This window comes from Hyla sarda, chromosome 8 (genome assembly GCF_029499605.1).
Source record: "Hyla sarda isolate aHylSar1 chromosome 8, aHylSar1.hap1, whole genome shotgun sequence".
NCBI lineage: Eukaryota > Metazoa > Chordata > Amphibia > Anura > Hylidae > Hyla > Hyla sarda.
In genome coordinates this window covers 36192071-36336249 of record NC_079196.1, presented here as the reverse complement: position 1 = coordinate 36336249, position 144179 = coordinate 36192071, and the positions used below count along the sequence as shown (strand labels likewise).

The following is a 144179-nucleotide window of genomic DNA, read 5'->3' as shown; positions in this document are numbered from 1 at the left end:
TTTTTTTTCATGCAGTTTATCTTACAAAACACTGTATTTGCTTTATAGAGCTTCTAAGGAACTTTGGTCATTTTATTTTTCAGCAGGGAAGAGGTGAATTACCGTAGCATCTCTGATCTTAACATATATCATTTTAAAGAAACTCAAATTATTCACAGGCTGCCTGTAATAAAAAAAATCATAATATACTGCCAAAGAAAATAGGAAACTCTTATTCACTGTCAGATTAAAATTCAGATCTCACAGAAACGTTCTGGGCTGAATCACAAATCGAACTGAACCGTCCTGAAATATCTTTCTATAAGCTGCTTGAATAAAAAAAAAGATGCATTTTCACAACTCAGGATAATGGACGGCAGGGGAAGTAAAGTAAAAAAGAAAAAAAAAATCCTGGCACGGCATTGATGAGAAGCCTGTTATCTCCCGGTTAATTTCATCCCACCCCATGCATAACTAGTACCCGGTAATGGAACCTAATAGAAAAGCTTGTTTGATTTCCAGTTATTCTTTGAAAAGTCTGTAATTTAAATATAGTTCATAAAATGATTACATATACATTGCATATTTAGATAAAACCTGATAATGTATCATACGCATGTGACAATTCCCGCCTTTGATCACAATGCTGCCGAGTGAAATTTGATTTGAAATAACTTAGAAAAGTTTACAGTGAAAAAGAACTTATTTCTAAAGTGCACAACAGAAGTAATTAAAAATGACAAATATTACACTAAAAATAATTTATTTCATATTCAAAAGATTCCAAACTCAGGTGAAGATTTCCTAAAAAGTTAGTACATTTAATCTGACAGCTAGTCGTGCCCCCTCCCCCTAAAACCAGTATACAGGGTTATAGTGCGGGTGAAGAGCTGTAAAATTAGGGGTTACTCACTAACATCCTTTGGTTAGATGTTGCATTCTTCTTGTAAATAGTTGTATTCCGAATGTGCCCCAGCGTACCATTGGAGGCGGGGAGTCGGCTCTCTGAGCTCCGATATCTACTCCATATTCACCAGTGAGCTCCGCCCCATTCATTTGCTAATGAAGGTCGTAAGTGAGTGTTTTCCTTTCTGTGCGCTCACCCATGACCTTCTTTAGCATAATAAAGAAGGGGCGGGGCCGACACAGGAATATGGAAGAGACGAGAGAGCTCAGCCAGCCGTCTCCCCACCTCCAATTCACATTGGGGCACATTAGAAATACAACAATTTACATGAAGAACACGACACCTAGCGAAGGTTTTTCAGTGAGTAACCTCTCATTTTACAGCTCTTCACCCCCACTATAACCCAGTATACTGGGATTAAGGGGGGTAAACTTGGAGTCAGATTCTTATTAACGGCTATGGAAACCTTTGAAAAGCATTTTTTTTGTTGTTGTTGCAAAAAACACATGTTTCATAAGTCTTTATAAAACATTTTGCTTACATTCCCTTCCATAGCTTAAACAGTTTGCTGTCTGTGCTCTTCTTCCTCTCTACAGCCTATGTAAGTTGTCCTCCTAGTAGTTTCTTTATTTTGTCAACAATTTGAGCTGGCATGTAACTTCCTCCCCCCCCCCCCCCCACTGCTGTAAACAATAAGAGAACAAAGTCCGTCTGACAGATTTATCTAGTTGGAATTTATTGTGAAGACTTTAGATACACAAATTTAGTAAAATGACGCAAGAACTATAGGACAGTGCTTCACAGTATACAAGGATAATGAACCAAAATATAGTGCAAAGGCAAACAAAGATATTCTTTGTTTCAAAAAGAGAAATGTACTAAACCATAAAGACAATAGAGGCATTACAATCCAATGCATTGTAGTGACGTATGGTGAGGGTGGGACATAGGGAATAGATAGGAGAGAAGCAAAGGTGAGAAAGGGGGGTAAAAGATAAAAGGATAAGTTCGTTCCCTCAAACTACATATCCCAAGATTCCTTGTTTGTAAGTCTAAGGTCACCTCCCACACATCACCCATTGAAACCCACCTGTGATCCCATCCATGCAATAGACCAGTGTTTTCAAACCAGGGTGCCTCAGGCTGTTGCAAATTATTGCAATTCTTGCACAATGATCTCCCTCCCACCCAGCGGTCGCTCCACCTATTAAAGAAAAGACTGGCTCCCTCTGAACACTTGACTGATGATGTAATGTCTCGGGGCACACTGAAAGCTGGGAAAACCTGAGACGCCAGTCATTTTGCATGCAAATTATTGGCAAAATCTACAATTATTGGCAAATTATCAGCAAATATTACAAGAACTGGAGGAATTTGTCAACAAACTTTCATCTTTGTTATTTTAAAGTGTACTTGTCATTGGAAAAAAATATTAGCTTTTTAATGTAAGCTGTACAATGAGTACACGTTCTGTGCAGTGAGGACAAGCAGGGCTCTGTACACTGAGGATAAGCAGGACTCTGTACACTGAGGACAAGCAGGGCTCTGTACACTGAGGACTAGCAGGGTTCTGTACACTGAGGACAAGCAGGACACTGTACACCGAGGACAAGCAGGGCTCTGTACACTGAGGACAAGCAGGGCTCTGTACACTGAGAACAAGCAGGGCTCTGTACACTGAGGACAAGCAGGGCTCTGTACACTGAGGGCAAACAGGGCTCTGTACACTGAGGACAAGCAGGGCTCTGTGTAGTGAGGACAAGCAGAGCTCTTTACAATGAGGACAAGCAGGGCTATGTGTACTGAGGATAAGCAGGACTGTATACACTGAGGGTCTATGACACGCTCCCTTAATATGGTATCCTCAGATAGGTGAGGAGAAGGAAAAATACTGCAAGGACCAGCAGGGCTCTGTGCAGTGAGTACACGCAGAGCTCTGTACAGTGAGGACAAGCAGGGCTCTGTACACTGAGGACAAGCAGGGCTCTGTACACTGACTACAAGCAGGGCTCTGTACACTGAGGACAAGCAGGGCTCTGTACACTGAGGACAAGCAGGGCTCTGTACACTGAGGACAAGCAGGGCTCTGTACACTGAGGACAAGCAGGGCTCTGTACACTGAGGACAAGCAGGGCTCTGTACACTGAGGACAAGTAGGGCTCTGTGCACCGAGGACAAGCAGGGCTCTGTACAGTGAGGACAAGCAGGGCTCTGTACACTGAGGATGAGCAGGACTGTGTACACTGAGGGTCTATGACATGCTCCCTCAATATGGTATCCTCAGATAGGTGAGGAGAAAGAAAAGTACTGCTTCTGTGGGCGCTTCTCCACAATGGTATCTTGAATTAGGTAATGCCACAAAACGAGGTGGACTAAAAAGTTGGTTCAAAGAAAAGAGGCTTTTATTGCCAAAAGTAAATACAAAAAGCAAAGAAACAAAAAATAAAAAGTAGTGTCACAACAACGCGTTTCGAGTTGTTGTGACACTACTTTTTATTTTTTGTTTCTTTGCTCATGACCTGACGAAGAGGGTTGTGACACTACTTTTTATTTTTTGTTTCTTTGCTTTTTGTATTTACTTTTGGTAATAAAAGCCTCTTTTCTTTGAACCAACTTTTGAGTCCACCTCGTTTTGTGGCATTACCTAATTCAAGATACCATTGTGGAGAAGCGCCCGCAGAAGCAGTACTTTTCTTTCTCCTCACCTATCTGAGGATACCATATTGATGACCCGTACCCACCCAGAGGCAGGGCCGGCATTAGGGCATCCTAGGCAATTGCCTGGGGCCCCATCCAAAAGGGGGCCCCTGAAAAGCTTTAGGGCATTACTAACAATACTCCATTTTGCGCAAAATCGCGGTAAAATTTGCGGTGTTTTTTGCTGCGATTTTACCGCAAATTTGTGCAAAATGCAGTATTCAAGGCCTAAGGCACTAACACTCCCCCCCCCCTGTCCTGAGCATTCTGGAGGAGCGCTGCTTGCGCTCCACTTATCAGATGTCACCACGCTCGGAGGAACGCAGCAGGCAGCGCTCCACTAGTAAATCCCCCTCACATCCTGCTTGCGCTCCACTGCTCGGGGCCCCGGGCGATCGCTGCCAGCACTTTTTTTTTTTACTTCTATCTGTGGCCCTGCAGGGCTGAGGAGGCCAGGGGCTGCTGGGAGCCCCTACTGACGTGACCCTGGCGCAGAAGCAAGGCAGCCTCAGCCAACCCGATCTCCAGCAATCACCTCCTGGGGGGTAAGGAGAGGCTTTGGGTTGTATGTGTATGATTTTGTATGATGTGTGTATATGTATTATGTGTGCATGATAGATTTATGTGTATGTATGATGTGTGTATGTGCGTTAGATGTGTATCTGTGATGTATGTATGATGTGTGTATGAAGTTTGTTACAGTGTGTCACCCCAGTAGTAAGGTGATTACATGAGGAGGAGGTTTGTTACAGTATGTCACCCCAGTAGTAAGGAGATTACATGAGGATGAGGTTTGTTTCAGTGTATCACCCCAGTAGTAAGGTGATTACATGAGGAGGGGGTTTGTTACAGTGTGTCACCCCAGTAGTAAGGAGATTACATGAGGAGGAGTTTTGTTACAGTGTGTCACCCCAGTAGTAAGGAGATTACATGAGGAGGAGGTTTTTTACAGTGTGCCACCCCATTAGTATGCTAATTACATGTGAAGGGGGTTTGTTACAGTGTGTCACCCCAGTTGTAAGGTGGGAGTGAAGGGGTGGCAAAATTAGGGTTGCAAAAATCGGGGGGGGGGGGGCAAAAGAATTAGCTTGCCCAGGGTCCAATCAAATTTAAAGATGGCCCTGGCAGTATTGGTAGTGTAAATGTCAGTGGCAGATCCAGGAGGGGGGGGGGGGGGGCGCAACGTCACTGACATCCCATGTATGCGCCCATAGGAACGGAGGCGCGGAGCATTGAGTAGGAGGATGTCCGCTGGCCAGCATGGTAAGTTACTGGCGGCACGTCATCTTCAGTGCTTAGACCACTGCTCCTCCGGTCCCGGGACCTACTGCTATGGCCTATAAGCCAGGAGTAGCAGTGGTCGGAGCACTGAAGCAGGGTAATACATAGACATACAGCCTCCAGCCATACACTGTATATGGTTGTAGGATGTATGTCTGTGGGGGAATATACTTCCAGCCTAATGTGGAGGAACATACTGCCAACCTAATGTGGGGGGAACTAAACTGCCAACCTAATGTGGGAGAACTAAACTGGCAACCTAATGAAAGGGAACTATACTGCCAACCTAATGTGGGGGAACTATACTGCCAACCTAAGGTGGGGGAACTATACTGCCAACCTAAGGTGGGGGAACTATACTGCCAACCTAAGGTGGGGGAACTATACTGCCAACCTAAGGTGGGGGAACTATACTGCCAACCTAAGGGGGGGAACTATACTGCCAACCTAATGTGGGGGAACTATACTGCCAACCTAAGGTGGGGGAACTACACTGCCAACCTAATGTGGAGGAACTATTCTGCCAACCTAATGTGGGGGAACTATACTGCCAAACTAAGGTGGGGGAACTATACTGCCAACCTAAGGTGGGGGAACTATACTGCCAACCTAATGTGGGGGAAGTATACTGCCAACCTAAGGTGGGGGAACTATACTGCCAACCTAAGGTGGGGAACTATACTGCCAACCTATGGTGGGAGAACTATACTGCCAACCTAATGTGGGGGAACTATTCTGCCAACCTAACGTGGGGGAACTATTCTGCCAACCTAATGTGGGGGGAACTAAATTGCCAATCTAACGTAGGGGAACTATACTGCCAACCTAAGCTGGGGGAACTATACTGCCAACCTAAGGTGGGGAACTATACTGCCAACCTATGGTGGGGGAACTATACTGCCAACCTAATGTGGGGGGAATTAAATTGCCAACCTAATGTGGGGGGGGGGGACTAAACTGCCAACCTAATGAAAGGGCAACCTAATGAAAGGGAAAATACTGCCAACCTAATGTGGGGAACTATACTGCTAACCTAAGGTGGGGGAACTATACTGCCAACCTAAGGTGGGGGAACTATACTGCCAACTTAATGTGGGAGAATATACTGCCAAGCTAATGTGGGAGAACTATACTGCCAACCTAATGTTGAGGGGGGGAACTATACTGCCAAACCTAATGTGGGGGGAACTATACTGCCAAATTTATGTGGGGGAACTATACTGCCAACCTAATGTGGGGGGAAACTATACTGCCAACCTAATGTGGGGAACTATACTGCCAACCTAATGTGGAGGGGGGGGGAACTATACTGCCAAACCTAATGTGGGGGGAACTATACTGCCAAACTAATGTGGGGGAACTATACTGCCAACCTAATGTGGGGGGGAACTATACTGCCAAACTAATGTGGGAGAACATACTGTCAAACTAATGTGGGGAACTATACTGCCAACCTAATGTAGGGGAACTATACTGCCAACCTTATGTGGGGGAACTATACTGCCAAACTAATGTGGGGGAACTATACTGCCAACCTAATGTGGGGGAACTATACTGCCAACCTAATGTAGGGGACCTATACTGCCAACCTAATGTGGGGGGAACTATACTGCCAAACTAATGTGGGGGGGAGGGACTGTGCTGCCAACTTAACATGGGGGGGGAACTATGCTGCGTACTTAAAGAGGTTGTCCACTGCCCCAGTGTTCTGAACATTTGCAGCAGGCCAGGGGCCGGTGAGGCAGGGGAAGGGGGGGTGGCAACAGCTGGAGGCACAAAATGGGTCGGGTCACCGGCGGATCCACAGATCTTTCTGTCACAGTAATTCCATTTTCTGTGTCCGCACAGAATGCATGGCTGTCTATGAGACAGCATATTATGTCGGTGTCCTGCAGTTTTAAGAATATCTGCACAGAGATTCTCCATGTGGTATTTCTGTCTGTCAACTTAGCCTTATAGTATATGTGGGCGCTATTACTGATAGGTAGCATTGAGATCACTGTTTATCTGTGTGTGGTGACTATTACTGTATAAAGAACAAGGTTACAATATAAGGTTAGGGTTACATGGCAAAAATGGGTTGCACAGTCAAAGATCGCCATGTTGTTCTCCTTGAATCGTGCTGAATCTCAGCTAATGTAAGTAAATTTGGTCACACATAGAAATCCAGCACAAATCAGTTCTTGCTCTTTAGGTGGTTTATTGAAACCTTTCAACAGCATCATAAAATGTATGGTTTTCTGTGACCCTGTGGTTTGCTGTGACCATACATTTTATGATGCTGTTTTGTGCTGGATTTCTCTACGTGTTTCCTGACAAGTTGCTGTTGTTCCACAGGTGTCCATGCACTTCGTTCTTGCAAAGGGGGAGCTGATCTGCACTAAATGGGGTCACATTGCAACCCCCAAATTACCGCAGCCACAAATTCATCCTGGATGGAATTATTATGTTTCTCATGTTGTAGTCACAGCCATTTGTGGTTTGCAGCACAGTCTCATTTACTCGCATTAGCCGAGATGCAGCACAATTCAGGGGGCGCAACATGGTGATCTTTAGTTACGCAATCTGGGGGCCCCCATTTTTCATTTTTGCCCAGGGCCACACTTAGTCTAAAACCGGCCCTGCCCAGAGGAGTACGATCAACTGCATGGCAGCATCTCACACCAACTAGTCACAAGAAGTGACAATACGCGGACTACGGTGTTGTGCTCGTAGTACAACACCACAAGGTGAGCACGCTCCCATATATTTTCCTATGTTTATTTTATACACCAGAGATAATTGCACATAGTTGTGCTTTGTGTTTTTTTTTCTCTTTCTCCTTCGTTATGACATGCTCCCGGCTCACACATGAGGATTATTGACAAGCCAGGAGCCGGCACAGAGCCCTGCTTGTCCGCCCTCACTTCCTGTATTTGGACTTCTCATAGAAACACACGGGAAATAGCTGCAGGACATTTTTTCAACCCAAAATATACACATTTTTTTTGATTAATGTATATTACATCTACGCATATAATGATATTATCCACATTACATAAAAAGTTTTTTTCTAACGACAGGTACACTTTAAGAACAAAATGCTGCTCAGTTCGCATTGTGGTCGATTTTGTAAACTGGCACAGCCAGTAAACAATGCATAAAGATGAGTATTCTTGCTCCTTTCATTGTTTTACTGTGTCCAGAGCCCAGCCAAACAGCTGGCCAGCAGGGGTACTGGTTGTCAGCCAAACAGCTGGCCAGCAGGGGTACAGCAGGGGTACTGGTTGTCAGCCAAACAGCTGGCCAGCAGGGGTACAGCAGGGGTACTGGTTGTCAGCCAAACAGCTATTGACGGTCTATCCGGACCACATGCCATCGATCATTTTTCCCGGGAAAAAATCGGTGAAATATCAGAGGCATAATACAGTATGTAGCTTCTGGACCCCAGTGCAAAAACAGCCTTCCCCCAACTACCATGTATCATTTGTGATATCAGTGCCTTCTTAGTTAAAAAAAGGGCCCCAAATTAGGATAGACCCTTTGGGAGTTCAACTAAAGTGTTAACCAGGCTCTAATGTCTTTTAACGATGATGGTTGGCAAGGGCTCATGGCTTTTACTTATTGGGGTCAAAGCCACTCTCGGCCCGCTCCACCTTAGGAAACCTTAAAATATATCTAAATAGAATTTGTAATGACTTTACTGACAATATCCAATTCAATAAATGTAGTTATACAACTTTTCAAAGCACTTTCTGTATTCTTATGTCCGTTAAAGTGTAACAGTCATTTCAGAAAACTGTTGACATGTCATATATTCAGTCTGGGTGGTGAGACCCCCACCAATTGTAAGAACCAGCATGGAGAGGTATACAGTTAAAAAGCGCATTCTTTGTAGACGACACTCGCTCCTTCACTGACAACTGGGGTTCCTTTCAAGAGGTCGCAATGGGTCCATGCGGTCGGAACCCAAAGTTTTTTTCCATGCGAAAATTTGTAATGAAATTCACAATCAGTGTTCTCTGGAAGTGCCGATATTCTCAAATATTTGCATATTCTCATATATGAAATATTCGTGCTCCATCATTGTTGTGATGTGTACTGTGAAGAAAAAAAAAAGAAGAATGTTCGTCATTACGAATACATATCGCTATATTCTAAATATTCTTGAACTAGCGAAGTGCCGATATTCGCTGTAACAGTTAGCATTTCGAATATTCGCATTCAACACTATTGATAAACTTAAAGGGGTACTCCGGTGGAAAACTTTTTTTTTTTTAATCAACTGGTGCCAGAAAATTAAACAGATTTGTAAATTACTTCTATTAAAAAATCTTAATCCTTCCAGTACTAATTAGCTGCTGAATAGTACAGAGGAAATGGTTTTCTTTTAGGAACACAGAGCTCTCTGCAGAAACCATGACCACAGTGCTTTCTGCTGACAACTCTGTCCATTTTAGGAACTGTCCAGAGTAGGAGAAAATCCCCATAGAAAACATATGCTGCTCTGGACAGTTCCAAAAATGGACAGAGAGAGCACTGTGGTCATGATTTCTGCAGAGAGCTCTGTGTACCTAAAAGAAAATAATTCCCTATGTAGTATTCAGCAGCTAATTAGTACTGGAAGGATTAATATTTTTTAATAGAAGTAATTTACAAATCTGTTTAACTTTCTGGCTTTTAACTTCAGTTGATTTAAAGAAAAAAAAAATTGCCACCAGAGTACCCCTTTAATATACAATATATATATATATATATATATATATATATATATATGTATATATAATTTATTTTTATTTATTATTTATTTAAACAAAAATATGAAAAAATTAAATCTTTTGCACCATTTCATAAAGTTTGCTCTGAATAGCAGTATGTAATTGTAAAAGCGCTTGGAAAATTAAACTGCTTACGAAGACGTACCAATCCATTACCACTGAGGTGTTAAAGTAATGTATTTCATTATATTTCTGACTGCTTGATACATCAAAAGATAATTTGCCGTGTAATTTCACGAATAGCTGAAACTTCGTAGCCTCGGCTATAGGTTTGCCTCTAATACCATCGATATATCAAGAGGTAAATAAAATGTTTAGCGGTAAGCACATTAATTATCGCTTTCATCTAAAACTAAGAAATAATTAAATGCACTTTAATAAGATATTGTTGTGCGCAGGCAGGATCATTTATGAATTGCTGGAGGTGCATGCAGCTACCTCTCCCGAGAGAGAGAGAGAGAATTTATGCTGAACACCCCGCTGATTGTTCAGGAGGTAAAGAACCAATAGCCGCGTGTACAGAGGTTTAATTTAAAGTGTGTTTCTCACTAGGCTGCTCACAACACTTAATTAAACTCCGCTGTTTTGGCAATGACAAATGCTGTAGTGCAGTAAGAACAGAGTAGCACTGACTGAGAAGATTTTGCAATTTCTTTCAAGCGCCTGCCTACCCAGATCCAGGTCATAAAAAAAAAAAAAAATTATAAAATGAGAAAGATTTATTTAGTGCAGTTTTAGAAAAGTTCTTACGGTAAAGTCTAAGCCACAAAAGACCGTGACATGGAGAGTTTGGGAATTTGCTACATGGCAAGCGACATGCGATGGGATTACTATACGTAGGACATTGTTAATGGGTGAGGAATCGGTGGGAGGGGGTTGGAATGTGGCAGGAATGATGATGGATGTGGATGTAATTCTACATGGGGAAGAAAGACTGTGTTGGGGGTGTTTATGGGGGTGTTTCATTTTATTAGAGTTTATTCTACATTGACATGGTGGCAGTAGTTAGTAGTTAGCAATGGGTTTAGATAAATATTAAAGGGGTATTCCAGGAAAAAAACTTCTTTATATATATATATATATATATATATATATATATATATATATATATATATACACACAGAGAGAAATGCGAGAATAGCACACCGAAGTAATTCCACAGCAGGTGGGTGCAAGCCAAATTCGACAGTCCCAGTCGCAGACTGTATAGCCAATATCCAAAGTAGGTATTAGGCAGCACGCCAAATAGTGTTCAAATCAAAGTGCGGTTTAATATCCCATATCAAAATACAACGTTTCGGCAGTATCACACTGCCTTTCTCAAGCATGCTTGAGAAAGGCAGTGTGATACTGCCGAAATGTTGTATCTTGATATGGGATATTAAACCGCACTTTGATTTGAACACTATTTGGTGTGCTGCCTAATACCTACTTTGGATATATATATATATATATATATATATATATATATATATATATCAACTGGCTCCAAAAAGTTAAACAGATTTGTAAATTACTTCTATTAAAAAAATCTTAATCCTTCCAATAATTATCAGCTGCTGAAGTTGAGTTGTTTTTTTCTGTCTGGCAACAGTGCTCTCTGCTGACATCTCTGCTTGCCTCAGGAACTGCACAGAGTAGAAGAGGTTTGCTGTGGGGATTTGCTTCTACTTTGGACTTTTGGACATTTGCTTCTCTGATGACACGTGTCATCAGAGAGCATTTAGACAGAAAAGAACAACTCAACCTCAGCAGTACTTCAGTACTGAAAGGATTAAGATTTTTTAATAGAAGTAACTTATAAATCTGTTTAACTTTCTGGAGCCAGTTGATATATATATATATATATATATATATATATATATATATATATCTATATCTAAAAAAAAAGTTTTTTTTCCTGGATAACCCCTTTAAATCACGCACATTTGCAAGGAGTTTGTATGTTCTCTTGCTGTATGCATGGATTTCCTCCGGGATAGTGGTCTCAAACTGTGGCCATCCAGATGTTGCAAAACTTCAACTCCCAGCATGCCCGGACAGCATACTGGGAGTTAAAGTTTTACAACATCTGGAGGGCCTCAGTTTGAGACCATTCCTCCAGGTTCTTTGATTTCCTTCCATACCCCAAAAACATACTGTTAGGGGAATTTGTAATTTAGATTGTGAGGTGAACTAGACCCCATCAGGAACGTGGACACATAGGCTCAAAGGGGGGCTTTATGCACCCTATGCCCTTTTTATGCACCTACCCCTTTAGTTAAAGGGGTACTCCAGTGGAAAACATTTTTTTTTAACAACTGGTGCCAAAAAGTTAAACAGATTTGTAAATTACTTCTATTAAAAAAAAAAAAATATTAATCCTTCCAGTACTTATTAGCTGCTGAATACTACAGAGGAAATTCTTTCATTTTTGGATTTGTTTTCTGTATGTCCACAGTGCTCTGTCCAGAGCAGCATATGTTTGCTATGGGGATTTCCTCCTGCTCTGGACAGTTCCTGACATGGACAGAGGTGTCAGCAGAGAGCACTGTGGACAGACAAAAAAGAAATCCAAAAAGAAAAGAATTTCTTCTGTAGTATACAGATGCTAATAAGTACTGGAAGGATTAAGATGTTTCAATAGAAGTAATTCACAAATCTGTTTACATTTCTGGCACCAGTTGATAAAAAAAAAAAAGGTTTTCCTCCGGAGTAACCTTTTAAGATTAAGAGTCCGCCCCCATTAAAATTTGCAGTGGGAAACTTACTGTGAGTTCGCTATCAAATCTGCCCATGTGTATGAGACATTTTTTAACTTGTGAGGAGTGCCCTTTTTGTTTTTTTACTTAAAGGGGTACTCCACCCCTAGACATCTTATCCCCTATCTAAAGGATAGGGGATAAGATGTCTGATCGCAGGAATCCTGCCTCTAAGGACCCCCGCAATATAGCATTCGGCACCCACCTGTTTCTGGTCCGGAAGCACTAGATTGTCTGGGTCCCGACCTGGGAACGGAAGTTCGTGACGTCCCGACTCTGCCCCCGTGTGACGTCAGGCCCCGTCCCTTGCATTGAGGGGACGGGGCCTGATGTCACATGGGGGCGGAGTCGTATTCGGGACCCAGACCCTCCAGTGCTATATTGGAGGGGTCCCCAGTGGCGGGACCCCCGCGATCAGACATCTTATCCCCTATCCTTTGGATAGGGGATAAGATGTCTAGGGGTGAAGTACCCCTTTAAGCCCCTGCCCTCCAAAATGTCTGTGCACGTCCCTGACCACCATGCTGTGACAAAGTAAAAGGAACACCACAAATAAGTCAACCCAAATAAAAAACGAAGCCAAACCGAAAGTCATCCCCCAACCTCCCAATCACACCAGGACACCCTATGACAGAACTCTTATGCCCACCAGTCATGGGCCAGCTTGCTACTAAACAGCATCTTTTAACTTTCCTCTTACAGGGGTTATCTAGACATATAAAACTATTGTTTCTCCCCCAGGATTCAGATAGTAAATAACATTGATTATATTTTCCCTGTGTTTTACCCACTTTTAAGACCCTCTCACCACCAGGAGGTGCTCTAAAAACATCATCCACAGGTCCACTCCACCTCCATGCAAGTTCCTCCCTCAGGGCAGTCCCCAGCCATTGGCTGTCCGGGCATGCTGGGGGTTGTAGTTTTGCAACATATGAAGGGCCACAGTTTGAACACCATTCCTCTAGAAGATGGGACAGTGTGTCAAACAAGGGAGGGGGGGGCTGAGATATTTCCATTATACCGTATAAGACATAAAGATAAGGATTAAAGGGGTATTCCAGGATTTTTTTTATTTGACTATGCTACAGGGGCTGTAAAGTTAGTGTAATTCATAATATAGTGTCTGTACCTGTGTGTGACGGTTTTCTCACAATTCTTCTGTGATTTTCACCCCAATATTTATTTTTACCAGCATACAAAATGACTGTTGCATTGATTACTACTAATACGGAAATAAGAGAGATAAGCTAAACTAATTCCTAACTAATGTTACTATTTATCTAAAAACACATCACATTGGCAGTCTAAATGAAAAGGAAAACGTAAAAGTTTGCACCATATAGGCTATATCTTGGTTGCTTCCTTTTTATGAATCACTTATTTACCAAAAAATGGCTCCTTACCCCAGAAAAACAGCTCTAAATCCATGACCACTAGGTGTCTACTGTCCCAATGCCTGTTGTTAGGGGAAATCTGTCTCTTGTACCAGTTAGATTAGGACAGAACATAGAAAGTGGGGGTGGGGTTTTGGGTACATTAACACTTACTGTGTTTGCTGCAGATTTGACATAGATCTTATGCTGTGTAAATTGATGTAACTAAATTATTGAACGCAACGTCAAATCTGCTACATCAAATTTGCAGCAGACACTGTATACTGTATTTGAATGTGTTCTTAGCATGTGCTATGTGCAGGAGATAGAGAGCCTAAGAAAGCCAGGACTGTGTACCTGAAAGCTGAGCCAGTCACTGTTCCTGAAATGTAGCTGCTGTCCCTTGTGTAAATACCAGCATATCTGCTATTGTTTTTGTCAACAGAGTACAACATATGTCCCACCCCCTTTAGCTTCTCAGCAACAGTTCAGTGCTTAGAGTAATTTTTTCCTTGCTGTTGCTGTTTCTATTTCTGCTCATAAAGCCCCATGGAAACCAAAGGTGTAAATCATCTGCCCAGTATAGTGTCAGCCTTTTCATTGCACTTTTACCAGCAGTATGTAATGGCATAGCAGAGAGAATAAAAAGGGAGTACATGTGTGTGTACTATTGGAAAACAGATCAGCTCTTGTCCTGCCCTGAAATGGAGAGAAGGAAATAGCTATGCGCAATGGAGGAAACTCTCATGGTCCTAGTACCAGCAACGAGAGCACTAAGATCACCTTGTCAACACAAGTTTTTAAAGGGGTACTCCGGTGCTTAGACATCTTATCCCCTATCCAAAGGATAGGGGATAAGATCCCTGATTGCGGGAGTCCCGCCGCTGGGGACCCCCGGGATCATGCACACGGCACCCCGTTTGTAATCAGTCCCCGTGTTCACTCCGGGTCTGATTACGGTCGACCGCAGGGCCGGCAGCGTGTGATGTTAAGCCTCGGCCCCCGTGTGATGTCACGCTCCACCCCTCAATGCAACCCTACGGGAGGGGCGTGATAGCTATCATGCCCCCTCCCATAGGCTTGCATTGAGGGGCGGAGCATGACATCACACGGGGGCGGAGGCGTGACGTCACGCGCCGCCAGCCCTGCGGCCGACCGTAATCAGACCCGGAGCGAACACGCTCCGGGGACTGAGTACAAACGGGGTGCCGCGTGCATGATCCCGGGGGTCCCCAGCGGCGGGACTCCCGTGATCAGGGTTCTTGTGTTGACAAGGGTCCTGACTCACTGTGCATGGAGTGCTCTGGTTGGCACAAGAGCATTGGAGATGCAGGCTCCGTTCTGGAGATCCAGGGGGGGGGGGGGTGTCTCAGCAGTCTGTTTGTATTTCTTTTCCCCGGAAGTTAATGTTCTGCAGCCTACAAAATCAGTGTTGTCTTGGACCTTTCCCAGCTTGCTGTGTGGGTCAAGACAATACATCCCAAGCCAGTGCTAAAAAGGGCTCTTGGCTGTATTGTGTTTGAAACCAGCCCCCTGATAAAGCTACCAGCGCACATGTGCGTGCATTCATCATCACACACATCTACAGCTTGTGTGTCAGGTTGTGCTGTGCTGCAATGGGTGGGGTAACCAATTTGTGGGAGGGAAATAAGTCCCCTCCCACCTTAAAATAAAGGTAGTCTGAGGGAGGCCACAGAAATATGAAGTAGCCAGCTCCCAAAAACAAGCCAGCAGCGTGATGGAGGATACAGGATGCGGCCATTTACCACCAACACAAGTACAGATCCTTGGTAAGCATTTCCATTACTGTATGACACTTCATTACTAAAGTCACCTTATGTTGGATAGCCTCTTTAATAACAACTTTAATAACATAATAAAGAGTATATTTCAAAGTCACAGAAGTATAACAAAACAGTCCATATAAATCTATTATGTACATTATGGGGGAGATTTATAAAAACTTGTCCAGAGGAAAAGTTGCTGAGTTGCCCATAGCAACCAATCAGATCGCTTCTTTCATTTTTCACAGGCTTTTTAAAAAATGAAAGGAGCAATCTGTTTGGTTGCTAAGGGCAACTCATCAACTTTTCCTCTGGACAGGTTTTGATAAATCCTCCTTTATAAGTATAAACTACATAAAGTTTTAATGGGTAAAAACAGTAGAAAAGACCAGTTCTAACAGAAAAGATTATTAGAAGATAATCACTAATAAATAGATGATTTACATATTCGCTTTTGTCTCCATTGAGGATAATGAATACTACACTGAAGTGGCAGATACAGTGCAGCCGCCTCCTCCATGGAGAGTGTTTAGACACTAGTGACATTATCAGTGATGTCGGTGATTGTGGATGCAGCTGGGAGTCATCATTACCATATTGCGCCACGTCTGTCGCCGACCCTCACATGGTCACAGCTGGAGTGGATATTTGCATTTGATGTTTAGAATCTCCAGTAATTGTCCTGTTTTTTATTTATTTATTTTTTTATAAGCAGTCAGTGTATAAATATATATATATATATATATATATATATATATATAAACTTAAAAAAGTTGGCATTACGAGAATTGGCGAAATGTAACATGCAGATCCATTAATGATACGGAACATCTCAATGTCTGTTATTTGCGACTATATAGTTTATATTAAATTTTAAAGGCATATTTTTATTTTATTTTTTAAAAATCTATATTTTTCATCTTTATTGTCAAGTGACTGCGGGATCTATAAATTAAGCATTTGCCGCAGTTTTTTTTTTTTTACGCTGTAACTGTTGTGACATGGCATATATTATCAGGCAGGCTGTTTAAATCACACATTACAGCCGCTCTTTTTATATGGAATACTCTAAATTTATAGTTTTAGTTTGTCGTGATCATGGGAATGTGATATTGTTGGTCAAAATGACTCTATAGAGCAGTGCTTCCCAACCAGGATGCCTCTAGCTGTTGCAAAACTACAACTCCGAGCATGCCCAAACAGCCGTTGGCTGTCCGGGGATGTTGGAAGTTGTCGTTTTGCAACAGCTAGAGGCACATTGGTTGGGAAACACTGCTATATATAAGAACATGGGGGGGGGGGGGGGGGAGAGTTATCTAAACCTGTCCAAAGGAAAAGTTGCTGACTTGCCCATAGCAACCAATCAGGTCACTTCTTTCATTTTTGAAAAGGCCTCTTAAAATCAAAAGAAGCAATCTGATTGGTTGCTATGGGCAACTCAGCAACTTTTCCTCTGGACAGGTTTTGATAAATCTCCCCCCATGGAACTCTATGAAAGTATCCATCAAAGTCAACGGAGGAGCCTTCATTGTGGAGACTAGTTAGGGTTCTGGGGGGAAATGTATCAATGTTGGTGTAGGTAGAAGTTTTTTGTACAGGGTGGGCCATTTATATGGATACACCTTAATAAAATGGGAATGGTTGGTGATATTAACTTCCTGTTTGTGGCACATTAGTATATGTGAGGGGGAACTTTTCAAGATGGGTGGTGGCCTTGGTGGCCATTTTGAAGTCGGCCATTTTGAATCCAACTTTTGTTTTTTCAATAGGAAGAGGGTCATGTGACACATCGAACTTATTGGGAATTTCACAAGAAAAACAATGATGTGCTAGGTTGTAACATAACTTTATTCTTTCATGAGTTATTTACAAGTTTCTGACCACTTATAAAATGTGTTCAATGTGCTGCCCATTGTGTTGGATTGTCAATGCAACCCTCTTCTCCCACTCTTCACACACTGATAGCAACACCGCAGGAGAAATGCTAGCACAGGCTTCCAGTATCCGTAGTTTCAGGTGCTGCACATCTCGTATCGTCACAGCATAGACAATTGCTTTCAGATGACCCCAAAGATAAAAGTATAAGGGGGTCAGATCGGGAGACCTTGGGGGCCATTCAACTGGACATGCGAAATTGCTACATGATGATGTGTTTCCCTCACTATGCACTGAAGCTGGCACGTTCCCTGAGTTTTTCCAGCAATATGGTGCACCAGCACATTATGGGTGTCAGGTCCGAGCATTCCTAGATGAACAGTTTCCTGGAAAGTGGATTGGTTGTTGTGGGCCAGTTGAATGGCCCCTAAGGTTTCCCGATCTGACCCCCCTTAGTCTTTTATCTTTGGGGTCATCTGAAGGCAATTGTCTATGTTGTGAAGATACGAGATGTGCAGCACCTGAAACTACGGATACTGGAAGCCTGTGCTAGCATTTCTCCTGTGGTGTTGCTATCAGTGTGTGAAGAGTGAGAGAAGAGGGTTGCATTGACAATCCAACACAATGGGCAGCACATTGAACACATTTTATAAGTGGTCAGAAACTTGTAAATAACTCATGAAAGAATAATGTTACGTTAAAACCTAGCACATCATTGTTTTTCTTCTGAAATTCCCAATAAGTTTGATGTGTCACATGACCATCTTCCTATTGAAAAGACAAAAGTTGGATTCAAAATGGCCAACTTCAAAATGGCCGCCATGGTCACCACCCATCTTGAAAAGTTCCCTCCCTCACATATACTAATGTGCCACAAACAGGAAGTTAATCTCACCAACCATTCCCATTTTATTAAGGTGTATCCATATAAATGGCCCACCCTGTAGATCTTTTGGTTGGTCTAAATTTGGTGCAAAATTTGGTTGGTCTAAATTTACCATACTTGCGCAAGCCACATGATAAATTTTGTGCAAAGTTCTAAATCTCCACACAGTTCTATTTGTACATCTGAGCTGCACCTCACAAAAAAAGTGGACACAGGGATTTTGTTCTATTGCTTTGAGGCTCGGACCAGCAAAAACGCTAGATAAATTGTCACAGCTTTTTCCTGCGTTTTGTTAGTCATTCTTGTGTTTTTGCTGGTGTGTGGAAACATTTTTGTACCCTGTGGCAATTTTTTTTCACTGCCTTCTGGGTACCACTCCATGGGTCGGATGTAGTGCGCCTGATCCACAGAATATAAGGAGGTAAGGAGTGATGTAAAGCATATACAGGGTGCAGAGCATCATTACTTACCTCCGCCGGCTGTATAGCATACAGGGGTGCATAGTATACCCATGTATACTATACAGAAGCCCAGCAAGGAAAGGGTTAACCCACGCTGCTGCTGAGCAGTTCTGAGTTAAGTGTGCATTATCCTGTATATACAGCTGTCTATAGATGATTGTATATACAGCATACAGTAGGCAGATGTCAACAATTGGAGGCTCCCTATTTAGGAACACCCCAGGGGAGAGCGCCAAAAATGTACTAACTTTTTCTATTTTTTTGTTCTCATTTCAGAAACTACGTCAGCTTTCGTGGACTATGACGATGACCAGCCCCTCAACCCCTGGAATATAACTCCCATCATGGGTAGAGTCATGGGAGTAGTCCTAACTGCCCCAAAAAAGTCCTGCAGCCGGGGGATGTGCAAGTGTCATCCCTCAGCGCTGCGGTATTTCATAGTATTTACAAATTGTATTTGCAATTTTCAAGTACAACTCAATGAATAGGTGCAAAGGCTTCCAAAAAAACATTACCTGACAGTCTACAATCACGCGAGTCCTAGTTCTTCCTTTACACCTCCCTTAGGCCATATTCACATATGCACGTTTTGCCCCTACATATAGCATGGTAAGTGACACTATACCATACCTTGGGGGATGGCATTTATCACAAGGGTAAATTGACATCACTGTCCATTTTCAGATATAGGGGAGATTTATCAAAACCTGTGGGAAAAGTTGCCCAGTTGCCCATAGCAACCAATCAGATTGCTTTGTTTATTTTGCAGAGGCCTTGTTAAAAATGAAACAATCATCTGATTGGTTGCTATGGGCAACTGGACAACTTTTCCTCTGGACAGGTTTTGATAAATCTCCCCCATTATCACTGGAGTCTTTTGAGGCAGAAATCAAGATCCAGTGGCAGTATCCATAAATCCTTCTCCCTAAGCAACCACCAGAGTACAGTTGTTGCAGAAGGAGACCCAATACTCATTTTGTCTAAACCCCTTAATCCACTGTGATATACATGTACATCTTGGTGGAGTTTAGTAGATATGGAGAAAGGTCTAAAAGCCCACTCCAAACCCAGTGGCTGCAAGCTGTGTTGAGCAGCTCACAGCAGACATCTAGAGAGTAAAATGTCACGTCATTGGCGGTTCAGGGGTCTACTTGCTGCTATCCCCCCCCCCCCCCCCCCCCACCCCCACCTAATTTTCCCCTACATTTGCTTTTTTTTAACACCTGCTCTGAGCTGTCAGATTTTCCAAAGCTCTAATCAACCACATTTTATGTGGGAACATTACTAAATATGTTGGGATTTTTTTAAATGTCGTGGACACACCCCTTTTGCAACCACTACCCCTTTTCCTGTTGGCCACACCTCAGGTTTTCTGAGTAAAATAAGATAAAATCAGAGAGGCTCTTGTCAGACTAGTCATCTCAAAGACCTGAGACGCCCAACTGATACCTATACCAAAGATGTCCAGAAACTATAGAAAAAAATATATGAATTTGGGACTCAAGGTCATGGATATTTTTAGGGATGAGCAAATCTAATCAAACAAATTTGAATTCGCCATGAATTTCAGGAAAAATTTGATTTGCAACAAATGCGAATATCGCCGCGATTCGATCACGCAAATTGCTTCAATAAACTCCATTTAGTGGAGTCCAGGCTCCAGGGCATCTAAAAGGGTGGATCCACCTGTGAGGACATGGGGCAAGAAATTCTAGGAAGGCAGGAACAAGGGTAGGCGGGATGACACTGAATCACATGCAGCATGTCAGCAGCCAGCCACCCCTGTGATGTCACAGCCCTATATAATCGGCAGCCCTCTTGCGGCCAGTCACTTCAACCTTTTATTGCAGAGAGATAAAGAGGGACAGACAGCGCTGTGTGTTGCACAGAAAAGCATTTTTCCAGCAGTGATTCACCTCCCAGTCACTACAGCGTTCTGTTGCACAGAGAGAGGGACAGAGAGCAGTGTGTGTTGCACAGAAAAGCATTTTTACAGCAGCGATTCACCACCCAGTCACTGCAGCGTTCCTATTACAGAGAGGGACGGAAACCAGAGTGTTGCACAGAACAGCAGCGATTCACCTCAAGCCAAAACCCTGCCTAGAAGCACTGATAGGGAAGGGAGTGAGATTGAGAGAGAAAGTGCAATTTTGGGTGTAGTACACAGCGACTGTGTGCTGCAGCACTGGTGTGTACTGCTGGTGTTGTACACAAATACTTTTTTAAGCATACTGGAGCGCATTGTCCTCCCCCCATAAGTGCATAACACATATGTACATCTAAGTGGTGTACTATTGTTCTCCAGTTAAAGTATTAAGGGCCTAGATACTGTAAAAGGCCAACCAAAAGTACACACCGGCTGGTGTTGTACACAAATACTGTTTTAAGTGTACTGGAGCGCATTGTCCTCCCCTCATTAGTGCATACCACATGCGTGCATCTAAATGGTGTACTATTTTGTTCCTGTAGTCTTAAGGGCCTAGATAATGTGAAAGGCTAGCCAAAAATACACACCTGCTGGTGTTGTACACAAATACAGTTTTAAGCCTACTGGAGCGCTTTGTCCTCCCCTCATAAGTGCATACCCCATACGTACATCTCAGTGGTGTACTATTTTGTTCCTGTTAAAGTCTTAATGGCCTAGCTACTATGAAAGGCCAGCCAAAAGTACACCCCGGCTGGTATTGTACACAAATACTGTTTTAAGCATACTGGAGCGCATTGTCCTCACCTCATAAGTGCATACCACATATGTACATCTAAGTGGTGAACTATTTTGTTCCTGTTAAAGTCTTAAGGGCCTTGATACTGTGAAAAGCCAGCAAAAGTACACATCTGTTGGTGTTGTAGACATATACTGTTTTAAGCGTACTGGAGCGCATTGTCCTCAGAATTCCCCTCACTCAGGTTCATGGAACGGACTGTTGCAAAAATTTCTACAACTTAAACTGCCCCCATTTTAAATCCACCCTTGATGACCTTGATACATATGATACTACCTCTTTTTTGATAGCACTTTTATCACAGATTTTAGTGTTTTTTGAAGTTTGCATTTTTTGCACTTGTATGTTCTGTAATCAGGGCTGTAGCTCTGATAAAGCGAGTGAAGCGAACGCCTCAGGTGCGCTGTTGCAAGGGGGCTAAAGGGGGGTCAAGCACACATTACACTGAGGCATTGCTTCACAGCCAGGGTGCCAGGACACTCTGGTGGGAAATATGGCACTGACATTTTTAGATTTTTTGGGGGGAGGGGGGGGGGCTGGAAACATTGGGGGGGATTTATCCAAACCTGTGCAAAGGAAACCAATCAGATTTCTTATTTCATTTTGCAAAGGCCTTGTTAAAAATGAATGAAGCAAGATGATTGGTTGCTATGGGCAACTTTTCCTCTGCACAGGTTTTGATAAATCTCCCCCCTTGTGCATTCTGGAAAGGCTGGTGTTTGGAGGAGGCCGGAGTCATTTGTAGGGAAAAAGGGAGGATAATGCAGGAAAAGTGCAGAGCCTGATACTAATATGTTTTTGTTGCAGGCTCCATGATGTCCTGTGCCAGATGGGGAAGAAAAAAAAAAGAGAATGACTGATTATTCGGTAAGGGTGTCCCGCTAATGTTTTTTTTCCAAGGGGTGCCCCAAGCCAAAATGGGGGGGGGCACAATTTCCTGTTCTCGCCTCAGGAGCAAAAAGAGCAAGCTACAGCTCTGTCTGTAATGCACATCATGTAACAATGTTTAGCACTTATAAGATCGCTGTTATTTTCTGTTCTCGCCTCAGGAACAAAAAGAGCTAGCTACAGCTCTGTCTGTAATGCACATCTTGTAACAATGTTTATCACTGTTATAAGAGCCTTGTAGTTTGCAGACTTTGTTTTAAAGAAGTTTTAGAATTTATGAAAAGTTACTTTTGTAATAATATTTAATATAATTTAAATAATTGCTATGAATAAAAGCCAGATAAGAAGTTCAGAATGGAAGGTAACTCTTGTTACTACATTCTCATGGCATGAAGGACATTTCCAAAAGAATCTGCATGTCATACTGAATAACAGTATTATTTCACTAACCCAGCACACTCCCTATGCGTGTTACAGCAAGGCAAAGTGTTCTACAGCCCTATTGAGCCTCTCTGTATGCCAGAAATAGCTGTTTTTAATAGCGATTTGCCGCAAATAAATTCAGACCGAAACAAATTTTTGGTGGAAAATTAGTCGAATCTGCCAAATCGAATTTTTCAAAAATTCACTAATCTCTAGATATTATATATATTTCAATAAAAATGTTATTGAAATATATATAATATCCATGACCTTGAACCCAAATCCATATATTTATTAAAAAGGAGAGTTGGTTAGGATTTTTGGTCACTTATTCTGGCGCACGAAGCGTGCAACACAATTTGGGAGCAAAACCCAATAAAAACTGTGGATCACTTTAGCAATAAACCCCCAGTATCTTTATTCAGTTGTTCAATATGATTAAAACGATGGCCCATGTTTACATGCTTTTCTATTATTGTACTGCTTTTTAAAGAAAAAAAAACAAAATAAGTGTTTCTAATTGACCTATTCTGATCTATAAGTATGTGGGGCTGTATGAGGGCTCTGTTTTTTTTTTTTTTTTTTTTTTTTTTACTTATCTTGAGGGCTCATTTTTTTGCTGTGATCTTTAATTTTTTATTAGTACCACTTTTTCATATGTCTGACTTTTTGATCACTTATTATTTCATTTTTTCTGGATTGTGATCTGTTCAAAAATCTGGGGGCATTACAGAGATCTCTATTTAAATCTATATATACTCAGGACTATATCTATAACAAGAGGCTATGTTCTATGTCTAGAGAAAAGAAGGTTTCTACATCAGCACAGATGGGGGTTCTTTACTGTAAGAGCAGTGAGACTATGGAACTTTCTGGTGAACTCAATAAAAGAGATCAGGAGGGGCCTGGATACATTTCTGGAGAGTAATAACATTACAAGTTATGGCTTTTTAGGCCGCTGACTGGCTTTTACTTGAAAAACTCTCCAAGAGGAAGACTACGGTGTCAATGGAAGACTGAACCATAAGTAGGTAACTCCTGGTTTATTATTATTAAAAATAATAATAATATTAATAATAATTTATTTATTTTTTATATTGATAACCCCCTTAAAATACCTTAAGTATTAATTCATAGTCAAGAATAGTAATAATAAATACAAATAATATTTTCCACGAATGGTCCTAATGGTCAATTCCTATGGAAAAAACATTTGTCAGGCTTAATATATAGAAGCGATATCCAGTGTCATCATGAGCGGTAATATTTTTCAAGTGTATAGACCACCAGACTAACCCTTTTGTGCAGAATTGGAAAGGTCTGCTAGGTAATTTAATACAAAGAAACCAGCACAGACTCTGACCTTTTATTTGTATGGATCCTAGTGGAAGTGATTGAAGACTATACGCCCTAAAATGGAACTTCTCTTTTGAGTTCAGTGCACTTAGAATTGAGGTTACACCCAAAAAGATTCTGATCTAATTCACTGAGCCAGGGAAGAGTAAAAATAGGTATTCAGTAATATCAGTAGATTGTCTGACACATCCTATAATAACTCACTACAGATCCTTGGTATTGTCCATACAGCCGGGTGATACAAGAGATTGTCACCATAGGTTGTTATTATCATTATACGCCTTTGTATGGATTTCAAGCAGTTGTTGATATTCTCCTGTAGAGCTGTATGAGATGAAGATAAGTTATTGAAACTAAAGAAGAGAATATTAAGGCGGATTCAATATCTTTATATAAATGGCTCCTATAGAAAACAAATGCAATAAAAATATTTTTATTTTTTTCATTAACCCAACTGAGAACCCAAAAGAGAGTCTAGTGATAGCTGACAGGGTTAGATATGCTCCTTGTAAAACACAATATTAAAGGCTACTGGTATTAGTTTAGAATGTTTAAGAAAGGTGTTTTTTTAATCTTTTTCTAAGGCAACCGGGGTCTTAGCAACTTAAAAAGACTTTTTTTTTTCATTTTAATTTCATAAATTTTTTATATATATATATATATATATATCTATATATCTATATATATATATATATATATATATATATATATATATAGATAGATATGTATATATATATATATATATATATAGATATATATATATATAGTTTAACCCCTTAAGAACGAAGCCCATTTTGACCTTAAAGGGGTGTTCCGGCGCTAAGACATCTTATCAGTCCCCGGAGCGTGTTCGCTCCGGGTCTGATTACTGTTGATCACGGGGTTGGAACATTGTGATGTCAAGGCTCCACCCCGTGTGACGTCAGGCTCTGCCCCCCTCAATGCAAGCCTATGGGAGGGGGCGTGACAGCTGTCTCGCCCCTTCCCATAGGCTTGCATTGAGGGGGCGGAGCGTGACATCACACGGTGGCGGAGCCGTGACATCACAACGCTCTGTCCCGGTGATCGCCAGTAATGAGACCCGGAGTATTCACGCGGGGACTGATTACAAGGGGGTGCCGCGTGCAAGATCACGGGGGTCCCCAGCAGCGGGACCCCAGCGATCAGGCATTTTATCCCCTATCCTTTGGATATGGTCCATGTCAGGGACAAGGTCAGTGACCGAAGTCAGAAGAGAGGGAGTATCAGAACCAAAACCAGAATTGGGAAACCAATGAAGAAACCCCATATCAGAACACAGAAGATCCAAAAAGCAAAAAAAAAAAAGAACACGTGTGAGCACAGTAACAATCACAGGAGACTGTGGCCTTTTTAAATATGGCACAATCAGGCAGCATGGAATACTGGCACCAAGCTTGATTGGCTCAGCATCCAAATGACCTGATAGCAACAGAGTGGCACGTTTGGCATTGCAAGAAGAAGGAGAGTAGGACTGCAGCTTGAGTTCAGTGAGGTATGTTACAGCAGAAATTCTGGAAGATGGAGAAACCCTTAGATTGCATGAATGTTTCTCAGTGTCACTCTCCTGCACATAGTGCTATCTATCTATATCCTGTCCTGTGTTAAAGCGGTGAATTTTATTATTATTTTTTAATCAAATGATGCCAGAAAGTTAAACAGATTTGTATATTACCTCTGTTTAAAAATCTTAATCCTTTGAGTACTTTTCAGCTGCTGTATGGTCATATAGCAGAAATTCAGAAGCGTGAATGGGAGTGCGGAATCTCATAGAAGTCTATGGGCTTTCAGTTGAAGCAGAATTCCGCAAGCGACCCTAACCCCGAACAAGTGTGGTTGTGTCTGGTATCGAAGCATAACCAAATGATGGGAGCTTCAATATCACGCACAGCAACACCCAAATGCACTAAGTATAAGCCTTCAATGTAATAACCGAGGCCCCTTGAAGGGAACATTAGGAGCACCCATTGACTTCAGTAGACACCCATCAAATCCACTTATTTCAATGAGCAGCCTGTGATTCTCCAGAGCTGCGTGCGGTTGTGTGCTGCTGTGTCTTGAGTGGAACGTTACATGAGCGAGTCTTAACTAACTGTTAACTAAGCTATCATCTGAATGAACCATTATTTTCAAGCACCCTTCAGAAAATGGCTGCATCTGCATCTTTAGGAAATCCCATTTAATTAACTAGTCAGCAAATTATCTTTACATTGAATCACAGCGAAAACATCAAAGGGATCAAAGGAAAGCTATGTTTATTTTCATATAAAAAGGACAGAAAGAATAATATAGGCAGAATAGTAATGATAAACTAGTAGTATATGATTGATAAATAGAAAGATAGATATAAGATAGATAGATAGATATGAGATAGATAGATATGAGATAGATAGATAGATAGATAGATAGATATGAGAGATAGATAGATAGATATGAGTTAGATAGATAGATATGATAGATATGATAGATAGATAGATAGGAGATAGATAAATAGAAAGATACATAGAACAATATGATGCAGCACGCCACAAGGTTGCAGAAAATGGTGGTTTATTCCATCATGTGCAAAGACAACGTTTCGCCAGCCTCACACTGGCTTGAAAAAGCCAGTGTGAGGCAGGCGAAACGTTGTCTTTGCACATGATGGAATTAACCACCATTTTCTGCAACCTTGTGGCGTGCTGCATCATATTGTTCTGTGTACTGACTGAGGAACCAGTGGACCCAGGTTCCAAGTATGCGGGCACCCCTACCTCTTATTTCCTTTTGGACTTTGGTTGTGCCGTTTCTATTTGTTCTAAATAGATAGATAGATATTAGATAGATAGATAGATAGATAGATATGAGATAGATAAATAGATAGATAAATAGACAGATGATATATATATATATATATATATATATATATATATAGATAGATAGCTAGATAGATAGGAGATATATATATATGATATATAGATAAATAGATAGATAAGACAGATATGATAGATAGATACCAAAAAAGATTCCAGCAGCACTTCCTATAGCACAAGTGTAGCTTTATTCAGCACAAAAATGCCAGAGTGACGTTTTGGCCGTCTCTCACAGCCATTGTCAAGCAACAAGTGATACAAAGTGAAGGCTTTAAATAAGGTAAACAATGAGTGACATCATCACATATAATTAGTTGATTTGCATATTTCAGTGACACAATATGTGGGCTTGCCCTTAAGTTAGATGGCTCCCCCCGGTTCTATAGCCTATTGCGCAATCATGCACTCCTCTTGCTGGATCTCCTGCTGGCTGGTATGGTCCTTTGTCACTTCTGGGATGCTGAGTCTGTTTATTTACATATGTGCCATGTTTATCCTAATGCAACATTATTTTTTCATTAACTCTTTCTGCTCCCACAAGGTCTTGCACCCATATTGTGTTTTAACACTATTTTCACCAATGATGGAAACAATAACTGTGTATATATATGTTGTGTATCACTTTTATGTTACATGTACCTGTCGCCCATATTAGTTATGGTGGTGTGATTATGTTTTGGCGATATCCGATACTGTAACCTGAACTCACGTGTGTTAAAATTATTGTGTCACTAATATATGCAAATCAACTAATTATATGAGATGATGTCACTCATTGTTCACCTTATTTAAAGCCTTCACTTTGTATCACTTGTTGCTTGACAATGGCCATGAGAGACGGCTGAAACGTCGCTCTGGCATTTTTGTGCTGAATAAAGCTACACTTGTGCTACAGGAAGTGCTACTGGACTCTTTTTTGGTGGATATCATGGAGGCCTTTTGACCGTGGCTATACCGCTTGCACTTCATCCTTATTTTTGTCTGTACTGCTCTATCTAGGTTTTATTGATTGGTCGTCTGATCGTGCACTAGTGTTGAGCGGCATAGGCCATATTCGAATTCGCGAATATTCGCGAATATATGGACGAATATTCGTCATATATTCGCGAATATTCGCATATTCGTTATCTCCTCGTTTTATTTTCGCATATGCGAAACTTCGCGTATGCGAAAATTAACATATGTGAAAATTTGCATATACAAAATTAGCATACGCGAAAATTCGCATATGCGAAAATTAGCATATGCTAATTTTCGTATATGCTAATTTTCGCACGCCAGTCTCACACAGTAGTATTACAGCCTTCTTTACACCACACAAGCTGGAAGCAGAGAGGGATGATCACTGTGATGTGTACTGTGAAAAAAAAAATAAAAAAATAAACGAATATTCGTAATTACGAATATATAGCGCTATATTCGCGAAATTCGCGAATTCGCGAATATGCGATATTCGCGAATAATATTCGAATTGCGAATATTTGCGAGCAACACTATCGTGCACCCCTGCATTTGTTCAATATGGACTCTGCATCTATCAATCCTGGTATGCTGATTTCACCACAAAATGTTTTTTTCATATACAGCCAGTGATGCCGACCACATCCTAAGTCATCAGGGAGGGGACCCATCCTTCCTGCTATGAATTTTAATCTAAGAGACTGCTTGCTTTGAACCTTCATTTCATCACTCTTAGCGAGTATTATAAATCCAACAGAATTCCCCGTGGGATGAGAGTACAACCACACAATAGTGCATACTCCTATGATGTTGAATATCGTAATAGATATGTACAGATCTCAAACAAGTATGCTTTATTCCTTCTGCTGTTAACAATGGAAATTTTACATAAGGATATTGCTATTACCCAGAACAAAGTCGATGAACTGGTTACTGCCATCAGAACCAACTCCCTGACGGAGAAGGGGAGAAGATAATTAACAATCTACTTTTTTATTGAATTCAAAACTGAACAGGAAGAAGCTAAACATATTAAATGGGCACGTAACCAACAGGACTATATTAGTGGAAAAGTCTACAATTGAGGTTTGCCCTTCAATAGCTCAAGGAGGTCCCTCAGAAGCCAAGAAATGAGTCAGGATCGCAGTACCCCTAAGATTGACCCTAAATCTAATCATGTCAATTCGACTCCTTTTTTAGAGGTGGGCCCATCCATCAACCCAAGACCACCAGAAGAGGCAGCTGTAGACACCAACGAACACTGAAAGACAAGAGGACAGAAGAATGTAACAAAGGGTACTAAGCCCAAATTGAACTTTCGCAAGACCACGAAAATTCACTGGTAAATACTTCTTCTATTTCCCATACTGACACACAAATTCAAATGTTAGCTAAAGGTCTAAATTTTTTGCCCTGCCTCGTGGGTAGACTGTTCCAGGTGAAGCTTGACCTGCTCCAGTTCTTCAGGAAGCTGCGCCCTAGGGTGTGGTTCTCTGGGGGACAGGCGGCAGGTCCACCTCCTCCTGGTCCCTGTGAGGCTAGGACATCAGAGGGTTTCTGCCTCAAGAATTATGATTTAAATGTATTGAGTGACTTTTCACCCAATGTTCATTCTCCCATTGTAGAATCTTTTTGTCAAATGGATAAAAAAGATTTTGAATTATTGAAAGAGAAATGTGAGGTTTTTTTCTCCCCAATATCACTGCATGTTAAGTCAGGGCGATTGAAGAGCTTGTCCATGACCACAATGTGGTTATTAAACCTGCTGATAAAGGCGGGGCCATTGTGATCATGGACAGACACAAATATATCACCGAGGCTGAGAAACAAGTATATGATGTTATCACTTACAAGGAATTGTCATGTGACCCACAATGGGACCCTAAGAGAGAGATCAAAAATCTTTTAACCTTGGATAAGGAACAAAACTTTATCGACCAATCACTGTTTGAATTTTTGGTGATCACACATCCTGTGACCCCGACATTATATTTATTACCCAAAATTCATAAGTGTTTACTGGATCCGCTCCGGACGACCTATATTGTCTGGAAGAAATTATTTAACTAGTCACATGTCAAAATTTCTTGATAAGGTTTTGCGTTACTATGCATGTAAGGCCAAATATTACATATGCAACACTTCTGATTACAAACAATTGAAAAAATCTTCTTCCCAGAAGGCACGATCATAGCCTCTCTTGATGTCACCAGTCTCTACACCTCCATCCCTCACGATGGAGGTGTGGATGCTATCACTGATGCCATCCAAGATGCTTTTCCCCCTGAGCATACAGGATTTCTGGTTGAGCTACTAAAATTGGTCTTAACCAGAAATTATTTCCATTTAACAACCATTTCTACAACTATTTGGGACCGCGATGGGGATAAACGTGGCGTCCATTTATGCCAACCTATTCGTCTCCCATCTTGAGGAAAGATGCGTCTATGTATCCCACCACTTCAGCCGTGTGCTGGGGTGGTGGAGATATATCGATGATATCTTCCTCATATGGCCGGGCTCAGCTGACCAATTGTCCGATTTCTACTCTTTTTTGATTCATATACATTCTAACATCAAATTCACCTTAACTCAGTCCACCGAGTCTGTCCAATTTTTGGACACTGTGGTACGGATCGATGGATACGATCTTACCACTTCTCTGTTTGTAAAACCCACCAATTGCAATTCCATCCTTAGATACGAGAGTCAACACCCTAGGCCTATAGTACGGTCATTACCTAAGAGTCAATGCTCAGGGCCTGCAAAATTATCAGTCACGATGCCGATCTTTAACCTGTTCTGGACAAGAATGCAACTAATTATTTGAGACAAGGATATCAACAACTAGACAACTAGGTGCCTCCAGTAAACAAGAGGGCCAGTTTGATATTTCCAGACAAATGGCCTGGTATATCAAGATTGGCCTTTGTTTCCACTTTTTCATCGGCCTCCCATCACATTGCCAATGTGATCCGGAAACATTGGCCTTCACTTTGTAATGGATTTGATAACACTACACCACCCTTTATATCCTACAGAAGAGCATCAAACATACATGATAAATTGATCAAACCTGATGTTTCCACCAAGAAATCTACATAAAGGTATTAATCACGTCCAAAAAGGTTGGTTCTTTCCCATGCAGGGCATGCATTAATTGTTCCTTGATATAGAAGCGCAGCCATTTTGTTAATCCCAAAACTGGTTTTGTTATTTATGCACTCTGGTGTCCTTGCGATATGGTATATGTTGGTGAAACTACGTGGTATTTCAAAACACGTATAAATCACCATCGCTATACCATTCGCAAAAAACGACAGGATCTGCCAGCATTTTTGGAGGATGGAAATTCTGAGAAATATCTTAAGTTTATGTTATTGAATCATGTCCCCCCCCCCCCCCCCCTTAAAAGAGGGGATGATAGTGTCAGTCTCTTAATAAAGAAAGAATTAAGATGGATCTACACACTGGGATCCCTAAAACCTGGGGGTCTCAATGTGGAATTCAAGTTAACACATTCAATTTCTAATGCATAATACATTAGGAAGGTTTTTCTCTGACTGTATTTGAATATGTACTATAATTTTTTTTATGTATAATTTTAATTTGTTTTCTTTCTTTTATACCCCTGTAGGCGCAGAATTGGATGTGATCACTACTTGTTGAACATTGAAGTGCTCCGGAATCACATGGCTTTTACTTTTGGATTGTCTAATATATTTTATTTTATTTTTCAATGTTTAACACGATGTCCCTGGAATGTTGAAGTTGGACCATACTGATTATTTATAACTTATGCAACTTATGTGAACCAGTGCTCTTGTCTTGGGAAAGGAGTCCCCTCAACGTACCTGTATGCATCTACAGTGGGAACCTTAAGCACACAGTGTGGCAACCTGATTGCTACAGTGTGTCCCCAACGGGATCCCTCTGTTGTGTTCGGGGGGTCATGCAGAACGCGGCTCTCTGATACGTTCCCAAAATGCTGCCAAGACAGACATGCCACATCTGTGATTAGGATCCCAGTGCAAATGTTTGATGCGGTATGTCCTTATTTAACCTATTTAAGTTCACGTTACCACTAATATGTGGGCTTGCCCTTAACTGGTTAACGGGGTATGGCGCTGGTTCCTGACTTGAGCCTGCGCCATACCGGCCGGCCCTCAGCTGATTCTTGTAGCTGAGGGATGGCATTTATAGCCGACATGCGTCTGGCTATTGTTACGCCTAGCGCTCCGGATCCCCGCTCCTCCCCGGAGCGCTTACGGCGTCTCTCTCTCCGCAGCACCCCGGTCGGTCCCGCTGACCGGGAGCGCTGCACTGTCATGGCCGTCGGGGATGCGATTCGCACAGCGGGACGCGCCCGCTCACGAATCGCATCCCAGGTCACTTACCCGTCCCGGTCCCCTGGTGTCATGTGCTGGCGCGCGCGGCTCCGCTCTCTAGGGCGCGCGCGCGCCAGCTCCCTGAGACTTAAAGGGCCAGTGCACCAATGATTGGTGCCTGGCCCAATCAGCTTAATTGGCTTCCACCTGCTCCCAGACCATATCCGTTCTCTGTCCCTGCACTCCCCTGCCGGATCTTGTTGCCTTAGAGCCTAGTGAAAGCGTTACTGTGTTTGTCCATACTGTGTATTTGACCTCCTGCTATTCCTTATTGACTACGATTCTTGCTGCCTGCCCCGACCTTCTGCTACGTCCGACCTTGCTTTGTCTACTCCCTTGTACCGCGCCTATCTTCAGCAGTCAGAGAGGTTGAGCCGTTGCTAGTGGATACGACCTGGTCACTACCGCCGCAGCAAGACCATCCCGCTTTGCGGCGGGCTCTGGTGAACACCAGTAGTGACTTAGAACCGGTCCACTAGCACGGTCCACGCCAATCCCTCTCTGGCACAGAGGATCCACCTCCTGCCAGCCGGCATCGTGACAGTAGATCCGGCCATGGATCCCGCTGAAGTTCCTCTGCCAGTTGTCGCCGACCTCACTACACTGGTCGCCCAGCAAGCCCGACAGATCGCCCAACAAGATCACCAGCTGTCGTACTTGACCACCATGACACAGAAACTCCAGTCGCAGCTACAGCAGCTTCAGTCACAGCTACAGCAATTTCAGTCTCAGCTACAGCAGCAACAACCATCTCCTCCGCCAGCTCCTGCACCTCTTCCGCAGCGAGTGGCCACTCCTAGCCTCCGCTTGTCCCTGCCGGACAAATTTGATGGGGACTCTAAGTTTTGCCGTGGCTTTCTTTCACAATGTTCCCTGCACTTGGAGATGATGTCGGACCAGTTTCCTACTGAAAGGTCTAAGGTGGCTTTCGTAGTCAGCCTTCTGTCTGGGAAAGCTCTGTCTTGGGCCACACCGCTCTGGGACCGCAATGACCCCGTCACTGCCTCTGTACACTCCTTCTCCTCGGAAATTCGAAGTGTCTTTGAGGAACCTGCCCGAGCCTCTTCTGCTGAGACTGCCTTGCTGAACCTGGTCCAGGGTAATTCTTCCGTTGGCGAGTACGCCATACAATTCCGTACTCTTGCTTCTGAACTATCCTGGAATAATGAGGCCCTCTGCGCGACCTTTAAAAAAGGCCTATCCAGCAACATTAAAGATGTTCTGGCCGCACGAGAAATTCCTGCTAACCTGCATGAACTCATTTATCTAGCCACTCGCATTGACATGCGTTTTTCTGAGAGACATCAAGAGCTCCGCCAGGAAAAAGACTTAGATCTCTGGGCACCTCTCCCACAGTCTCCGTTGCAATCTACGCTTAGGCCTCCCGCCGAGGAGGCCATGCAAGTGGATCGGTCTCGCCTGACCCAGGAAGAGAGGAATCGCCGTAGGGAAGAAAATCTTTGTCTGTACTGTGCCAGTACCGAACATTTCTTGGTGGACTGCCCTATCCGTCCTCCACGTCTGGGAAACGCACGCTCGCACCCAGCTCTCGTGGGTGTGGCGTCTCTTGATGCTAAGTCGGCTTCTCCACGTCTCACGGTGCCCGTACGGATTTCTCCTGCAGCCAACTCCTCCCTCTCAGCCGTGGCCTGCTTGGACTCCGGTGCCTCTGGGAATTTCATTCTGGATTCCTTGGTGAATAAATTCCGCATCCCGGTGACCCGTCTCGTCAAGCCACTCTACATTTCCGCGGTCAACGGAGTCAGGTTGGATTGCACCGTGCGTTACCGCACGGAGCCCCTCCTAATGTGCATCGGACCTCATCACGAAAAAATTGAGTTTTTGGTCCTCTCCAATTGCACTTCCGAAATTCTCCTTGGACTACCCTGGCTTCAACACCATTCCCCAACCCTGGATTGGTCCACAGGGGAGATCAAGAGCTGGGGTTCCTCTTGTTTCAAGGACTGCCTTAAACCGGTTCCCAGTACTCCCTGCCGTGACCCTGTGATTCCCCCTGTAACCGGTCTCCCTAAGGTCTTTATGGACTCTGCCTGCCATAAGAAGTGCCTCCCCCCCCCTCCCAGTCCAGTCAGGCAAGCCTCGGTGCCTCCCCATGGCCCCCGTCCTGGTGTCACACTGCCCCGTGCCAGGCCTCGCCCTCTGCCCTCCCTCCCCATTCCCACTCCTGCTGTACTGCCTGCCGTTGAGGAAACCCTCCATTCTTTCCCGGTGTCCTCATCCCAGGGGAGGCAGTTACCGGACAAAGAGAAGGGGAGACCTAAGGGGGGGGGTACTGTTACGCCTAGCGCTCCGGGTCCCCGCTCCTCCCCGGAGCGCTTACGGCGTCTCTCTCTCCGCAGCGCCCCGGTCGGTCCCGCTGACCGGGAGCGCTGCACTGTCATGGCCGTCGGGGATGCGATTCGCACAGCGGGGCGCGCCCGCTCGCGAATCGCATCCCAGGTCACTTACCCGTCCCGGTCCCCTGCTGTCATGTGCTGGCGCGCGCGGCTCCGCTCTCTAGGGCGCGCGCGCGCCAGCTCCCTGAGACTTACAGGGCCAGTGCACCAATGATTGGTGCCTGGCCCAATCAGCTTAATTGGCTTCCACCTGCTCCCAGACTATATCCGTTCTCTGTCCCTGCACTCCCCTGCCGGATCTTGTTGCCTTAGAGCCTAGTGAAAGCGTTACTGTGTTTGTCCATACTGTGTATTTGACCTCCTGCTATTCCTTATTGACTACGATTCTTGCTGCCTGCCCCGACCTTCTGCTACGTCCGACCTTGCTTTGTCTACTCCCTTGTACCGCGCCTATCTTCAGCAGTCAGAGAGGTTGAGCCGTTGCTAGTGGATACGACCTGGTCACTACCGCCGCAGCAAGACCATCCCGCTTTGCGGCGGGCTCTGGTAAACACCAGTAGTGACTTAGAACCGGTCCACTAGCACGGTCCACGCCAATCCCTCTCTGGCACAGAGGATCCACCTCCTGCCAGCCGGCATCGTGACAGCTATTAACCCTTTAGATCGCCGCTGTCCCTGTAAACGCTCACATAGACATGAATGGAGGGGGCGTGGCGCAAGGTCACATCTCCAGTCTCGGAAACCTCCGGTTTCCGAAACTGGAGAGGCAGCTCCGCATACAATGTAGGAGCTGCAGCGAGATCAGACATCTTATCCCCTATCCTTTGGATAGGGGATAAAATGTTAGATCCCGGAATACCACTTTAACCCTTCCTAATTAAAAGTTTAAAACACCCCCCTTTTCCCAAATTCCATTAAAAAATATGAAAACATAATTTAAAAAAAAACATATGTGGTATCACCGCGTACGTAAATGTCTGAACTATAAAAATATAACGCTAATTAACACATTTTTGGTCACTTTGTATACTCTAAAAAATATGTAGAACTATACAGACATCAAAATATAGGTGTAACCCAATATGGGAAAGAAAATAGTAAAGAGAGAAGAAAAAAAATCTAAAAAATGACAAATGATATAAATAAGAAATGCTACTAAACTCCCATAGCCAAATGATAAAACACAAGAAAAAAATTGGAGCCGTTCAGAAATAAATATGCGAAATATACTTTATTAAAGAAATGAATACACTAGATCATAAAAAACTGAGGACTCACACCCCAGATGGGGGACAAGAAACAGCAAGGGTGACCCCCTGGAACCCAAAGAGAGCTAATTAAACAGGGCATGCATAAATATGGTAACAAAAACCATTATACATAGAATCCAATAGTATCCCACAAGGACTACAAAGGTTACACAAGAAAAAATAATAACAAACACATACTTATACAATGCTCCAAAGGGCCTGGGAGGACACCACCCCAACGCTGCGTTTCGGGACCAATAATGTCCCATCAAAACAAAAATGGTATTGATGAAAACTTCAGATCATGGTGCAAAAAATTAGCCCTCACACTACCTTGTATATAGAAAAATGAAAAAGTTATACAGGTCAGAAGAGGACAATTTTAAACATGCTAATTTTGGTGCATGTAATTATAATTTTTTTAAAGTAGTAAAATAAAGAAAAACCTATATAAATTGGTTATCATTGTAACCATATGGAACTACAGAATAAATATAAGGGGTCATTTGTACGAAAAGTGCACTGCGTGGAATCGGATGCCCCCAAAAGTCACTAAAGGGCACTTTCTTTCCAATTTTGTCCCACAATTATTTTTTTTCTGGTTTTGTTGTAAATTTTGTGGTGAAATGGTTGATTTTATTATAAAAAAAAAAATAAGCCCTCATATGATTCTGTAGGTGCAAATTGAAAGTGTTATGATTTTTAGAAGGTGATGAGGAAAAAAAACGAAAGTGCAAAAACGGAAAAACCCATGGCCCCTAAGGGGTTAAGTTAGATGGATTCCCCCGGCTCTATAGCCTATTGCGAATGCATGTGCTCCTCTCACGGGATCTCCCGCTGGCATGGTCCTTTGTCAAATGTGGGACATCGAGTATACACCGGACAGCATGTCTACACCGCTATGTTTATGTACATATGTGCCATATGTATCCTAATGCAACATTTATTTATTCATTAACCCTTTCTGCTCCCACAAGGTCTTGCACCCATACTGTGTTTTAACACTATTTTCACCAATGATGGAAACAATAACTGTGTATATATATGTTGTGTATCACTTTTATGTTACATGTACCTGTCGCCCATATTAGTTATGGTGGTGTGATTATGTTTTGGCGATATCCGATACTGTAACCTGAACTCACGTGTGTTAAAATCATTGTGTCACTGATATATGCAAATCAACTAATTATATGAGATGATGTCACTCATTGTTCACCCTATTTAAAGCCTTCACTTTGTATCACTTGTTGCTTGACAATGGCCGTGAGAGACGGCCAAACGTCGTTCTGCCATTTTTGTGCTGAATGAAGCTACACTTGTGCTACAGGGAGTGCTGCTGGACTATTGTTTGGTGGATATCGTAGAGGCCTTGACTGGGGCTATACTGCTTGCACTCCATCCTCCAGTTCACAATTCCCAATCCACATATGGCAAATAGATGCAGCACACCACGAGCTTCAATCACAGTGAATGGTTTATTCCATCATGTATCAAGGCGAACATTTTGGTGACCACACGCCACCTTTCTAACTTGAGAAAGGTGGCTTGATATCATCGAAACTTTGTCCTTGATACATCATGAAATGAACCATTCACTGTGATTGAAGCTCGTGGTGTGCTGCATCTATTTGTTATATATAGATAGATAGATATGAGATAGATAGATTGATAGATAGATAGATAGATAGATAGATAGATAGATATGAGATAGATAGATTGATAGATAGATATGAGATAGATAGATAGATAGATATGAGATAGATAGATTGATAGATAGATATGAGATAGATAGATAGATAGATATGAGATAGATAGATTGATAGATATGAGATAGATAGATATATATGAGATAGATAGATAGATAGATAGATAGATAGATATGAGCTAGATAGATAGATATGAGCTAGATAGATATGAGCTAGCTAGATAGATAGATAGATAGATATGAGCTCAATATCCATGGGTGCACGCAGAACCAGACCTTGGTCAGAAGTTCCAATTCACAGAAAGTTCATATAAATCCGCAGCACACAGGTCCAATATGGTGAAAAAACAAAAACTTTATTCCATCATGTGAATGTCATACAGCGACATTTCTGATAGCTCTCCCAGCCTTTCTCAAGCTTGAGAAAGGCTGGGAGAGCCAGCAGAAACGTCGCTGTATGACATTCACATGATGGAATAAAGTTTTTTTCTTTTTCACCATATTGGACCTGTGTGCTGCGGATTTATATGAACTTTCTCTAGATAGATAGATAGTTAGATATGAGATAGATAGATATGAGATATATATGAGATAGATAGATAGATAGGTAGATAGATAGATCAATAGATTTTAGATGGATAGATAGATAGATATGAGATAGATAAATAGATAGATAGATAGATAGATAGATGATAGATATGAGATTGGTAGATAGATAACAGATAGATAGATATGAGATAGATAGAAATATGTACATTTTAACAATATTTAAGAAAACAATAACAAATCATAGCTGTAAAAAGCAGAAGTTGATTTTCCCTTTCCCCGGCCTTGTTATGGTGTGTGCATTTCTACAAAACACCCGTAAAGTACTGCGCTATTTATTGAATAGTAGAGTAAATAGTCACATAAAACCCGTGTAATTTGATGGCTTCCCAGCTAAGGCAATGGACCAGCTCCTTCATCTTCATGTCATGTCCTTGTATGTCAGGTCTCCTTTGTACTTAAATGCCTGAACACGAAGCCAGACTACAACTCAAGAGCCTTTAATATCTTTAAAAAAAAATTCTTTGCTTCTCAAATAATAAAAAAAATCTTTTATGGTCCTGCAAACAAGAATGCGGACACAAGGCAAACACTCTTGATGGTGCGGCTGTCATTAGAAAAAAAGATAGAAAAAGTCTACAAAAATATATTCATTATTCTCTCTCTCACCAAAAGGACAGCAGACTTTGATGTTGAAGCTAGCACATAGAATATATTTGTCTTCAACTACCCCCAGAGCAAGGTGCTAGGGTGTGGGGTATATTTATCATGCAAATAAATCTTTAAAACAGTAAAAAAAAAAATTATATATATATATAAAAATAATAATAAAAAAAATTGCATGCATCTCACTATTTTGCAAATGCCAGTTGGGCGCAACATCCTTTGGAGTTAACGGTGCGACACTTTTGTGTTGGGTAGCATGAATCATTAATCATGAGAGCGGCCATATTCTTGTACGGCTTCGGCTTTCATTACGTGGCCTAATTAAACAGTCCTGTGAACTGGAATCTCAGATTCCTCTGTTACAGATTATCATTAATTATGGTGAAAGTGCTCTGCGATGTTGGACTCAATTATATTCTGCTCAGCACTGGCATTGTGTGATTCATTGCACAGCCCCGCTCTACAGATGTACACTTTTTTTCTTATCTTGCACTTCCACTTTTGTAAATTGGGCTCTGCTCGCGAACAAACTTAAGACTTATGTGATGCATTTTTATTAAAAACATGGAGGGAAAAAAAAGCGCCAATTAAGGATCCTCTGTTTTATAGAGAGTGATGAGATGAACATTGGATACTGAAGGAATTAGCTGCGGAGGAAGGAAGACGGGTATACGTGAAAATAATAGAACATTTGACATTTTTTCTCGTTTAAATATTTTAATTATTTTTTGTATGTGTGAATTATGATATGCAGTATATATTTACAGTCTTAATTTTGCTGATGTATTGGTATGGAAATGTAGAGTACTCGAGTTACAGATACTCCGTCCATACTATATATATATATATATATATATATATATATATATATATATATATATAAAACAGTCATTTATCTATCTATCTATTATCTATCTATCTCATATCTATCTATCTATCTATTTATCTATCTCATATCTATCTATCTATCTATCTATCTCATATCTATCTATCTATCTATCTATCTCATATCTATCTATCTATCTATCTATCTATCTATCTATCTAGAAAGGCAGGAGCAGCACAGCCAATGTAATCCACAATGTAGTGGGGTGCAGGTGAGCCAGGGCACACAGTCCCAATCGCTGACCGTGAAGTCAAATCCAAAGCAAAGAAAGTCCTGACAGCACTCATGTAAGGTGCAAAAAGTGGTAAATTTAGCAACCCAAGTGGAGAATGCAATGTTTCAGCAGCATCATGCCGCCATTTTCAAGCATGCTTGAAAATGGCGGCATGATGCTGCTGAAACATTGCATTCTCCACTTGGGTTAATAAATTTACCACTTTTTGCACCTTACGTAAGTGCTGTCAGGACTTTCTTTGCTTTGTATCTATCTATCTATCTATCTATCTATCTCATATCTATCTATTTATCTATCTATCTATCTCATATCTATCTGACTCATATCTATCTATCTATCTCATATCTATCTATCTATCTATCTATCTATCTATCTCATATCTATCTATCTCTTCAATTATGTTTCTCTTATCTATCTATTTATTTACCTCTTCTATTATCTATCTATCTATCTTGCATCTATCCTTTCTATTTTCCATCTATCTCATATCTATCTCATATCTATATATCTATCTGCCTATCTCTCCTATTATCTTTTGTCTATCTATCTATCTATCTATCTATCTATCTATCTATCTATCTATCTATCCTGTATCTATCTATCTACAGCAGTGTTTCCCAACCTGGATGCCTGCAGCTGCAACACTACATCTGTGGTAGCCCTTGGGGGGTGTTTGGTAGTGGTGGTATGGTATCGGTATATGAGGGGTTAATGTTAACCCTATAGTTCGTGACGCCAGGCTGAGGCCTGGTATGCTGAGGCAATGCTCCGGCCTATCGCTGCCCTTCCAAGTAACGTTAGGTGCATGAAATGACTGAAGGTCCACAAGAAGATTGAACTTGAACAACTTTACTTAAGTGCTTGCGATACATCCAAGGCACAGTAACAGTCTGGTACAAACAGTCCTTATATTGCTCAGTGACTGACAGTTGTTGCGGACCTTCAGCTATTTAGAAAGTCTCTGAATTTAGGGTAGATATTTGCAGATCCGTCCGGATTTAGGGGTTATATTAGGTCCGGTGATGCTGCAGAGTGTCTGGAAATTGATACACTCTATATTCTGAATTACTCAGCCGTTGCCGCACGGCTCGGGCCTAACTCACTGCGATAGCTGCTGCGCAGATCCTTCTCGTTTGACAGCCCAGGAACAAGAGAGAGAAAAGATGGCCACCGCTCCCTTATATGGGCAGGGGGCGGGTGAATCCGATTGGTCCGAACATGTGTCACTCACCATTACACAGAGTAATGGGATTGCATACGTCACCGGGCCTCCAAAGGTCCTTAAGCAGAATACCATAGAGTTTACCTAGTCACGTGACCCGCAGGTCCTGCAACACTATGGAACCGGTAATTAACCATTTATTTACATATATATTACTATATTTACATTACCCTTACATAAATTACTAGGCTATTAGTTGGAATAGATGCGACAAGGGGTAGGCTACACAACAGGGATCCCTACGTCCTAGGGACTCTGGCTATGGGGACCCACACATACATAGGTACCGTATAAGATGCGGTACCGGGACACCACACATCCACCCTGTAGTTGCAACACTACAAATCCCAGCATGCTGGGGGTTGTAGTTTTGCAACAGCTGTAGGGACCCTGGTTGAGAAGCACTGATCTACAGAGTTTCAGGGGTAGATTTATCAAAACCTGTGCTGAGGAAAAGCTGACCAGTTGCCCATAGCAACCAATCAGATCACTTCTTTCATTTTTCAGAGGTCTTGTTAAGAATTAAACAGGCAATCTGGTTGCTATGGGCAACTTGTCTCCCTTTCCTCTGCACAGGTTTTAAAAATCTCCTCCTCACTATGTACCGTAAGTTACCACAGGGCCTGTGCATTGGTTTGTTCCCTATAATAATGTATAGTCATGATTTGTATGGTGTTATTCACTATGTATTATTAATGTAATATGATGCTATGCTGTTGTACCCTGTTTTCAGCTGTGTGTGGGTTTTATATAAAACCCACGTATTTCACATATGTCCATACACTTTATATGGGAACATGTAAGAGGAACTTAGTTGTGAAAGGTTACACATCCTCCTTTCTAGTGTTAGTGCGAATATTCGCAATCCAAATATTTATTGTGAATTTCGCATATTAGCGAATATGGCGAATATAGCACTAATATATGTAATTACGAATATTCGTTATTTTTTTCCCCCACAGAACACATCACAGTGATCTCCTCCCTCCCTGCTTCAATCTTGTGGTCTAAAGAAGGTTCCTATACTATTTACTGTATTAGACTGGAGAGCGAATATTCACGAATATCGTCACTAAAATTAGATAGGTAGATAGATAGTGACGATATTTGCGAATATGACATGACAATATTCAAAATTAAAAATGTCATAGACCCATTATCACTTCTGTATAGACCAAGAATAGACCAAGATCGATAGATAGATAGATTATTTACACAGATTGGTACATAGTTACATGCATGCGAATACGCGCATGCACATGCGTATTTTTGCAAAGCGAAAATAGCCGCAAATATGTTGAATATGCAAATTTCACAAATATTCGTCCATATATTTGCGAAATATCGCAAATTCTAATATGGTATATGACGCTCATCGCTACTCCTTTCATAGTTAGGCCAAGACCCAGGATCACATGGGGCTGGAGAGGTCTTCCCTTGTCCGCATACTAAAGAAAAAGGAGAGTTATAAAGAGACAGACTGTGGGAAAAGTCTCACTCATATCCCATTGCTATCCTTGCTTAGCTTTGCTTCAGGCTGAACCTAAAGACTTCGTGGCTGCCAAGATACTATTTATCAAGACCTGCACCCCTCAGTTGGCATTGCAGCTCAGTACTTTTGTAGAAATCAATGGGATGTTAGGTGTTGTACTGCAGGCTAGCTGGGAGTAGTAGTGCCTTGGGGAAGCAGATAGTGATGATGCCACATATCACGGTGGAAATGCTAACCTGAAGTTTAAAGTTAAACGGGTACTCCCCTGCAAAAAAAAAAAAATTCTAAATCAACTGGTGCCAGAATGTTAAACAGATTTGTAAATTACTTCTAATAAAAAATGTTAAGCCTTCCTGTACTTATCAGCTGTTGTATGCTCCACAAAAAGTTCTTTTATTTTTGAATTTCCTTTGTGTCTGACCACAATGCTCTTTGCTGACAAGGTGTCAGCAGAGAACACTGTGGTCAGACAGAAAGGAAATTCAAAAAGAAAAGAACTTCCCGTGGAGCATACAACAGCTGGTAAGTACAGGAAGGATAAAGATTTTTTAACAGAATTTATGAATCTGTTAAACTTTTTATACTTCTTAAGCAGATGCGTGAGAAGTTGGTCACTGTCCCCTTTATAAATACCTCACTAGCAGATATACTGGCTAAAATGTTCCTACCGCACTCTTTGCATGTCGCAGTGGGGTTGCTAGTGACGATGAAGTTGCAAACAGAGTTCAGCCCAATTAGTTCAAACTGTACTGACAGGTTTAGGACTCCATACCCTATGTACGCTAAAGAATTTATGTGATGTCGCAGCCACACTGAGCTAACTCTGACCATGGATCCATGAAGAGATAAGTGAATGCAGAAGCTTTCTCGTTCAGGTTTCTCCTCCTCAGGCTAAACAATACTCCTTCCTAGAGCAGTTTGGACTCAAGACCTTTTGGGTGAACCCTCCAAATTCCAAACAGCGCCGTGATCACCATAAAAATTGCCCATATCTGTCTCAGGTGTGATGAAACCTGACTGTCCCCTCTCTTGGCTATGTCTTCCATCTTCACTGTAAACATGGTGGGTGGAATGTTAAGGAGCTAACTTTTATCTGAGGATACATTTAAAGAACTATTAAAACATAAATGGTTTGAAGGTTTTAAAGCAATAACTATCTGCAGAAAAAACAGGCTATGTAGCAAACAGCAGCAGGCCAAACAAATCATAGTGAGATTCCTTATCAGTACCATATCTGGGAGAGATGTGCAGGAAATGCGCAGTGATATTGACCACTTCTTGCTCCAGAACCGTTATTCCTAGCGATCAGGAACCTACATAAAAAGACTCAACTTTGATCAGACTAAAGTAGGTTAAATGAATCTGTGTTGCGCCATAGGGGTGCGATGTGAGGTGGATGGGGCAGATGTTGTAGTCCAGGGGAAGATGGTGTTAACCCCTAAATGTTTGTGACGCCACCCGAACGGTAGCACCGCTTGTCCTAGTTAGACAGGGCAAATAAAAGTCCAAGGCCAGGTCAGGGTTAATGGTAGCTTTGCTGAAGTAGACAGATGGTAATAGTCTTTACAGCTAGGCCAGGATCCCAGAGAGGTGACCAGTAACACAGGGGACCACGCAGCTTGCTGGGACTTGCAGTGACTTTGACAGACTTTAGGACAGCCACGCTGACTATATTAGACTTGACTTGACTGAAGATAGTGACAGCAGACAGGGATGACTTGACTTACAGACTTGTGGCTGTAATTTAGGCCTCCAGATGTGCTGGACACTGGCTCTGAGACGTCTGGACTGGACTTGACCTCACCAGAAAGTGTGGTTGAAGAGCAAAAGAGGCATATTGCAGCTCCTCCCTTCCTTATAAAGGGGGGCTGTGCAAGGAGCCCATAGGCTAGCTGTGGGTCATCTGGTCACCTGGTGCTCTCTGGGTAACAAAATATGTGACTTTAACATGTGACAAGGTTTATCATGTGATCAATAACCACGTGACCATATCAAAGGTCCTTTACACATAATATACACTTATACAGATTATAGGGGTACAATGCAGGTGAGCCCTGGGGACGTGCAGGGACTTAAGCTGATAGGACTATGAGATGCAATCCCATACTGGGATATCACAAATCCTGTTGTATATATGTAACAAGTAACCTTCAGTCTCAGGGCCAATGCAAATCTACAGATAGAGAGGCCTCCAAAGATAATTATTCAGTAACACGTGTTGCTATTTTCTAACCATCTGTTTTTGTCTCTGGGTACAGATAGACAAGGAGACGGAATGCAGATTCTCTCATGCAGTGCCTGGTAGAGACAAAGGGAATCACAAAGATCTGCAAATGGCATTCAGATCCAAAGAAAGAAACCAAAGATCACACCTTCAAACTAACAGGAACCTTGTTGCTGAGGAGAGGTAAGACAGCTTCTAATACCCAGCTATGGGTGGAGTAAGGACCTATTTGGTGCTTGCTTCCCCATTGAAAGGTGACCCATGTGGCCATTTGTAATGAAGGGTTGGTCAAGCATGCACACTGCAGCTGTATTCAAAGGAACGACCAGAGATTGGCAAGCGCTATGCCCAGGCTTGACAGATGTTTCATTCAAAAAGCAAACTTCAATCAGTCGGGATCCCAGTGTTGCGACCCCAACCACATGTCCAGAAGGGTGGTGCTAATTTGTCATTACAAGAATACTGGTAGAGAATTCCATTTGCATACAACATTTAAAGGGACTCTGTCAGCAAATTTGAGCTCTAAAACACACTGCTGACATTTTTATATGGAGTTACAGGAGAAGATTAATAGGAAACACCAGGCACATTGTGATGGCTAATGGTAGTGGAGAAGTATAAAAACTATTAGTTGGAACTTAAGCGCAGACGACCAATAGATGATAAGGCAGGGTGCTCAACATCAATCAGGCATATAGTTCAGCACACAAATTCATGAAAGGTAGAAAAAAGGATGGAGCACTCGCCACAAGCAGATATTCACATTGTTTATTTCATTTCTAAGATAGCAAAGCAATGAGACGGAGAGATGTGTCACATTGGGCCGGTAGGGTTGAAAGCAGCTGCAGGGTCCACCACTATGTCTATTTACCTGGTTCCAGTGGCTTTTTAAAACTATTATTCCTCTGAAATGACTGAGCATTTTAGAGTTTAAGGGGTACTTCGGTGGAAAACTTTTTTTTTTTAATGAACTGGTGCCAGAAAGTTTAACAGATTTGTAAATTACTTCTATTAAAAAATCTTACTCCTTCCAGTACTTTTTAGGGCCTGTATGCTACAGAGGAAATTCTTTACTTTTTGAATTTCTTTTTTGTGTTGTCCACAGTGCTCTCTGCTGACACCTCTGTCCATGTCAGGAACTGTCCAGAGCAGCATAGGTTTGCTATGGGGATTTTCTCCTGCCCTGGACAGTTCCTGATATGGGCATCAGATGTCAGCAGAGAGCACTGTGGACAACACAAAAAAGAAACTTAAATTATAAAGATTTTCCTCTGTAGCATACAGCTGCTAAAAAGTACTGAAAAGATTAAGATTTTTTAAGAGAAGTAATTTACAAATCTGTGCAACTTTCTGGCACCAGTTCCTAAAAAATAAAAAAGAAAGTTTGTTTTCCACCGGAATACCCCTTTAAACAGTGTTCAACCCTGCTTGCTGCACCTGTTTTCAGGCTGCCAAAGGTTTGGGCAGCATTATACAGGTGACAGGTTTGGCTATGACTTAAAGGGGGGCTCCACCAATAGACATGTTATCCCCTATCCAAAGGACAGGGCATAACATGCCTGATCACGGGAGTCTGGCCGCTAGAGCGAACTCCATTCCAAGCCGGATGACTGGCAATCACAGCCGCCATGTCCCCTCCATTCATGCCTATGGGAGGAGGCGTGACGGCTTTGTACTAGCCGTCATGCCCCTCTCATAGACAGGAATGGGTGGTGTGGTGTGACGTCCCGATCACGGAAGCCCCAGGCTACTATGACCGCAACGCTGCAGTGCTGGTACGGAGGGTTCCCAGTGGCAGGGCCCCCCGCTATCAGACCTGTTATCCCCTGTCCTTTGGATAGGGGATAACATGTCTAGGGGTGGGGTATTCCTTTAAGAGATATATTGTTGAACTAGATCTGAGGCAATGACAGTACAGATCATAGGGGGCGCAAAGGTAGCAAGGGTAGCCCATAAGAAAACACCAGTATCAGAAATGGCACATAGTAGACATGGAGTCTTATTACAAATTTTGTATTGGGGCCCAGAAACTACAAGTTACGCCTCTACTTCGGATGTTGCAAAACTACAAATCCCAGCATGCCCGGACAGCCAACGGCTGTCCAGGCATGATGTGAGTTGTCGTTTTGCACATCTGTAGGTTCAAAGTTTGGAGACCACTGGTCTAGATCAAGAACAATTATATAAAATCACAGAAAACAAAATTTCGAAAAATTACTATGTCAAATTGTAAATAATTTTAAAATTTGTAAATCTCTTAAAAGTACCCAATTTACAACACGCCATCATAGAACGCTAATATTTCTTACAGAAGAAATCTGAAGATCATCTATCGCACTTAGGCAAATCAACAATGTCAAAAAAATTAAATAAATAACTCCCAAACGATTCCCTACACGCTCTATCCCCCATTCTTTTCCTTTCCCTTTGAAAAAATAAAATAAAATAAAAATGTCGTCAATCTGAATTACAACTAAGCCCAGCAAACTTTTAAATATGAGCCGTAACAGGCTGAAAGCTCCATCTCCCGCCGCAGTTATGGGTTTTAATATATATGAAAATCAGTATTCTTGTATGCATGCATATATGCTTTCAATAATATCGCTTTAGCAGATGGTGAACTAGCCAAATCTAATTCCCGACAATGAAAAAAACTGCGCTTAAATTACACTGGCACTTGCTCGAAAATGCGTTTTAAAACATAAAGATTAATTTGTCTTTTTTTAAATAATATATATATATATATATATATATATATATATATATATATATATATCGTACACAGGGGTTCAATGTTGACATAGAGAAATTTGCAATTCGTAAAAATAAATAAAATAAATTAAAAAATAAGTAAATTAAATTAAAAATCCAGTAACTCTATGTTGACATGGCTGCTTTATTAGAAATAAATTTGTTTTTCTGCCCCTATTTACACCTAAAATTCAGACGACTATATCTTAGTTGGGGGAACCTGAGCCCTTTCCTCATCTAGCAGCTTCACACATAGCGCTCATTGAAAATGTAATACAGTACTGACATGTCACAGGTCACCTGGCAATCTGAATTTTAAAAGGAATATGAATAATATTCTGTTTTATTTTGAATATGAACTTCATGCCCTCCATCATGAATCCAATATATGTCTTAATCTTCTATGCTCTTGAAGCCTACGGCTCCTAGCTGAGTCCTTTGACTCCTGAACCTAATAAGAAAATAGGTTGTTTTCTGATCCAAGTTTCCCATTTTTTAGGGAGAATGAAGCAAACATTCTCTATTTCAAATGTAATTGACAAAGCATAAAAAAAACATGTGTCCGTATAAATGTGCCGCCGCCAATGAGGCCCCATGGTGAATTGTTTTATTTCGGATTTCATTAAGACGCTGTATGTTTTTTTTTTTTTGTTTTTTTTTTAAATGGGTCAAGGAAACCCTTAAAATCACGGTTTACCTATTATGATATTCATGGTATGCACATGATGAATAAATACACAAAAGGCTAACAACTGGATAATATCACATTTGAAATGAGACGTCTCTGTTAACCCAAACATGTAGAACGGGCAAGAGTAAAATCTGACACCGGTTGTATTCAAAAAGATTCTTAATTTATTTTTATTTTTTTAAAGCTACGTAAGAGTGAATAGAAAATAGTATAAAAATTTGAAGGTAAAAAAATAATTTTTAGGATGCAAAAATCATTTAGAGTAGTTTCCTATTTAGAGGGTTACCTATAAATGGAAATCTTGGAATTATTGGCACGATGATGAGGAGGCGGCACTGCTGGTCATAGGTCTGAATTAAGCTTGGGTAGCACAGGCATGTAATGATAGGGAGTGCAATGGGTGCAACTGGTAAAGATAAGGAAAACACGTTTTATACATTGTTGCTCCCAAACCATCTTTAGTTGATAATGCCATTGCCTCTTTAAAAGCTGCCTTGCATACAAGGGGAAATTGTCAACCCCTTGGGGACATGAGTGGGCAGTGCGGTGGTTAAATTATCACCATCTATGTGACTGTTTAAGGCAGAGCACATGCAAAGTAACAATGGCCAGAGCTCTGGCCATTGTTACTGCACATGCGCCGGTCCCTTTCTACACCCAGAAGTCGGGAGTAGCGAGGCTTCAGCGAGAGGGTGAAAGGCTTAGACACATGCGCTTTGCAGACAGAGTGCTGCGTTTATGGGGCATGAGACTCCACGTCACTAGGGCGTGGAGTTGAAGGCAAAAATTGTGCTAAGTAAGGGGGCGAGCTTAGGACGCATCAGGGGATGACAGCCGGTGGGGGCCCGCCTTGAAGCACAATGCAGGAGCCAGACAACGGAACTTAACGGCGCATAACTTGGCGGCAACTGGAGGAAGAAAAGTAAGTGACCCCTCATTGGATTCCTGTTCACCCACACTATAACCCAGTGTATTGGGTTTAGTGAGGGGGAACTTGGTGACAGTTTTCCTTTAAGGGATGCTGGCTCCTTAATAATGAAAGTGGTGACATGGCTAGCTGCAGCAAGGGATGAAGAAAAAGGCAAAAATAATGAATACATCTTCATTTTGGGAGGTTTCTTTAGAAACAGATGTGAAATTTATTTAAGATTCAACAGCTGATTTGTCCCTACACTCCCTGGGGCAGGTTCAAAACCTTCCTTCAATGCAGTGTAAGGTATTGCAATACATAGTATCACCTCTGCGGGGAGTGTAGTAAACCGTAATGCATAACACATCACTGTATACCGTATAAGTGCATATATATATATATATATATATATATATATGTATATACTGTGCCTAACCCAGGGAATCTGTGCCAGCAATGCTTTATGTATTGCTAGCTTACTTTTAAAGAATTACTGGCCCACTGCTGTATCATGTAAAGCATAGAGTTTCCTGGACAAAACTTTAACGTTTGCTAAATTCTCCATTTACATCCTCTCCCTTCTGATTTGGACCCTCTTACTCTCTTGGTTTCTTACCCGTGGACTAAACTCTGAAAGCCCCTTGCCTGCTGATTCTACCAGCTTGGCAGTGCTGTGTGAGTGATAGAGCTCTACCCACTGAAATACTGAGAGCTGTACCTCAGGGGGTCAGAAAGGATAGTGCAACTGACTGACCATGATTTACAGTGAGCTACTAGAATGGTAGATTAAAGACGCAGGTCAGTGGAGAAAGACTAAACAGCTGGGAATAGCAAGGTTAGTGCTACTGAGACTGAAGAAGAGCCTATTCCATGGCCCTGGAAGCCACTAGGATGGGAGGACATTTGCCAAGAGAGTAGTGAGTTGAGTTTGGAGAGACCTTGAGCTGAAGGCCCACGAGGCCTAGTAAGAGGTTGTGACAATTCTTATATATATATATAATAGTAGTAATATATATATATATATATATATATATATATATATATATATATATATATATATATACACCGTATATACTCGAGTATAAGCCGACCCGAGTATAAGCCGAGACCCCCTAATTTCAACCCAAAATCCCAGGAAAAGTTATTGACTCGAGTATAAGCCTAGGGTGGGAAATACATCATCCCCCCCTGTCATCATCCAGACCCGTCATTAACATCCTCATCATCATCCCCTTGTCATCATCCCACACATCCCCCCTTCATCATCCCCTTATCATCCCACACATCCCCCCTTCATCATCCCCTTGTCATCATCCCACACATCCCCCCTTCATCATCCCCTTATCATCCCACACATCCCCCCTTCATCATCCCCTTATCATCCCGCACATCCCCCCTTCAATCCCCTTATCATCCCACACATCCCCCCTTCATCATCCCCTTGTAATCATCCCACACCCCCCCTTCATCATCCCCTTGTCATCATCCCCACCCCCCTTCATCATCCCCACACCCCCCCTTCATCATCCTCTTCTCATCATTCGCCCTCAGTGGTCTTCAACCTGCGGACCTCCAGAGGTTTCAAAACTACAACTCCCAGCAAGCCCGGGCAGCCATCGGCTGTCCGGGCTTGCTGGGAGTTGTAGTTTTGAAACCTCCGGAGGTCCGCAGGTTGAAGACCACTGCGGCCTTCAACATCATCCAGCCCCCTCTCACCCCCTTTAGTTCTGAGTACTCACCTCCGCTCGGCGCTGGTCCGGTCCTGCAGGGCTGTCCGGTGAGGAGGTGGTCCGGTGGGATAGTGGTTCCGGGGGCGCCTCTGGGGGCGCCTCTTCTCCGCGCTTCCGGCCCGGAATAGAGGCGTTGCCTTGACAACGACGCAGAAGTACGTTGGCAATGAACGCACCTCTGCGTCGTTGTCAAGGCAACGTGACTATTCTGAGGCCGGGCCCGAAGCGCTTAGAAGAGGCCTCCCCGGTGAAGATAGCAGCCCGGAACCACTATCCCACCGGACCACCTCCTCACCGGACAGCCCTGCAGGACCGGACCAGCTACGAGCGGAGGTGAGTACTCAGAACCAAAGGGGGTGAGAGGGGGCTGGATGATGTTGAAGGCCGCAGTGGTCTTCAACCTGCGGACCTCCGGAGGTTTCAAAACTACAACTCCCAGCAAGCCCGGACAGCCGATGGCTGCCCAGGCTTGCTGGGAGTTGTAGTTTTGAAACCTCTGGAAGTCCGCAGGTTGAAGACCACTGCAGGTGGGGGAGTTCACTCGAGTATAAGCCGAGGGGGGTGTTTTCAGCACGAAAAATCGTGCTGAAAAACTCGGCTTATACTCGAGTATATACAGTATATATAATAGTAGTAGTGGCTCCAGCATGCGTGCACCCTGCCTACAGACCTTCATCTTTCTTGATGTGCTGCTTATTTTTGGATTATATATGTATATATATATATATATATATATATATATATATATGGAGGTCTAACTTTGGACTAATAGACTGTAAAGAGAATGAAAATGGCTGCCATCCAGTTGGATCATTCCTGAGTTAACATTATGACTAAAGATGAATCTTTATGACTAAAGATTCTGATGAATCCGAATTTGTTACGAATTTCATGAAAAATTTGATTTGTAACGAACATGAATATTGCCGCGATTCTTTTGTGCGAATCGCTTCATTAAACTCCATTTAGTGCGGTCCAGGCTCCAGGGCATCTAAAATAGCGGATCCATATGTGAGGGCATGGAGCAAGGAATCCTGGGAAGGCAGGAACAAGGGTAGGCAGGATGACCCTGAATCACATGCAGGATGCAGCCTATCAGCAGCCAGTCACCCATGTGATGTCACAGCCCTATGCATTCATATTCCGGCTAGTCACTTCATCCTTTCACTTCAGAGAGATAGGACAGACAGCGCTATGTGTTACACAGACAAGCTTTGTCCAGCAGTGTTTCACCTCCTAGTCACGTCAGCGTTCTGTTGGACAGAGAGCAGTGGGTTTTTCACAGAAAACAATTCTTATTGCAGCGATTAACCTCCCAATCACTGTCTACAGCATTGTATTACAGAGAGGGGCAGAGAGCTGTGTGTTGCCTCATACGTTTGAACAAGCTGGCTCAGCTGGAGAAACGTTAGGAGAGGAAAGAGGAATACGTTTTTTAGCGCAACTCTGTGTCTTTGTTCCACAACAAATGGTCTTCTGGTTATACTAGTCTGTAGACAGTATAATATATACCCAGAAGTCCATTCCTAATAGACTGTGTAACAGACTCAAAATAAATTGATTAATTTTAAAGCACCACTGCCATCTAATGGCCACTGAGCAAATTTTTTTCAACTTTTTGCCATTGAAATAAAGGTTTAGTTTTAAATATTATTTAGGGGGATCTTTAGTCAGGGTTATCTCTAAGGGGGTAATTCCCCAAGGAGTTGTATTTTCTATAGTTGTCCCTAAGATCCTCTGGGGACTTTTTTTGTGTTGTTGAGGTATTACAGAGAGGGGCAAAGAGCTGTGTGTTGCACAGAAAAACAGCAGCAATTCAGCTCAAACACAAATCCTGCCTAGAAGCACTGATAGGGAAGTAAGTGAGATTGAGAGAGAGTGCAATTTTGGGTAAAGTACCCAGTGACTGTGTGCTGCAGAACTGTTGTGTACTGCTGGCTTTGTACTCAAATACTTTTTTAAGCATACTGTAGCCTATTTTCTCCCCTCATAAGTGCATACCACATATGTACATCTAAGTAGTGTACTATTTTGTACCTGTTAATCTGTCAAGGGCTTAGGTACAGTAAAAGGCCAGGCAGAAGTACTCACCGGTTGGTGTTGTACTCAAATACTTTTTTAAGCGTACTGTAACGCATTTTTCTGCCCTCATAAGTGCATACCAAATACCTACATCTAAGTAGTGTACTATTTTGTACCTGTTAATCTGTCAAGGGCTTAGGTACAGTAAAAGGCCAGGCAGAAGTACTCACCGGTTGGTGTTGTACTCAAATACTTTTTTAAGCGTACTGTAGCGCATTTTTCTGCCCTCATAAGTGCATACCACATACCTACATCTAAGTAGTGTACCATTTTGTTCCTGATAAAGTCTTAAGGACCTAGTTACTGTAAAAGGCCAGCCAAAGGTACACACCTGCTGCTGTTCTAGACAAATACTGTTTTAAGCATAGTGAAGCGTATAGTACTCCCCTCATATATGCACTAAGTATGATAGACAGAAAAGTGCCAGGACATGCACAGAGGAGTGGCAGAGGCGCAGTCAGAGGTCCCAAAAGACTAGGGGTGAGTGGCAGCATGAGTCGCAGCGAGAGGCCTGATCTCCCAATATCAGCTAGCGGTCATGTCTCAACCAGCAACCCATCTGCCATCATCGATTGGTTAACACGGTCATCCACTTCATCACAAGTGACATCTGATACCCCCAGTCAACAGTCGGTGGGTTCCTCAGACACAACCCTCAGTTGGCATGGCCTGAGAGGAGTCCCTGTCCTCCCATTTCCTCTGTCCTATGCAGTTTCCTCCCCTACAGAAGTATCTTATCCTGTGGTTTCAGCTCCACTATTCAGTAAGGACAATCTAATAGAGGAGAGTCAGCAGCTACTGCCCAGACAAGAATTGGAGGAGACCTCTGCCTCCGCTAGGCAGGCAATTAGTGATGAGGAGAGTTACGTGGGAGGCGGTGTTGTGGAAGGTAGCGGAATAGGGGTTGCTGGACACGGCGGCAGTAGCAGTCAATTAGTGCGGACTGTTGGTGGGAAAATCAGCTACTCTGCGGTGTTGCAGTTTTTCATCAAGCATCCGGAGGAGGTTCACATAATGTCGGCAGAAGGTGAAGCGTGGCCAGGGTCCCAATGTTGGCACCACGGCCCAGCGTCAACATATGCTGCACCACCATAAAGCTGCCTGGGAGAACTGTGGCTCCGATGTGATGGTCCAGCCTGCTGCATCACCCAGTCACACGCCACTCCCTCTTGCAGCCAGCCAAGGCTCCACCACCTCAGCCAAAGGGAGCTGTGCGTCACACCCTCCTTCTGTCGCTCCAGATGCTCCTGCTCCTCCTACCTTTAGTCAGTCATTCCACCATCAATACATCAGTGAAGCCATGTCCAAGAGACAACAGTATGCGCCAACTCATCCAAAGGCGCAGAAGTGGAATGTGCTCCTGTCCAAGTTGCTGGTGCTGTCCCTCCCTTTTCAAATGGTGGACTCTGCACATTTCAGAGAACTGATGGCTTGTGCCGAGACGAGGTGGAGAGTCCCACGCCGTCATTTCTTGGTGAAGAAGGCAGTACCAGCTGCTGCCAACTCCAAGCTGTGCCATTCAGCCACTATATGTTCTACTCATGCTGCCGCCAACTCCAGGCTGTGCTGTTTAGCCACTATATGGTCTCCTCATGCTTCCACCAACTCCAGGCTATGTCATTCAGCCACTATATGGTTTACTCATGCTGCTGAGCCATTACCTAAAATGTTTATGGTAGCACTAACTACCATACATTTTCGATTTAAATTTGAAAATTCATCTTTTAATCTTAGGGATTATGAGGCCCTATGGTCTCCTCATGCTGCCGCCAACTCCAGGTTGTGTCATTTAGCCACTATATGGTCTCCTCTTGCTGCCGCCAATTCTAGACTGTCATTCTGCCAGATTATGGTCTCCTCATGCTGCTGCCACCCCTAGGCTCTGTCATTGTGCCGCCATGTGACTCCTTGTTAGATTGGGTTTTGTGGTCATACGGTATTACTTCAAAGTAAACACTGGGACATTAAACTTGGGAATCTAATATAAATCTTGGTCATTGACATCACATTACCTGTGGAATTATCACAAGAATCCAATGGAACAGCTTGGAGCGATAACAATGAACCATAACTGATTAAATTAAATTTTTGCACTTTTACAGTCAGGGGGTTCTGAGAGGCAGGGGCTGGGAGAGGCGGTATATCTCCTGGCGGAGGACCGCCAGCTCGATACTCACCAGAATGGGTAATCAAAAAATTTAAATAAATTCTAATAAAATTCAATAAAAATTACATAAAAAATCTGCCACATCCAGACGCTCTGCGGCAGTGATTCTAAAAGTGATGCCTGTAAACTGCATGTCATACTGAATAACAGTATTATTTCACTACAAAGCACACTCCCTATGCTTGTTAGGACAAGGTGAAGTATTTTACACCCCTATTGAGCCTCTCTGTAGGTCAGAACTAGCCATTTTTAATAGTGATTTGCCATGAATAAATTCAGTCCAAACCAAATTTTTTCGGAAATTCGCTCATTTCTATTTATGACCTGCCAATACTTCTGTGCCATTTCATACTTTCAATCTCTATCGAAAAATATGGTGGCTCAATGATCAGCAGAGTTTTAAACCAATGACAACATCTTGGACCCCAGAGCAAAATCTAGAAAGGGTCCCACCAAAGTACCTATAATGTGCCATACAGAGGTCCCTCAAGTTGTAATAATAATTGGTTCCAGGATGTCCATTGTATGTAGAGACCATGGGAGAAATGTATCAAACCTGTCCAAAAGTTGCTGAATTGCCCATAGCAACCAATCAGATTGCTTCTTTTATGTTTTACAGGCCTCTTTAAACATTAAATAAGCAATCGGAGTGGTTGCGATATGAGGCAACTGCACCACTCTTCCTCTACACAGGTTTTGATAAATCTCCCCCCCCCCCCATAACTCTATGGAAACCGGATAACTGGTTCTGAAGCCACCGAAATGTCATCTAAAAATAGGAAAAAAGTGAGGATTAAAGAAAAATAAGTAGATAACTAATACAGATAAAGTAAGTCCTTACATATAAAAATAATAAAGATCTGCTGGGAGCTGTAATCACTGTCTATGTAGAGGAACTCTGGCACAGGTAAAGAGTACAGAACATGTAATACCTCCCTGTACTGTAGGGGGCGCTACCAGAGAGCCAGTCAGTGCATGCACTTCAGTAATACATGTGTTTTACCAGTGAAATGTCCATTCTGATTGGTTGGTTCTTGACATGATCTGAACTGTCTGTAGCATTATATGTTGAGTCTGGTTTCAAGTTACAATGGTTTAGAAAAGAGCAAGAATATTGTAACCTGAGGCCATTGTAAGTTGAGGGATCACTGTACATAATATTGGAGTTTTCTTATGTTCTAGAGAGGCCTTTGGACATCTCCAGAACCAAGACACTGGTATGATTGCTACCTCTTCACCCCCTAGAACAGTGTTGCCCAACCAGTGTGCCTACAGCTGTTTTAAAACTACAACTCCCAGCATGCTGGGAGTTGTAGTTTTGAAACAGCTGTAGGCACACTGGCTGGGAAGCACTGCCTTATAGTCTGTATATTACAAGCTAATTTAAACTATTTTTTCAAATGTCTTTTTATTTTTATATATTTTTTTTACCTATGCAAGAATTTCGGATCTTAAACAAACCTGCGATGTGGCACCTGCCTTATATGAAAACACTTAGCCGGGGATGTCTGTAATACTCACTACAATTGTGAAAAACAATTAAAGTGGCATTTTCTAAAGGCGTCCTTGATGCATGGATTTCTCTATCCGCCACATGCTATTTTTTTTCCCTCCATTTGCGGCGCCTTTATTGATCCATCTACATAATGTGACTTATGACCACATATTTGATGCAAAGGTAAACTTTATGCAGAATTACTCCTGCAGGAGACTAGTGTTTATGGGTCTGTTAGCTTTAAATAAATAGTAATTTATCATGGAGTTTTGCATTTCAAATATATATGTGTGCCGCTATACCTTCTGAATGGAATATATGAAATATACATCTGGGAAGGAACACATTTATATTCGGGATGTTACAGCATGTTACGTATATAAGCTGCTTTAATAGAGTAACAAATTTTTGTATAAATCTGTTTTTGATGTGTGTATGTGTCGACAGTAGAAGAGCCTTGCAAGGATGTGTAAATGACACGTTAAAGGTGATCTAGATATTTATCTGGTTGGAGAATGTCTGAAGGCTTCTTCCAGCTTCTTGTAAGGCAACATAGACTCCTCATCTGGCCAACATAGACTTCTCATCTGGCTAACATAGACTCCTCATCTGGCCAACATAGACTCCTCATCTGGCTAACATAGACTCCTCATCTGGCCAACATAGACTCCTCATCTGGCTAACATAGACTCCTCATCTGGCCAACATAGACTCCTCATCTGGCTAACATAGACTCCTCATCTGGCCAACATAGACTCCTCATCTGGCCAACATAGACTCCTCATCTGACCAACAAAAACTTCTCATCTGACAAACATAGACTTCTCATCTGGCTAACATAGACTCCTCATCTGGCCAACATAGACTCCTCATCTGGCCAACATAGACTCCTCATCTAGCCAACATAGACTCCTCATCTGGCTAACAAAAACTTCTCATCTGACAAACAGACTTCTCATCCGGCTAACATAGACTCCACATCTGGCCAACATAGACTTCTCATCTGGCCAACATAGACTTCTCATCTGGCTAACACAGACTCCTCATCTGGCCAACAAACACTTCTCATCTGACCAACATAGACTCCTCATCTGGCCATCATAGACTTCTCATCTGGCCAACATAGACTTCTCATTTGACCAACAAGGACTTCTCATCTGTCCAACTTAGACTTCTCATCTGGCCAACATAGACTCCTCATCTGGCTAACATAGACTTCTCATTTGAGAAACAAGGACTTCTCATCTAGCCAACATTGACTTCTCATCTGGCCAAAATACACTTCTCATTTGACCAAGATAGACTTCTTATTTGACCAACATACACTTCTCATCTGGCCAAAATAGACTCATTATCTGGCCAACATAGATCCTCATCTGGTCAACAAAGACTTCTCATCTGGCCAACATAGACTCCTCATTTGGCTGACAGACTTCTCATTTAACCAACAAGGACTTCTCATCTAGCCAACATAGACTCCTCATCTGGCCAACATAGACTTCTCATCTGGCCAACATAGACTTCTCATTTGACCAATATAGACTTCTCATTTGACCAATATAGACTCCTCATCTGGCCAAGATAGACTCCTCCTCTGGCCAACATAGACTCCTCATCTGGCCAACAAACACTTCTCATTTGACCAATATAGACTTCTCATTTGACAAACATAGACTTCTCATATGTCCAAAAGAGACTCATTATCTGGCCAACATAGATCCTCATCTGGTCAACAAAGACTTCTCATCTGGCCAACATAGACTCCTTATCTGGCCAACATAGACTTGTCATCTGGCCAACATAGACTTCTCATCTGGCCAACACAGACTTCTCATCTGGCCAACATAGACTCCTCATCTGGCCAACATAGACTTGTCATCTGGCCAACATAGACTTCTCATTTGGCCAACACAGACTTCTCATCTAGCCAACATAGACTCCTCATTTGGCCAACCTATATTTCTCATTTAGCCAACATAGACTCTTCATCTGATCAACATATGTACTCCTCATTAAACCATGGTAACATGTGACCTATGAAAGCTTTGGCATAGTTGTCACCTGAAATTGTTTGATCTGTTGGAGGGCAACAATGCTGGATAATTCATAAGTCCAGTCAGTGGTGTAACTTGAAGATGCAGGGCCACAATGCAAAAAATGTTCCAGGTCCCCCAGCTATGATGCTTAATTTATAGCGCTAGTCTACTTTCATATGAAAGACAGACCTTATGGACCCATCTTGGACCAGAGTGAAACATTATATGCACCCCCTATAGTTATTCCCATGGGTTCAGTGCCATGCCTCATTTTGGCTTATGGGGCACTGGTTGGCTGAAATGGTTCCAGCTTGTTGCATTTGTTGCTCCTATCCTGGATAGCTCTAGGTCACTGGGCATATGGGAGCCCAGTATCAGCCAATAGGTATAACAATAAGTAAAAAAATAGCAAAATATATATGAGTGGTATGAATAGGAAAGTAACATAGTCTGAGCCTGCCTGCAGAATCCACTGTATGTTGAAAATTCACACATTCCATATGCGCATGTGAATAGATCACACATTTTTCTAATAATTCATGAGCAGATGAAGCATATTTACTCTGCTCTCGGCCCCTTTTGAGTGGTTTACACCTCTTTTAGCTAATTGATTTCTATGTTAATACATTAAAGAACATAGTGTTAATTAGCACATCAATTAGAGACTTAAATGGAATCTGATACGTTAATTGGAAGCAGTTCATGATAACACAGTTGGCCCATGGCTACATTGTTTTACTGTGTTTACCTATACTTTTTTTATTTTTATATATTTATATTTAATACATACATACCGATACCTCTTGACTTGTGCTGGTATTTACAGGATATGTGACATGTCAGAGTTTCCTCAGCTAATACTATTTTGGCCACATACAGTATCTGATTGAGGGTCATGCAAGCAATCTTTCTGGGCCAGGGGACATGTTTTTCCCACATGCCAAATTTACTACGGTTTATGCCTGCAAGCAAGTGGAAACTGTAGTTGAAATCTACACCATCCAAGAGATGGCATAATAGTTCAGTGAGGGTGCACAGGCAGCCTCAGATGCTCATGGATTTATGTAGGGGTTAAAGGGCTGATGGAAGATACCACCCATGAGCTTCCGCAAAGCCCCTGAAGACTAGTTCAGATGAGTTTCTTTACAATACAGAAAAATAAGAAAATACAGAAATAGCACATATTTTTAATGACATCTAATGGGCCAACAGATGGGCTTTAAAAGGGACTTCAAAAGTAAAATTTACCAAACTTTCAATAACATTTGTTCTGCTACTGATATAAACTTGACCTGCACTATATATGCCAGATTGACTGACTGATGCTATTGGCCAAAAATCTCCTTTAAACTGGGGTCTATTAACTATCTCTTGACTGCACATGTTAAGAAAACAAGAAATGGGCATAGTGGATTTCAACATGCATGAATAGGAAATAAGGTTTGAAATAGACTTCGGCAATTGGCCAGAGAAACAGCTGTTTCGGGTGTCTGGCCAGATTCACTGTACTTTATGGTTAAATATTAACAATCTTTTCTCTCCCCATCAGTTTAAAGGGATATTCCCATTTGGACACATATGGCATTTTTACTGGATATTACTGTTACTAAAGGTTGTTGAGAAGCTGAAAACAGGTGAGACAGCTATTCTTTGCATATTGCTCACATTAAAGGGGTTCTCCACCATAGTTGATTTTAGTATGTACCTGGCAGACAGTAATGGACATGCTTAGGAAGGATCTATGCTAAATGTTGTGAGATTACCATAACACTGTGGTTAGCTTTTTGTGAACTGGTATTTCCTGTTTCAGTTTTTTTTTTTTTTTTTACTACAAATCCCATAATTCCATTTTCTCCCACACATCAGCCACCCAACCCATTGAAACATAAATTAGCTGCATCCATTCAAAAGACCTGTGGTTTTCAATCAGGGTGCCTATAGCTGTTGCATTAGTTTCAGATTGATCTCTCTCCCACCAAGCGATCCCTCCACCCATTGAAGCAGACAGGCTCCCTGTCATCAGCTGACTAGTGAGTCAGGTCTTGCATTGCAACCTGGGAAAAATCTGAGACAACAGTCATTTTATGTTGTTAAAAATAAATATACGGGTGAAAATCACAGAAAAATTGTGAGAAAGCCATCACACACAGGTACAGACACTATATTATGAACTACACTAACTTTACAGCACCTGTAGCATAGTCAAATAAAAAAAAAATATCTGGAATACCCCTTTAAGGTTAATGGTTGTCATGAAACAGTGTACAGATGTAGTCATCTCAATTTGTTTTGAGGTGGTGCTGCATATCAATGTTGCAGCACTCCACCTGCTTGGTGTCTCTGGGAGATGGAGTTGGCGGTGCTCTGCTGTTACATCACTTTTATTAATGTCAATGGGAGTTACACAAACTTCATAGAACACCCAAGTCATCTGTTTTTCATCAGTGGTCAGGAGGTGCTTGAGATAGCTGCAGATGCCAGAGGTGTTCCTCTCACCCATCAGACATGTATGGCAAATCCTGTGAATATACCTTGAATATCTAGATGGGAATAAACATGTCGTTTTTTTTTTTTAGCAAAAGCCAGAAGTACATCTCACAAGGATAAGAAGTATAAATCCTTTCTTTAACTTTTTCATTCCTTTTGAAACCACCACATCAAAAACTGCATGTGAGATTCCACCCTTTATCACCATTGTCTTACAGATATGTCTTCCCTACTATTCTGCCTACAATAAAACCTCATTGTCTATAATAATAAATTGGCCTGACATAAAGCAGGTTAACCAGGTGATTGCTGACCAGATTTTGCATTATATAATACATTCCTTTCATATCCGCAGCCATACACAGTCATGCTTTCTCTCACATCCCATAATATCGGGACTATTTCAGTTCCTTGGTAATTGGCCTTCATCACCAGAGACTGTCATCGGTTCAGTTCATTATTAATTCTACTGCTAAAATCATTCACCCCAGCGACTGCGGAACCTCTGGTGCCCCGTTCTGTCATCCATAGACAAAACCTCTAATTTTCCAGATATTATTCAGAGTATCATATAGAACATGTAACCCATAAAAATGAATAATATGTCATCCTTCTCCAAGCTCCTGGCTGCAGTCTGTGGTTTCTCATAATTAAATCTTGCATACGGTTCGGCTGGGTGTTACATATACAATACCTAACCTCAGGGTGTTAAAAATTGGGACTTTTCTCTTTTTTTTAAGATTGGATTCTTTTTGGTGATACAAAATTTATTCAATGATTACAAGACTTCATGTTGTTTTAGGAGTATTAGGGCTTATGGATATGTTACTGGGTGAGCCATCAAAATCCTCCCATATTAGACAAGGAAGATTTAAAGGGGTGCACCGATGGAAAACAATAATTAAGAAAAAAATGTTTTAAATCAACTGGTGCCAGTGAATTAAACAGATTTACAAATGTTAATCCTTCCAGTACTTATCAGTTGATTTCTGCTCTAGAGGAAGTTGTGTAGTTCTTTCCAGTCTGAGCACAGTGCTCTCTGCTGACACCTCTGTCCTTGTCAGGAACTGTCCAGAGTACAAGCAAATCCCCATAGAAAACTTTTCCTGCTCTCGACAGTTCCTGACATGGACAGACGTGTCAGCATAGAGCACTGTGGTCAGACTGGAAAGAACTGCAGAAATGAAAGACAACTTCATCTGGAGCATTCAGCAGCTGATAAATACTGGAAGGATTCATATTTTTAAATAGAAGTAATTTACAAATCTGTATAACTTTCTGGCACCAGCTGATAAAAAATAAAAATAAAATTTCCACCGGAGTACCCTTCTAAGCTTCCGCCCTGGAGGGCTCAAGTTATCCATTATACAAACAGCTACCATATAATGCCACATTTTTTCTTCAGAGAGAGATACTTTTCCTGCAAAACAAGCTGCAGCCTGTTCTTTGTTGGCCCTAGTCATGGCTCTTTGGCTCTTAGCTTCCAAAGAGGATGCTCCTAGATCAGTGGTCTCAAACTGTGGCCCTCCAGATGTTGCAAAACTTCAACTCCCAGCATGTCCGGATAGCCAATGGTTATCCGGGCATGCTGGGAGTTGAAGTTTGGCAACATCTGGAGGGTCACAGTTTGAGACCACTGTCCTAGATGATGTCAGGCTGGCACTCTACTTATGAGTGAAGTATTTCCACAGGATTCCATTTATCAATTCTGCCTTGGAAACATGGCCTACGTCAGCTCCCCACTCCCCATCTTGTGCTTGAAGTGAACTTTGTCAGTTCTAATCTCCTGCCTAGATACTGCATTCTAAAAATTTGGATCGCCTGACCTTGGCCCGACCAATTTCTGTCTTCTGCCTTGGTACTATGGAACAGTGGCTTCTGTCCATCTATGTGTTAGCTGTTGCTTATAAAAACTACTTTGGCGTGATCGCATGGAGATTATCTGTCCATACCTTCTCACAAGGTTAAAGAGGTACTCCGGTGGAAAACTTTTTTTAAATTTTTAATCAACTGGTGCCAGAAAGTGAAACAGATTTGTAAATTACTTCTATTAAAAAAATCTTAATCCTTCCTGTACTTATTAGCAGCTGTATATCTTTTCTGTCACAACCACAGTGCTCTCTGCTGACACCTCTGTCCATTTTAGGACCTGTCCTGAGCAGCATATGTTTGCCATGGGGATTTTCTCCTGCTCTGGACAGTTCCTGACATGAACAGAGGTGTCAGCAGAGAGCACTGTGGCCGTGACAGAAAATAAATATACAGCCGCTGATAAGTACTGGAAGGATTAACATTTTCTAATAGAAGTAATTTACAAATCTGTTTAACTTTCTGGCACCAGCTGATTTAAAAAAAAAAAAATAACAAAAAGTTTTCCACCGGAGTACCCATTTAAGATGAAGAACTCACAATCCCTGAGATTTTGCCGCCCAATTTAGCCCAACTCCAGCTTATTTTCTTACCAACCTCCTTCCTGGGTGCCTCTCTTTTGTAATCCCACCTCTAATGATGATGTCACTAGAGGCGGAGCTACAGAAAACCAGGAATGAGGTTGGTAAGTTTGGGTCTGTTCACATTGTGTGTTTCTAGCATGCCTTTTTGTTTTAAAATGGCATGTAAAAGATATAAAAGGTCAACAGACCCTTTATGCCAATGCGTTCTCAATCAGGGAGCCTCCAGCTGTTCCTAAACTACAACTCTCACCATTCCCAGACAACCTTTCAGTTGTTGCGAACAAATTTGAGTTGTATGCAAATCAATAAGTTAAGGAAAAATACCTCAGTGTGACAAAAGAAAGGCTTATGTTGTAGTTTTGCAGCAGGCGGAGGAACTCTGGTTGGGAAACACCGGTCTATTAGATCTTTCTGACAATAAGCAGTTACAGAAAATATATATATTATAAATAATATATAATAATAATATTTGAAAAAAGTACCAGTGTTAGACTGAAACATTGTGTTGCGTGAATACATTTCACATTATTTTTCAAAAGATTTCTCTTTGATACACAAGTGGATCTAGATGTGGACCCGATGGCCCCCAATGCACCTAGAGTTCTGCATCAATTCTTACTTTTTTTTACTGTATTTTATATAATATAATTATTTTGAACAAAAAAATTGGAAATTTTAGAAGGACAGTAATTCTCCGTACAAGACGCCCTAGAAGCTGTGGTTTATCTTATAAAATTGTAAGAGACAGGGACTGTGATGTCCCCTCTGCCAGATTCTTTATTCTGTCAGATTATAGCATTGAAATGACGGAAAGAGTTGTTTCCCTTTCATATGCCAGCCAGGAGTAGAGGACCTGTCAGCCGCAGTGTAATATGCTATGTATTATCACTCTGACTGATTCACGGGCAGGGAGACTGTCATCTTTTTAGACCGTACAAGTCAACACAAATAAAGCTGAGGAGGCAAACGATAATGGCTGAGATAAATCCGGGCTCATTCTCGCCATTAAATTTTATTCAAACCTTGGAGATGACATGATTTGAAAAATGAGCCCGTGTCTAGTTCAACGCCCATTAGAGCGCCGGCACATTATCTCCCACTTTTCCTATATGACTGCTATATATACACAGCACATTGTGGTGGTTATATTCATGACGGAAATGAGGACACACATCTAGAACTGGTATAGACAGGCACTTCGATATATTTAACCCTAAGAGGACACAGGACATACACATACGTCCTGAGTCCTCTCTTAGGAGCTGAGCACGTTTCATATCCAGTGGGTTTCCGGCCGCTATCAGCAGCCAGGACCCACGGCTAATGTAGGACATCACTAGTGAGGTTGATGTCCAGCATTAACCTATTAAAGTTGATTGCACCATCTACAATGGGGGGAAAAAAACATTGCCGGTTAGCTCAGAGAGCTGATCCAGACCATTGCAGCAAACCTGCGGTTTCCTGATCAGCTGAGAGGACAGATGGAGGGTCCCTGACTTTCTCTGTCCCGTCTGATCAGTGCTCCTTCACTGCAGGCAGCCTCTAGTAATGGAGCACCGATAACACTAGTCTATGCTGTGTTATGGCATAGCATAGTTTAGTCTGTGCAATCAAAAGATTTCAAGTAATAGTCTCCTATGGAGGCTAAAAAAATTATTTTGTATATAACTGTTTATTTATAAACATTTTATAAATTTTCATTCAGAGTAGAAAGAAAAACAAGAAAAAGGAAAGATACATAACATAAATAAAAAATATGAAGTTACAAAAAAACTAGCGTCCGGAACATGTTGTTCTGAACGCTGGGTGCGGGCTGTTGGAGTCGTTCCATCACATCATGCCAAGCCCCCTCAATGCAAGTCTATGGGAGGGGGCATGGCAGCCACCATGCCCCCTCCCATAGACTTGCATTTAGGGGGAGTGATGTGACATCAAGAGGGGCGTGGCCATGACATCACCCCCCCCCCCCCCCCCCAGAGCCGCACCCAGCATTAGGAACAAAATGTTCCGGACACTGTTGCAGTGGAGTAGCCCTTTAAATCAAAAGGACATGCAGCAATTTTATCAAAATGAATGCATTATATATAGGCAGCATTATATTGTAAGTTAATAAAGGAGTTCAATGAAGTTGCCCTTAAATATCCAGACAGTGGAAGCCCCTCGGTAAATGTCTATTTCTCCTTCTGCAATTCTTTCTTGCAAGTTAAGTTTAAAAATTACAAATTGGGTAAATTTATCCACTTAAACAATCTGATTATGGAATTTATGTAATTATACTTTGAAATTTCATTTGGAAATTCCAGTGCATTTATTTATGAATATATGGTGCACACTACAAAATTTCAGTGGCGGACATGAATGATCTTCTTCATTCATTCTTTGGAATCCACCTGGAATACATTGCAGACCGAGATGATGGCAATGTACAAGTGGTCGCTCTTGGAATCTCTGGCTAGAATTTCTCCATCTAGAAATTCTGTAGTGTAAACCTAGCCATACAAGTTGTAAGTCCTTGTACTGGAACTTTTTCTATCCTTGAGCATCTATAACTCTATTCTATGATGTCCAGGAGATAAGAGGAGCAAGTGTTCACCCGTAGACCAGGAGTGGCCCAAAACACAGAAAAATAGCGGAAATGGTGGAAATGTTGTTATTTATTGTTGTTATTTATTATTATTAATTATTATTATCTTCATCAAATTGTTCTTGCAAGGTAGGTGAACAAATTTATTGTAGACATTATTGAGAATAAATTTGATGTTTCGGTCTAATAGACCTTGATCATGTAGGTGCTGTGGTAGGTGATGTAGTGTCCATACGTTCACCATTAGACCCTTCCATTCTGATACGTAGATGACATGACTTTTTTTGATTTTCCAATGAGGTGACGTGAGGACAACGTGTGAAGGAGAATCTATTAAACATTCCATATGAATCACTAATTTAAGAAAACGTTTTCCCTCATGTGTGCCTGTCACAATTCATATTGTAGCCGAATAAACATTTCTCTTTCCTTCGGATGTTGGGGAATCAATTAGTTGGTCAGATCACTCCAGAAGTGTCACATTATTTTGGCTGTTGATGGCAAATTCAGCTATGATGCTTCTTAACGGGAAGATGGGAGACCCAAAGTGACAGAATTCATTGCTTATGGAGGCAGTTTTCATGGACTGTATTAGGAGCTAACTCGGAGCATGACTTGGTTTCCCGAGGAAATTTTAGCACTGTCACTAACACTATCAAATACCCAGACTGAAAGTATGTTACTCTTCTGTATAACCTTTAATTACCCCCACCACCCAAAAAATATCCCTCAATTAGCTTAGGGCCAGATTTATTCATACATTTAAAGTCCTCCTGAGGATATAACACTAAGCATTGGGTTATCACGGTTCAGTGCATCACATTACTGTGTTCTTAATTAGAACATATTAAATGTTCTTCCTGTGCTGCATTACACCCATCGTCTCTTCTGCCTGTTATAATAAGTGCACAGAGTTACATACTCTACACACAGTCTATGCAACTCCTCTCACTTGTATTCTCCATAATCACCCATTATTACCGTCAGTGATACTGGGAATTTTACTGTCTACGAGCAAAGATCCGTTCAAATATTTATGTATTTACTTAAGTTATTTATATTACTCAGATTACCAAAGGTGCATAGACTTTGGTGGACCGGCCTATCCATGTAGCTTCCAATTGTCTGTTTATTAGAATTCCAGGTGAATACTACTACATGTGTGCATGGCATACAGTATATGGGCAACTAAAGCTTCAGCTGAAAACAATACAATTTAAAATTAAGTTGCCTTCCTGAGACAACTATTTTAAATGGGCACTGTCACGTTCAAAAAAATATTTATTAACCTTTCCAATATACTTTAAAAAAAATGTATCTCCTTTTTTTATAGAAATAATGGCTTGTAAAAAAAAAAAAAAAAAAAAAAAGCACTAAGGGTTATAGAGAAGCCCGCAGTGATTGGATGAAGAGACCCAGAACAGTACAGCAGACTCAGGGAGCAGGTGAATGCATGGTGAGTGAGGGCGGGCTCAGTGCTTGCCTCAGAAACGCCCCTTACTGAGCAGAGGATGTCAGAATGAGTGAGCAGCAGAACAGAGGGATTTGAGAGCCAAATACAGAAGCTAGACACATAAAAAAGACGTGAGAGAATCTGCATGACCTATTAAGTAACATGTAGAAGCATTATTATTTGTACAGCTGAAGGGCAAGTACCTTAAGACCACTCACTCCACATGGGTGACTCTTTCTTTAGAAGAAATTTCAATTTAATTTCTTCTGGAGTAGAGATAATTTGCATATATGTTTCCCATGAAGAATACATTGCTCCACACTTGAAAACCACTAAATCCCTGAAGAAATCTCTTCCAGCCACCTCTGACCTCCATCTGACTGTGTCAAGGACATGTCATCCAGCCAACCAGAACCTTACTCTGTAATGATGTGGGAAAGCACCCCAAAATAGCTGTCTGTGGATATATGTATCTTCCTTTGGAAGAGTCTTTGGTTTGGATGATACAAGATAATTTTCATACTTGGATCTCTCTAACAAGAGCCAGTACCAAGAATGCAAAACAGCTGTCTACAGGGTGGTGTCTCTTATTGTCTTACTTAGTATGAGATTCCTGGGAAAAGTATACAAAACAGCTTTCCTTTAGAAAAAGAAAACATTCTTCAGTGCCCCCTATAATTGTAACCTACCATAGAGGCAGGCCATGCAACTTCTATGGGGGCCTCAGAGAAAGGTGGTCCAGCTGTGGTTGGCTCTATATCTGGGGTTACTGTGCAGGTTTCCTTTCTCCAGAAGAAATTCATTGTAAGCAAACAAGAGTCCCGAGGGTCAAGAAAAGGATACATATTGGACCGATTTTCATCTTTGCTATACTACTCTGTAGATGGTTAGCCTTTATGTCTATGTCCGACTGCTAAAAGAACCGTGCAACATGATGTGGGTAATCAGTCAAACCAAAGACATCTATCTCTTTGTAAGGAAAGGATTTCTAGTGTTACATGTGTTCTGTTTTTCTATAATTTTAATATTTCCTTTAATATAAGCCTAGCTCTAACGGAACAGAAAAATACAATGTGGTGTTAGACTTCAGTATCCGGCATATCAATAATAACATGTGATTAAGGCCATCTCTCACAAAATATATTCATTTCACTTGTACATCATTTGTCTTAACACCAAAGATGCTTTCATTACAAGTACCTGGCTCATTTAAATATACATGAGTCTGACCATCGTGATTTGTCTTTGAAAAATGGGGAGTGTTTGAATGATAAATCCCATTTGTTTTTCTCATTTTTCACTGGGAAAAAAAATGTTTGGTAATTTTGCAAAATGCTAAATGGTTCTGGCAATGACGAATCACCCCCCTAGCTGAAGCAGGCGTCTCTCTGTTAGTGACTTATGTAGAAATAAATAGGATTCTTGTGTTATATAGTGCATAGTAATTATATATTTATACTTATTACTATTATAGATAATGTAGACAGATACAGTATATCTACATGTATGTACTAGAATAGAAAAAACAAATCTCACAAAATATAACAAATGTGTTATTTCTCTGGGAAAAGTCTTAAAGGGGTCATAATATGTGGCCGGGTTAAAATAGAAAATAAAGCAATACTTACCTAGCCCTGATCCCCTGCTGCTCCTGTTTGGCTGTGTCCAGTCCCTCTATCTTCTGTCTTCTTCTTGCTTAGAGATGAGCACTGGGTGCAGGACCTGTCCTCTCAGCCAATCATTTTGCCACAGTGGTGTTCTGTCTCGACCAGTGATTGGCAGAGCAGGCAGGTCCTGCACTCAGAAGTGGGAAGAAGAGAGAAGATAAAGAGACTGGATGGTGCCAAATCGAAACTGCGGGGGACCAAGACTGGGTAAGTATAGGTTTGTTTTCTATTATAATCCAGCCCTAGCAACAAATCTTTCTTTTTCTTTTTTAAATGTTGGAATAGTCCATTAAAAATTTGATGATTGTGTGATTCCCCCCAAAAAGAATGATTTCTCTGTTCGCTATGAAATGTAAACATGTTCTTTTTGTATCCATGGTAAGGGCTCCCTCGATCCCTGAGAATCAACATAGTAGCTATCTGATCAGCTGTTATTTATGACTGTCCCCACTCTCTTATTTTTGCAACCCCTTTACATATGAACATTTATTTTTTGATAGGGCATATATTGCGCAAAGCTACATCTTTATGTCAGAATACATTGCATTGGATCAGGGATGTAGAAAGCAATAATAACAAAACTTGTAATAATGCCCCAGTTGACTATGATCACCCTCACCAGAAAGTTCAGAATATGAAAAGGTGAATTATTATTTTGCTCTCCCTAATGCACAAAGGATATTGTTGAGAATAATGTCACAGTACATGGGTAATGGGCATAGTGATGTCACAGTACAGAGGTAATGAACACAGTACAGGGATGAGGCTCTCAGTGCTGTCACAATACAGAGGAAGTGCACACAGTGATGTAACAGTACAGGGAGAATATACAAAGTGATGTCACAGTACAATGATAATACACACAGTGATATCACAATACAGGGGAAGTGCACACAGTGATGTCACAATACAGGGGTAATGCACACAGTGATGTCACAGTACAGGGATAATACACACAGTGACTTCACAGTACAATGATAATACACACAGTGATATCACAGTACAGGGATAATGCACAGTGATGTCACAATACAGGGGAAGTGCACACAGTGATATCACAGTACAGGGGAAGTGCACACAGTGATGTCACAGTACATGGATAATGCGCACACAGTGATGTCACAATACAGAGGTAATGAACACAGTACAGGGATGAGGCTCACAGTGATGTTGCAGTACAGGGATACTATACAAAGTGATGTCACAGTACAATGATAATACACATAGTGATATCACAATACAGGGGAAGTGCACACAGCGATGTCACAGTACATGGATAATGCGCACACAGTGATGTCACAATACAGGGGTAATACACACAGTGATGTTGCGGTACAGGGAGAATATACAAAGTGATGTCACAGTACAATGATAATACACAGTGATGTCACAATTAAGGAATAATGCACACAGTGATGAGGGATAACCAGTTAGACAAAGTAGGTGCATAACAACAACATGAATCCTGCACTCACTGCTCAATTCATGACTGCAAACTTCAACCGTGGAAGGACCGGACTGGAACTGTGTGGGACACTCAGTTGAGGATAATGCAAACAGTAATGTCACAGTACAAGGATAATGTCATAGTGATGTCACAGAGCAGGAATAAAACACTTTATGATATTCTAGCACAAATAAAATAGCATACAAAAAGTCACCTTGTATCTGTGAACTCAGCACAGGGAAAAACATAGAATGATGTCACATGCTGGTATAACATGATACCACAGAAGAAAAGACGATATACCAAAAAGGCGCACACCCACTATTCAGATACAAATTAGAACATCAATTTATTGTTAAATTTTACACATAATTAAAGCAGACAAAAACATTTAAAACCATTTAAAAGGGTCCAAAAGGCCACTACACAACAGGGGGGACCCCCTGAAAAAAGGGGGCAACTGAATGTTTATCCTCCATCTATTGTCTCTAGCCCTCCTCTCTCAGTCTGAACAAGGTTGTATGCATTATTGTTTCGTTGCAGGTTTAATATCATTAGTATTTGTGAACTGAGTGAGGATGTGTGGTGTTCCGGCACCGTATTTCATACTGAGCTTTGGTAGGGGGAGTCCCCAAAGTCAGAGTCCCTAGGACTGCTTCCCTAGTTAGCCCCTAATCACCCCTTAGTAAGTTAATATTTATAAATATTATCATTGTAAATATGTATATTGTGTTACTCGTTACTTGTTTAGCATTGCAGGACCTGCGGGTCATGTGACTTGGTTCTGAACTCTATGGTATGTTGAAGGACCTTAGGTGGTTCTTAAGTCACGTGTTCACCCATAATGCCGTGTAACGGTAAGTGACAGTTGTTTTGGACCAATCCAAAACAGCCCGCCCCTGCCCATATAAGGGAGCTCCGGCCATTGATCACTCTCTTGGGTTGCTGACTCTGAATGAGGTAGGACCTCCGCAACTTTCAAGTACGTTTACTAGGCCAAAGCCTTGCGGCCTCGGCCTACACCACAGCGGTTAGATATCTATAATTCCCCGCTACTCTCGGCAAGATCACTGGACCTAAACTCACCCCTAAATCCAGCGGATCTATGCAACAGAATCTTCCTAAAGCTACATTGAGCTTATCTGATCTCAACCAACTGTCAACTGCTGCTCAACTAGAAATAGACTCTGTTACCTGGACTGTTGTTGCTATTACCTGCTACAGAAAATCTTCAGTAAAAGTTCCTACAAGTTTTCAGTTAAACAGCGGTTCTGGACAATCCATTTATTACGCATTCACCTATCGCTCTTGAGAAGGGTGGCGATAGGCCCAGCACCATTACAGTGTTTAACCCATCACCCTGGCGTCACGAGTGACAAGGGTTAACAGCGCCCTTTATTATCCAGAACAGCAACACCCCAACTACCCTACATACCCCACCAAGGCACCACAGATGTATATGTGATTTTGCACCTTATACTGTATAAATAGACTAGGGCTATGAGATTGTATTGATTACACTTGACTGTGCAGATGTCCCGGTAGTGGTCTCCCCCCTTTTTTCAGGGGGTCCCCCCTGTTGTGTAGTTGCCTTTTGTCTGCTTTAATTATGTGCACAATTGAACAATACAATTATGTTTTAATTTATGTCTGAATAGTGGGTGTGCGCCTTTTTGGTATATCCTCTTTTCTTCTGTGGTATCATGTTATGTTACTGATATACGTAGTAGCACCCGTGAGTTCATACAATTGCTGAGCCCCAATGATATCAGGGTACAGGGATAATGAAGTAATGTAACTGCACATAAATCATGCATACAGTAATGTCACAAAAAAAGGGATAATACACCAGACCGCTTTTAATTTTACAATCTTATCTACAGAACATCACAAACTGCACCCTCTGTGGTAGGGTCCCACTAGAATGGGGCATCCTTAGCAGTTAGGCCTAATGGCAGCAGCTTTTTCGGCTCCCCTGGTAGTTATGCTCATGCATTGGATTAAAAAAAAATCCTCAGCAAATTTTGGACTCCATAAAAACATATTATATGTGCTCTTTTCACAGCAGGACAAATCCACACAAGATGCCAGTCAAAACATCACCGTGACCTCTCTTAAATGATAATTTATCTCTTAACCGTACAAACCTAACTTTACGTATTTGACAGATTTGGTATTCAAAATTTTTATTCACATGAAAAACCTGCATATTTCCCATAACATGCCAATTTAGAAGTCATTATTTGCTGTTTGTGAACCCGCTGACCCGTAGCGTCTAATATTAACAAATATTTTTTGAAGTGTGGCAAAGCAAAAAATAAATAAATAAAATAAATTAAATGATTTCACGAAGCCCTTGAAATATCAGCTGACAGAAGCCTGGGTAAAAGTCACGGCGACAGGGTGGTATTAGAGCCTGGCAAATGACAGGGTGCGGAACCGAGGACAATCAGGGCTGAGAGAGACTGACACACTTCATGGGAAATCAGGTAACAGGAATCAGAAGCGGAGACGTTCCAGCGAGACCAATCGAGATTTGCTCGACCGAGGGTCCAATTGTGCACCCCAGGAAAAAGAACACAATACAGATTTATAACTACTATTAGGGGTCTCTGGACCCTCACTGGCTTCCTTTTACCTGGAGCATCCGGCATAAACAAGGACGTGCAATGCCTGTTATAAGATGCTTTGGGCTGTCAATATATATATATATATATATATATATATTATATTGAAATACCGTATTTTTCGCCGTATAAGACGGTTGGTGCGTCTTATACGGCAAATACACATTAAAACCGGCGGTCCCTGCAGCCATCAACGGCCGGGACCTGCGGCTAATACAGGACATCACCGATCGCGGTGATGCCCTGTATTAACCCTTCAGACGCGGCGATCAAAGATGACAGCCGCGTCTGAAGCGAAAGTGACACTAACACGACTGCTCAGTCGGGCTGTTCGGGTCTGCCGCAGTGAAATCGCGGCGTCCCAAACAGCTTAAAGGACACCGGGAGGGACCTTACCTGCCTCCTCGGTGTCTGCTCAGTGCCGGGATCCCCTGCATGGCCGGCGCTCTCCTTCGTCATCATCACGTCGTCGCACACGCCGTCTCGTCATCCAATAGGAGCGGCGTGCGTAGCGATGTGATGGTGGCGACGGAGAGCGAGGATACCGGGCAGCAGAGACATTCCGGAGCGACGGGGACACCCCGGGGAGGCGGCAACAGCGAAGGAGGGCGAGATCCAGGGCAGCGGTGACGAGTCCGGAGCGGCGGGGACACGTGAGTACTACCTCCTATACCAGTGGTCTTCAACCTGCGGACCTCCAGATGTTGCAAAACTACAACTTCCAGCATGCCCGGACAGCCAACGGCTGTCCGGGCATGCTGAGAGTTGTAGTTTTGCAACATCTGAAGGTCCGCAGGTTGAAGATCACTGTCCTATACTTTACATTGTATTTGGTTCAGAATCTTTATTTTCTAGATTTTTATGCTTTAAAATTGGGTGCGTCTTATATGCTGGGGCGTCTTATATGGCGAAAAATACGGTATGTAATATGTCAATACAATATAATAATAATAAAGATCATAATAATAGCAATAATAATAAAGATCATAATAATAACAACAATAATAATAATAATAATAATAACGATAATAATAATAACAACTTCAGAGTGGTTGCTTTCATTATTAAGGTCACAGTTTTTCAACCAAAGGGCCTTCGGCTATTGCAAAATTACAACTCCCAGCATGTCCGGACAGCCGTTGGCTGTCCGGGCATGCTGAAAGTTGTATTTTTGCAAAAGCAGGAGGATGCCCTGGTTGGAAAACATTGACTTAGACTATGCTGAAAAAGTTCCGTATGAAAAGATTATTCTGCATTGTTTTTCTGATAAGCAGCTCAAAATCTCATGCATAAACAGAGAAAGAAGAAGGAACATGGGAGTCTACCAAATTAGTGGTGGCTGAAAGTAGCCAGAACATGGGCCCAGATTTATGAAAGAATGTCTACGGTAGAGCTATTTTCCCACGTTTATTTGGGTGGTGGGTTTGACTAGCGTGCATTTTATTTATCTAGAAGGATGATGAATTTTGCGCAGCTCTGCTGTGGTGGGAAAAGCTCTACCACATACCGTATATACTCGAGTATAAGCCGACCCGAGTATAAGCCGAGACCCCTAATTTCAACCCAAAATCCCAGGAAAAGTTATTGACTCGAGTATAAGCCTAGGGTGGGAAATACCTCATCCCCCCCTGTCATCATCCAGACCCGTCATTAACATCCTCATCATCCCCTTGTCATCATCCCACACATCCCCCCTTCATCATCCCCTTGTCATCATCCCACACATCCCCTTATCATCCCACACATCCCCCCTTCATCATCCCCTTGTCATCATCCCACACATCCCCTTATCATCCCACACATCCCCCCTTCATCATCCCCTTGTCATCATCCCACACATCCCCCCTTCATCATCCCCTTGTCATCATCCCACACATCCCCTTATCCCACACATCCCCCCTTCATCATCCCCTTGTCATCATCCCACACCCCCCCCCCCTTCATCATCACCACCCCCCTTCATCATCCCCACACCCCCCCCCCCCCTTCATCATCCTCTTCTCATCATTCGCCCTCAGTGGTCTTCAACCTGCGGACCTCCAGAGGTTTCAAAACTACAACTCCCAGCAAGCCCGGGCAGCCATCGGCTGTCCGGGCTTGCTGGGAGTTGTAGTTTTGAAACCTCCGGAGGTCCGCAGGTTGAAGACCACTGCGGCCTTCAACATGCGGACCTCCAGAGGTTTCAAAACTACAACTCCCAGCAAGCCCGGGCAGCCATCGGCTGTCCGGGCTTGCTGGGAGTTGTAGTTTTGAAACCTCCGGAGGTCCGCAGGTTGAAGACCACTGCGGCCTTCAACATCATCCAGCCCCCTCTCACCCCCTTTAGATCTGAGTACTCACCTCCGCTCGGCACTGGTCCGGTCCTGCAGGGCTGTCCGGTAAGGAGGTGGTCCGGTGAGGAGGTGGTCCGGGCTGCTATCTTCACCGGGGGCGCCTCTTCTCCGCGCTTCCGGCCCGGAATAGAGCCGTTGCCTAGACAACGACGTATCTGCGTCGTTGTCAAGGCAACGTGACTATTCTGAGGCCGGGCCCGAAGCGCTTAGAAGAGGCCTCCCCGGTGAAGATAGCAGCCCGGACCACCTCCTCACCGGACCACCTCCTCACCGGACAGCCCTGCAGGACCGGACCAGCGCCGAGCGGAGGTGAGTACTCAGAACTAAAGGGGGTGAGAGGGGGCTGGATGATGTTGAAGGCCGCAGTGGTCTTCAACCTGCGGACCTCCGGAGGTTTCAAAACTACAACTCCCAGCAAGCCCGGACAGCCGATGGCTGCCCTGGCTTGCTGGGAGTTGTAGTTTTGAAACCTCTGGAAGTCCGCAGGTTGAAGACCACTGCGGGTGGGGGAGTTCACTCGAGTATAAGCCGAGGGGGGTGTTTTCAGCACGAAAAATCGTGCTGAAAAACTCGGCTTATACTCGAGTATATACGGTATACTTTTTCTAGACACTTATGAGGGAGGGAAGTAGACACTTTCCCGGGTCCTGAATTTGGCAGGTTAGGTGTTTTTACTTTCACAGAGCTGCCGGGACATTTTTACTTGCATTTTAGACACTACAATCAAATTTGATTGCGGTGTCTAAGGGGTTAAAGCTGGGCATCACCATGATCGGTAATGTCTGGCATTAGAGATGGGTCCTGGTGGCAGATAGCCCCCAGGACCACCCAGCTATGACCTGCACTCAGCTCCTGAGCACGTGTCATAGAAGGGGAGTGGGACGCTGTCATCCACAAGAGGTTAAAGGTTGAATAATGGAAGGTAAAAGTGATTCTCATGGCTACTGGTAGGTGTTGTAGCATGGTGCCTAAAAAAGTACCTTTGCGAACAAAATAGCGACTTTTGACAAAAGTAGCAAATGATAAATACGTGACCACTGCATGGTCAAAAAGAAAAAAGTTCTACGGGTAGGCAAAAAGAGTAAAACTGTCTATATCAAAAGACGCATAAAAGTCGTTAAATATGCTGCTTGCGTCTGAACTGCGCCAAAACGTAGACAAAAAAATGCTCTAAAAGCAATGATAAATCTCCCCATTATGTTTTAAAAGTTTTACACAATGAACGTGATGGGGAAATGTGGAGCAGGCTCTGGAGCTGAGCCTGCTTCATATGTGGCAGGTGCCGGCTGTGTATTACAGCCGACACTCGAGGGCAGTTTAGATGCCATTCTCATGTGGGATTTAGGTAGTTATTAAATAACGTAGCCCCTAGAGATCGTGGAAGGTCCCAGCGGTCAGACAACCCTTCCTCCCCCAATCCCCCGCCACTGTCAAACGCTTGGATATGGGATACACTTTCTAAAGCTGGATAACCTCTATCTTGACAGCTGAGGCTTTTCATGGCTGCCAATATAGATCACTTGTTACATTTTGTCACAGGCAGAGTGCAAAAGGAGAACTTCAGTTTGACAGTACACAGCAAGGAATATGAATTGCAGTGTACTCTAAGATCACTGCAAAAAAAGAGCAACAAAAGGTGTAGGGGGCAGAATATGGAGATTTTGTACATTTCATATTTATTTATTTAACCCATTAAGGACCAAGCATTTTTCTGTTTTTGCACTTTCACTTTTTCCTCCTTACCTTTTAAAAATCATAACCCTTTCAATTCTGCACCTAAAAAAACATAAGTGGGCTTTTTTTTGTGCCACCAATTCTACTTTGTAATGGCATCAGTCATTTTACTCCAAAATCTACGGCGAAATGGGAAAAAAAATAATTTTATGACAAAATTGAAGAAAAAACGCCATTTTGTACATTTTGGGGGCTTCTGTTTCTACGCAGTAACATAGTAACATAGTTCACAAGGTTGAAAAAAGACCAGAGTCCATCAAGTTCAACCTATAACCCTAATAAGTCCCTATTGAGTTGAGTTGATCCAGAGGAAGGCAAAAAACCCTCATACTAGAGGTAAAAATTCCTTCCCGACTCCAAATATGGCATCAGAATAAATCCCTGGATGAACGTTCTGTCCCTATAAATCTAGTATACATAACCAGTGATGTTATTACTCTCCAAAAATGCATCCAGACCCTTTTTGAACTCTATTACAGAGTTCACCATGACCACCTCCTCCGGGAGAGAATTCCACAGTCTCACTGCTCTTACAGTAAAGAACCCCAGTCTGTGCTGGTGTAGAAACCTTCTTTCCTCTAGACGTAGAGGATGCCCCCTTGTTATAGATACAGTCCTGGGTATAAATAGATCATGTGAGAGATCTCTGTATGGTCCCCTGATATATTTATACATAGTTATTAGGTCTCCCGTAAGCATTCTTTTTCTAAACTAAATAACCCTAATTCTGATAATCTTTCTGGGTACTGTAGTCCTCCCATTCCCCGTATTACCCTGGTTGCCCGTCTTTGAACCCTCTCCAGCTCCACTATATCTTTCTTGTACACTGGTGCCCAGTACTGTACACAGTATTCTATGTGTGGTCTGACTAGTGATTTGTACAGCGGTAGAATTATTTCCTTGTCGTGGGCATCTATGCCCCTATTGATTCACCCCATGATTTTATTAACCTTGGCAGCAGCTGCCCGACACTGGTCAATACAGCTAAATTTACTGTTAACTAAAACTCCTAAGTCCTTTTCCATGTCAGTCGTCCCAAGTGTTCTCCCATTTAATACATAACCCCAGCCCGGATTTTTCTTCCCCATGTGTATTACTTTACATTTAGCAGTGTTGACCCTCATCTGCCACTTCCCAGCCCAAACCTCCAACCTATCCAGATCCATTTGTAACAGTGCACTGTCCTCTATAGTGTTTACCGCTTTACAGAGTTTAGTGTCATCTGCAAAGATTGCTACTTTACTATTCAACCACTCTGGAAGGTCATTAATTAATATATTAAATAGGACAGGACCCAAGACGGACCCCTGTGGTACCCCACTAGTGACAGTCACCCAATCAGAATAAGTACCATTAATAACCACCCTCTATTTCCTATCATTAAGCCAGTTACTTACCCACTTGCACACATTTTCCCCCAGCCCAAACCTTCTCATTTTATGCACCAACCTTATTTTGTGGAACAGTATCAAATACTTTGGAAAAATCCAGATATACGACATCCAGCGATTGCCCCTGGTCCAGTCTGGAGCTCACCTCCTCATAAAAGCTGATCAGGTTAGTTTGACAGGAGCGATCCCTCATAAATCCAAGCTGATACGGAGTCATACATTTATTTTTATCAAGATATTCCAAAATAGCATCTCTTAGGAAACCCTCAGACAATTTACATACAACCGAGGTTAAACTAACAGGTCTATAATTCCCGGGGTCACCTTTTGACCCCTTCTTAAATATTGGCACCACATTTGCCATGCGCCAGTCCTGGAGAACAGTCCCTGAATATTAAAAATAGCTCTGTCTATTACATTACTTAATTCCGTTAGAACACGGGGGTGAATGCCATATGGACCTGTGATTTGTCTATTTTGATTTTTTGTAGGCGGCACTGTACTTCTTCCTGGGTTAGACAGGTGACCTGTACTGGGGAGTTTACCTTATCTCACTGTATTTCACCTGGAATTTTATTTTCCTGGAATTTGTTTAATACATTTGCTTTTTCCTAATCCCCGTCTATAATTTCTTCCTCATCATTTTTTAAAGGGCCAACACTTTCATTTTTGACCTTTTTGCTATTTATATAGTTAAAGAACATTTTGGGGTTAGTTTTACTCTCTTTGGCAATGAGTCTTTCTGTCTCTATTTTTGCGGCTTTTATCTGTTTTTTACATATTTTACATTTTTCTCTATAGCTTTTTAATGCTTGCTCACTGCTGTCCTGTTTTAGTAGTTTAAATGCTTTATTTTTGTCATTTATTGCCCCCTTAACATTTTTATTCATCCATATCAGTTTTCTTTTATTTCTGTCCCTTTTATTCCCATAAAGTATATACATCTTATAGTGAAAATTTAAGATATTTTTAAAAGTCTCCCATTTAGTGTCAGTATTCTTGTTTTTGAGGACATTATCCCATTTTATATTGTTAAAGGCTTCTCTGAGTTGATCGAACTTTGCCTTCCTAAAGTTCATTGTTTTTGTGGCCCCTCGAGAGATTACCTTATTGAAGAGCAAGTTATAATGTATTATTATCACTATTTCCTAGGTGTCCATCTACTTGCACATTAATTACTATATTACGTCTAGTAGGGCATCCCCTCTGGCCAGGCCCTGCACAATTTGGGACAAATAACTATCTTTAGCTATAGTCAGAAACCTGTTTCCTTTATGAGATTCACAGGTCTCAGTCTCTCAGTTTATATAAGGATAGTTAAAGTCCCCCATTATTATGGTGTGGCTCGTGGTACAGGTAATATTTCAGAAAATACTACTTTGGAGGTCCTTGCCTTAAGCTTGCAGCCTAAGTCCCTGAAATAATTTTTAAGCACACTACGCCTACCTCTTACTTTTTCATTGGTGCCAATATGTACCATGACTGCTGGGTCTTCTCCAGCCCCACCCAGCAACCTGTCAACCCGATCCGTGATGTGCCACTAGAGCGCCAAGAAGACAATACACTGTTCGGCGATCCCAGTCTTTGTGAGAGATCGCCCTGTCTCTCCCCCTAATAATTGAGTCCCCCACTACCAGTACCTGTCTGGCCGGCCCTGCACTCCTCCCTACCTCCTTACTGGAGCAGGCACCCCCCTGGCGGTCAGAGGCAGAGTCCTGCTGCAGTACCGCTAGCTCTGAAATGGCATCCCCCTCATCTGCCAACCGGGCAAACTTGTTGGGGTGTGCAGTTCAGGACTAGCCTCCCTGACACTTTTCCCTCTACCCCGTTTTCTAACTGTAACCTAGCTAGCTGCCTGACTGTCCTGCACCTCCGTCCCACTATCCTCCCCAACCCCTACCCCAGAGAATACTTGCTCAGTGAGCAGGAGACTCCTCTCCGGGTTGTCAATGCATCTCAGTCTTGCCAGTTGCTCCTCTAGATCCAAGATCTGGGCTTCCAAATGAACAACTCGCAGACATCTTGCACAACAATATGCACCCTCAAACTGCTGTTCAAGGATTGCATACATTGTGCAAGATGCACATTGGAATGTCTTTTCCAACATGGAGGTCATACTAGATTTGGGGATAGCAAAAATTAACAGAAAAGAAAAAAAATCTAATATTTCAATTTAAACTTCCTGAATTGAAAGTCCCTTAAAGGGGTATTCCGGTGAAAACCTTTTTTCTTTTGAATCAACTGGTGGCAGAAAGTTAAACATATTTGTAAATTACTTCTATTAAAAAATCTCAATCCTTCCAGTACTTATTAGCTGCTGAATGCTACAGAGGAAATTCCTTTCTTTTTGGAACACTGATGACATCACGACCACAGTGCTCTCTGCTGACCATTTTAGCAACCATGCATAGCAGATGCATAGCAGATGCATAGCAGATGTATGCTAAGGGCATCATGGTGGCTCAGTGGTTAGCAGTGCTGCCTTGCAGTGCTGGGGACTTGGGTTCAAATCCCACTAAGGACAACAATAAATAAAGTGTTATTATTATTATAATAACGTCAGCAGAGAGAACTGTGCTCGTGATGTCATCAGAGAGCATTCCAAAAAGAAAATAATTTCCTCTGTAGTATTCAGCAGCTAATAAGCACAGGAAGGATTAAGATTTTTTAATAGAAGTAATTTACAAATATGTTTAACTTTCTGCCACCTGTTGATTTAAAAGAAAAAAGGTTTTCACCAGAGTACCCCTTTAATTTTAAGTCCCCTCACTTTTATACTCACTCACTTGCATACTTCACACTTTTGTATACAGACACACAATCGCTAGCTCAACAATCGCTTAGTGTACTTGCTTTTATATTTACCACAACCACCTCTCTTTCACTGCCTGGAAGTGAATCCAAATGGCTAGCTGGCTGCAAACAGCTACAATTTATCAGCTGCTAATTATTTAGTTACTCCACCCTCTCTCCACCTGTAATCCCCCCAGACAGAGAAAGAGAGGGAAAAGAAAGAAAGAAAAAAAAAAATCATTGCTACATGCACGAAAATTAATACATTTAAAATTGTCCACTTCTGACCCCTATAGCTTTTTACTTTTTCGCGCACGGGGCTGTATGAGGGCTCATATTTTGTGCTGTGATCTCAAATTTTTATTGGTCCCATTTTTGTTTTGATCGGACCTATTGATTGCTTTTTATAAATTTTCTTATGGTATAAAAAGTGACCAAAATACGCTATTTTGGAATTTGGAATGTTTTTGCACGTACGGCATTGATCGTGCAGTTTAATTCATTATATATTTTTATAGTTCAGACATATACACACGTGGCGATACCCCATAAGTTTATTTTTATTATGTTTATATATTTTTTTATATGGAATTTCGGAATAGGGAGGTGATTTAAACTTTTAACAAGGAAGGAGTGTGTGAAGATGTGTGTTTTTCAACTTTTTAAAACTATTTTTTTCCACTTTAAGTCCCCTTAGGGGACTTTTAGGAGGAATCATTTGATTCCTCATACAGATCAATGTAGTTCCATAACCACATTGATCTGTGTGCTCTGCGCTCGATTGGTAAAGCCTGGTCCTGCCAGATTTTATCATTCTGAGTGCAGGAGCCGGCATGGAAGGAGAGGTAAGCCCTCAGGCTACCTCAGCAGTGGATCGCCACCCCCCCCCCCCCCCACCAGCAATCGCACTGTGGGGGGGGGAATCCACCCCACTGGACCACCAAAGATGGGATAAAGGCACCTTTAGACGCCACTGTCAGCTTTGACAGCGGCGATCTAAAGGGTTAATAACAGGCCACGGCAATCGCCACATGTCAGCTTTTAATGCAGGCCCCCAGCTACAGGAATCTGCTGGGGGCCGGCTGGTATGACACAGGCTAGAGGCGGGAGACCGTGCCATACCGCGTTAACGGCACATGGACGAGTATACACGTCCATGGTCGATAACAGGTTAAGTTTAGAATTTTTTAAAGTAGTAAAACATAACAAAAGCAATATAAATCAACAATATAAACAAAATAAATCAAGTATCTTTATGTTCGGACCTTAGTGTGGACATTACGTGCACCGGAGATGGGACCTCACAGGAATGATTTGTGTCATAGAGGGCTATGCATTTTGTGCGCGGTCCACAGAAAAAATTAACAGGTTAATTTTTCCTGCGGACACGGAAAACAGAATTTCTGTGCCGGAAATATCTGGCACGGAAATTTCGTCACATGCACAGTGGAATATCCGTGCGGACATTCCATTGTGTGAACATTGTGGTTCAAGTAAATCTGAATTAAAATGAGGGCAAATTTTTTATCCAGGCAGTAACATAACAAATATGGTCACTGTGCACTTTATTAGGTATTTCTGTTCAATTGCTTGTTCACACAAATAGTTATTCAGTCACATGGCAGCAACTTAATCCACTTAGAGAACTTCCTGAAATTCAATCCAAGCATCAGAATAGGAAATAAAGGGGATTTTAGTGACTTTTAACGTTGCATGGTTCTTGGTGCCGGATGGGCTGGTCTGAGTCTTTCAGAAACTGCTGATCTACAGGGATTTTCACACACAACCATCTCTAGGGTTTACAGAGAATGGTCCGAAAAAGAGAAAATATCCCATGTGCAACAGTTGTGTGGAAGAAAATTACTTGTTTATATCTGAGGAGAATGGGCATACTGGTTTGAGCTGACAAGCAACAGTAAGTAAAATAACCACTAAGTAAAACAAAGGTATGCACAATACCATCTCTGAATGCACAACATGTCCAACCTTAAAGCAGATGGGCTACAGCAGCAGAAGTTCATACTGGGTGCCACTCCCGTCAGCAAAGAACAGGAAACTAAGGATACAATTCTCACAGGCACCAACATTGGCAATGGAAGATTGGAAGAATGTTCCCTGGTCTAATGAGTCTTAGTTACAGCTGTGACATTCATATGGCAGGGTCAGACTTTTTATAAATAACATAAAAGCATGGATCCATCCTGCCTTGTATCAGCGGTTCACCTTGAGCTCCTTAGTTTATATTTGACAGCCTACCTGTGTATTGTTGCTGACTATATCCATACCTTTATGACCACAGTGTCCCCTGTATCTTCTGATGATACTTCCAGCAGGATAATGCCCCATGTCACATGACATAATCTCATACAGGACATTGAGGTCACTGGACTCCAATGGCCTCCACAGTCACCAGATTCAATCCAATAGATCACTGCTGGGATGTGGTGGAACGGAAGATTCTCCTCATGGATGTGCAGCCGACAAATTTGCAGCAACAATGATGTCATCATGTCCATATGGAGGAACTGTGTGATGTCATCATGTCTGCATGGAGTAACTGTGTGATGTCATCATGTCTATATGGAGGAATTGTGTGATGTCATCATGTCCATATGGAGGAAATGTGTGATGTCATCATGTTCATATGAAGAAACTGTGTGATGTCATCATGTCCATATGGAGGAACTGTGTGATGTCATCATGTTCATATGAAGAAACTGTGTGATGTCATCATGTCTATATGGAAGAACTGTGTGATGTCATCATGTCCATATGAAGAAACTGTGTGATGTCATCATGTCTATATGGAAGAACTGTGTGATGTCATTATATCCATATGGAGAAACTGTGTGATGTCATCATGTCCATATGAAGGAACTGTGTGATGTCATCATGTCCATATAGAAGGAACTGTGTGATGTCATCAAGTATATATGGAGGAACTGTGTGATGTCATCATGTCCATATGGGGGAACTGTGTGATGTCATCATGTCCATATGGAGAAACTGTGTGATGTCATCATGTCCATATGGAGGAAATGTGTGATGTCATCATGTCTATATGGAGGAACTGTATGATGTCATCATGTCTATATGGGGGAACTGTGTGATGTCATCATGTCCATATGGAGGAACTGTGTGATGTCATCATGTTCATATGAAGAAACTGTGTGATGTCATCATGTCTATATGGAAGAACTGTGTGATGTCATCATGTCCATATGAAGAAACTGTGTGATGTCATCATGTCTATATGGAAGAACTGTGTGATGTCATCATGTCCATATGGAGGAACTGTGTGATATCATCATGTCCATATGGAGAAACTGTGTGATATCATCATGTCTATATGGAATAGCTGTGTGATGTCATCATTAGTGTTGCTCACGAATATTCGCAATTCGAATATTATTCGCGAATATCGCATATTCGCGAATTCGCGAATTTCGCGAATATAGCGCTATATATTCGTAATTACGAATATTCGTTTTTTTTTTTTTTTTTTTTTTTTTCACAGTACACATCACAGTGATCATCCCTCTCTGCTTCCAGCTTGTGTGGTGTAAAGAAGGCTCTAATACTACTGTGTGAGACTGGCGCGCGAAAATTCGCATATGCGAATATTAGCATATGCGAAAATTTGCACATGCGAATTTTCACATATGCGAATTTTCGCGAATGTTAATTTTGTATATGCCAATATGCACATATGATTGTTTTCGCATACGCGAATGTTCGCATATGCGGAAATAAAACGGGAATATAACGAATATGCGAATATTCGCGAATATATGACGAATATTCGTCCATATATTCGCGAATATTCGCGAATTCGAATATGGCCTATGCCGCTCAACACTAGTCATCATGTCCATATGGAGGAACTGTGTGATGTCATCATGTCTATGTAAGAACTGTGTGATGTCATCATGTCCATATGGAGGAACTGTGTGATGTCATCATGTCCATATGGAGGAACTGTGTGATGTCATCATGTCCATATGGATGAACTGTGTAATGTCATCATGTCCATGTGGAGGAACTGTGTGATGTCATCATGTCCATATGGAGGAACTGTGTGATGTCATCATGTCTATATGGAAGAACTGTGATGTCATCATGTCCATTTGGAGGAAATGTGTGATGTCATCATGTCTGTATGGAGCTAAATCTTTGAGGAATGTTTCCAGCATCTTGTAAAAAGTATGGACCAAGAATGGCAAAAGGGGTCCAACCTGGTACGTACAAGGTGTACCTAATAAAGTGTCCAGTGTGTGTATATCTCTGCCACTACAAACTAAAACATGGAGGAAAAAAAAATCAGAAAACTAAATAAACCAACCTCTAAGAAAAAAAAGTTGCTAAACAAAACCACTTACTGAATAACCTCAGAGCCTTTCTGTATTCTTTTCTGCCATCGCTCGGCATTTTCCCTTAGATTGCTTTTATTGTCGGGCTCCCAATCTGCATTGCAGATTATTTTACATAATTCAGTATTTGTTATATTTACTGTGTTGGCGAAGACTCTCTTCCTAATTCTGCATTCTATTTCTGCGGTGTGTATTCATGTGAACACAGACGCGGTATATTACTTACAACACAACATTATATACCGGCATATCCTACTACAATTGGAGTCAATCTCTCGGAAAGCGAGTGAACATTTACCAGTCAACTGTAGAATCCATTCGGATACTTAGACATATGTACAAAGAGGATACATTAACCTCTCTCTTGCATTCAATAAATTAATTCTGTCGTGTCAAGCTCTTTTGCTCTTTTTCGCCATGCAGAAGGCATGCTGGTGGTTGGAGAGGAAAGAAAAGGCAATGTGAAATGAAATGACATCCAAGGGTAACATGTACACTAGAATGGAGGCTACCTCCAGTACTTCTTTTTTATTGCTGCCTAAGGCTAGTGAAAAAAGAGTGTCTGAAATAAAATGAGCCGCTTCTCTTGTATCAAAGGAAAACCAGCTCCAGATCGCCGCAGCCATTTTATGCTTCATTATGTTGGGGCACATCAATTGGTTGTCAGAGAAAACTACATGCAAAAGCAAATATTGGGCAAAGTAGCGAGGAAATAAAAGGTTGCTGTAATGGGATGTGTGAGATGTGTAAGGTGAAGTGGACATTGTGTACTTGGATGAAGGGTGAGAAATGAGTCAGGAAAATAAAGTCTTTAAAGGGGTATTCCATAGAATTATGGCATATTACTAGGATATCAATGGAGATCTAATCTCTGAAACTCCTAGATATATACAGTGGTCCCTCAGCATACGATGGTAATCCGTTCCAAACGGACCATCGTTTGTTGAAATCGTCGTATGTTGAGGGATCCATGCAATGTAAAGTATAGGACAGTGGTCTACAACCTGCGGACCTCCAGATGTTGCAAAACTACAACACCCAGCATGCCCGGACAGCCGTTGGCTGTCCGGGCATGCTGGGTGTTGAAGTTTTGCAACATCTGGAGGTCCGCAAGTTGTAGACCACTGTTAGAGGAAGTTGTACTCACCTGTCCCCGCCGCTCCGGACCGTTACCGCTCGTCACCGCTGCTCCGGGATGTCGCCGTCCATCGCTGTTGCCGTGTCCCCGAGGTGTCCCCGACGCTCCGGTAAGGCCTCTTCTTCCAGGCATCCGCACTCTCCATCACCGCCATCACGTCGCTACGCACACCGCTCCTATTGGATGACGGGATGGCGTGCGCAGCGACGTGATGATGTCGATGGAGAGCGCCGACGATGCAGAGGATCCCGAAGAGGACGCGCCGGAGCCCCGAGGACAGGTAAGTGATCGACAGCAAAGGGCACGGGGCACCGTAAATGGCTATCCGTGGGAGCTGAAGCAGTCTGCGCTGCCGTATAGCCGTTTATGTGATGGCCCCGACATACAAAAGCATCGTATGTTGATGCTGCCTTCAACATGCGATGGCCTCTGAGAGGCCATCGCATGTTGAAATTATCGTATGTCGGGGCCATCGTAGGTCGAGGGGTCACTGTAGATGTATAGATAGATAGATATGATAAACAGACAGAGAGAGAAATAAAAACTAGATTGATAGAAAGAAAACCAAAAAGAACGCAGCACTACTTAGACCAGCTCTGTAGAGAAATGGGTGCCATCGTCCCAGATCCAACCCATGTATATAGAAAACAATGGTGCAGCACTCCAAGTAAACTGAAACAATTAAAGGGGTACTCTGGCCCTAAAACATCTTATCCCCTATCCAAAGGGGATAAGATGTCTGATCACGCCCCCCACCCATAGACTTGCATTGAGGGGGCGGGGTGTGATGTTACAAGGGGGCGGAGTCGTTAGGTCATGAAACTCCGACCCCGTAGTCGTGACCCTTCAGACACAGAGCAAACATCGTTCTGTGCAGCTGCCACAGGTGGGTGTCTGCATGACAGATTGCGGGGGTCCCCAACCGCGGGACCCCCGCGATTAGACATCTTTTCCCCTATGCTTTGGATCGGGGATAAGATGTCTTAGGGCCGGAGTGAAGTTTATTCAGCTCATGTCAGCTGCAACGTTTGAATCCTTCACTAGGATCATATCAAGCAACTTGACAATGATCCTGATTGATAACAATCCAAATGAGAAAAAAAGAAAGAGAGAGAGAAAGAAAGAAAGAAAAAGAAAGAAATGAGAGATATAATGATTCTAACAATCTGATTATATAAGTGAGAACTTTCCATACCAGTAACTTTCACCTACGTTAAGTTATAAAGTTACATCTTTACATTGTGGCCCCAGTTGCATTTCTTTTTCTGATGATTTAATTTGCCTTATAACACTGGATAACTTCCCCCACTTACTCTATGTTCTTTTCACCTCACTCCTTTTTCTCCATTTGAACTACAGAACAAAGCAGCCCCGCAGCAAAGCATTCAATGAATTATTAAGAACTGCTGAATGTTGCTTTATGAATTTAGGGACCAAATAAAGACCTCTGGCTTTGATGAGGTATTGACAACTCCACGCACAAGAAAAATGACTGTAGATTATTTTCCTGGAGAGAAAATAAAGTTTTATGTGCCGTTAATTCACTTTATGCGATGGCGCTCAGCTGAGCTAAATAAATACAGGAAATAATAAAGATACGGTAATTATCATTAGTAATCAGTGAGGAGCGGAACGGTGAAGCTTTACTCTGGTCATCACAGATACAAATATTACATATAGATTAGGGAACTTTCCTGCCCTATTAGTCTATGCAGACCTCAGGGTATACTCACACTGTTGGGATATGATGGCCATTTTTCATCAGGTTATTCACGTGGAAAATCCACAGCATTTCTACACAGTCATGGTTTTGTGGTGACAAGGGGGTGCAAGATACACTTGTCAAATTGTGACGCCAGGGCACCGTTAACCTACACGGTCCAAAGTGAAGATAGCTTCTCCTGGGCCAGGCTCGGGGCAATAAACACACCAATGCTAGGTTATGGATAACTGTCTTTTTACTCAGGCAGGAGTAGATGGTACAATACTCACAGTACAGAGCAGAGTAGAAGGTATGCAGTGTAAGCCATGGGATCCCTGTGGCCTTGCTGGGACTTATGGTGCTTTTCACCCACTTAAATTGACTTGCTATTAGATATGACAGACTTGAGGCTTGGCGATATCCCACGCTGACTAGGGTTCTGCTAAGGTCCAATTTACTGACACTGCCAGGTTATAAACTCACCAACTTCTCTGCGGGGAAAACCAACAGAGTGGCGGGGCTGATTTGATAAGAGGTTTTCTTTTGGCTTCCCTTGGAATCAACTCACACTTCTTCCGACTCCTTTCCACACTGCAGCTTACATGGAGCTCTGACAAAGCACACTAGCCTGGAGCTAGGTCATAACTAGCACTCAACTGAATAGTTCCTCCCCTACACTATATACAGGGCAATTCGGGGGTTCCCATTGGGCAATCAGGGTCACCTGGGTACTCTGCATCATACTTCCTCACAAATGTTCAGTACATTCCTTAAATACACAGTGCAATACAATATAAATTAACAGAACAGATATCACAATAAATATTACAGCATCACCTAAGTAGCAGGGCCCATTGTAGGCCTCTGAAGCAATGTTTACCTGACAGGACGCACTACGGTACTGGGACACCAAAAATTTGTGCGAGATTGTACGCAATTGTCAATGTGGAAAATTTTCAACAGATCTTAAGCATTTTTACAACATAAATTGACAGATTGAAAATTCCAATCAGATGACAGTTACTGATTGCATGCATATTTTTTTCATGCATTTAAAAAAAAAATTTTTATATCTGTAAATGAGAGCAGGTTAGTTATATTGTGACCAAAGATGAGCGAAGTTCCATCATTTCATTCTGGAAACAAGTGGAAAAAACGAAAATGGAACTTTTTCAACCTCTGTATTAGCACCTTGTGCTGACGAAGGGCCCACTCTGGGCCAGAAACGTGTTGATATGTGCTTTCAGTAAACTACACTTTATTATTCTGGTTCCCAAGCTTTGTGAACCAACCACTGGGAGAGGTCTGGCGCTTAAAAAAGTTAAAAAATTTTTTTTCCACGTGTGTCTACTATTACCGAACCAGAAGGCATCCTGGATCGGGAGGAACTAAGCTGCAGGACCTGGATTTATATTACACGCGCGGATAGATGTTGTGCTCTTAGCGCAGTGTCACGGGGTGAGTGTCCTTTTCCTGCATTGCCTCACTAGAGCTTGTTGTACTTCATCAGGGGCGCTTGTGTGTCTCTTTCTTTTTTCTTTTCCCCTGTGCATCACTTCATTCTGGGACCAATTAGGTTGATTCGATTATGATTGCCCTGAAATGTTGTGAGGAAACCCTGAGGTCTCCTAGGACTGTAGACACTTGTTTAAAGCTCTTTAAAGCCAAGATAGCATAACCATAACCCTAAACTGGGGTTAATGTTAACAGGGTCAGGGTCCCACTCACTTGCCCTAATTTAGGTCTTATGGTTCATAGGGTGAAGATCCCTAATACTAGCACTTACCCTTTTTTCATTGCTTAAATATTTTTGGAAAAGACCAAGCATTTTTTTCACCCTCAAGAGTTATAATTTAAATTTTTCCACAATTTTTTTTGTGGAAAGAGTTGTACTTTTTTATTGGCACCATCAATAATTTATTGTTCAGTAATTATTATTATTAACATGTAAGAATAAATAAAATCTACTAGTATCTTTCACATTCTTTCTCTATTTACTGTGTGGTAAAACTAACACTTAAAATGTATTATACAGGTCTTATAAATTCAACCAACAGAAAAGTCAGTCCAGCACTTGTAGAATACGAACTCAATGTATATTGTAGAAAAATGCAAAAAATCCAGCAGTGAATAAAAAACAGGATAATGGAAAAACATTCAAAGTAAAACTCGACACGTTTCTGGCAGGGCCGGTTTCAGGCTTAGCGTGGCCCTGGGCAAAATCTGTGTGGCCCCAAAAAAGTGTGGCCCCAAAAGTCATAATAGTGCACTAACCAGATTTGCACATTTTTGGTCACTTCAAATACCATAAAAAATATCTAAAAAGCAATTGAAAAGTTCCATCAAAACAAAAATGGTACCGATAAAAACTACAAATCACAGCACAAAAAAATTACCCTCATACATCCCCATATACGGAAAATAAAAGAGTTATTGGGATCAGAATAGCACAATTTTATATTTTTGTACAATTCCCCCACATTAGGATGGCAGCATAGTTCCCCCACATTAGGTTGGCAGTATAGTTCCTCCACATTAGGTTGGCAGTATAGTTCCCCCACATTAGGGTTGGCAGTATAGTTCTCCCCACATTAGGTTGGCAGTATAGTTCCCCCCACATTTGGCTGGCAGTATAGTTCTCCCCACATTAGGTTGGCAGTATAGTTCTCCCCACATTAGGTTGGCAGTATATTTTCCCCACATTAGGTTGGCAGTATAGTTCCCCCACATTAGATTGGCAGTATAGTTCCCTCTCATTAGGTAGGCAGTATAGTTCCCCCACATTAGGTTGTAGTTCCCCCACATTACGTTGGCAGTACAGGTCCCCTCACATTAGGTTGGCAGTATAGTTCCCCCACATAAGGTTGGCAGTATAGTTTCCCCACATTAGGTTGGCAGTATAGCCCCCCCCCCCCACATTAGGTTGTCAGTATAGTTCCCCCACATTAGGCTGTAGTTCCCCCACATTAGGTTGTAGTTCCCCCACATTAGGCTGGCAGTATAGTTCCCCACATTAGGTTGTAGTTCCCCCACATTAGGTTGTCAGTATAGTTCCCCCACATTAGGCTGGAAGTATAAGTCCCCCCACATTAGGTTGGCAGTATAGTTCCCCCACATTAGGTTGGCAGTATAAGTCCCCCACATTGGGTTGGCAGTATAGTTCCCCCACTTTAGGTGCAGTATAATTCCCCACAATAGGTGGAGTATAGTCTCCCCACATTACGTGCAGTATAGTTCCCCACATTAGGTGCAGTATAGTTCCCCCACGTTAGGTGCAGTATAGTTCCCCCACATTCGGTGCAGTATAGTTCCCCACATTAGGTGCAGTATAGTTCCTCCACAATAGGTGCAGTATAGTTCCCCCACATTAGGTGCAGTATAGTTCCCCACATTAGGTGCAGTATGGTTCCCCCACATTAGGTGCAGTATAGTTTTCCCACATTAGGTACAGTATAGTTCCCCCACATTAGGTGCAGTATAGTTCCGCACATTAGGTGCAGTATAGTTCCCCCACATTAGGTGCAGTATAGTTCCCCCACATTAGGTGCAGCATAGTTCCCCACATTAGATGCAGTATAGTTCCCCCACATTAGGTGCAGTATAGCTCCCCCACAGACATACAGCCTTCAGCCATATACAGTGTATGGCTGGAGGCAGTATGCCTGTGTACTTCCCCACTTTAGTGCTCCGTCCATTGCTCCTCTGGTCAGGGGTCACAATCTACTGCTATGGCCTATAGACCATAGCAGTAGGTACTGGGACTGGAGGAGCTCTGGTTGGAGCACTGAAGATGACGTGCAGGTAACTTACCATGTGCCGTCAGTGACGTCCCTGCGTGCGCTACCTCCCAACGGCCCCTGCATTTTTAAGTTAACGCAGGGCCTCAGAAAGGTAATCGGGACATCCTTGTTTCCCGAAAAGATCTTTTGGGACTCAGGGATGTCTCGAATGTGACGGGGACCCCTGTAGGCTGCTCAGTGGCGGATCCCCCCCCTGGGTCCGCCACTGAGCAGCCGCAGGAGGCCCCCTGGGGGATGGGGGCCCTGGACAGTTTCCCGGATTGCCCCGCCCTAACGCCGGCCCTGGTTTCTGACTACGCTAGCCTTCAATCTTATAAATGCAAAAATACCTTTATTACTATTATTTTCTGAAACTAAACATATTTAATGAAAGAAAGTAATTTGTGTGTTGCTAGGGTGTCCTAGGATCATAACCTCTTTTGCCTTTAATGGTGTAGCCATTTGGGGCTTGTTTTTTGCTTGACAAATTGTAGTTTTTTTTAGGTTTTTTTGAGACATTTTCGAGTACATACCTTTACTAGTCAATGTTTATGATTTATTTGTAACAAATTAAAAAAAGAAAAACAGCAAATCTGTCATTCCTTGTTTTCCTTTCAATTTACAATGTGCACCATGTAGTATAAATTAGGTTATTTTTATTGTAAGGGTCATACGGTGGTACTAAATCTGAATTTAAGAAAAAAGAATAAATAAATAAATAAATAACAATAGTAATAATAATAATAGTGAAATAATAATAATTTTTATAACAACAATATAAAGAAATAAATCAAAATAAATATATAATCGTAATACAATATATATAAATATAAATATTTTCAGCGAAAAACTTTTTTTTCAAGGAAGAAGATTGTTTTTTTTTTTACATCCCACCAGGGGATTGTTTGTAATGTTTTAGAATGCACTATATTTCAAAATATTTCTGACTGCCAGCATTAAAGGGGTTATCCAGCTTAAGACAACTCATCCCCTATCCACAGGAAGGGGAATAAGTGTCTGATCGCGGGGCTCGTGCAGGAGACCGAATACACTCCATTCAACTCTTTGGGAGTGCTGAAGAGACCCGAATGCTATACTCAGGTCTTTTCGACCCTCCCATAGAATTGAATGGAGGGCCCGCTGTCTCCTTCACTGGTCATCTCTGCTTCTGTCAGAGAGCAGCGGTCCTGTACAGGAGATTGCGAGAGGTCACAGCGGTCGGACCCCTCACGATCAGACACTTGTCCCCATTTCCTTTGGATAGGGGATAAGTTGTCCTGAACTGGACAACCCTTTTATGGCACCCCTACACATTTTAAGAAAATCAGCCGAATTAGCTGAATTTCAGCAAGACCGGCCAACTGTCTAATATGTAAGGGGATCTAATGTGAAGGGGTATCTAATGTGTAAGGGGATCTCCCAACTTTCCCCCAAGTCCAACAGATAAAAGTCTAGTAACAGAAGAATTGGGTGCATTGGATTTCAACTACCCCACCCTTTTGTTCTCAGAAAGATAATGCTGCTTCCAGACTATCTGATTCAGAACACATGAACACTCAGCCAAGCTAACTGTTCATGTATAGCTGTAAACTAAACAAAAGTTGCTCCATTACATTTGTAAGGGTACCTTTACACTGGCAGGCTACCCTAATAAGAAGATATTGATGCTACTAAAGGAAATCCATCAGGACCCCTTGATCATGTATGTTGTGAGCCATCTCCCTCTGCCTAACCTCTCAGATGCTGCAGGTGATATTTATAATGGAATTTTGGGCATTAACCAGCTGGGATTAGAGTTATTTCTGATCCCAGCTGTTGCAGTAACCCATCTATGTATTACAGCTGCACTACTGCCTCAATTATTCAGCAAGATCAGCGTGATAGAAACAGTATATCCATCACAATACTGGAACTTGTTCCCATCCCTGCCGAACACATTGTTTATTGTTATTGAGTTAAAAGGGTACTCTGGAAGAAAAATACATGTTTTCAAATGAACTGGTGCCAGAAAGTTATACAGATTTGTAAATGACTTCTATTTAAAAAATCTTAATCCTTCCAGTACTTATCAGCTGCTGGAAGTTGTGTAGATCTTTCCAGTCTGATCACAGTGCTCTCTACTGACTGTCTGTCCATGTCAGGAACTGTCCAGAGTAGAAGCAAATCCCCATAGAAAACCTCTACTGCTCTGGACAGTTCCTTATATGGACAGAGGTGTCAGCAGAGAGCACTGTGGTCAGACAGAAAAGAACTACACAACTTCTGTTGTAGTATACTGTAGCTGATAAGTACTGGAAGGATTAAGATTTTTTAAATAGAATTAATTTACAAATCTGTACAAAACTTTCTGGCACCAGTTCATTTGAAAACTTTTTTTCCCCTACGGAGTACCCCTTTAGGGGGGCTTTCATTCACTTTAGCCCTCCTTATGCTTGGGGGTATGTTCACACTACTGAATTCCTCTATGGAACCGTGTCCTCTATGCTCTATGGTAAATTATTTCAGTAGTGTGAATGAGCCCTTACTTACCTTGGTGGCTCATTCAGCCATTGTGATTAAGAAGACATCTTTCCCTAGTTACCTAGGATTTGCCGAAGAACAAACAGGCTTGGAATATGTCAAAGGAAACAGGTAGAACAGAACATTTACTGTAAGATAACACCAAGGCGCAGAGATCCAGCCGCATCCACAGCTTTATTAGTGAAACGTATCCAGCCTTTGCTCAGAGACTCCTAAAAAACAAATGGCTCAGTCTCATCCTCTGAAATCTACACAAAAACAGCGCTGTGGTCTTTGAATTCGGTGTGTGGGGGAAATCAAAGCACAGAACAAACAGTGTTTTGAAATGACTTTGAAGATGATAACAGTTTCCAGGAGGGAGAAAGGGGGAGGGCACTGAGTCTGCGAAGAAGGTGCCGAGTGACACGCACGGCGCTCCCGTCCAGGAGACGGTTTACCTTTTAATTAGCCGCCGGTGAGACCTGTTCAAAGATGGGCATTATATGGAGAACAATGATTACAGATTTGGGGAGCGGTAGTCATCTGCTGAGGCAATCTGTGACCCCATTTAGCAATTAAGAAGCTATCATTTACATAATGCTGGATACAAGCAGAAACTCATTAACAGATAATGCTATAATGGAGAACGTTACCCAATTCGGCCATTTATGTGTGGGAATATAATAATAATAACAACAACAACAACAACAACAACAATAATATATATATATATATATATATATATATATATATATATATATATATATATGACATTTTTCAAGAAAATTATGTATTTCTCACAGAAACGGATTGCAGTAACACATATTTTGCTATACACATGTTTATTCCCTTTGTATGTATTGGAACTAAACCAAAAATTGGAGGAAAAAGAAGCAAATTGGACATAATGTCACAACAAACTCCAAAAATTGTCTGGACAAAATTATTGGCACCCTTTCAAAATTGAACTAGAATAAGATTGTTTCAAGCATGTGATGCTCCTTTAAACTCACCTGGGGCAAGTAACAGGTTTGGGCAATCTACGAATCACACCTGAAAACAGATAAAAAGGAGAGAAGTTCACTTAGTCTTTGCATTGTGTGTCTGTGTGTGCCACACTAAGCATGGACAACAGAAAGAGGTGAAGAGAACTGTCTGAGGACTTGAGAACCAAAATTGTGGAAAAATATCAACAATCTCAAGGTTACAAGTCCATCTCCAGAGATCTAGATTTGCCTTTGTCCACAGTGCGCAACATTATCAAGAAGTTTGCAACCCATGCCACTGTAGCTTATTTCCCTGGGCTTGGACGGAATAGAAAAATGTATGAAAGGTATCAACGCAGGATAGTCCGGATGGTGGATAAGCAGCCCCAAACAAGTTCCAAAGATATTCAAGCTGTCCTGCAGGCTCAAGGAGCAATATTGTCAGCGCGAACTATCCGTCCACATTTCAATGAAATTAAATGCTATGACAGGAGACCCAGGAGGACCCCACTGCTGACACAGACATAAAAAAGCAAGACTACATTTTGACAAAATGTACTTGAGTAAGCCAAAATCCTTCTGGAAAAATGTCTTGTGGACAGATGAGACCAAGATAGAGCTTTTTGGTAAAGCACATCATTCTACTGTTTACCATAAATGAAATGAGGCCTACAAAGAAAAGACACAGTACCTACAGTGAAATATGGTGGAGGTTCAATGGTGTTTTGGGGTTGTTTTGCTGCCTCTGGCACTGGGTGCCTTGAATGTGTACAAGACATCATGGAATCTGAGGATTACCAACGAATTTTGGGTCGCACTGTACAGCCCAGAGTCAGAAAGCTGGGTTTGCGTCCGAGATCTTGGGTCTTCCAGCAGGACAATGACCCCAAACATACGCCAAAAAGCCCCCAGAAATGGATGGCAACAAAGCCCTGGAGAGTTCTGAAGTGGCAGCAATGATTCCAGATCTAAATACCATTGAACACCTGTGGAAAGATCTTAAAATTCCTGTTGGGAAAAGGCGCCTTCCAATAAGAGACTTGGAGCAGTTTGTAAAGGAAGAGTGGTCCAACATTCCGGCTGAGAGGTGTAAGAAGCTTATTGATGGTTATAGGAAGCAAATGTTTTCAGTTATTTTTTTCCAAAGGGTGTGCAACCAAATATTAAGTTAAGGGTGCCAATAATTTTGTCCAGCCCCTTTTTGGATTAGTTCCAATACACACAAAGGGAATACACATGTGTATAGCAAAACGTGTTACTGCAATCCTTTTCTGTGAGTAATACTTCATTTTCTAGAAAAATTTCAGGGGTGCCAACATTTATGGCCATGACTGTATATATATATATATATATATATATATATATATATATATATATATACATATATATATATATATATATATATATATATATATATATACATATATATATATATATATATATATATATATAAATATATATATATATATATATATATATATATATATATATATATATATATATATATCCAAACAGTGTTGAGCAGCAATCCCAGTAAGAAAGTTGTCGGGTGCAAGCAGTACCACGGCCAGGTCACAGGCACTAAAAGCTATGTAGAAGATAATAGTGCAGCACTCCAGATGAAAGGGAAAAATGATTGCATTTATTCAATTCAACAAGATGCAACGTTTCGGTCGCCCAATGCGGCCATTTTCAAGCATTCAAACACAATCATGTGCCGCTTTAAATAGGGTAACATATCAACAATAATTGTACAGGTAATTACAAAAAAGTGTGAAAGTGCAAAAACATATGGCAATATTATGCCAAAGGTGACATGTGTATAAAATATATGAAATTATCAATTAATGCAGAGTGCATATCCTACAGTATAAACAGTATAAATATTGACGGTATGCATAAGTGCAATCAGGTGATTCAAAGTATGTGTTAATAAGTTCATCTCAGTCGGGGCAGAGAGATCGTACACTCACCAATGACAGGACACTCACTGTACAGGAGGCTGGCGTCCCACATGTATCGGCACGTCATACTGGGGGAGGAGAGGGATCCGGATCAATCAGGTGCAAGGATCATGGGAGCGTCAGAACAACAAAGCAATCACGTGTCTCATACTTCTAGCGCATGCGCACATTTTCATTGCAGTAGAGTTCAGCCATCTTAGATAGGGGCAGCACTCATGGCAATAGGTAAGTAAAAAGATAATGTAATAAAACATTTTCAATTATTATTTATAATTTATTTTAATTTATATTATTGTTGTTGTTATTATTATTATTTTCATTAGTTTTTTTTTCATAAATCTGCATATTTTTATATTTTCCTATAGATTTGACCCCGATGCAAAAAGTATTTAAATATGTTTCCAAAGTTGTTAAAGGGGTTCACCGGCCCTAAGACATTTTATCCCCTATCCAATGGATAGGGGATAAGATGTCTGATCGTGGGGGTCCCACTGCTGGGGACCCCCGCAATCTCTGATGCAGCACCCACCTGTGTGAGCGGCACGCCAGCCGGAGTACCCCTTTAAACAGGCACTATTGCATATTGCTGTTTACATGTTGGGGAATGTTCTTTCATCTGGAATATGATTTCTACTTTTGATGTTGACATTCAGGGTATGTTTGCACGTACTTAATCTGTCTGGGCGGGAATGCTTCAAAGTTGTAGTTGTGCAATAGCTGGAGGCACACTGGTTAGGAAACACTGCTTTATTGTCTGATTGCGGTGGTCTGACCTCTGAGAATATGAGTGTTAGGCTCAGAATGTTTGTTAGGGTCCCATGTGAAATGAGGCCACCTCCGTGTGGTGGATGGGGGACACGTTTTGATCAATAAGTGCGCTAAGAGCCTAAATTTTTTGACCAAGACTGCTGCTGCAACCTTCTGTTTTTGTATACTCTGTATTTGCCACAGCAGCGTGCACCCATGTATTAGGTAGTTGTGCTGGCTATTTTTCTTTTTGTTTTTTTTCTGACCTCTGAGAACTTGCCTGGGGCTTAGACTCTCCCTATGCATGGAGTGGCATGTTGGCACATTCTCAATGTATTCTCTATGGGAGCGGCAGAGACACACGAGCGCTGTATTCGGGTATCTCTGGCTCTTCCATAGACAGAGCACAAAGCAGGTGCTGACATAGGAAGAGACAGGGCACTTAAACTAAGTTATTTTCTTTTCCAGTAACAGCATCAGTTTTATGTATGGACTGTGTCTGGTATTACAGATAAGGGCTCGTTCACACTACGGAATTTATGAGCTGAGAAATTCTGCTTGGAAATTCCGTTGAAGCAAAGTCCCATTGCTGTCAATGGGATTTCATTGCACAGGGCACACTACGGAATTTTAGCGGCAGTTTTCAGATGCTGAAATCTATCTGGCGAAATTCATCAGCGAATTACTGAGCGGCTATGGGGACTAGCTTATCCCCAGGCTCCAGTTAACCCCCGCTCCCCCGCAACCTGAACTCAGAGCCTGTAGAGAAAAGTGTGGCAGCTCCTGGTCAAAGAAGACTTTTATTCTTATCTCACACATTTGTTAACCCAATTGATAATAAGAAATATGTTATTAGGGATTTTATCAACTGCCAGACTTCTGGAGTAATATATATAGCCCAGTGCGGATGTGGTAAGCTATATGTGGGCAAAACCACACAGCAACTGAGAAGACGGATATCTCAACATCTCAGCACTATCCGCACTGGGACTGATACCCCACTGGCGAGACATGTTAGAAATTTTCATAGAGGGGACATACAAACCCTTAAATTTTGGGGACTAATTAAGATGACATTGGGCCCCAGAAGAGGTAATTTAGATAAGAAATTACTCCGTGAAGAAGCAAGATGGATACAGCGACTCAAAAGCCTGAGCCCTAATGGACTCAATGAGGGATTTACCTTCTCAGCGTTCATTTAGAATAGCTGCCATAATGTATAAACATCATGTACAATTATCAACATATTTACTAAACACCCTGCCGAAGTGACATCAAGGAGGGAATTGTAGATGGACAAACCATGATGGACCAATATGCTGCCTTTAATTATCACTAAATAATCAACTACCTCTATGGTGCTAATAATATATAACATAGAACAACATAGAATATCATATAGAGCAATAATGCATTTTATTGGATCTTATCCCTATTAACATGGAGCACTACGGAAGACTAAGTATTTGCGCAGATTACATCACGCAGCCCTTATATAGGAAAAAATTCTGGCGCATATGAAACTACATAGTGACTGACTATTATATCTATTTGGAAATGCCCGTGGAGACTAAGTCCCCGCGCATATAGAACTGCGCAGCTCCGACAGCAAGGTACGCTCGCTGGTGTAAGAGCTCGCGCAGGGGTCACGGCGCAGGAAGCGGATGTGAATATCGGCACTGGTATAAGAGCTCGCACAGGGGTCACGGCGCAGGAGGCGGATGTGAACATCGGCTCTGAGATCATGACGCAGTAATCATGTGATGCATTACCGAGGCAACCAATAAACAACTATGCGGATTGTAAAGGAGGGATGTATATATGATATATATACAAAAACCAGTCCTCAAGAGCACTGAGGGTACGAAGGTACGAACATTACCTTTACAAACACCGCTGATACAGTTATGTTATAACTATCTCAAAACTGCAACAAGGTTACAAACTTTACTTCTGGATTTATTGATACAACTGCGCATCGCAATACAGTCACAAACGGCACGATTTATGCTACTGGAGATTCTGATATAATTTCAGTACCATTGGAATCTATTGCTACTACTTTTCTATAATATTGTTGGTTGTGACGAACTGTGAATCATATATCTATTTATACCAACACAATTTGTTATAGTGGATATATATATTTTTATAATCGTTTGATTAGTGCTACATTTATTTACCTAAATATCACATACACCTTTCGCTTTTGCAAGGGCCCTGCAGGGCGATCGGTTGTATTTTTATTATAATAAATATACTTTTATTGGATCCTAAACTTTTCTTTCTTTTCCTCATTCCTACCCTCAGTGCTCTTGAGGACTGGTTTTTGTATATATATCATATATACATCCCTCCTTTACATATATTTCTTAGGCCTATTGGGTGAAGGCATCACCTTTAACCTCGAGCACCCCCCTCCCCTCTTCTTTCCCATATCCTAAGTGAGCTACACATTTTTGATACAACTATGCGGATTGGTTGAACTATGAGAGCAGCAATAGGTGCATGGAAATGTCCATCAAATTAAATAGAGGATGATTGGATGGGATGGCGTCCCACCAATCAGAAGTGAATATCACCCCACCATGATGTCACAATAGGAGGTTATTTAACCCCTGTTTTGGCGCTTTTTCATTCAGTGCCCTAAAACCTCTTGACAAAGCCGCGTCCTGTGGCGAAACATGTCGAGGGGGGCATAGGATAGGTTTTTAATATACAGTGAGGACTCCCCCACTAACCGTGTGTACACTGCAGGTACACACAGGTAGATAATAGGTGATGCCTGGTTGGCACAGACAATTACTAATAATACAGGAGGAGAGATACACTGCAATTTTTAACTCCATTTTTTGTTGGTGTTTTGAAATTAATAAAGATTATACCTTTTAACAAATATATGGGAAATATAGGGAATTAGTGGATCACCTCGGTGATCTTTCGGTGAATTGGTTTAAATAACCCTCCATATATTGGTCCGCAGTTGGATCAACCTGTAGATCTGCATCACTTTTGTATAAATCCTATTTGCACAAGTACTGGGAAACCTAAAATAATTTTTCTCTCTATAGAAAGTGATGTCCTATGGGAAGGATAGGCCGTCACTTCTGAATCAGTTTCACCATACAACTGATTCTCTGAGTTGTGTACATGTTCATCAGTGTGTCCCAACCAGTGTACCTCCTGATCTCACAAAACTACAACTCCCAGCATGCCAAATCAAATGGTGCCAGAAAGTAAAACAGATTTGTAAATTACTTCTATATAAAAATCTTAATCCTTCCAGTACTTATCAGCTGCTGTATGCTGCAGAGGAAGTAGTAGAAGAGTAGAAGCAAATTCCCATAGCAAACCTCTCCTGCTATGGACAGTTCCTGCCATGGACAGAGGTAGCAGCAGACAGCACTGTGTTCAGACTGAAAAGAACTACACCACTTCCTGTGGAGCATACAGCAGCTGATAAGTACTGGAAGGATTAAGATTTTTAAACAGAAGTAACGTGCAAATCTGTATAACTTTCTCGCACCAGTTGATTTGAAAAAACAATTGTATTCCACCCGAGTACATCCTTAAAATGTTGAAGGTCATTACAGATCCTCCCAAAATGAACTTTAACCACATTACTTTAATGAAAACTGTTCCAGAGATGTTTCCCATTCTATATTCTACAGCAGCTGATAAGTACTGGAAGGTTTAGATTAAAAAGAAGTAATTTACAAAGTTGTATAACTTTTTGCCATTAGTTGATATGAACCCATTAGTTTTTCACCGGAGTACCTCTTTAAGGCCCAAGCAAGCTCTGCAATCAAGGCGTTAATCCTTATTTTTGGCATGCTCGTATGCTTGTATTTTACCTAAGTGAAGAGCAATGCAGAAGCAAATGAGGATCTTTGTTAGTGTTAATGGGAGCTCAATACTTTGTTTGTGCTCGGATTTGAGGTGTTCGGCGGAGATGTCCAGTCCTTGCATCAACTTCTTTACACTCTACCTTTGTTAAATGGAAATACAAGATATTTCAAGCCAAAAGTAAATATTTGGGAAAAGAAATTAGATATGTTATGGGGGAAAAATCTGATGCTCCAAAATTAAATATAGCTTATAATGCAGTGACATCTAGTAAAATGCATTTCTAGAATACCAACACCAAAATCTAATAGAATTTGTGATAGGAATTTTAATTCATCTCCAAAAGCAGAACAGACCGGAGCAGAACACCAAAGGTGTCTAAACCCTCCGTCTATTCCCCTGTGCAAGACAGAACACCAAGATTAGAGCTCTGACATATTCAGATAGGAAAGCCTGCCATATTCTGTAGGAGGTTTAACCCCCTGGTAATATTAAGGTATTTCAGTCCTTAAAGGGAACGCCCTCCTATGAACCCTTTAATGCCCACCGCTTTATGGAATGGCAGTAAGGACTATATGGATAGAGCGCAGGAGCTGACTATAGTAATAGTTGTATAAATGCGGTTAGATAGAGAAGGGGGAACTCTCTGTCACCCAATCCACCCACCAATTAAGTGATTATGGGGTGACATTAGGTAGAGATTGAAGCCAGGGGCCATGATCATACTCTTATTACACACACTAGTATCACATCTACATTACAAGTTAGTAAAGGGGTGGGAACTGATCTTTTCAGACTATTATCCCCTTGGGGCTGCTGGTGCCCCCCTCTATCTCCTGTACGTGACTCGTTCTACTTACCCCTCCTCCGCGCACTCCAGCCCTCACCTACCTGTACGAGGGCGATCTGCTCAGCCAATCACCAGCGGGACATTGCTACACCATTGTCACTTGGATATAAAAACTAAAAAGTTTTATTATAAAAGGACAACACATTGGCCCTCATTTACTTAGAAAATCGGGTTGTAAGTCTATGTTGCTTTCTTACCCGACTGCTTTTTTCCCCTGGTATTTATTATTATGTTGCATCCTGTTTGTCGCACGTGGGTTTTGTTGGTTTTGGTTTCCAACTCCTCTGAGTTGTCGGGAAAAAAAACCACAACAATTCAACAAATTCGGGTTGGAAACCTTTATAAATACGTGGGAAAGCTCAGAAATGTCGGGTTACACCCCTTTTTCGGGTTTGGGAGAATCCACATCGGGTCTGTCGGGAAAAAATGTTGCATTGTGTCGCAGACTGGCGCACGATGTCTGCGACATGTCGCAGATAAAGATGCGCCAAAAAAACCCGACAAAACAAGTCAGGTTTAGAATAGTAAATGAGGGCCATTATCTGAATGTAGACGAAATACACGAACAAGTATACGGAACACACAATTCTCTTTGTCAGTTCTGCAACTTGATGAACCTGCAGACCAAATGAAGAGAATTATGTATTCTTGAAACGCTTTGTCCTTTTATAATAAAACTTTATTTTTATTTTTATATCTACCACTAAGTATTTTATTTTGGTTGATGTTAATATTCAAGAGAACGCCTGAGATTATATGTGCCTTTTCTATATTCCAACTGTTCCTTGGAGCTCATCCAGAAAGTGGAGGATCCACCAAGGGTTCATTTTTTGATGTCCTGGACAATTAAGGTTTTTATTGAGAACATTTCTGTACTTTCTGCTCTATTCAGCTTCCCTCAACCCTGACCAGTCTCCTAGCCCCAGCTGTTAAATAACCCCCACAGCATGATGCTGCCCCCACCATGATCACTGTAGGGATGGTATTGGGCAGGTGATGGGCAGTACCTGGTTTCCTCCAGACATGATGCTACCCCCACCATGATCACTGTAGGGATGTATTGGGCAGGTGATGGGCAGTGCCTGGTTTCCCTTAGACATGATGCTGCCCCCACCATGATCACTGTAGGGATGGTATTGGGCAGGTGATTGGCAGTGCCTGGTTTCCTCCAGACATGATGCTGCCCCCACCATGATCACTGTAGGGATGGTATTGGGCAGGTGATGGGCAGTACCTGTTTCCTCCAGACATGATGCTGCCCCCACCATGATCACTGTAGGGATGGTATTGGGCAGGTGATGGGCCGTGCCTGGTTTCCCCCAGACATGATGTTTCCCCCACCATGATCACTGTAGGGATGATATTGGGCAGGTGATGGGCAGTGCCTGGTTTCCTCCAGACATGATGCTGCCCCCACCATGATCACTATAGGGATGGTATTGGGCAGGTGAAGGGCAGTGCCTGGTTTCCTCCAGACATGATGCTGCCCCCATCATACTTCACTGTAGAGATGGTATTGGGCAGGTGATGGGCAGTGCCTGGTTTCCTCCAGACATGATGCTGCCCCCATCATACTTCACTGTAGGGATGGTATTGGGCAGGTGATGGGCAGTACCTGGTTTCCTCCAGATATGATGCTGCCCCCACCATGATCACTGTATGGATGGTATTGGGCAGGTGATGGGCAGTACCTGGTTTCCTCCAGACATGATGCTGCCCCCACCATGATCACTGTAGGGATGGTATTGGGCAGGTGATGGGCAGTGCCTGGTTTCCTCTAGACATAACACTTAGAATGAAGACAAAAAGTTTAATTTTGGTTTCATCAGACCAGAGAATCTTGTTCCTCACAGTCTGCCACAAAGCCCAGATTTTGGAGACTATAGTGATGGCACACAGGAGCTCAGCAAGAGTGACCATTAGGTTCTTACCATGCCCTTCTCCCCAGATTTCTTAGTTTGGTGTGTTGGCAGCTCTAGGAAGACTCCTGGTTGTTCCAAACTTCTTTCATGTAAGAAAAATTAAGACCACTGAGCTCTAGGGAACTAGTGCAGTAGAAATAATTTTTGATTTTCTCCAGATCTTTTCTCCAGATCTTTTCTCCAGATCTTTCTCCTCATGGCTTGGTTTTTGCTCTGATATACATTGTCTGTACCTAATACATAATATAGTGTCTGTACCTGTTTGTGATGGTTTTCTCACAATTCTTCTGTGATTATCGCCCCAATATTTATTTTTAACAGTATACAAAATTACTCATGTCTTGGGATTTCCCAGGTTGCAGTACGTCGAGACCTGACATCACTAGTCAGATTATCAGAGGGAGCCTATCCTGCTTCAATTTAGAAACAGCTGTAGGCCCCCTGGTTAGAAAATACTGTATTTCAATGGGTGTGGTGGTTGATGTGTGGAAGGAAGGAAAGTGACCTCAAACTTTCAAGCATGGAACTGTGGGATGAGTTGTTTAGAGAACAAAATCCAACAGAAAATGCCCAGTAAAATGCAGAAAATGCAGGTAAGTCCTAAAAACATCCTAAAAACATTTTATTTATTTTTTTATAAATTTGCTAAAACCTCTAGCATTCTGTTTTCCCATTCTTATTATGGAGTATTAACATTTTTATTTTCTGCCAGTGGAGCTGTGAGGGGGCTTGCTTTGTGCCAGATCATTTGACTTACCAGAACCAGAAAAATCCATCACTGATAAATGGTAGCACATCCAATATAGTCAAATAGAAATTTTATTGATACAAAATACTTAATAGACATGCGATTGCACACAAAAAAGGGGTTAAAATCTAGACTAACTAGAGCCAGCACACAACTTAGGGGAGGGGCCATGAACCCCATCTCCTAACTAGACACCAGCCCTTAATAACACAATAAGCGACCTGTGTGTTGGCTCTATGGATCACATGCAGATAGCAATAATAAATATCAATATACAATGCATTGCATAAAATCCATATAAGTAACCATACAGTAACTAACTGCAGCTGAACCAAACATCACAGGCCAGGTAGAAGATGATAGGGTGAAGGAGGACGGGGTCACAAGAGTGCCCACGCGTTCCGTTGCCACACAAGGGCAACTTCCTCAGGGGTGGACCATGTGATCCATAGAGACAACACACAGGTCGCTTATTGTGTTATTGAGGGCGGGTGTCTAGTTAGGAGAGGGGGTTCAAGGCCCCTCCCCTAAGTTGTGTGCTGGCTCTAGTTAGCCAGGGATTTTAATGCTTTTAACCCCTTTTTTGTGTGCAATCGCATGTCAATTATGTATTTTGTATCAATAAAATTTCTATTTGACTATATTGGGTGTGCTACCATTTATCGGTGATGGCTTTTTCTGGTTCTGGTATTCTGTGTTTTCTTCACTGGGGAGCACCTCGCTTGTACTAGGTTGAGCCCCTCCTGTCTCATTTTTGGATCATTTGACTTAGTCATTGGTGACATATGGGGGCATATTTTTGGATGAACCCAAAATATATGACAATTCTTGTTTTTGTTTTTGTGTGAATGACATGAAATTAACACTTTGTGATGCCAGGGCACCTTTAGCCTATACACAGTCCAAGGTTGAGACAGCTTTTCCTGGGCAAAGCGCTGGGCAATAGATACTTCGATACAAGGTTACGGATAACTGTTTTTACTGAGGCAGGATAGAGGGTTATTCATATACAGTATAGATTGGTACAAAGGAAAGTGCAGAGTAAACCTTGGAAGCCTATCACCTTGCTGGGACTTGTAGTTGCTTGGGCTATGCTGTATGGTTACTGACTTGGGATGAATGACAACCCACGATGACTTTGGTGCTGCAGACTGACTGACTGAAGACTGTCACGATTCGGCAGGCTGGAGGTGGATCCTCTGTGTCAGAGAGGGTTTGGCGTGGACCGTGTCGGTGGACCGGTTCTAAGTAGCTACTGGTTTTCACCAGAGCCCGCCGCAAAGCGGGATGGTCTTTCAGCGGCGGTAGCAACCAGGTCGTATCCACCGGCAACGGCTCAACCTCTCTGACTGCTGAGATAGGCATGGTACAAGGGATAAGGCAAGAGCAAGGTCGGACGTAGCAGAAGGTCAGGGCAGGCAGCAAGGATCGTAGTCAGGGGCAACGGCAGGAGGTCTGGAACACAGGCTAGGAACACACAAGGAAAGGCTTTCTCTGGCACAAGGGCAACAAGATCCGGCAAGGGAGTGCAGGGGAAGTGAGGTATAAGTAGGGAGTGCACAGGTGGAAACTAATCAAGGTGATTGGGCCAGGCACCAATCATTGGTGCACTGGCCCTTTAAGTCTCAGAGAGCTGGCGCGCGCGCGCCCTAGAGAGCGGAGCCGCGCGCGCCAGCACATGACAGCAGGGGACCGGGACGGGTAAGTGACTTGGGATGCGATTCGCGAGCGGGCGCGACCCGCTGTACGAATCGCATCCCCAACGGCCATGTCAGTGCAGCGCTCCCGGTCAGCGGGACTGACCGGGGCGCTGCAGGGAGAGAGACGCCGTGAGCGCTCCGGGGAGGAGCGGGGACCCGGAGCACTCGGCATAACAGTACCCCTCCCCCTTGGGTCTCCCCCTCTTCTTGGAGCCTGAGAACCTGAGGATAAGACTTTTGTCCAGGATGTTGTCCTCAGGTTCCCAAGATCTCTCCTCAGAGCACTCAACTAAAAAGGGTCCAAGATAACGTGGTCCCAGATTAAAACTGGGGACACGGAAGCGGATATACTTGGTGGAGAGCCACACAAAAACAGGAGGAGTTCTTCTTTTTTCTTCGGCAGGCTTCTTCACCCGGGATGAGGCTAGTATGAGGGATTTTAGAGTCTTTTTCCAGATGGTGGCGAAGCCCCGGGAAACCACATCAACAGCGGGCACACAAGAAGGCGTGGGGGTGGGGAGGGAGGGAAGAGGGTCAAGCTTGGCACGGGGCAGAGTGTTAACAGGACGGAGGCTGTGAGGAGGAGACACAGCATAGTCCAGATAGGCCTTGGGGAGACCAGGTAAAGGGGGAGACACAGAGGTTTGACTGACGGGACTGGGAGCAGACGTGAGGCATTTTCTGTGGCAAGAAGCACCCCAGCTCTTGATCTCCCCGGTGGTCCAGACAAGGGTAGAGGAGTGGCGTTGGATCCATGGCAGACCGAGGAGGACTTCAGAGGAGCATTTGGGCAAAACAAAAAGTTCCATGCTCAAGAGCAGGGGTTCTGTGCGGTAACGCACAGTGCAGTATAGAAGTAATTCTTTCTTTTTGCGGCGAGTCCTCTCTTCAGGGGTCAGGCGAGACCGATCCACTTGCATAGCCTCCTCGGCGGGAGGCACAGGGGTGGATTGCAAAGGATACTGTGAGAGAGGTGCTCCGAGCGGTGTGGCACATGGCAGGGCCTTCCCAGGCAGGAGACCACGGCAGAGTCTAGAGTCCCCATCAAATTTGTCCGGCAGGGACAAGCAGGGGTTAGGAGCGGCCTGTCGCTGCGGAGGAGTTGCAGGAGCCGGCGGAGGAGATGGTTGTTGCTGTTGCAGCTGCTGTGTCTGTGACTGAAGTTGCTGTATCTGCGGCAGCAGCTGCTGTATCTGTGACTGAAGTTGCTGTGTCACGGTGGTCAAGTATGCCAGCTGGTGATTTCGTTGGGTGATCATTAGGGATTGCTGGGCAATCACCGTGGAAATGTCGGCAAGACTTGACAGCAGCACCTCAGCGGAATCCATGGCCGGATCTACTGTCACGATTCGGCAGGCTGGAGGTGGATCCTCTGTGTCAGAGAGGGTTTGGCGTGGACCGTGTCGGTGGACCGGTTCTAAGTAGCTACTGGTTTTCACCAGAGCCCGCCGCAAAGCGGGATGGTCTTGCAGCGGCGGTAGCAACCAGGTCGTATCCACCGGCAACGGCTCAACCTCTCTGACTGCTGAGATAGGCATGGTACAAGGGATAAGGCAAGAGCAAGGTCGGACGTAGCAGAAGGTCAGGGCAGGCAGCAAGGATCGTAGTCAGGGGCAACGGCAGGAGGTCTGGAACACAGGCTAGGAACACACAAGGAAAGGCTTTCTCTGGCACAAGGGCAACAAGATCCGGCAAGGGAGTGCAGGGGAAGTGAGGTATAAGTAGGGAGTGCACAGGTGGAAACTAATCAAGGTGATTGGGCCAGGCACCAATCATTGGTGCACTGGCCCTTTAAGTCTCAGAGAGCTGGCGCGCGCGCGCCCTAGAGAGCGGAGCCGCGCGCGCCAGCACATGACAGCAGGGGACCGGGACGGGTAAGTGACTTGGGATGCGATTCGCGAGCGGGCGCGTCCCGCTGTGCGAATCGCATCCCCAACGGCCATGTCAGTGCAGCGCTCCCGGTCAGCGGGACTGACCGGGGCGCTGCAGGGAGAGAGACGCCGTGAGCGCTCCGGGGAGGAGCGGGGACCCGGAGCGCTCGGCGTAACAAAGACTATTGCCTTTCTTCCCCAGAGTTTTGTGCTTACCGCTAGCCTTTGACTTTTCACCTGAGCATAGGGAATTTTCCATAGGATATGTATGGCTGCAGGATTAGACTACTGATTAGCTTGAGGCCTCCTCAGATCACCTCACACTTCTCTCACACTTCTCCACACTGTACCTCGGCATGGAGCTCTGAGCTGAACTCTGCTCTTAGACTGCTCTGAACTGCTCTGGACTGGGGCAACTCCTTCCCTGCTACACTAAATACAGGGCAATTTGGAGGATTCCCATTGTGGCAGACAGGTCATCTAATTCACTCTGCACCTTCTCTGCTAACATGTTTTAAAGAAACAGTAACATGGAAAATTCTAGAATAACAACAATGGCATGACAATACAGTATAAAGAGTCATGAATAGTGGGCCCAAGACAGACACTGAAGGCAACATTTGCCTGACAGGATGGGCTGGATACGGTATTTCGTACTGGGTTACCTCAGATGTGCAGGTTAAATTGCATGATCATTTTATATTTTAGGTTGTTACAGATGTGGCGATACCAATTTTGTGTGTATATGATACCAATTTTGAGTGTGTGTGTGTGTATATACAGTATATATATAGATATATATATCTATATATATATATACATATATATATATATATATATATATATATATATATGTATATATATATATATATATATATATAGCAATACTTCTTTTAAAGAGTTTTTGTTTATGTATACATTTATGTATGAATGTTCAAATATGTGATGATCACATATTGCTTATTATTATGGTACAGTGTATTTATTACTAGTAACATCTCTGCTATTTAACCCCTCGGGGACTCAGGGTTTTTCCGTCTTTTAAAAATCATAACCCTATTTTGCTCCTACAGACCCATATGAAGGATTTTTCGTTTTTTTGCACCACCAATTTTACTTTGTGATGACATCAGTCCTCTTCTGACCCCTATAAAAATTTAAATTTTTTGCGCCATGATATGAAGTTTTCATCTGTACCATTTTTGTTCGCTTTCCAGACTTTTTGATCACTTTTTATAAAAAATTTTCAGGTATAAAAAGCGAACAAAAATATGCTATTTTGGACTTTAGATTTTTTTTTACGTGTACGCCATTGACTGTGCGGTTTAATTAATGATATATTTTTATAATTCGGACATTTATGCATGCCAATCGGACATGCCGGAGGCAGGTAAGTGACCCTCCGCTTGCATCCTAGCTGATTGGGACACCGCGTTTCACAGCGGTGGTCCCGATCAGCCTGACTGAGCTGCCGGGAATGCGCGCTATTAGCCCCGTGTCCCCACTAGCCGCTGGGACGGACCCGATATGCCGCGGGACCCCGCGTGATATCGCGGGACGAGCACAGGACGTACAAGTACGCCCTGCATTCCAGAGAGGTTAATCTCTGTAGATGGTGCTGCACCCAAGGGTTTAGCACAACGCGCTGTATATGTGTAGTGCTATAATAAATCCGGCTTCAGAGTCTATTTAATCCCTTAGATGACGCAGTCAATAACAAGTCTATGGGATGTCCGACAATTCTTGCTTTAGCAGCAGGCTACAGAGTTGCTGGCAGTTTAAGGCCAGGTTTACACTTGCAAAGCTCTAAACAAAAGTGTCCGTCCGGAGTATTTGACTGCAGTCGGCGCCAACTGAATAAGTCGGCGTTAGGACTGCACAGACATTGCCATCCCCCACAGCGGCAATGTCTGCAGAGCGGATTCCGTCAGAAATTTCCTGTTGGAATTCCAACCAGAAAATTCAGGAATGTGAAGGGAAAACTCATTCACCTGCATTTAAGCTTCATGCAGGAGAATTTTGGATAGAAAATTCTATAGTGTGAACCTGGCCTAAACGTGTTATCCTGCTACCGCAACAACTTTGTAGTTGTCCTTTAATGCTGATAGCCATCCCACTCGACCAGTGGTTTCAAAATTGTAGTTATGCAACCCCTGGACAGTTTGGAGACCGCTGCACTAGGCCCTGCCTTGCTATTGACAGTGGCATCTAAGTAGTTAAATAGACATAGCTGCTGGCTTAAAGGGTACCTCTCATCAAATAAACTTTTGATATATTTTAGATTAATGAATGTTGAATAACTTTCCAATAGCATGTTAATGAAAAATATGCTTCTTTCTATTGTATTTTTCCCGATCAGTCCTGTCAGCAAGCATTTCTGACTCATGCTGGAGTCCTAAACACTCAGAGCTGCCAGCCTGCTTTGTTCACAGCCAAACAGGCTGTGAACAAAGCAGGCTGTCAGCTCTGAGTGTTCTTCTTTGTGAACAAAGCAGACTGGCAGCTCATAGTGTTTAGGACTCCAGCATGAGTCTGAAATGCTTGCTGCCAGGACTGGTAGGGAGTGGTCATTTCTTCAAAGTGGAAAATTACATATAAAGAAGCATATATTTTAATAACATGCAATTGTAAAGTTATTCTGCATACATTAATCTATAATATATCAAAAGTTTTTTTGATGAGAGGTACCCTTTAATTATAGCACTACATATGTACAGTGAGTTGTGCTAAACCCTTGTTTGCAAAATCAAGAAAAGAAAAAAGACTACCTGTGACAACACCCTAAGGACATTTTCCATAATTCATCACTCCCTCCGCCATTGAGCCCTGATGGTACAAGGCAGGGATGCCCACTATCCCCCCTCCTATATGTCCTCTGTATGGAACATCTACTTATTGACATCTCCGTAACTATGATATTAAGGGTTTGGATATCCCCTCGTGCCATTTCAAATGCTTCCCCATTTTCTCTCTTCCCCTATGACTCCCCTTCCCTCCCTTATGGCCACTCTTCACTGTTTCTCTTTATATAACAATTATATACTCAATCCTATGAAATGTGAGGCACTCAATATTTCAATATTTCTCTCCTGCCCTCTATGGTCCACCACCTACGCACCACCTATTCATTTGGTTGGCAGCCCTTGTCCCTTAAATACCTGGGTGTGCAAGTCCCTTCTAACCTTTATTGACTCTTTCAGACTTAATCCCCCCCTTCAGTCTCTTAGATCAGACCTAGCCAGATGGGAATGCAAGGACTTTTCCTGGTTGGGGAGGCTTAACATCATTAAGATGAACATACTCCCCCACTTCCTATATTTATTTTCCTGTATCCCTACGCATTTACCTCGCTCTTTCTTTCATACACTTGTTGGATTCCTTACTGGCTTTGTGTGGGCTAATAGGCATCCAAGGATATCGAGAACTGTCCTGATACGTAGAAAGCCCTCCCACATTGCCTCTCTTACTATCTGTCCTCAGTACTTTCACGTGTTCTAGACAGCTTCCATAGAGACTCCAAGCAGTGGATCCAGTTAGAATCTTCTGTCTTGTGTTTAGACCCCATAGTCCTCCTTTGGCTTCCGAGTCAGGAACTCTTTAAACCGATTATCTCTTTGCTCCCCCCCCCCCCAATCATGGCCTCTATATCCTCAATGCGGATCTCTTATCTGAAATGTTCCCACATATCATCACCTGATGGTGCTATGACTCCGATTTTTGACAACAAAGCCTTTAACCTGGCCTTTTCTGCTTCCTCTTTCCTAGGCAGAAGCAGGGTGGAGGGGGGGACCTTCGAAGACTTCTTGGATAATGCCTTTTGAAACCACTTCCCATACTGATAGACAGTGTCTCTCCTTGATAAAGTACTCCTTCCAATACTCAAAGTTACATCATTTTTACCCTACGGCTGATCAACCCTTTGTCTCCACCAACCGATAACTCCCTTTGAACGTCTCTGCGCCTCATCCTCGAAGGTTCATCGACCTATTAGTTTTCTTTACAATCTCTTGCTAGATGCTTTTAGGGAGCAACCCCTTCCGGCTTCGCTGGGAGAGGGCAGTGGGTCGCTCTTTCAATGAAGAGGAATGGACAACGGCAGTGACCCTGTGTCACAAGATCTAATTTTCCTGCAAAGCACAGGAAACAAACTACAAATTGCTCACGCGGTGGTACAGGGTTCCTGCCCTCCTTTCCCATTTCTACCTGTCCCTGCGAGACAACTGTTGTTGGGTGGTACTATCCAACACATATGGCTGACTTGCCCCTCCCTCTCCGCTTACTGGTCTCAGGTCCTGGACATTGTACACTGCCTGACCCACTTCCGTTTGCCTCTAGATCCATTTCCCCTCCTACTCTCTGTGCTCCCGACCGGAGCTCAGAGGAGATTTAAGACCCTAGCCCATTTCCTACTCTTGGCAGCTAAAACTGTTATTCCCCGCTTCTGGCGTTCTTCAACTCACCCCCCCGACCCTCTGGTACCCATGGCGGAATTTAGGGATCTCTATGCTCCCTTCTCTGTGCTCCCTTCTCAAGTAGTGCTGGGCTTGAACTCTTTCTTGTTCTGCTTTTTCCCGACTCTTGGTACTGGAGCCACCTGGAACCGCGACTGCTCTGCAAGGTATGTCTATCTGTCTATCTCTTGCTCTCTAATCTCTTGTGGACCCCCCCTCTTTCTCTCCTTCTTCTCCCCCTATTTAAATTTTTAATTAGATTTTAATTTTTTCCCCCTCTCTACCCTCTTTCTTTCCCTTTCTCTTCCTACCTCTCTTTCCCCTCTTCCCCGCCCCCCTCTCTTTTAGTTTTTTAGGTTATAGGTTCATTTTCTTTTGCCATCATAGGGAAGCTTCTCTTACTCTTTATTTATTTTCTACTTTCATTTCTATGGGATGTTCATTGTGTCTGTGAGAAGACCCTGACTTGTACACCTAATTGTGCACTTGGCTTCCTTCCAACATTGCCTGTGTGTTTTCTTGATGTGCTCCTTGCATTGTTCATGATACATTGTTTATTTTCTCTTTGCTTTGTGAAAATAAAGATTTTTATTTTGTATATGGTGCACACGTTCAAATTAGTGGTACAAAAATTGTAGTAAGTCTTTATTAATTATGGAACATATCAATGGAAATACACAGAATGTTAAAAACTATTAAAAAGGCTCAACAATTTAACCTGTCCACAAGCTGAGGGACCCATGGACCCCTCTTACATAGTAGCCATCCAATAAAAATGTATACAATCTTAAAATTACCCTACAGTAGTAATACACAGCACATGTCCTGTAATGGGTGCCAGGTATAACGTATCAAGTCATCAAATATACACAGTATATAATGCTACTATAATAATGCATAATACTGAATCCACATCAACCTGATGCAAACAATGAAAAGGTAGAAACAGATAAAGGGCCAAATGAGAAGTAAATGGTGAAAGTATACTAGGACAAGGGCCCTGCTGAATCCCAACGTGTTTTGTCACACTTGGTTGCAGCACCATCTATAGGAGTGGAAATAACAGAGATGATACAAGGAATTAAAAAAAAACTGTTCCATAATAATAAATAATATATGACCACATGTCTGAACATTCACATATAAATATAGCCATAACATAAAAATATAATAATAATAATAACAAAAACAACAACAACAACAACAATAATAATAATAATAATCATTATCATCATCATAATAATTATTATTATTATCATCATTATTATTTTAATGATAATTATTATTTTTACATACTTCTTGGGGTAACAGTTTGAAGAAGTCAGCCATATGAGACCTATATTATGGGCAAAATGAACATAATTTTAAAATATTGTAGAAAACTCGCTCATTGCCTTCCATGTAATTACTATGATGACGGACTGAAGTATTAGACTCGTCTATCTTGATTAATATGTTGTAGTACGAATCATTAAGCATTTTGATGTGTGTCTACTATTTCAGAATATGATGGAGTATATTTTATTATGCATTTTACAGTATGAATAATGTTTGAATTGCTCACTACCCTGAGAATTTTATAGATTACATTCTTTTTCCGAGATGTTCTACAAACTGCGGCTCGCTCAATGGACAGATAGGCAGCTACTTAAAGGTTTCCTGAGAATCACATCTCATCAGACCCGCTCTCATGTCTGTGCATTGGCTTCCTGTCAGGGTCCACATTGATTTTAAAATGTTATTGTTGACTTGTTAAGCATTTAAGGGCCATGGGACTGTCTGATGATCTTGTTCCCCATAGACCGCGGTAAGTCATAAAGTCATTATTTTTAGAATTGCTGTCAGCACCAGATTCAATCTGCACATCCTTTTGGTTCAAGGCTATGTTGTCAAATTTTTGGGAAATATTGCCTGAACAGCAAGTCATTGTGCCTGAGCCAAAAGGGGAAAATGGCAAATTCTGCTTCAAAGAATAGATGATATAAATTCTGTATAACATATATAAGGATCTAAATGTGTAAAGATAAAGGGGACAGAAGTGGAGGTAAAAAGATACACCTGTGTGCTTAGAAACAGAAGATAGATAGATATTGATTAGATAGATGGATAGATAGAAAGAAAGATGGTTAAATAAATAGATAGATAAATAGATAGATAGATATGAGATAGATAGATATGAGATAGATAGATACAAGATAGATGATAGATAGATATGAGATAGATATCCAAACGATGTAGAGCAGCACTCCTGAATGAAGGAGGTGAAAGGGTGCAAATAGCCGCAAAACCCGGTCATAGGCACTGTAGATAAAGGAAGATATTACTGCAGCACTCAGATATAGATAGTGAAAAAGGGTGAAATTTATTCCATCGAAATAGGTGCCACGTTTCGGTCGCCAACTGCGGCCATTTTCACCATCTAGATGGATAGATAGATATGAGATTGATGATAGATAGATAGTTATGATATAGATAGATAGATATGAGATAGATAGATAGATATGATATAGATAGATAGATATATAGATAGATAGATAGATAGATAGATAGATAGATAGATACTGTAGATAGATAGATATGAGATAGATATAGATAGATAGATGAATATGATATACAGTGGGGATCAAAAGTTTGGGCACCCCAGGTAAAAATGTTTATTAATGTGCATAAAGAAGCCAAGGAAAGATGGAAAAATCTCCAAAAGGCATCAAATTACAGATTAGACATTCTTATAATATGTCAACAAAAGTTAGATTTTATTTCCATCATTTAAACTTTCAAAATAACAGAAAACAGAAAAAATGGCAGCTGCAAAGGTTTGAGCACCCTGCAGAGTTAATATCTTGCACTGCCCCCTTTTATAAGTATCACAGCTTGTAAACGCTTTTTGTAGCCAACCAAGAGTCTTTCAATTCTTGTTTGAGGTATCTTTGCCCATTCTTCCTTACAAAAGTCTTCCAGTTCTTGGGCTGTCTGTCACGCACTTCTCTTTTAAGGTCTATCCATAGATGTTCAATCATGTTGAGGTCAGGAGATTGTGAAGGCCATAGCAAAACCTTCAGTTTACGCCTCTTGATGTAATCCCCTGTGGATTTGGAGGTGTATTTAAGATCATTATCCATTTGTAGAAGCCATTCCCTCTTTAACTTCAGCTTTTTCACAGATGGCATTAGCATCCAAAGTTAGCATCCAAAACTTGCTGAAATTTTATTGATTGATTTACCCCCATGCCTAACAGTTGGATAGAGGTTCTTTTCATTAAATTCTGTTCCCCTACTTCTCCAAACGTACCTTTGCTCCTTCCGGCCAAAAAGTTCAATTTTAACCTCATCGGTCCACAGAACTTGTTTCCAAAATGCATAAGGCTTGTCTATATGTTCATTTGCAAAGTTCAAACACTGATTTTTGTGGTGAGGACGTAGAAGAGGTTTTCTTCTGATGACTCTTCCATGAAGACCATATTTGTACAAGTATCTCTTTATAGTGGAATAGTGTATCACCACTCCAGTGTCTGCCAGATCTTTCTGGAGGGATTGTGCAGTCAAACGTGGGGTTTGAATTGTTTTTCTCACAATCCTGCGAGCTGTTCTGTCTGATATTTTTCTTGGTCTTCCAGATCTTGATTTAACTTCCACTGTTCCTGATGACTGCCATTTCTTAATTACATTCCGAACCAAGGATATTGACATCTGAAAACGTTTTGCTATCTTCTTATAGCCTTCTCCAGCTTTTTGAGCGTCAACTATTTTCAGTTTCAGATTTCTAGACAACTGCTTAGAAGAACCCATGGTGCTGATTGTTGGGGCAAGGTCAGATGAGTCTGGGCATTTAAAACCTTTGAGATTGACATCACCTGGTCTTCCCAGATGATGATTAAGAACAATCCATGACACTGGCAGGTCTCAGCTTTGCAAAGGGGGCAGTGCATCCTATAAATTCTGCAGGGTGCCCAAACTTTTGCAGATGCCATTTTTGTTTTTGTTTTCTGTTATTTTGAAAGTGTAAATGATGGAAATAAAATCTAACTTTTGTTGACATATTATAAGAATGTCTAATCTGTAATTTGATGCCTTTTGGAGATTGTTCCATCTTTCCTTGGCTTCTTTATGCACATTAATATTTTTTTTTTTACCTGGGGTGCCCAAACTTTTGATCCCCACTGTAGATAGATAGATAGATAGATATGAGATAGATATGATATAGATAGATAGATATGAGATAGATGAGCTAGATAGATAGATATGAGATATATATATATATATATATATATATATATATATAGATAGATAGATAGATAGATAGATAGATAAGGAGCAAGAAAAATAAGATCTATCTACAGATGTTTTTTTTTTTTCTTGTTGAGGTGATTTTGGTTTAGCTTATAATCCTTCGGGCATGTTTATTTGGTTCATTATCACATAGGGGGAGATTTATCAAAACCTGTCCAGAGGAAAAGTTGCCCAGTTGCCCATAGCAACCAATCAGCTCACTTCTTTCATTATAAACAAGGCCTCTGGAAAATTAAAGAAGCAATCTGATTGGTTGCTATGGGCAACTGGGCAACTTTTCCTTTGCACAGGTTTTGATAAATCTCCCCCATAGTTCTTGACGTTGAAACTCCACCAGAAACCAAGCAGTGTCAACCTTGGAAACTAAGGTCCATTGACTTCAATGTTAGACGGTGAACCGTGCAGAAACGAAGCAATATTTCACGTTCTGAACCTCTCAGAGAGAACCGTGTAGCAGAAGCATGTTATATGCACATGGCCTTAGTCATGTTTCAAAGTGTGTGAGAATTCAAGAGAGCTCTTATAACCTGTCCTCCAGATGGGATCACACCCCAGCATTTCTGTGGGATCATTGATTGTCAGTGACCTATGTTGGAGATGTCACTCCCGTAGAGGCACTCCTTCCCATATATAGTGGTTCTGTTCACTTATGGTAGATTTTGGTCTGCTGTCTCTGATAATATCAAGCAGATTACAGGCTGATCCATCTTACACCTGAGTTGGTATTGTTGTGGGCTCCTTCAGTTCTATCGTCATCATTCCTCCTGGCTGACTACTCACCTCCTGATGGCAGCAAAACTACTATTGCCTTTAGGATGGCATACTACCCAGGCCCCCACTATTACCCAATGGATTGACAACTGTAGTCAACCAACTGTACGGGATGGAGTAAATTGTGAGCTGGCTTTCGGGCCTCTCATGTTGAATTCCTGAAGTTGTGGGACCCATGGAGAACCTTTCGATCTTAAAGGGGGACTACGCCACTAGACATCTTATCCCCTAACCAAAGGATAGGGGATAAGATGTTGTATCGCAGGGGTCCCATCACTGAGGACCCCCGTGACCTCAGCTGCAGCACCCCAGACATCCGGTGCACGGAGCGAACTTCGCTCCATGCCGGATGGCTGGCAATGCGGAGGCTCATGACATCATGGCCATGCCCCGCTCGTGATGTCAATGTCAGCCCCAAGAAAAGCGCATATCCTTCCTAAGTATATCCGTTACTGTCTGGCAGGTACCTTATCGTGGATAACCCCTTTAAATCTCTTAATCCCCCTATTGCATGTTTTGAGAAAAAAAATGTTAGTAATTAATATGATAATACTAAATTATAATATTACCCTGTGTTTATTCCAACTGTGTTGATGACAACTGATACATCCATGTAGTACATGTCACTTTTTTAATTTAAAAAAACGTCCCGTATACAAGCCTATGGATTTATTTTTTACTGTAGAACAGTGTAAAATACAGAGACACAAGCATTTCATAGGGCTTGAATGTGGCTGGAGACCATGTAGACAGGAATTCCAGACAATAGGCTATTTGTAAAAACTGAGGGACTTTGTAAAATGATGACAAAGCACACATGAAAAGAAGTTTTAGTAATCTCTGTAGTCTAGCTTTAACCCCAAACCCCCAACAATAAAAATAATAAAAAAATAAATAAGTACAAAACTAAAATAATAATTAAAAAATAAATAAATAAAAATGTAATAAAATTGTTCAGAATAACTTAAAAAAACTGCTATATTCTTGACACACTGTACTAAACGTACAGTGTTTCAAGAATATAGCTGATTTTTTATGTTATTCCGAACAATTTTATTTAATTATTATTCTTTTATTATTATTGTTTCATATTTTTACTTTTTTATTTTATTTTTTATTTTTGTTGTTGTGGGTTTTGGGATACAGCCATACTACAGAGAATAAAACATAAAATAAAGTACAAACATGAAATAAAATTAATAAAAAAAATGTAATAAAATTGTTCAGAATAACATAAAAAATCTGCTATATTCTTGACACACTGTACGTCTATTTGTCTAGGTGGCTTGGAACAAAATATTAAGAAAAAAAAGTAAGAGTGTTTCAGTCATCAGCTACACATCATAATATCAGTCTTGTCTTTGTAAAGCATAAAGTGAACGTCCAAGAGAGGACACTTCAACACTGCAATATTTTTAGAATCCTGTAATTTTGGCATCAAAGGATCCTATTAGTCTTGTGCTTTCTTTGCAGCCATATTAAAAGTAGTAATCCCTGGTAATCATTTCAGACATTCATTTAGGGCCGATTTAGAGGACCCGCAGCCAATAGACTATCATCTGTATTAATATTACTATCTGCGTGTAATCTGTACATGGCCATCATATCGCAGACGTGTCTGGAAGTGCAAAATATCATCCCACAAATGAAGATCACCTTCCATCCAGACAGGGAATGTGAGGTATCCCACCGTAATAATTACCATCTTGAAAGAAAAGTTTATGTCTCCCTATAAAGATTGCATTCTTCTATCATATCCTAGCCTCAGGCATTGCACTGAAGAGTAAAGTATAAAGTGTTCCTTAAAGACTCCATGTAGGTATCTACAGCTGCTTTGTCTTAAAAGAGATATATCATACAGAAAAACCTATCCCCTATCCAAAGGAATGCTTTGGGACCACCGCAATCTCCTGCACGGGATTCCCTGCTCTTCCCAAAAATGGAGTCCCTGCACGAAGCGACGGCCGACACGGCACCCCCATGTATCTCTATGGGAGAGCCGGAGATAGCCTACGGCTATTTCTGGCGCTCCCATAGAGATACATAGGGCTGGCGTGTTGGCCTTCGCTTCATGTGGGGGTCGACACACTCTGTTTCCGTGGAGAGCCTGGGTCCTGTGCAGGAGATCAGAGGGGATCTGACCACTGGGACCCTCTGTAATCTAAAACTTATCTTCTTTTTATAGGGGATAGGTTTTTCTGTATGATATACAGTGTGGCAAAAAAAGTATTTAGTCAGCCACCAATTGTGCAAGTTCTCCCACTTAAAAAGATAAGAGAGGCCTGTAATTTTCATCATAGGTATACCTCAACTATGAGAGACATAATGAGAAAAAAAATCCATAAAATCACATTGTCTGATTGTTAAAGAATTTATTTGCAAATTATGGTGGAAAATAAGTATTTGGTCACCTACAAACAAGCAAGATTTCTGGCTCTCACAGACCTGTAACTTCTTCTTTAAGAGTCTCCTCTGTCCTCCACTCGTTACCTGTTTCACTGACACCTGTTTGAACTTGCAATCACTATAAAAGACACCTGTCTACAACCTTAAACGGTCACACTCCAAACTCCACTATGGCCAAGACCAAAGAGCTGTCGAAGGACACCAGAAACAAAATTGTAGACCTGCACCAGGCTGGGAAGACTGAATCTGCAATGGACATGCAGCTTGGTGTGAATAAATCAACTGTGGGAGCAATTATTAGAAAATGGAAGACATACAAGACCACTGGTCATTTCCCTTGATCTGGGGCTTCACATAAGATCTCACCCCGTGGTGTGAAAATGATCACAACAATGGTGAGCAAAAATCCCAGAACCACACGGGGGGACCTAGTGAATGACCTGCAGAGAGCTGGGACCAAAGTAACAAAGGCTACCATCAGTAACACACTACGCCGCCAAATACTTAAATCGTGCAGTGCCAGACGTGTCCCCCTGCTTAAGCCAGTACATGTCTGGGAAGTCTGAAGTTTGCTAGAAAGCATTTCGTTGATCCAGAAGAGTATTGGGAGAATGTCATATGGTCAGATGAAACCATAGTAGAACTTTTTGATGAAAACTCAACTCGTCTTGTTTTGAGGAGAAAGAATGCTAAGTTGCCTCCAAAGAACACCATACCTACAGTGAAGCATGGGGTGTAAACATCATGCTTTGGGGCTGTTTTTCTGCTAAGGGACCAGGACGACTGATCCGTGTAAAGGAAAGAATGAATGGGGCCATGTATCGTGAGACTTTGAGTGAAAACCTCCTTTCATCAGCAAGGGCATTGAAGATGAAACGTGGCTGGGTCTTTCAGCATGACAATGAACCCAAACACATGGCCCACCCAGGCAATGAAGGAGTGGCTTCATATGAAGCATTTTAAGGTCCTGGAGTGGCCTACCCAATCTCCACATCTCAATGCCATAGAAAACCTTTGGAGGGAGTTGATAGTCCGTATTGCCCAGCAACTGCCTAAAACATTGCTGCTCTAGAGGAGATCTGCATGGAGGAATGGGCCAAAATACCAGCAACAGTGTGTGAAAACCTCGTGAAGACTTACAGAAAATGTTTGACCTCTGTCATTGCCAACAAAGGGTATATAACAAAGTATTGAGATGAACTTTTGCTATTGACCAAATACTTATTTTCCACCATAATTTGCAAATAAATTCTTTAAAAATCAAGACAATGTGATTGTATGGATTTTTTTTCTCATTATGTCTCTCATAGCTGAGGTATACCTATGATGAAAATTACAGGCCTCTCATCTTTTTAAGTGGGAGAACTTACTAAATTGGTGGCTGACTAAATATTTTTTCCCCCACTGTATCTCCTTTAGGGTCTATTCATATTATAATATATTAATTTAATAATATATAATATAATATAATATAACTATGTAGTGTCCATGGTCCATCAAGTTCAACCTTTCTCCATAAATTATACTTCATTTCTTCCTAGATTTTGTATAACTCCCAATACCCCTTGGTCCTTTTTGAATATTGTCATGATATCAGCCATTACTACCTTTCCAATGTTTGACTATATATATATATATATATATATATATATATATATCTAATTCGCCTTTTCTCCACATGTAAAAAGTGTTCCTGTTAAGATGCAGACTATCTACTATTCAGAAGAACTGTGCTTCACCTATTGCAGTTAACTTTCTGGGGTCCAAACTATGTTTTCCATTACTCAGATACCCCAGGACTTACAGTAGAACAAAATAGTATGTCAAGTAGACAGTCGCAAGAAAAATATATAAAGCACAGATAAATATTGTCAGAGAACAAAAACAGGAATTGCAACTCACTAATAAAAAACAGCTAAAAAATATGTTGAAATTGATTATGGCACAATGAATGATGATGATGGGAGAAATGAAGCAATATATGATTAAAAATATATAAACATATATCAAATAGAAGGACTGACCCTAACTAGCTGTCCCTTATCTTTTTTTCTACAGCTTCCCTGGAAAGCTAACATAACACTGTACTTGTAATGTCCCTGTGAACAATGAGAAAAAAACGAGAACACACTCAGATTAGGGAAAGAAGGCTGAAACACAGAAACAAGCAAACTGAGTAAAATGTTGGTAACTTTTAAATACATGAAAATACAGAAACAATTAGAAACGAGCAGCTCACAGTGTGCAAAACTGAAGTTGTCCTGTCCGTCTTCAGTTAAATTTTAAATACAAATGTAGGATAATGCAAGAAGAACCAAGAACTATCTGAGATAGTTCTAAAAAACATACAAGAAATACTGGGTAAAACTCAAACTTTATACTATAATCTGCTCGGAACTGCACATTTCAGGAATTTATAAAGAGAAACTATCCAGTTGGAGCCAATTTAAAGGGGTATTCCAGGAAAAAACTTTTTTTATATATCAACTGGCTCCAGAAAGTTAAACAGATTTGTAAATTACTTCTATTAAAAAATCTTAATCCTTTCAGTACTTATGAGCTTCTGAAGTTCAGGTTGTTCTTTTCTGTCTAAATCATCTCTGATGACACCTGTCTCTGGAAATGCCCAGTTTAGAAGCAAATCTCCATAGCAAACCTCTTCTAAATTGGGTGTTTCCCGAGACAGGTGTCATCAGAGAGGATTTAGATAGAAAAGAACAACCTTAACTTCAGAAGCTCATAAGTACTGAAAGGATTAAGATTTTTTAATAGAAGTAATTTATAAATCTGTTTAACTATCTGGAGCCAGTTTATATATATAAAAAAGTTTTTTCCTGGAATACCCCTTTAATAATCTATTTTACAAACCTTTGAAACTTGTTCATCTCCAGTATATCCATCTAACAAAATGAAACCCAAATCCCATATTCCAGATCCTATTTGCTTTTGCAGTACTGCATAGCTTTCTTGTGATCAGAATACCTAAGCCCTTGTTTTATTCCAATATATATATATATATATATATATATATATATACCATTTTCTTCCCTTTGCTGCCAGAATATTGTATTCTTTCTGTAATATTTTATGAACTCTGTTGGGTTAAGATCACACATGGCACATCTGCAGCGTATTTGACACTGCAGATGCACCAATGACCATCCCAATAGTGTGCTTCCTGCTGTGCCCATGTGTCCAGCAATCCGTCAAGAGGAGCAGACACAAAGGCATTTGCGAGTCGCTCGTGCATTCACAGTTTACTCTCAGATTTTGTGGCTGCTCTCGGCCTAGCTCAGGAATCAGCGGGAGAGACCCCAATGTCTGTAAGTAAACTGCACATGCACACACAAATCGCAGATCCCTGTGTGTCTGCTCATAGAGGGAGATTGCTGCTACAAACAGACACACAGGACACATGGGCACAGCAGGGGGCTCACTCTAGGGATGGCCATCAGTTCATCCGCAGCGTCAAATACACTGTGGATGCGCTACATGTGGCCCTACCCTTAAAGCGTATATCTGGAGTTGCTCTCCTTCTTCTTCTGTAAAGTTCAGTGTGGAGACATGCAGTGAACGCTGGGCGGCACAGTTACCAAAGCAACCATATGACGCCAGTGAGTCCCGTGCAGGAGTCCTTTTAATTAGAAAAATGCTTGTGCTTGAATGCAGTCTCTATGCAGTATGAGTGTGGTGCAATCTTGGGTTAAAATAACATGCTGTTCTTCTATGAAGCAGTACTGTATGCATCGCCACTCACTCACTACATTCACATCCGTTCTCTCGTACTGCATACAGTACATATTGCCATTCATTATGTACAAGAGCAGGGAGTCCGGCAAGACACAGAATTCCCTACCCCTGTACATGCATTTCATGTTGATAGCCTAAGGCCTAGTTCACACGGTAGAATTTCCGGGCAGAATATGGCAAAAAAAATTCTGCTTGTAAATTCCATTCCCATTGCTTCATGGGCTCAAGGACTGAAGAAGGAAAATCCCAGAATACCCCTTGAATTAAAGTGATCTAGGGTCACAGCAATGATGGTCATGATCTTATCTTGCAGTGGTTTATTGTGTTGTCTTTGAGCTTAATTTGTCTCCTTAGCTCCTTTGCATGCTTTTAATTGTATTTTTATTTGTTTGCCCTTTGGTAGGCAGTGGGTACAGTCAACTTCTTAGGGCTATTAACTCTCTGACTTTGCCCAGTTGCCGTAATGGCCACTCCATCCCAAGTCAGAGTCACTTTTTGTACCATTGAAGAGTTACTCCGCCCCTAGACATCTAATCCCCTATCCAAAGGACAGGGAATAAGATGTTTGATCGCAGGGGTCCCAGAGCTGGGACCCCTACAGTCTCTGTTCATCACCAGATGTTTAGAAACATGACCACGCCCCTTGTGATGTCACACCATGCCCCCTCAATGCAAGTCTATGGTAATGGGCGTGGTGGCCACGACGCCCCCTCCCATAGACTTGCATTGAGCGGGCGAGGCGTGACGTCACTGGGGGGCATGTCCGCTCCAAGCGCTCGGAACGCTGGGGCAGTAAAGTACCCCTTTAAAGAAAATGTTGATATTAAAATCATAAAATTATTTAGGGCAATAAAGGGGGTTGTCTTAACAAGACAACACCTATCAAGATGAAGCAGCCATAGCCTTACATGATGGCCATTCTTGTAGTGGGGCTCTCTGGCTCTCTCTTTAGAGGTGAGGGGCCTTGTACATATAAAGACCAGGGGTTTGATCTGTGGCAATTCTTTACAAATATAGCAGAGTTGGACTTTGGAACTATGTGCCGTGATATGTGGTTTTACACAAGACCGCATGCAAATAGGTAAATGGCAAATCCATCTGTTCCGTCTGTCTGTCACTTATGTTAATTGCATTTTACACCTCATTAGTGACTTTATTGAGTGCTTTTCCACAGTAAGTGTTTTATGTACATATAGTAGTTTTGCCTGATATTCTATATAATCATTGTGTTGTATTACACTACACTATTATCATTTTAGCTCCGACTGTTGTTCTAGTTCTCGCAGATAATTCTCGATGGCTTTCTCTATTACTTCATTATACAATATTGTTCATTCCAGTGATCTCAAATCTGTGACTCTCTAGAGGTGGCAAAACTTCAACATCCAGCATTCCCGAAGTGATGTAGGAACCTTTTGGACTCCATTAAACATTCATGGCTGGCTAAATCATTAAGGAGTACCTTTAATTTCAGGTAAATATATAGGATATCCTGTTGTGTGTACATGAGAAGTAACACTATTTCTGGCCATTTTATAATGTTTATATGGCATTTTTCACCAGTTTTTCCTCCATCAGGCTCCGTCTGTGATTTTCAGTTGTCTCTGTATGTAGGCCAGTGGCTATGATGTCTCGCATACACTGCGCACACACAGAATATGGGATCGTGTTTTTCTATATCTCAACACAACCTTAGAAGCAGTGGCAGCTTAGAGGACATTATAGAGAAGTAGGGTATTTTTTTTTCCATGTTAAATGTTCTTTTAAGAAAAATGTGTTTGAACACAGTATTGTTATTTTATTTTGGACTCTATATGGTATGCCGTAAGTGTGTGTGTTTGTGGGGGGGGGGGGGGGGGGGGAGGGCAGGCGATTAGGGTTATCCAGCAATAGGAGAACAGGAGGGAAGGCTTATCCAGTAAAAAGCAAACAAACAACAAAGCTATTTTTTTTACAAATTGGCACCATTTACATCAATGGAACTAAGCTGCATTACCAAACACAACCAAACACAACCAGGGGTAGTGCTGTTTTTTGAAGAAATGAGCTCTGTTTTTCTAACTCTGGATAACCCCTTCAAAACCAGCTCTGAGAGAAAATTACCATAACTACCATAACTTTCTACTGTGAACTCAAAAGAAGTTGCCGACTTTTCAAATGCCAAGTTTGAGAGGTTTAATCTTACCCGGAGACCACCCACAACTTCCCCTGAAACACCCCAGAACACCCCTTTTCATAAAGCCCACCCCACTTCGTTATCAAAATTGTGACTGTTGGCAAGTGTGGCTATCAGTTGATTGTTGAGGTTCTGAGAAGGTAGACATGCAATGATCAACTGGTTACTTTGGCCCATAGGGACTTTCTTGATGAGAAAACTCCATAGCAATAATTTTATACTACATTTTATATGCGAGGTAGGAGGGGGATATTGTTCACATACCGAAATCGATTAAAAAGAGGAAATTATTTGTTTATATTCAATGGGCACTGTCAGATCCAAACATTTTTTTATATGTTGTTACTGAGGAAAATGTAAGACCTTTTGTAATATGGTTGTTTAAAATTGTATAAATAATACAGTAGGTAGGGGTCCCCATACCAACTGGGACACTAACCAGTCCTGAAGCAGCATCAGGCTTGTCCATGAGTCATGGAAAAGGCTGCATGAGCAGACACACCAATAACCTACCACCACCACAAGGGAGAGACACGCCCCCTCCCACCACACACCAATCACCTCCCACCACCACAAGGGAGGGACATGCCCCCTTCCCCTGAGAAGATTTATTTATTTATAAAAAAATGTATTTATACTTTTTTTTGTGTGATCTGACAGATACATTTTAACCCCTTAAGGATTCAGTGTTTTTCCGTTTTTGCACTTTCGTTTTTTCCTCCTTACCTTTTAAAAATCATAACCCTTTCAATTTTCCACCTAAAAATCCATATTATGGCTTATTTTTTGCATCACCAATTCTACTTTGCAGTAACATTAGTCATTTTACCCAAAAATGCACAACGAAAAGGAGAAAAAAATCATGGTGCGACAAAATCGAAGAAAAAATGCCATTTTGTAACTTTTGGGGGCTTCCGTTTCTACGCAGTGCATATTTCGGTAAAAATTACACCTTATCATTATTCTGTAGGTCCATACGGTTAAAATGATACCATACTTATATAGGTTTGATTTTGTCGCACTTCTGGAAAAAATCATAACTACATGCAGGAAAATTTATACGTTTAAAAATGTCATCTTCTGACCCCTATAACTTTTTTATTTTTCCACGTACAGGGCGGTATGAGGACTTGTTTTTTGCGCCGTGATTTGAAGTTTTTATCGGTATGATTTTTGTTTTGATCGGACTTTTTGATCACTTTTTATTCATTTTTTAATGGTTTAAAAAGTGACCAAAAATGCGCTCTTTTGGACTTTGGAATTTTTTAACGCGTACGCCATTGACCGTGCGGTTTAATTAATTATATATTTTTATAGTTCGGACATTTTCACACGCGGTGATACCACATATGTTTATTTATTTATTTTTTTACACTGTTTTATTTTTTTATGGGAAAAGGGGGGTGATTCAAACTTTTATTAGGGAAGGGGTTAAATGACCTTTATTAACACTTTTTTTTAACTTTTTTTTTTCAGTGCTATAGGTCCCATAGGGATCTATAACACTGCACACACTGATCTTCTACACAGATCACAGGTGTGTATTAACACGCCTGTGATCAGTGTTATCGGCGCTTGACTGCTCCTGCCTGGATCTCAGGCACGGAGCAGTCATTCGCCAATCGGACACCGAGGAGGCAGGTAAGGGCCCTCTCCGGTATCCTGCAAGCTGTTCACCGCGGCGGTCCCGAACAGCCCGACTGAGCAGCCGGGATACTTTCACTTTCACTTTAGAAGCGGCGGTCAGCTTTGACCGCCGCTTCTAAAGGGTTAATACCGCACATCGCCGCGATCGGCGATGTGTGGTATTAGCCGCGGGTCCTGGCCGTTGATGAGCGCTGGGACCGACGCGATATGATGCGGGATCGCGCCGCGATCCCGCTTCATATCGCGGGAGCCGGCGCAGGACGTAAATATACGCCCTGCGTCGTTAAGGGGTTAAAGGGGTTATCCAGGAAAAAACTTTTTTATATATCAACTGGCTCCAGAAAGTTAAACAGATTTGTAAATTACTTCCATTAAAAAATCTTAATCCTTTCAGTATTTATGAGCTGATGAAGTTGAGTTGTTCTTTTCTGTCTAAGTGCTCTCTGATGACACCTGTCTCGGGAACCGCCCAGTTTAGAAGCAAATCCCCATAGAAAACCTCTTCTACTCTGTGCAGTTCCCGAGAAAAGCAGAGATGTCAGCAGAGAGCACTGTTGCTAGATAGAAAACAACAACTCAACTTCAGCAGCTGATAATTATTGGAAGGATTAAGATTTTTTAATAGAAGTAATTTACAAATCTGTTTATCTTTCTGTAGCCAGTTAATATAAAAAAAAAAAAAAAAGTTTTTTCCTGGAATATTCTATTCTTAGTAAAATAATTGCAATTGTTTACATCTAAGATAGACCAAGATACCAGTTTCATACACTCAAGTTCTACACCAATAATCATTTAAAATAATGATACAACATTTACATTAATGAAAGAGGATACATATCCCTATATCTTCAATAGATACTACACCTGTTATCCTATTATGTTCTTTTTTTTTTTTTTTTTACAGATAAAGACTGTAAGATGCACAGATGAAAGCAAAGTGTATCCAAATAATCACATGCAAGCAACAGAGAGAAGGCAAAAAAGAAAAAAAAAAAAAGCTAAAAATGGTGATTTCATTTACATCAGTTTATTTTCATTAGTTTACCATCTTTTCATCATTTGCCCTTCTACTAATAAAAGCAATAACCTCTTCCTTTTTGGGTCATCTCAAATAAATTTCCGAGGCTTACGCATCAAAAAAATCAATATGTATTGATTTTGGTGAAACAGACAAATTGGTGTACTATTATCCTCATCTCACATTTCTGACAATCAAACTGCTCCTCATAACGGCGTCCCCCGCGATCGTCCGCGACGCTCGCTTTGTTATGTAAGGAGAATGACAGTAATGCGTTATGAAAATGCAAATCTGAAATAGTATTGATTTCTGATTAAAGGAAATATACTGTTTATATAGTTACATTGTATCTGTAAATACCATCTGCTACTACGGGTCCGGGCTCATTTTTTATGCCTGTTGATTATTATGGAGTCTGTAATTAGGGAATTGATGAACAAATAATCTAAAAAAAATAGATAAAAAATCAAGGATCTCAGGGTTAGAACAAGCTAAAAGAAATAATGCAATGAATCTATATCAGTGGTCTCAAACTGTGGCCCTCCAGATGTTGCAAAACTTCAATTCCCAGCATGCCCGTACAGCCGTTGGCTGTCCGGGCATGCTGGGAGTTGAAGTTTTGCAACATCTGGAGGGCTACAGTTTGAGACCACTAATCTATATGATCTATGGTAACATGGAAGCAAAGATCAAAATGGGCCACCGGTTATAATGGCAGTGTATGCCTCTATACTCAGTGAATGTACCTGCTCCCGTATGTACATTAAATGGCAACTTAGGCCCTTTGCAGCTTACACTCACTTGTATAGTAGCTGAGGTGTATGCTCTGCACCCGGATAGCGAGTATAAAATCAAATCTAAACAGACTGTTGAATCAAATTAATTTAAAAAGGGTTATCCAGGAAAACAGCGCCACCTCTGTCCTCAGGTTGTGAGTGGTATTACAACTCAGCTCCATCAAGGATGATAGTGGTAGTTGTCCCCCAGGGTACTTCTAGCATAGTGTCTCCGAGCACATGAGACATGTACATAACAGATGGTGCATAGACATTGCTGTTCATGCTAGCTTCTGTAGTGCCCGACACTACCAGTGCTGAGAGCCACAGAGTCTACATAAGTTGGGCAGGGGCTTTTGTCAAAAACGGACAGGAGTTCCCTGTGCCACTTATAAAACAGAAAACCAGGGATGCTTATGCATCCTTGGCTTACTGTCAGCCCGCCTGCCTGGGAAAATGCTGTTAACCTATTGATGACACAGACAAAGAGTGAGGAGCTCAGTAGCTTTTACTCAACAGCTATGGTGGCTTTTTCTTCTACCTGTGTAGTCTTCTGTGACAGAAAGCAGTAGTTTCTTGCTCTCAAATTGTCCTGCTAGGGACTGTGGGAGACACAGCCACCAAAGTACTAAGCTGCTTACAGGGACCCAAACAGTCAGCTGATCAATGGAGGTGCATGAAGTCCGACCTTCATAGATTTCCTATTGATGGCAATCCTAAGGATATCCCTTAAAGAGTACCTGTCAGATCCCAGAAAAAAAAAATATGTTTCTCAGTATCTAATACTGACCATTTACATATCATTTTTATGCCTATATTTATTATAAAAATCCCTAATTTCATTAGCTCACAGTGTTAGAAACCCACTCAGGGGAAGAGGGCGTGCCCTCCCTTGTGGTGGTGGGAGGAGATTGGTGTGTGGTGGGAGGGGTCATGTCCCTCCCTTGTGGTGGTAGGAGGTGATTGGTGTTTGGTGGGAGGGGGCGTGCCCCTCCCTTGTGGTGGAGGGAGGGGATTAGTGTTTCTACTATTGCAGCCTTGTCCATGAGTCATGGACAAGCCTTATGCTGCTGCAGGACTGTTTAGTGTCCCAGTAGATATGGGGTCCTCTATTGGTGGGATTTTCAGGAGCCATTTTCTTTATTTAATATTCAAAATTTTTAAACAGCCATATTACAAAAGGTCTATTTAAAGCTTTAAAGCAGTGGTGTTCAAGCCTGTCCTCAAGGCCCACCAGTTTTTGGTTGTTTCTCCTTTGGAATAGAACAGGACATTTTTTTAAATCCTGGACTGTTGGTGGCCTTGAGGACTTGGTTGGGGACCTTTGCCTTAAAGGACAGGTCTCTTCCCACCAGGGCCCCCATAGCACTCAGATGGCTAATGAAGCTGTATGCTATGGAGTTGCCCTTCTAGACAAGACATCAGGCACATAAAGCTGCCCGTTGGCATCACTCTAGCTGGGTGCTGTTTTTGTGGCCTGGCTGCAGCTGTTTGTGTGCCTGCACATAAATATGCTGTACACAATAACTCTGACTGTTGGCAAGACAAGGGTAAATGCAATAATTATGAAGCTGTGATCTCACATCAAACAATGAACAATCTGCAGCTGCCTGCGATGACTGGAGGGCGAGGAATTCTGCCTAATAAATATAATAACAGTTGTGTTTTATTATTTCTGAAGAGCTGATGCCCGGCTATTAACTCCTTTCCACCGAATGCCTTGCGGGTTATGCAGCTAGTTCGTGCATCCCGCTGTTTATACAAGGCATTAAATTAACCCGGCGATACGCGGAATCGCACAGGTTAACAGGTTGAAGTCTCGCTGTTACCAACGGGAGACAACTTCTGCCTGACATCCCAGGACCAGTTGTGATCCTGTGGTCCTGGTCAGCAATCACTGTAATTGGTCCCTGTGGACCAATCACAGTGTCTCAGCTGACCGGTGAATCACAGAGCAGGTGCGGGGAGGGGGTGAAGGTTCAGATGCCCTGCTCTGCCCACCCCTGGAAGTCCAGGCAGAGCGGGGGAAGATGGCGGCAATGGTGCAGGGTGGACCAGCGGCAATCACCTGATGACACGCAGGGACCGGCGGCAGAAAGGAGGCGCAGGCAAGTAGAGGCAGCGGCGGCGACGTCAGAGGAAGCAGTTAAGATCGCTGTAAAGTGATCTTCACTGCTGCTTCTAGGAGCTTCAAAACTACAACTCCCAGCATGCCCAGACAGCCTTTGGCTGTCTGGGCATGCTGGGAGTTGTAGTTTTACAACATCTGGAAGAGCACAGTTTGGAGACCACTGCACAGTGGTCCAAATGTTGCAAAACTACAGATGTTACAAAACTACAATTTAAAGCATGCCGAGACTGTCCAGGCATGCTGGGAGTTGTAGTTCGGCAACATCTGGCCCTTCAGATGTTTCCGAACTACAACTCCCAGCATGCACTGACAGACCATGCATGCTGTAGTTTTGCAACAGCTGGAGGCACACAGGTTGGGATACAATGAGTTTAAGTAACAAACTCTGTGTTTTGCAACCAGTGTGCCTCCAGCTGTTGCATAACTACAACCCGTAGCATGCACGGATAGCCAAAGGACATGCTGGGAGTTGTAGTTTTGCAACAGCTGGAGGCTTGAGATGCTGCAAATTTACTGAACAGAACACTGGACCCCCCCACCCCCTCCCATGTGACCCTATTTTTGAAACTACACCCCTCACGGAATGTAATAAGTGGTCCAGTGAGCATTTATACGCCATTTGTGTCTAACAGATTTTTTTGAACAGTCGTCTGTGAAAATGCAGTTTTTATAATGGGGTCATTTATGGGGTATTTCTAATATAAAGGCCCTTCAAATCCACTTCAAAACTGAACTGGTCCCTGGAAAATTCTGATTTGTAAAATTTTGAAAAAAATTGGAAAATTGCTGCAAAACTTTGAAGCCCTCTGATGTCTTCCAAAAGTAAAAACATGTCAACTGTATGATGCAAATATAAGGTAGACATATTGTATATGTAAATCAATATATAATTTATTTGGAATGTCTATATTCCTTGCAAGCAGAGACTTTCAAAGCTAGAAAAATTGTAAATTTTTCATGAAATTTTGGAATTGTTTATCAAGAAATGATGCAACTATCAATAAAAATTTACCACTATGTCAATAGTAGAATATGTCACGAAAAAACAATATCGGAATCAAATTCATTCATTCATAAGTAAAAGCATCCCAGAGTTATTAATGCTTAAAGTGACGGTGGTCAGATGTGCAAAAAATGCTCTAGTCCTGAAGGTGAAAATGGGCTGGGTCCTTAAGGGTTAAATAAACCAAGAGATCTCACATTCATAAGTGAAGAAGAGAAGGACAAGCAGTGCTTAACCCTGCATCCCTAGGAGCAAACCTCTGGCCTACTATTCTGCATAGCTGAGCTGATAAGAAAGAATCTACCGAAAACAATATATGAATAATATACAACAAAACAAGAACTGTGAATGCAAATACTCACCCCCCGGAGCCATGGGTTACACGGGGCATTGGTGTGGTATTTGCCAAGTGCAGTCTCTTACTGTACTTATTAAATACTTACAATTGTTACATATAAGTGTATTGGAATGTATCAATTCTTTTTTGTGCATTTTACTCTTTTTAACTGTGACAGGGTTCTGGGGGTGTCCACATACATAACATCTCTGAACTCCGATCCTGAGCCTCCGCTACCTGGGAGCTGGGGTACATATTTGCGGCAGTGCCCCCACCCAAGGTATAATATGGGGTATGGATGTGGGATCCTGTGGGGAACATCTTTAAGAAAACAATTAGACTGACACAAAGCTAACTTGGAACTAACTTTGTATTGCATAAGTAGGGTATAGAATCAGACAAATGCAATGTGTATATAGGTCTCACCCAACCACAAGCACAGCTGTGGCCCACTTAAAAGGAGTATTCCGGGCAAAAACATTTTATCCTCTATCCATAGGATAGGGGATAAGATGTCTGATCGCGGGGGCCCGCTGCTGAGACCCCCCCGCGATCTCCCTGCAGCACCCGCATTCTATGCGGGTGCTGAATCTCTGTCACGCCCACTACAATAGACATGAATAGAGGGGGCGTGGTGTGACCTCATGTCCCCAGTGCCAGAAAACCGGAGGTTTCCGAAACTGGAGATTCAGCACCCGCATAGAGTGCGGGTGCTGCAGAGAAATTGCGGGGGGTCTCAGCAGCGGGCCCCCCACGATCAGACATCTTATCCGCCAACCTTTGAATAGGGGATAAAATGTTTTTGCCCGGAATACCCCTTTAATCTTAGCCCTAGCAGCTATTGGGTACCTTCAGTTGGTGCATATTGAATAGATGAGGCCAATACAAAGTCTTGCTTCAGAGTTTTACTTTGGGTTTTACTTGCAAATGGATCTCTTAGGATGCCATTTTGTGGAAGAGGAAACAAGGGTTTCAGGCTTACCCTTACACAGGCGCCAGTTGATATATAAAAAAGTTTTTTCCTGGATAACCCCTTTAACTCTCCTTACAAGTTTGTAGCCCAAGACTGAAGGATACAGATTTTCTGGAAGTCCCATAGACTTGCATCGCTGTAGTCTCAGGCTATGAAGTTGTGGGGAATTTTAACAAGTATCCTTTTTTTTTTTTTTATCCTGGACTGTTGGTGACCTTGAGGACTGGGTTGGGGACTCTGGGGGGGACGGGGGTTATTATTTGACATAGGCTTCTATATAAAAACTAAAAATGCAAGGAAAATGCATTTACGAAAAGTAAAAAAAACAAAATAAGATTTGACACAAAAATGGTGGAAATGTATATGCATTTTAGATGCTGTAAGATTTATTGATTCCTTTTTATTCAGTGCCTAAAAGGAGCAGCTTCCTGTAGATTCATGGCCTTGTCTGTGGGGCACTGCTTCCAGTGACACGTGTGGACTGAACAGGAATGACACTGGAATAGCCGTAGATTTGTGCAGATAAAATACAATGTAGTATAGTATAAGACAAAGGGATGAGACTTCACAAATAGCAGACATTTACCAGTGATACACATTTTAGGCTAAAGCTGGTGTTATGCCAAGTTTTTCCTGGTATTTTTACTGTTTTGTTTTTGTTTTGCACAAAATTGCTGAATTCAGATGTTTCCTGGAATTCAAAAGATACATTTAAAATGTTCTAACTACAATCACTTGGGGTCCGTCTTTTGGGTCAGTAGCAGTTTATGCTTTAAGTGCGACCACATGTAGCATCTTCTGGTAGGCCTTAGTGTGGGCTAAAACCATGTCAAGCAGCATGTCGGCTCGGTTTCCAAACTGAATGTCAATAGCCGTGCAGACCTAACACAATTAATCACAGTCCACATATGCTGAAGGTGCATCACTGCCACCCAGAAAACACTGTGGGGGAGACTTATCAAAACCTGTCCAAAAAAAAGTTGCTAAGTTGCCCATAGCAACCAGTCAGATCTCTTCTTTTATTTTTCACAGACCTTTTAAAAAAAATGTAAGAAGCAATCTGGAGGAAGAAGAAGAAGAAGGAGAAGAAGAAGAGGAAGAGGAAGAAGAAGAAGTAAAGGGAGAAGAAGACTAAGAGGAAGAAGAAGAGGGGAAGAAGAAGAGGAAGAAGAAGAAGAAGAGGATGAAAAGGAGGAAGATAAAGAAGAGGAAGAAGAGGAAGTGGAAGAAGAGGAAGAAGAGGAGGAAGAAGAGGAAGAGGAGGAAGAAGAGGATGAAGAGAAAGAAGAGGAAGAATAAGCGAAAGTAGAAGAAGAGGAAGAAGAGGAGGAAGAGGATGAGGAAGAGTAGAAAGAGAAGGAAGAAGAAGAGGAAGAAGAAGAGGAAGAAGAAGATGAGGAGGAGGAGGAAGAGGAGGAAGAAGAAGAAGAAGAAGAGGAAGTAGAGGAAGAAGAGGAAGAAGAAGAGGAGGAGGAGGAAGAAAAAAGAAGAAGAAGAAGAGGAGGAGGAAGAGGAGGAAGAAGAGGAAGAAGAAGAAGAAGGAGATGAGGAGGAGGAGGAAGAGGAGGAAGATGAGGAAGAAGAGGGATAAGAGGAAAAATAAGAAGAAGAGGAGGAAGACGAGGAAGAAGAAGAGGAAGAAGATAAAGAAGAAGAGGAAGAGGAGGAAGAAGAGGAAGAAGAAGAGTTAGAAGAAGAAGAGGAAGAAGAAGATGAAGAAGAAGCGGAATAAGAGGAGGAAGAGAAGGTAGAAGAGAAAGAAGAAGAGGAGAAGGTGGAAGAGTAGGAAGAGGAAGAAGAAGATGAAGAAGAAGAAGAGGAGGAGGAGGAAGAAGAAGAATAAGAAGAGGAGGAAGAAGACGTAGAAGAAGAAGAAGAGGAAGAAGAAGAAGAGAAAGAAGAAGAGGAGGAAGAAGAGGTAGAAGAGGAAGAAGAGTAAGAGGAAGTAGAAGAAGAGGAAAAAGAAGAAGAAGAGGAAGAGAAAAAGGAAGAAGATGTAGAGGAAGAGGAAGAAGAAGAAGAAGGAGGAGGAAGAGGAAGAATAAGAAGAGGAGGAGGAGGAGGAGGAGGAGGAAGAGTAAGAAGAAGAAGAGGAGGAGGAGGAGGAAGAGGAGGGAGAATTAGAAGAATGTTAAACTTCTTTCTTAATTTTTAAGGTTGGTTCACATTAAGGTTGTTCATTTAATTCTGTCATTGGAACAGAACAAGGGAACTTAATGCAGTCTGATAGGTTTCTGGCATGGCACCTCTCATATCACCATACAACATAGTGTATAAGAAAAATGTTAACCCAGCCTTACATATGTAATGATAATCTTGTTCTCTGTCCATTCTCTTACATAGATCTACATACACTCTACAATGTACAGGCTTATTTTATTAGTACTATGCAGTGTTTGTATAGTATAGTAAGTCTACACTCCAGCCTTGTGCATCCACATTCAGTATGAGTCAGGATAATATCTGCAGTGAAATCCTCTGTTCACACACATACATCCAGTGCTGGATAAGAAGCAGCCGCTCTCTCCCTGAAGTCCTCGGCCACATCTAGTGCTGAATATATTTCCCCAGTGACAAGTGTGATCAATGACGCTGAGGCACTGACCATATGTAATGTGTGTATGGCGCTTATCAGCCTCTGTGTGATCCAGGTACACTCATCTTCCTGTCACTTCACTGTACCAATAATTCTTTTCAAAATGCTACATTCTTACCATATCTACATCTATGTGTATTACAGGTTGTATGATGTAGTAGAGTGGAATTTGTCATTCGGCTCACATATCATAATTTCATGTAATTTGTAGTGCTACACAGCAAGGCAAATAAAACTGCTGTCACAAAGCATTTTTTTTAATGCCATGGCAGTTTTTATTAAGCAAAGGAAGACTGAAAACAAACACAGCATGTTTGTAGAAAACAAAAAGCAAAAAAACATGCCCCCCCCCCCCCCAACAAAAAAAACATTGTACTTGGCCTTTTTTAACTAAAATATTGTGGCCAGGTGTAAGCTGGGAGTCAATAGGAAAATATAAAATGCCAAAACGAAATTCAATTTTTTTTGTGTTTTAGGCATTTTTAGGCTCAGTGGCAGTTTTTGAAAATTGCATGCTTTGGGTATGGCATTCTCTTTCAGAAATTGTGGCATTTTTCCTACCATACACCTCTAAAACTCCACTAAAATTGCCATGTGTGCATTTTTTTTTTTTCTGGTATTCTTTCCCCCAATTCTTCAAACCAAGAAAGAATCACATGACTTCTATAAACCACTAATACACACTATTTTTATTTAAATAACATGATAAAACTGGCATCTTGGAGGAGAAAAGAGGGGGAAAAAAGGGCAATTTCTTTGTGCTGTTTTGTCAGGCCAAAAAACAAACAAACACATGTTTCTGTTCATAGCCTAGGGGTGGTGTGACCCATGGCATTTTTTATTTTTATTTTTTTGGCGGGGAAAAGAGAGAAAAAAAAATAGACATCAACGAATAATTAATGAATTATATTCTTCCTGCTGAATCACTTCTGGCTTTGGCTGGGTTCACATCTAGTAGATCAGTGTCTTTAAACATAACCAGGAGTAAGGCCATGTTCACACGCCAGAATTTCTGCATGGAGTTCCACTTTGGAATTCCACGCAGAGATTCCGCAGCATTAGAGTCCCATTGAATTCAATGGGATTCAGCTGCACTGTTCGCATAGCAGAATTTCCGCGCTGGAAGCATCTTGCACGGAAATTCAAATTCCAGTGTCCGCAGAAAGAATAGACATGTCCATTCTTTCTGCGGACTCCACGCGGAAGGCATTGCCTTCTATGAGACGCCACATTCCCGATCAGTCCTAGTGCCGGCATCTAAAGAAATAAATAATAAATCTAAATAAATAAATAAACTGAATCAAAAAATTGCAGAGGCATTTTCCCAAAAATGTTGTGTGTGAACCTGCCCTTATTCAGCGAACATTCCAAATGTCCAAAAGAAAAAGTTCAAAGACAAATTCAGCTTTGCTAAATTTGTATCCATCTCTCCATATACTTTTAACACTAAGGGCCCGTTCACATGGCGAAATTTCAGGGTCCTGTTGTTCACAATTGGATTCCTCTGCACCGTGGCAGAAAATTCCACTATGAAAATTTAATTTCCAGACTCCGCAGAAAGAATGAACATGTTCTTTCTTTCTGCAGAACCCTCTCAGAAATGCATTGCCGTCTATGGAGACTGCGCATATACCAGTGCCTGCCGCACACACAATATTTGCCTGAAAATTTTCTAGGACAATATTCTGTGGTGTGAATGGACCCTAACAATGCACAGTATTCTCCAAAATGATACATAGACCATTTTTTGTAAATCAAAATCATTTTTAACGAGTGGGGTAATTTTTCAAACCAAAAATATTTGTGTGACTGTGTATGTATTATTAAAAAACGTCAACATATAAATATTTGCACTTCTACATGCTTAAAGCATACCCGTCAGATCCAACAAATTTTTTTTTTTTAATATATCACTTACTATTAGTACCTAATCCTGACCATGTACCTCTCATTTCTATGTATCTAGCACCTTTATTTATTTTTTTACTACACTTTTAATTTAGCTCACTAGTCTGCATTCCTCCTAAAGGGAGGGGGCGTGGCCTCACTGTGCAGGTCTCCGCCCCCCTCCCTCAGTATGCTGTCTGCTCACATCTCCCCTAGCATTAGCAAAACTACAACTCCCATCTTCTCCTCACAGACAGTAGCGGGACACAAGCTGACAGTGGGAGGATTTTTCCTCCAGCTCTGAGCCCTGCACTCACAGCTGTCAATCATGGAAGTGTGTCCATGACATAGGTGATGATGCATGGACACAGCAGGACTAGTATGTGTCCAAGCAGGCAGGGGGAGCAGTTGTATGACTGGATTTTTCAGTATGAAATACAGAAAATTTTCTAATGAAAGAAATTGCAAAACCTATTGGTTATACATGCTTTACAACATATCAAAAGTTTTTGTATCTGACAGTGCCCATTTAATAGGAAAGTCCTAAAGCAGTGGTCTCATACTATAGCTCTCCAGATGTTGCAAAACGTCAACTCCCAGCATGCCCGGACCGCCAACGGCTGTCCGGGCATGCTGGGAGTTGAAGTTTTGCAACATCTGGAGGGCCACAGTTTGATATCGCTGTTCTAAAGGCTGGGTTCACACTTAGTATTTTGGTCAATATTTTTTTTTTTTTTTTTTACCCTAAACCAAAAATGAAATCAACACAAAACAATGAAAAAAAAAATGAATAAATAATATTTATTAATAAATAAATAATATTAAATAAATAAATATTATTTATAAATAAATACTCAAAAGATCTACACCCCTTCTAGTGTTTTGGACCCACTCTCAGTTTTGGCTAAAAATACTGACCCTAATATTACATATGAATTTATTCTAAGTACATTTTGTATTAAAGCATAGTTATGCAATTACAGACATAGCAGAGCTGGTTTTGTCACTTGGCTACTTGACATTGCACTGTTCACACACCGTCATGACTCAGGATAACTCACTATGCTGTGTAAAACCTACTGTGCCAACTCTGCTCTGCTACACCGACAACCTCAGCTCTGCTACCTCTTTCCATAGCCAAAGCACAACCCTTCCTGTTCACATCTTCATGAAAAAAAAAGAACAGATAAAAAGTGTTAAAGTCTTTTAACCCCCCCGTCTGACAGTATTGAGCTGAATATATGGAATCCGTCAGATCAGACAATATTTCTCCTACCGGATTTCCTCCGCAGCATTAATAAAAATCAGTCTGATAAATTGACCCCTTTCACGTCAGCGCTGAACGATTCTCACATGCTCCAAAAGCCAAGACAGGAATAAAAAAAAAAAGGTTTTTATTTTTTTATTTTTTTTACTTATTTTTGAATCAACATAAGACGCTATAACCTGAGACGTGGTCTAATGTAATGCAGCCGCTCTCTGACTGTCACAATCATTGCTGATGTTCAACAGTCTTCAGTCTGGATGGCGAAAGGGAGGGAGAGTAAAGTAAAAAAAAATAATGATTAATAATAATAATAATAATAATAATAAATAATTGTAATGAATAATTATATTATTAATAATTAAATAATAAATATAATAATAAGAAGAATTATAATAATAGTTATAAGAATAAATAATAAATACATTAAATTATAGTAATACTTAAATAATGAATATTACTACTACTACAACTACTACTACTACTACTACTACTAATAATAATAATAATAAAAATAATAATAATAATACATAAATAATGAATACTACTACTACTAATAATAATAATACTTAAATAATGAATAAAAATAATAATAATAAATCTACATAACTGAAAACATCATAATTAAAAAAAAAATATTGGTGTACGGCAATAAAAAAGGAGCCCCGTATTTATTAATGTTTATATTAAACCTGCAAGTCTATGGGAAGCATTTTACAGTGCTGAAGTTACCTGTACGTGCACAATATTTATCAAAATGATAAACCTGGCACACAGGCATGTGTGTGGGATTTTTTCTTCTTTGCGTGAAGACATTACTTCTTATAAGTGAAGACATTACTGGTATCGGTTTGCGACGCTTTGAGCCCTCCGTGACAAAATTTGCGCCATTTGAGTCGCACGTCATAAATTCCTCACGACCAGTGCAAAGTCAGAGGGCAAAAATTGTTGGAATAAGCCAGTTTTGCAAAACTCACTTCAGGACTAAGAATCTCACAAAAAGTCTTTGATGCGCCAAATAAAAAATAAAAAAACACCAAAAGACATGTAAAACACTTAATAGATGTAGCAGAGCTGATTTTGTGCATTCTGATAACTCGAGTTAACTGTCCTGTACAAAACCACAGGTAGCAAATGATGCCAGATGACAATTTTGGCAGTGCTGGATAAAACACACTCAGCTCTGCTACATACATACATTTTTGGGAGCCTGACTTACATTTAAAAAAAATAAATAAAAAATACATATATCGATTCATTAGCAATTTCTCTAAGGAGCCGCCCGCCACCTGAATGGTTATTGATCTCCGCTTTGAGCTCTTTCATAGTCAATAACCACCCAGGAGAGACTTGTTTTATCCTATAATTTGCTTATGTATTTTTGAAGTGGCATTTTACAAATTGTTTATCATATTTTCACCTCATTTTGCAAAAAAAAAAAAATTCATAGCAATTTAGAAGAGTTTAAGAAATAATCAATCTCACGCTGGCGCCTGGATACACCGGATAATAAAACGTTTCAGGTGTGCGAGAAAAAAAAAGGCCGAAATAATTGCGTATGCTAATTACCAGCAAACCAGACGCTCCGCGGTTCTTTTTTTTTTTTTTTTCTTTGTCTAATCTATAATATTTCTGCAAGTTTAAAATAAACTATCAGGATATACAGTCTATTAGAATATAAGAAATAAAATTATTATTATTATTAATAATAATAATAAAGAAATAATATTGTACACAATGTTTGTCTCACTGAGAAACTATTTGCAGATGTATCAGAGCTGAATTTGTTATTTTATAACCTATAGGATTTTTTAGGGAAACATGTATCTTGTCCATAGACCTTAAAGGGGTACTCCGGTGGAATACTTTTTCATTTATTTATTTTTTATTTATTTTTTATGAACTGGTGCCAGAAAGTTAAACAGATTTGTAAATTACTTTTATTTAAAAATCTTAATCCTTTCAGTACTTATTAGCTGCTGTATAACACAGAGAACAATTATTTTCATTTTTGAATTTCTTTTTTGTCTTGTCCACAGTGCTCTCTGCTGACACCTGATGCCCGTATCAGGAACTGTCCAGAGCAGGAGAAAATCCCCATAGCAAACCTATGCTGCTCTGGACAGTTCCTGAAACGGACAGAGGTGCCAGCAGAGAGCACTATGGACAAGTGTCAGCAGAGAGCACTGTGGACAGACAAAAAATGAATTCAAAAAGAAAAGAAATTTCCTCTGTCGCATACAGCTGCTTATAAGTACTGGAAGGGTAAAGCTTTTTTTAATAGAAGTAATTTACTAATCTGTTTAACTTTCTGGCACCAGTTGATTAAATAAAAAAAATAAAAAAAAGTTTTCCACCGGAGTACCCCTTTAATTTGTTATATAACTATCTTTACATATACAGATGTAGCTGAGCTTAAAGGGGTACTCCAGTGGAAAACAACATTTTTAAAATCAACTGGTGCCAGAAAGTTATACAGATTTGTAAATTACTTCTATTTAAAAATCTTAATCCTTCCAGTACTTATCAGCTGCTGTATGCTCCACAGGAAGTTGCATTTCTTTCTGGAATTCTTTTCTGTCTGACCACAGTTCTCTCTGCTGACACATCTGTCCGCATCAGGAACTGTCCAGAGCAGGAGAGGTTTGCTATGGGGATTTGTTCCTGCTCTGGACAGCTCCTGACATGGACAGATGTGTCAGCAGAGAGCTCTGTGGTCAGACAAAAAGGAATTTCAGAAAGATAAACAATTTCCTGTGGAGCATACAGCAGCTGATTAGTACTGGAAGGATTAAGATTTTTAAATAGAAGTAATT

The 144179-nt window shown here is 41.7% G+C and overlaps 2 long non-coding RNA genes across 3 annotated transcripts; both read left to right on the top strand.

The window, feature by feature from the left end:
- The first annotated feature begins 23667 nt into the window (after positions 1 to 23667).
- LOC130285011 (uncharacterized) lies at positions 23668 to 31915 on the top strand. Its single transcript, XR_008847219.1, has 3 exons — positions 23668 to 23802; positions 29162 to 29303; positions 31599 to 31915. It is a non-coding gene; the product is annotated as an uncharacterized LOC130285011 (long non-coding RNA).
- A 9780-nt stretch (positions 31916 to 41695) lies between these two features.
- LOC130284427 (uncharacterized) lies at positions 41696 to 124257 on the top strand. Of its 2 annotated transcripts, none has more exons than XR_008847031.1 (4): positions 41696 to 41825; positions 44970 to 45118; positions 60347 to 60431; positions 123864 to 124257. It is a non-coding gene; the product is annotated as an uncharacterized LOC130284427 (long non-coding RNA). The 2 variants fall into 2 exon arrangements; XR_008847030.1 differs by lacking the exon at positions 123864 to 124257 and adding an exon at positions 61374 to 61580.
- Positions 124258 to 144179: the final 19922 nt, after the last annotated feature.